Consider the following 144,179-nt stretch of genomic DNA (forward strand, 5'->3'; position numbering starts at 1 on the left):
CCACCCAAGCCAGGAGCCAACTTCCAGCCCCCGACTCACCATCTCTTATGTCAGGTTTTAATATAGCCAGCTAATATGGGATCCCAGTCTCCTGGGGAGATTTTCAGTCAATGGAAAAAGCACACTTGAGAGCAACTTCTCTCTTAGGTGGCTGACTCAGCCCCTGGAGGTGCCATCTCCCTCCTCCACATAGGCAGGAGCCAGGTATAACCAGGCATAGTCAAGTGCCGCATGTTAGATGGGAGACGAGTCCTGCCTCCAGGCAAAATCAAAGGATGTGAGATACCACAATACTCCAGAGGACCTGGGCCTCACTCCCTAGCTAGGAGCCACCACTGACCAGCCCCACACATCTTGTCCAGGCATGGGCAGCACTGGTGGATTGGGTGAGTGAGCTCAGCTCCCTCCTCCAGGACTCACCAGCTCCTTCCAGAGCTGAAGATGCTGATGTTGCTGCCAGCATGGGGAGGGAGCACAAAAATCCCCTTTTCCACAGCTATCAGCAAAGCTGTTGTGTTGCTTGACAACAGACATCCATCCAGACAGATGGGTTATAATGGAAGGGTTATAATGGAAGAGGGTCCCAGCGAAACCTCCTCCACCATGTTGCTATGAGTGTCATCATGCAACAAGGCTAAAAGATAGCAATGAAGTGTGCTAAGCTAACTCAGTGGTGGGGCAGAGTGGACTCAACCAGCTAACCATCCAGGGCAGCAAGCAGGTACCCATTTCCAGGGTCCAGTGGCTCAGTTTTGCCCCTTCTTGCTTCTCCAAGCAAGATCTGCTCTGCCTGTTATCAGTGCAGAAGTCCCATCCACAGCCACACAACATCACATGCACTGATGCAGTGGCACGATGGGATCAGACTGTACCTGGGTGCAGCAGCACAGTGTGATTTCCCTTCAAGTGGTTACTCATTTGGGAGCTGCCCAAAATCCCCAGCTAGCCACCACCAGAGCTGGTGGGCTGGTGGAAGGAGAGAAATAAATCAGCTGGTTTTGGAGGGGCTGGAAGAGGGCCCAGCAGTTATTGATTCAATTCTTCATTCAATGCATGTTTGAGTGAAGCAATTCAGAACTGTCCCATCAATTCAAACTTACGTAATAACATTAGCCACAAAACTCAGGAACTTGGTCCATCTTTCCTAGCAGATCCATTATTCTGGATCAGTCTCTAAGTAACAACAATAAAATGATCTCAGCCTGATACACCAAAGCAAAAAACCCTAAAGGTCTAAAAGCCAATGTTTTTGCTGGACAAGAATACTCTATGGGAGTGTGCCAAAGACCAATTCCCCATCTCTCCCTTACCTCAAATAAATAATACTATAAAAGAAGAATAAGAATAAAGTAAAATTAAGAATATATATATATATTTGATAAGCACATCTAAAAAAAAAAAAAAAACAACAAAACGCCAGGGGTGAGGAGGAAGGTTGTGTTGGCACTGCCAGTGTGGGAATGGTGTAAAGGGAGGGAACCATGACCCCCGCTTTTCCACATGGACACTGCACCCTTAGGATAGACTTGGCTTGAAGTTGTGTATTTTCTTGGTCCAATAATACCTCCAACAAACCTATGCCCATCTCTGCCCTCCCCACATCACTTGCTCTCAGGTGATCATGTCTTCTTTCTCCTACTTTTGGTTTTGTCTATGTCTTCCTTGGACAAGCTCCTCCAAGGTCACGCTCTCCCTCTCTCCCCATTCCCCTGAAGGGTTTTCCTCCCCCATCAGATTTGTTTTTCCATGTGCCCAGTGGGAACTGGAATGAGGGTACACACACATATTCATGCACACCTCCATCTCCACATCTATCCGTCTCACAGGTGAGATGCAAACCTTGCTGTGAATAACAGCTTTAACCATGGCAACACACTCCAGCATTACAAACAGGTTGTAAAAAGGCTGGAAAAAAGCATGAAAGGAGGACAGGGACCAGGTCCATCAAGGCCTGTCAAGAGCCAGGCACCTGGACCCATGTTGAGTAGCCAGGTGGTAGGGATGTTGGTACCCCTTCTCCCCCTTTTTCCTCCCTTTGTAGTTATATCTTAGCATCTTGCTAAGAGGAGGTCTTATTCTATGGCCTCTGCCACCACTGGGCTTGATTGACCTGGAGTAGAGCTTGCTTCACTGTGCCACAGGTTGTAATAAAGATACATTACAAGTGAAGACCCTGGCTGCTTGAAAATCACAGCACTGTATCACTGCATGGCCTGATGGGAAAACCAGACCAGTGGCGTGCTTCCATCATCTCGGCTCCATCCTCCTGTAAGATGAGCCGCATGGCTCAGTCTATGAAACCCAACAGCCCCTTCTTTGGATATGGGGTATCCAAGTCCCCTCCATGCCAGACCCCATCACCATCTCACCTGTGCTCATAGGACAGCTTCAAGAGTACCTGCTGGCTGGATAAATGAAAGCATGATTTTCCTGGGTTTGCACTGATTTACTCATGGAGAGGACAGAGATCATTGCAGTTGTACAGAAAGCACCTGCAGTGCAATCAGATCATTCTTAGCATGCTTGAAGCCTTCAGCAAAGACCCTGACCCTGTTATGTGAGGCACTGCATAGTTAAGACCCTGTCCCACAGAGCAAGCAAGCCGAAGGTGCAAGATGGATGGAAGGTGGAAGAAAGCACATTTTATGATCTGCATTTTCCAAAGAGGTTGTACAGGAGTGGAAGGGTTGAGTGACCTGCCCATGGTCAGCCCAGATGCCCATGGCAGAGCCAGAAGTGGATGCAGCCCCACTGCTGTATCACCTCTCTTGTGGACTCTTAAGACACAGCCAGAAATACGGGACTGACACCTGGTCTTGCTGGACTGGTCTCTGTCCTCTGAGGTGGGAAGCGAATCTGGATAAAGCAGCAACCTTTTGCTAGCCACAGCTAAAATGTCATCATTTCTGGATGATTTTGGCCCTAGCGTAACCTCAGACCTCCTTTTAAAGGGTGATGTGGGTTGCTTTGCTTATCCTTGGTTACAACCCAGCAAGCCTTTGCAGCCTGCAGAGAGCGAAGGAGAAGATGATGAAGCACGTTATCTACAGACAGTGAGACTGGAGGTGACAGCCATTGCTTAGGAAAGCCATACCCATGCAAATCAGGGAGAGGAGATAAGTCAGAGTGGCATGGGGAGAGGAGCACCTTCAAGGGTAACTGGTTAGTGAGGTGGAGGTGTGCCAAAGGGTTAAAGGGTTTTACTGAATGCACAGAAGAGACTAAATGGATTGGAGAGTAAAAATCCAATCAGGAGATCTAACAGGAAGAAGTGAAGCCCTGAAACAATAAAGATAATAGTTTTAGCTGCCAAAGAAGAGATTAGAGCTGAGTGGTGAGAGCAGATCTGTGGTGGGGCCAAGAGGAAGGAAAAATTGTAGCAAAAAAACTAAAGAGGTATTGTTCTTCAAGACAGATTCACATTACAGCTTCACCTGCAGCAAAGTTCACCTTGGGACCCAAACTGTGCAGCTGGTTCTTGCTTTTATAATAGGCTGAATGCCTTCTAAGAAGTTTGAAGTTCCAGTTTGACTCCATCACTGACTTATCGGCATGAAATAAGCCAGGAAAGAATTGACCACAGTGAGGTTTGTTTGCTTGCTTTGCTTTTCTACGTTGTCTTGTAAATACATTTTACCCCGGATAAAAGCAAAGGGAAGGAGCTGGTACAGCACTAAATGTGTTCCCTTCAGCTCTCAGGCAACACCAGGCTCTCGCCTACAGGCTTTTACACCCCATGGGGTCTCTGCAGGAAAACCAAGCAGATTTAACTGGGAGTGTTAACTGGGAGCTTTGTGGTCAGGAGACAGCCCAAAGCTCATAAAAACACCCAGATGTCACCTCTACTCTTCAGAGGAGAGAGAGTCCTGGATTAAAAAAAAAAACCAAAACCCAAAACAAAAAATGAGCTGGTTTTGCATGGTATGTGGTGCCAATTACTTAAGCAAACAGGATCACAGGAGCTGGCACAGCCTGCAGCCAAGAAACAGCAACATCTGGAGGGAGCAAGAGCCGCAGGGTAGGCATGCTCGCCAAGCCACCGCACTGACCTGTGCCCCAAAAGGCACGTCTTTGCAGCCTCAAACCCAAAATGTAATAGGGCAACAAGGAGCAGGGGATGAAGGAGGATCAAAGGTCTGAAGGAGCTTCCCTGCAAGCAAGGACTTGTGTACACCAGGACTCTGCAGTATGGAAAAGACATTACTGAAGAGGTTATGGTAGAGGACTATGAAATCATGCATGACCCAAAGAAGGCTGATAGTGATCAGCCTTGCTGCCTCTTCCCAGTGCAAAAACTGGGGACAATTTCAAAGCACACAGTTCCTCATGTGGTGTGGGACAGACCTGGGGAACTCCTTGCCCAAGGATGCTGCCAGCTGTGAGCATTTACATGTGTTCAAGATGAGACTGGACAAGTTGGTGGGGAAAAAAAGTCATCTGGATTAATAAATGCAGACACATGTTGTTTAGTAAGCATGTGGGGCTGTGGTCTTGACCTGCGTTAGTAGAGAACGGTGAGGGGATGTATGTGCTACACTCTACCCAGGTGGACCTCACTCCTGGAGGAGATGACAAGGGGTGGGAATCAAAGGGGTGCTAAGCAACATGCCCTTGGGAGCTCCTACTGCTCCCTGAAGGCTCCCTAGGAGACTCAGCGATTCAGACCCTTGGTCTGACCTAGTACAGGAGTTTCTCCTTACTTATGGCTAAGCAGCCATGCAGATCCCAGTCTTGTCCCATTAGGTCTCCCAGGATTAGAGCTGTCCTACAGCTTATCACCAGGAAAGCCTGACAGCAAGTGATTTCTCCCTGTAGTGCGTGTCCTCAACAGCCAGCCTACATCAAAGAAACCAAGCTGCAGCTTCAAACAACTTACTGCTAAAGGGTGATTTATTATACTCAGCAGAAACAGAGGTCCTTCCACTGAAGAATCCCACCAAGCCTACAGAGGATCATCCATCTCTTATAGGGTTGAAGCTCCATCTTCAATCTCACACAACCCTATTCAGCCTGTAGCTATATTTCTCCACCACCAAAAGGACACTGCTCACGTTAGACAACATAAAGCCGCACACCTCCCTCCTCTGACCTGCTTGTCAGATGGGAACATGCTCTCACCGGCACCGGCTCCCAGCTGGGAAGAGGAAACTTTTGCCAGCCCCATGCCAACCCCCAGGGCAGCGGATCATGCTAACTTCATGTGTGCTGAACTACATGTAATATTTGCTAGCTCAGGCAACCGCGGAGCTTTATTGTTTAACGAAGTCAGGCACAGGGGCAGGAGACAGCAGGCTGAAGCTCAAGATGCCCATGTGGGAGTACCTTGTCTCTCCCATATGAAGTCTTCTTTGACTGTCCCTCTGACCTTCCCTTCCTCTGGATACACACAATGAGGGATGTGATGGCAAGCCAGACACTGCAGTCTGGCTTTTATGGCCTCATGGCATTGCCAACCCCAACAAGAGGTGCCAGGCACAAGCTAAACCCATGTTTGGTCTGTTCTTGTGCCTATTGGGAACCACCTCATCTTGGCCAAAAGAAGGACCATGCAACCTCACAGAGAGGTCTTTTCAAGTTCTCATGAAGCCAAAACCCGCCAATGCCTCTGCCTGGCTTACATTTTGCTATCACCTCAGGGACCCCAGCCCCTAAGCATGGTACTGCAGGAGCTGTGATAAACCCCTACGCCACCGGGACATCTCGGGAAGGCAACGGCAGAGGAAAGTGCTATTTAAACTGGAGGTGCTGCACTCGCAGTGCAGGATAAAAATCTTAAGCCAAATGTTAATGAGATGGCACAGGCTCTGGGCAGGCTTTGTACTTTCTTTCCTCCTGGATTAAGCAGTGGCATGTGAGGACCAGGGAGCTGAAGGGCTGACAGCTGGAGGTTAACATCAAGGTCAACAAGCCCTTTTTCTCTGCCTTTCAGCCCTGAGACCCTGAGGTGGGGGGGGTACCTAGAGCAAACATTTTTAAAAAGGCTGTTCTCCTTTCTTCCTGGTCTCTTTCCCTTTCTTGCAGAGGAGTTGCCTTGGGTCTGAAAGCCAGCTTGGCTGCTACTTTTCCCCGAGCCGGCAGGATGTGGGAGCAATGGCAAGCCATGGCTCTTCTCCCATCTAAAGTCCACCGGTCTCTTTTTCCCAGGATGAGCTCACTCCTACGCACCTGCAAGTGTCTGCAAGCACCTGAGCTGCGCGCAGAAAAGCAGGCTTCAGCTCCTGACTCTGCAGCTGATTTCTTGGGTGATGCCAGGTGGGTTGTTCACAGACTGACTCAGCCACCCTCGGGTTTTCTTGTATTGCAGAAGCGCAAACGAGGTCTGGGCTCTGGTGTCTCTTCTGCAAAGGAAAGGTCATCACCCCTCCCCTTGTCACCCTCTTGGTGTGTGCTGAGATGGTGACGTCCCCGGTGGAGCAGTGGTTTCTGTTTGATCATCTGGGTGGTACCACAACTCAAACACAGCAAGTGGGCTGTTTCCCCAGGTGCCGCTGTCCAGAGGACTGGGGACTGCCCTGGCATGCACCCAAAACCACCCAGTCTCATCAATGGTGTTAAGGACAGTAGAGCAAAACACAGTACCTCAAAGGTCTTTTTTGCAATGCAGATTTTGATGAATAAAATTACTACCTACCTTTTGAAATGGTGACCCAGCAGCTGCACTGGATGAGTGGCTCGAGGGGGGCTTCCCCTGTGCAGAGAAGTGACTTGTGAGGGCTGTTTCCTAAAGGGATCCAGCTGGGCAGTGGGGGAACTTCAGAGGGGACCATGGCTGTCCAAGCTAAACCTGGTTGAGTGTGCTATGGGGACGAGACGAGGTACCCCAACTCCCTTCCCACCATCTCTGCTATGGGTTCATCAATCCCTAGGAATCAAAGAGTACTGAGCAGCTTGGAGGGCGGGGGGGGGAGGATGGGAGGAAAACCAGATCATAAACCACCATAGATACTTGTGCTGTCATCTTCTGGCCACTGCTTCAAGCCTTGTTAGCGTTCAGAAGTTGCATTGATTTAAAGCTGTTGGAGTAATTAAAATGGAACAACTTTCCCAGTAATTTTTTTTCACAAAAATTTATATATCCCCCCTGTAAAATTAAAGCAGCATCCTTTACATTGGCATAGCTTATTCTTGCCTGGGAAGGAGGTACCGGTACGTGATGCTTAAAAGATGTGTTTATATCAAGTGTTGCACCCCTTAAAAGACAAAATATTTCACTTTCAAAACACCTGCCACATGTCTGACTGGTATTTACACCAATAAAGATGTCGTGTGTCCTCTTGGAAAACGAATCCAAAATAATTAAGAGTGCAAATTTAGATTAGTGGAACCGCATTAAGTCTTTTTGTATAGACTCTCATTTGAAATGAACACTCTTAATTCAGGTTAATATATAATTCATTGAAAAAAATCCTTAATTAAACTGAAGGGACCATTAGTTCATTATGTTCCAAATGAGACTGTCAGTATAGCTCTCAGCTGATTTTATACTGCCTGTCATAATTACACCAGAACAGAAACACCTGGGAGTTTCACTGGGCAGATGAGAAACCCTCAGGGTCTGTGAGCGGGACCTGAGGACAGTGATAACACATCCAAGCCTTCAGCCCCAGCGTTGTGAACAGAGGCACGACCGCTTGAGCAGAGAAATGGCCCTTTTGGGCTCTCAACCCTCCAGTCTCAATGTTTTCCCACCTCTCTGGCCCCTGTTGTCCTCTGATGGGGCTTAGGAAGGGAATCGCTTGCTTCCTAGGGGTGTGCGGGGAGGGAGCCCACCTTGCAGCCCCGCAGGGATGCAGACCCATGGGGATCAGTTGTCAAAGACTGTTCAGAAATGCATAGGTGCATATTAAGGTTTTACACGTGCCCAGTGCTATAGTTTACCCTGCACACAGCAGATACGGACACCAAAATTGTACCTTGCCAAGCATCAGCTAGTTGCCCATTGTCTCGCATAAGGCAATAAAATTTATTCCCTGAAGCCAGCATCAATTTGGGGTATTTGGGCACTCCACCCCAGCCTGAAACAGGAATGGGACAATCAGCATCCATGTCCCACAGTGCCAGAAATGAGGAAGCATGGATCTGCTCCAGCTCATCGCTTCATAGCAGAGGTGGACACAAGAGCAGTGAACACCAGCCCAGCTCCTTGCATGAGGCTTTGTTTGGGCAGGCTGAGCCCAGTTTGGGCCATGCATGGGGCTGCACAGATTTGTGAACCACCCCTCTGCCCATAAACCTGCATTAGTAGCCTCCTCCTCATCCCTTATTTTTCTTCTGGCGTCAGACAGGAGTGCCAGCTGAGAGTCAGGGTCGTTCTGCCAGTCATCCTCCGAAGGTATTTTAATGAGAGCTCATTTAGGCTTCTCAGCCTAAATTGCTTTTCACTGGGCTTCCTTCTAAAACTGTTTTGCCAAGTAGGTCTGCTCCATGCGAGAAACTCTGAGGAGGCTGACAACTAGGCTTGAGCACCTGGAAACCGTACCAAGATCAAGTGTGCTGGCTTTTCCTTGAAGAGCCAACCTCTGGGGGTGGGAGGGGAGATGAAGTTTATTGATAACCAGCAGTGACAATTGGCATCTGGCAAGAGGTGCCACATGGAGATGGGGGGACAAATCCAGGGGGACAGTCAGACAGAAGATAGCCTTCATCTTAACTCTTCTCCTGGGATATGCTTATTTTTGAGATCACACACCAGTTTTGTCTGGCAGGGAGGTGCTGGTGTTGCAGTGAAGCGCACGGGAGACTGCAGGGAGATGCAATCCACAGCAGCTCTCCTTATTATGCACCATTAGCAAGGCTGGTCAGACCGGGCATGACACATTGGGCTTCTCTCCAACACAACCGAGACCATGCCATGAAACATTGGATGGAGATCAGCTTCCATTGCTCACATCTTCCACCTGGTTCTTGCTTTTGCTCCAGTGAGTGGAGCAAGTGTAAACTATCCCCTGCCATCACCAACTGGGATTTGTCGAGGGTGTGCTGTGTCAAACTCATCCAACCACCTCCTGTGGTGGAGTCACTGGCTTTGTGGAGAGGGAAAAAGCAGGAGACAACATATTTTGATGTTAGTAAGACTTTAGGCATTGTTATGGATAAAACATTCTCACAGGTAAGTCTGGGGAATGGTTGTAGAGATGAAAAACATTATACAAGGAGTGCACAGAGTGTATTTACTGGTTGCTCAGGTCAAAACAGAGCGGGCCGAAAATTATTAACCCATTCAGGTATTCAGTTTGGAGATACCAGGAAATGGCAGGAATTGCCAGCACACCTGAGAAAGGGATTATGATTCAAAATGGTCTTGAGAAATCAGAGAAAGGATCTGGCCACCCCTACCACCCTGGAATATAATTCAACAGAAGTGAGGGTGAGGTGAGATGGTATAATCAGTTGGACAAATGTAGGATGGAGAGGAAAAATATCTATAGAGAAGGTGCTTTTGATCATAATCCATGATATGGGTGAGTCATGCCATGTTGGATGGTGTAAAACAGTTCCCTTGCATGGTTATCTCTGCTTTGTGCTGGTAACCCTTTTCAAGAGAGGTAAGAAACCCTCGAAGAGAGCTGCGCAATCAGATGGGGAGAAAAGTGATCAGGGAGGGGTCAGTAAAGGAACTGGGATCATTTTGTCTAGGAAAGGGAAGGCTGAGGAGATGTTTCAAATACTGAAAGGGGTGTGATGGAGACCCAGGTTTGTGCAGGCAGAACAAAAAGCAGTGCTCTGCACCGGGGACAGGGGCGGTCTGGGCTAGACGGGGGGAAACACCTCTATTCCAGCTGTCAGGATAAAAGAAACCAGTGCCAGCGCTGCACTGGTGGGATCTGGCAAGGAAAAAGTGCCAGGAGAGCCAGGGCAGGGCTGGGCAGCATGGTGTCATCTCCCCATGTCCCTTCCACTCACCCCCTTCCTCCCAGCTTCTTGGGAGGGGAAACTCATGTTTCCTTTGACTCAGGCAACGAAAAAACACTGGGGAATAGCTGCCTGGTATTGTGATGTGGCAGGTGAAAGCGAGCACCAGTGAGGTTGTAGGGAGCTTGTCACGGACATCTCTTCATGTCCAGAGCTCATTGACTCCAGCCCGTTTGCAGGCATTGGCCGGTTTGTAGCATGCACCCTGCAAAAATGAGTGAACAAGGAACAGTGATGGTACCCGGGTCCGAGTATTTCCATTTATATCGGTCTCCCTTAGGCTTGCACAGTGTTGTTAGCTGTTAAAGTGATGGAGGCTTTTCCTAGAACTACCAGTGTGGAGATGAGACTACAAAATTATTCCATTCCTGCATGCCAAAGGCACAGATGATTACAATTTTGCTTCTGACTCCTACTCATCCCACCTTGTAGAGATCAGATTAATCGTGGCACATGATCAAAGAGATTGAAACGAAGAAACCAATAACCAAATGGCTGCAGTTACCCAGCTACAAAACTTGGATGGAGATAAGGACTGTAATTTTGCTGCGAATTAGCCTGGGCTCAGAGAGGCGCTAACCCCATGTGTTTTTATCCTAACAAATACTCCAGCTGCCCTGTTTTGATGAGCTACTACATCGCTAGCTTCAAGAAAAAAATTTCACTGCCTTTTGGGAGAGTAAAACAAAGTGCGAGACCCATGAAAATGAGCAGAGCTGCAAAAGACTTTACTGTATGGCAAATACACATGGTGGCTTGGAGCACCTGTGGGCTGAAGCTCCTGGGCACGAAGCCCCGCATGTCCCCAGGTCACTGCGTACAGGCCAGCTGCAGCCCCTATAGCACCTTCCCCCCCCCCAGCTGAGCACTAGCAACACACCATAAGTAGGCCCCTAAATCCACCATCCCTCTCATGGGACAGAGCGGTTGCTTTAATGAAGGGTTAGCACCCTCCAAGAGAAACTCGGCAGTGCGGGGCACGTGTATCCCACCTGGTCCTCCTCCTCCTCTTCACTCGCTCCTGGCATACCACCCACAGACTCCACCGGCTGCCCTTCGCAGCTCCTCAGAGAGCTCCACCAAAGCGAAGCCAGATGGAGCTGCCAGCTCGCCTGTACAAGATGGCACAAGCTTTTCAAGCCGCCTCTTCCCGGGGCTGCCTACTCCTGTGTGGGAGGTGTAAGCGAGGCACGTGTTGCTTCCCCCGGCGAGCGGTCCTCCAGCGTGTCCCAGTGCCACCAGCACCGGCACTGAAGCTTGTTCTTGGTGGTCCTGCAGAGCTGCCAAGCATCAAAGACAGCTCAGATAAGCACCATGTCACCTCTTCCAAATGCCCTTTTGTGTAGAGAGTAATTCAAGGCAAGGCATTGCAGCTGCGGACCCAAAAGCAGAGGGATGCGATTTTCATGGTCACCCTGCTGTGTGAAAAGCCTCTGTGTGCACAAAAGCCCCAGCCATGGACCCTGACCTTGCCCACCACTATGTTGAAGTGGTGCCAGCAGCAGCATTCCCAGCCTGGGAAGTGAAATTCCTGGGAAGATCCTCCTCCTTGCACACTCCCACTTTTTACTCCCACTTACAACTTTGGGAGGACCATGAGAAAGAGCATCTGCCCCTGTCCCAGGCATCCTGCAGGATCTGCTGCCTGCACGGGCAGGCTGGCTGGTGGCAGAGGAAGATGTCACCTGCTGTGGTACACATCTCCATGCGGAGATGAGGTGTTTGTGCAGGGTGAGAAAAGCCAGGACCACTGTGGGCTGGTGGCTCTGGCAAATCCCATCCTTAAGTCCTTAACCCCCAGCATTTTGCTGTCTTACTAAAGACAAGCACACACGAGGGAGGAGGAATTCAGCCTGCCTGCACCCCAGCTTATCAAAAATGAATGCAGGTGCTGCCCACACCACAGACACTTGCCTCAGGTTGCTGCAGGGCTTTGTTGCTGTCCTGAGCCTGCTGCAACCAGCAGTGCTGGGAACGCTGCCTTTGGAAGAGGGAAAGTGGCTGGTATGGGATCACACAGGAGCAAGCAAGCAGGCAGGCGTCAGATTTGCACTGCTTGGGAAGCTGAGCGCAGCCTTTTGTGGGCTAGATGAGCCGTTGCAAAGCAGAGACTCACACATCTTGCTACCTCTGCTGCAGATCAGGCTGTCTTGACACATTTCTGGGAAGCTTCATCTGTGCTGGAGATGCACTTCTGGCCTTGTAGCCTCACTGACCGGGAAGAGGCGGATGCTCAGAGATGCAGTTCTTCCCTTGCGGGGGGAGCAGGTGAAACCACCTCATTCTGATGTATTTTCATGCTGGGCTTTCAGCAAATCAGATAAACTGTAGGCAAAAATCTCTTGTAAAGGGAGAAAAAAATCCTTTCACACCCAAAGTAGGAGGGCTGGGTGCTACCCTGGACCCCAGAGATGCTGCGTGGGGGGCTATCACCTCCTTGGGAGCCTTCCAGGGCAGGATGTGGCGTTGCACCCTGTGCCAAGGGTGCCCAGGGGGACTATGTTGACTATGCTGTCAACACAGCTGGAACTGCATGCAACACAGGACAGCAAAGAGGACCTCCAGGCCACAGGCAGCCTTCTTGCTCTTGCCTTATCTCTTTAGCAAAGGCCTCGCTGGGGTCAGCCCATGTCAACATAAGATGCAACCTTTAATTACATGAGCCAAGTTCTGCAACTACCATTGCTCACCACTGAAAAGACGCATTTGTCCCTCTCGCCTCTGCTCTGCTCTCCATCTCTGCACCATTTTTAGCTCAGCTAGTTGCAGCCTGCAGTGTTGGGCTGCTACCAAAGCAGCTGAACCCGAGAAGCTTTTTTTAATGTAATGGCTTTTGCACTACCACTGTTGTACGGGAGGAGGGACGATGCTGCATTCATCTGAGGGATGTGGACTTGGTCCACCAGCTGTGATGGTGGCATCTGCCACACCACATCTAAGGCCACCACCTCTTCCAGCGAGAGGGCTTAGGAGGTACCATCTGTTGTGAGCAAGGGTGGTGGTTGTCACCTGCAGAAGACCCCATGAGTGACCCTTGAACTCATGATAATAAAAAAAAAAATACAAGAAAATCCCTTTCGCCCCCTCTCAGTTGGCCCTTCACCTGGGATGCAGGGCGCGTTCTTTGCTGGCTCAGCTTTCTCCATGGTAACGGATGTCTCAGTCCCATCCACCTTGGCAATGCTGGGGCAGGCGGGAGACAGATGGTGACAGAGGGGAAAAGAGTCCAGATCCTCCTAAGTGGCAAAAATTGCAGGAATCCCTGATTGCTGGAGCCAAGACACTGACCTGGAGCTGTGGGAGGATGGGAAGACGGAGGCGTGTGGCTCTGCTGAGCCTGGAATAGCAGAGCAGCTGTTAAGTTACTGCTTGTAATTATTACAGCATAGGGGAGGGAAAGAATAGCTCTCAAGGGGAGAAAAACAAATAAGGAAAAGGCGGGCTGCTGCAGGGCTGAGCCACGGGGAAGAGCGGCACTCTGCACTGTGGCGGTTCCCTCCCAGGTGTCAAGGGCGTCAGGGGACACGGCCAGGACAGCTTTTCTCCTCCACACCCCTGGCAGGAATTTGGGTGCAAGTATTTGCACCCACAGCACCAGGTGCTCACCCATCTCAAACAGTGCCCACTGCCCACTCAGGTGCACAGGTATGCCAGGGAGAGGATGACACTGGCTGGGACGTTACAGAGGGATGGAGCCTGGCATGCTCCCCCCTGGCCCTTCTCCCATGCACTATTCTGCTGCTCACTTTGCAATTTGGCAGGAGCTGTCAGCTCCCATGCATGAGTGAGGGTGCAGGTGGCAGGTGGTAATGCTGGAGCACCAAGTGCCTGCATGCCACAGTTTGGAGGGCAAGCACCCAAATTTCTCATCTAGGGATGCTGGCAGCCCGCATCCAGTGCTGCATGGGGAGACAGGACTGGCAGCATGAAGCATCACTGCTCACACCGGCCCCTGCAAGACAAGGCAGGAGACTGCAGAGCTGGAGCAAAAACACCTGCCCTCAGCTTCAGGATGTGCCAATGAGCCCCAGCAAACCAAAGCAGAGCTGAAGGGGAAAGCCTGCAGGGATGGGGCCTTCATGGGACAGCCTGCTCTGGGGAAGCCATGGAAAGGGGACAGGTGACACACAGCCACATGCAGCTGCATGGGGGAGAACAGGGAAATTCAGAGGTGAATAACAGTCTGTGAATGAGGAGCAATGACAGTCTGTCTTAATTTCTGTGCCGCTTGGAAAACAAACATTGTATCCCCTTGTGGTTGTTGTTATTGTGGGCTTTCATTATTAAAAAAGACATATATGACAACAAGTCTTTGGAAATGTGGAGCCATTGGCAGGTGTGCTAGCTGCATCCCACCTTTGGGCTGTGGGTGGGGACAAAGCTGCCTGGCTGAAAAGGACTTGGGGGTGTTGGTTGACAGCCGGCTGAACATGAGCCAGCAGTGTGCTCAGGTGGCCAAGAAGGCCAACAGCATCCTGGCTTGTATCAGGAATAGTGCGGCCAGCAGGACTAGCGAAGAGATCGTGCCCCTGTACTCGGGACTGGTGAGGCCATACCTTGAATACTGTGTCCAGTTTTGTGCCCCTCAGTACAAGAAGGACATTGAGGTGCTGGAGCATGTCCAGAGAAGGCCAGCAAAGCTGGTGAATGGTCTGGAGCATGGGTCTTATGAGGAGCAGCTGAGGGAACTGGGGTTGTTTAGCCTGGAGAAGAGGAGGCTGAGGAGAGACCTTATTGCTCTCTCCAACTATCTGAGAGGAGGTTGTAGTGAGGTGGGTGTTGGTCTCTTCTCCCAAGTAGTTAGCGATAGGACGAGAGGAAATGGGCTCAAGCTGCGCCGGGGAGGTTTAGGTTGGATATTAGGAAAAATTTCTTTGCGTAAAGGGTTGTCAAGCATTGGAACAGGCTGCCCAGAGAGGTGGTGGAGTCACTATCCCTGGAAGTGTTCAAAAAACAGGTAGACGTGGCACTCTGGGACATGGTTTAGTCTAGTCTACCCTTGATTGGTTTAGTGTGGACTTGGTAGTGCAGGTTAATGGTTGGACTGGATGATCTTAAAGGTCTTTTCCAACCTAAATGATTCTATGATTCTATGATTCTATGACAAGGAGTGGCAAAGGGATGCTCCCCTCCCCCAAAAAGCCTGGGAGACTTAATGGAGAAAAGGTAACCATATCTGCAGCATATTAAATGCAAAGATTTAAATTTACTGATTAAATTTACAGCCACTGAGCTACAGATTTGTGGAGGTTGGGAGAGGATTTTTGGGCTCATTTTGATGTTTGCTTGTTCTGTGCAACAGGCACGTGGCTGCAGAGATGGGGCAAGATGAGCAGGAAACATTCGTTGTTCTGTTCCTGTGCTCTGATGACTTTTTCCTGAGCATCTGCTACTGGCTACAATTGGAGATGCACAGGACCAGGGGCAAGGGGTTAGGGGGTTAGGGTTAGGATTTACTCTGCAGAGATATTCTTATGCTCCCTTATATTTACCTTTCTCCTACTTTTCAGCTGTATTTATTTTCTGTCTGCTGCTGCCTCCTCCCCAAAAGCATCATGAATATCCTCAGAGCAGGTGAATCAGAACCTGCCTGCTCACCTAGATCAACACCAGCGTGTCCCTGGGTCTCTCATCCCAAGCCAATCTGATCCCATCGCAAAAGCTAGTGGCTCTGGTGAAAAGTGTCAACATCTGCTTGAGCAGGAGATGGGGAACCCTGGACTCACTGGGTTGACTTGCCAGGACCAAAGCACACTGCTCCTGGACCGAAGCCAAGAGCTTTGAGTGATGCCTCCCGGAGGTGGGCAGGACACGGATGTAGACAGGTGCTGAGCACCTGATGGTCCCATGGGAGCCTGGGGGATGCCCTTCAGCTCTGGTACCCTACTTGGACATGCAGCACAGGCAGCTGCTGAACAGCAATGATGCTGCAAATGAAGCTGCAGCGGAAGCACTAGAAATAGGAGAGACTGTTCAAGCTCCATGATCCAGAACAGGAATAAATCACAAGTGGCAGGCAACAGCCCCAATGCCCCTTAAATAAACCAGTCAAACCCTGCCAGCATCCTGGGATCTTTGCTGAGACAGGCGCAGTGCTTGGAGAGTGAAGGACCAGCTCTGCAGCTAGCATGTATAAGCTGGTCTTGGTGAAAACCAGGGAGGCAACACCAGTTTGCACCATCTGGGAATCTGGCCCAATGCTTTGCAAACCATTGGCCCTGCCTGAAGGGCTGATCCCCAGCCCCATGCGCCCCAGGGTGCTGCTCAAGGGCTTGCCTGGGTAACACCCCTCCATGGGCAGGAGAAAAGGACTTCTGCTGCCTTCCTGTGAGGCTGAAATGCTGCTTGACCGCTGATGGTGTGCAGGTGGCCTGACAACATAATTGAATGTGGAGGTGCTCCCCACTGCACTGACACCTCAGAAGAGATGGAAGCAGCAAGGCTGAGATTTGCACAGCAACTTGGTCCTCGCCTCCTCTGTCTGCGGTGACCCAGGGGCAGGGAAGGGCTGCAGCGGGGCAGATGGAGGCTGTGCCCTGGGGTAGGGCAACTCAAATGAAAGGATGGAGATTCTCACAGCCTTTCTTCCAGAGCCCCGCTAGGGGACTGTGCTGGCTCAAGCATCCAGTGGAAGACAGAAATCCTGTCAAGAGCTGCAAATGGAGGAGGAGTGTGTGTGCAGCTCTTTGCTATTTCCACATTGGCCCTGGATTGGCAGTGGCTGATTTGGAGTGATCAGGGTCTTGCTGGCTAAGCCCTCCTGCAGCCTGAACACTGCCCGCCCCTCCCCTCCCCCCCCGTATGAGCCCCTCTGCAGCCTGAAGCCCTGCTGCAATCCTGGTTCAACCTCCCATGTCCTCCGCTCATGGCTCAGGGCAGGGTGGCAGTGATGCCAGAGCTGTCCCCATCAGGGCTCAGCACCTGGCAGGGAGCAGACACACACGCACACGAAGTCCCCCTCTTGCACTTTTGGCCACATTCCCAAATGCCGGCATGACACCACAGCCCCTTTATATCCCTGCCCATCTGTGTTGGCAGTGCAACCCCCTCCTGCTCTGGGGCTGGCAGCATTCCCACACAGGCATCCCATGTGCCCCATGCTCCAGAGTCTGGACACACGGACACATTGCCCTAGGAGGGGGGCACTGCCCAGCACGGCCTGACACAGCGTGTAATGCTCCTGGAGCATTGGCCACCAGCACCTGAGAGCTGAGATGGGCAGGCTGGCTGCTGAGCTGGGGATTCAAGAGAAACCTGCTCCTGCTGCAACCATAGAAGCACCCAGGTCTTGTGTGGATAACCCCCTTCCCAAACCACCTCAGTGCAGTTGGGCATGGCAAGAGGCAGGACGGGGATACAGCTGGTTCTGCCACGTGATGAGACCCTTGGTCTGCTGAAGGGGGAAGCACTGAGACGTACCCACTGTGGGAAACATGACCCTGCAAACACACCTTGAACCCAAGTACATTGCCCAGGAAGGTATCTTCATCCTTGGATGTATTCAAAAGCGATCTGGACGTGGTCCTGGCCAACTGGCTCTAGGTGGCCCTGCTTGAGCAGAGGGATTGGACCAGGTGACCTCCAGAGGTCCCTTCCAACCTCAACCAGCCTGTGATTCTGTGAAGCGGTTGTGCTGCTTGCAGGAGAGCTTCGAAGTTGGAGCAGAAGCATCAGAGACCTGAAAGAAAAGGGGCAGGACTACAAGGGGAGCAAGCAAGCTGAGGGCAGAGAAGAAGGCAAGTTATCCAGGGCCCAAGATGATGTATTCAGCCTCCATATCACGCTCTGTAGGGTGGGCCAGCACATCATGCTGGGAAAAGTTGCCAAGGAGTAGATCTGTTGGGCTCAGCTCAAATATCACCCATCTCTGCTATGAACCTATCTCCTAGCCCCTTGCATGTCATCAGGCAGAAGAGGTGAAGACAACACCAAGGGAAAGGCTGGGGCAGGGTCCTGTTGGGTACTTAACGATGATCCCGACACTTACGACCTCCCTGATCCCCTGCCTGGGCTTGTATCCTGCAGATGGGATGCGCCTTCTCCCTAGCACCATCACCAGTGCCCAAGCCTTCTGCTGTGGACAGATGGTGGGAAGGCCTTGACCCAAAACCTCAGCCACTCACAAGGCACTGGGGGTTTCTGGAAGCTGGCCCTAGATGAGACCAGCAGCTTGGCTCTCTGCCAGCACAGGCAGGGTGCAGGCAGGCCTTCATTCAGCTGTGTTACACCTTCGGGGTCTTCACCCACCCATCTGTGTGCTTGAGGTGCAGTGCACAGCAATGGCGATGCCTTCTGAAGAGGTGGTTATAAAATCCAGCGTGAATTAGCTGCAGCTGATCCCAAAGCCAATCCCTCCTTCTGCTCATCTTCCCCTGTAAATCACTCACAAAGTTGCTCGATCTTAAGGTAAAGTTACCACTTTTTCTGCAGCAGCAAGGGCCTCTCCTTTGTTTTTCCATGCCACTAGTCTAATCCAAAGGTTCTTGTTTGGATTCCTGTTTCCCCTGGACCATTTATAATCAAAAAAAATCAGGATTGGGCAATAGCAGCTGAAGGAGGAAGGTAACATGTCTCTTTTTCTTCTTCAATACTATCAAAACTGACACTAGATAGAATAAAAGGGATAGGACAAATCAGGGAAAAGAGAGTTTTTTAGCTTAGATTCTTTTTTTTTTTTCCCATTTAAAAATTAATTCATTAGTGATCATCCAGGGGAAAAAGATGTTTGTTGCTATGACCCCACAAGACCTATGAATATTTTTAATTCCTGGCTATCCCTGTGAAGCCCCACCTGGGGAAGCAGCAGGAGATATCCCCTGGAGGGTCCCAGCAGCTCTTGGGAGTGAGCTTCTGAACAGGGGAAGATTTGTTGACTAATCCAGGAAATCCCCTTCTCCTGCAGAAGACAACCCTGTCCTGATCCTGGCTGTTGTTCCTGGTGTGCAGCATTTTTCTCGTAAGGGCTGACAGGTCTGTACCCTGACCCTGGAAGATTGAATGGAAGATGCTCACCTTGGCAAGACCGTGCAAGATTAGCAGAGTCATTTGGGTGGTCTGGAAACACATGCTCTGCTCTAACCCCTCCACTCTTCAGGGGGGTGTTGCTTCGGATGGGGATTCATCACACCTGCCTTGTTACTAGCTCCATGTCTGATCTAGCAGCCCCTGCTTTTCTTCCTGCAGCAGGATGGCGTGGTGCTCCCAACCTGACTGCTGCTGCTGGCATGTCCATCTCCCCCCACACTGCCCACCGCAGCGTGCTTCTTCCCGTCCTCACTGAGCGCTTTCCTCCTGGGGCAGATCTCGCAAAGGTTTCCATCTCTTGCTCCGACAGCAGTTTCGTGTTTGCTTTCTCTCTCCCTGAACCTGCCAATGATGTAGCTCCTTTACGTGGCAGATGGTGCAGCCACAACTGCTAGCACCCTCAGTCAGTGCGTACCCCAGCACAGCCCTGGTCCGTGTGGGCTTGATCAGCCCAAGGCATGACCAGGAGACAGCAAGCGCTCAGCACTGTCCCCACAGGCAGCAAGGCTGGGCCGATGTGTTTTGGCTGGTGGGGAGAGAGCAGGTACTGTGGTACTCACCTTCAGGCCCATGTCACAGCTCTAGATGTTCCCTAGGGTGTGGATAATACTGGTGACAGGAGCCTGCAGCAGCAAGGTGGCCCAGGGATGAAGAATGGACTGGGTTGGTCCTCACTGTTGGGGAAGAAGGGTCTGATCCTGCCCACAGAGCAGCAGTAAGAATTTGGGCATTGATTTTGCCAGGCTCCACGTGGGGAAAGGGCTGGGACAGAAGTGACGTGGGCTGGGTGGTGGCAGATGTTGAGCCCTCAGGACCAGCCCCCATGGCTGCAACCTGCCAGAGTCCCCCAGCGCCTTCCTGCCATCAGGAGAAGGGACAAGATCCCTGCGGGGGGAAAGTCATGGAAGAGAGAAGAGCAGCAACAAATGCAAACTCTGCCCAGCTTGCACCACTCTTCCAGTGAGGTCCTGCCTGGGAGGTACCAGGATGCCAGCAACTGCTCACAGGTGGTGGGCTGAGCTGGGTGAGAACCAGGAGCGGGGCAGGGGAAGAAAGGATGGAAGAGACGAGGGTGGGGATAAAGGGTAGAAAAGTGGCAGAGAGCTGTAACACTGCTGGACTGGGAGAGGGCTGGTTTCAGACTGGTAGACTTGGCAGCAGGGATTTGCCCAGTGGCGCTGGGGAGCACAGCCCCCAGGAAGCTCTGCCTGCTCTGCTGGGCTCCAGAGAGGAGAAGTCCCTGGTCAACAAGGGAGGAGAAGCTGGAACTCAAGCCATGCATGGTCTAGAGCCTGTGTGCAGCTTGCAGCTATGGCCTGTGACAAAAATCATCTTTTTAAGACGTGCTGGGATTGCATGCAGCACCATCTGATGCCCTATAGCACCACTGATGCCCTATAACGCCACTGCTTTCCAGTGCCGAGGCAGGGGTCAGGCAATGTTCTCCATTACATTTTGTGGACATTGCAGGTTTCCTAAGGAAATATTTCCAAATAAATCAGTGTCGTATGTTATACAACAAGCCACTACCAGCATAACGCATTTGCCGGCACTACACGAGGTCAACACACTGGATGCTGGAGAAAGTAAAAAGAAAATGTTGAGCCCACTGTGTGCCGAATGCCTCCCAAATGCTCTGGAGCTGCTTGGGTTTGGTTTCTGAGTCTTTTTACTTTCAGAAAGTTACACTTGTGAGACTCTCTTCTTCCCTCTAGCGTCCATTTCAAGATGTTCCTCTTGCTCTTCAAATCCGGTTAAAGCGTTGGCTTGCCTGTTTGCATGTGCAGTCGCTCTCTTCCTCAGGCGCAGGTCTTACGTTTATAAATGATACTGCAACTCTCCATCCAGGAATCTGACACTTTATTTCTCTGGTTTACACTGTGCGGTGTGGGAGGATCCTGTTCCAAGGCCGTCATCCCCTGGCATGCTTAAAAAATTATCTCAATTGCTCCCTTAATTTCAGCACAATCATGCTGATCTCCAGCTGGGAATGTGCAGGTGCAAGGAGGTTTTTGATGACAATGGGGAGAGGATGTGCCCATGGCGGATGTCTTGTTTGAGGGATGGGCCAGAACAAGGCCCTGCTCTTGTTGCCTGTGTAAGACCACACTACACCTCCTCTCAGATCACATGATTTATGCTTGGACTGTAGCAAACCAGTGCAGAGCTGAAAAATGACTCCACTGCCCCTAAGGCTCGATCAAGGCTGTCACTGCAAGGTTGTCTTCTAGTGACAGCAAGAGACCTTCCAGGCAGGATCTCCGCTACCTGGGTCAACTCTCAGCTAGCTGGACTGGTTTCTAAAAGTCCAGCCAGCATTTCCCTCTCTGGGGACAGAGATGACAGGCATCACCCTCTTTTGGGGACCAGGTGGCAGACCTGCCCTCCCAGATGCATCTGCAGCGGGCCAGCTCTCCGCCTGCAGCACCAGCTCACAGTCTGCAGTGGCACCTTGAATTCAGTCCTTAAGTCCTCGTCGCTGTCCCACAGCTGCTCTGCCCTGCCTGCTCCCCTACCTGTGCCTCCCTGGAAGGTCCAAAAGCTTCACCGGCCTGCTCAAGGAGGCACATACACTGACACAAGACTCACTGTCCCCAGCAGTCACACACTCCTGTGCCATCTTCACTCTTCAAGGCTGGTCCTTTGCCTCAGCCAGGAGAGGAGAGACGTTTACCTTCACATTTCCAGTATCCCCCAGGGGAACTTTAGAGCAGCAAGATGCTGCCAAAAACAAAAACATGGCCAGGATACTCTGACGTACTGAGAAAGCTATTGTAGGGCAGGATTCCTCTCAGTTGGCATTGGATAGTACCAAGCAGACATCTAAGCTGTCTCAAACCCTGTTTTATCAATGGAGAGACTGGCACTACCGGAGCATGAACCATCTGACCAATCATACCCCAGAAGTGTCCATGTCCTACCATGGGTACAGTCACTGCCCGTGGCAGAGCTCAAGCATGTCAGGCTCTGAACACAATGGCAAGCCAAGGAACCATGCAGGAAATGAACCTGAGCTGAGCTTGTATGTATTTGAAGAGGAGGTGTGTACGAGACTTTCCCTCCTGAACGTCTCCTGGACTTTCTCCTACTTGACAGCCAAAGAAAGTATCTCCTCTTCATCTAGCAATGAAGATGAATTTGTTCCAAGCGCAAAGCAACCCAGAACCTTCAATGTGAGTAAGTAACAGCCTTGGTAACAAGCATGACAGCCATGAGCTCTGTGCAGGAGGTGGGCTGTGCACATAGCTCTGATGGGGACACTGGACAGGGCTAGCATGCCCTTTGGCCTGTCTCCAAATGGGATGCTAATATCCCCGTGACAGGCCAGGCTCTGTGAGCTGGGAGGTGCAGAACACAATCCAAGTCTGAGCAGGAGCCACCTTCACTTGTCAGGGACCATTTGTTTGGGTGGGATGCTGTCCCAGACATGCTCCCTTCAGGAGGAGAAAGAATTTTTAGACACTGAAATAACTGTCTGGCTGGTACGCAGCTCCCCACTTTTTTCTCTAATTATTTTTTAAAGCTCTGGCTGAGCAGAACCTTTCAGTATGCAGGGCAGCACCAGCCACTCCAGCAGACCTGCTTGCAGGACACCAGCTAAGTGATGCTGAGAGGCCTCCTGGATGGACTGTGCTTCTGCTAATGCCAAAGCATCATTGCTTTGAGCCAAATCCCTTTGGCCCCTGCAGGGCATCTGCCCCCAGCTAAGCACTCCCCCGCCTAGTGTGGTGCTGATTTATTAACAGGTGAGGGGGGAGCAGTCTTTGCTCCTCTCTCCTGCTTACACACTAGATATCAATTTGGCAGCTGGCAGCAAATCCCATTAAGGCAGTGAGATGCTTAAAGGCATCAGCAGCTTCTGGCTTGTTACAAGAACGAAGGGATGGACCCTGGTAATGTACATCCGAAACTGGTTGCATCCACCTGGAAGCAAGGATCCTACTGAGATAAATAATAGAGTCTGCAAAGGGAATAAGCTCATTCATTAAATGACTTTGTCCATATTCAAGGGACCAACACAGGATTTTAACAGAGGAAATAGTGACAAGAAAACCCACAGTGAAACTCCCCATATATTTCCCTTTTGGGCCAGGAGAATCAAATTCACGAGTAGCCCATGTCTGACATTTCCTAATTAGCCTATTAAAGCCCTGGCTGGCTTTTACATTTTCTAGATGAAAAAGCAGGAAAGTGGATGAGCAGAGGCTAAAACCACAGCAATAATTTCCTCTGTGGATCTGTTATAGCTGTGCAGATCTCATCTGCAACAGCCCTGTTTTGTTTTGCTTGTCCTGGAAACTGCAACAGAGAACAGCATGGCAGCTCTGGGAAACCTTGAGGTGCACCCGCTACTGGCAGAGAGCAGACTACCAGCCCTTCTTCCTCGTTAGGTCAGGCTGTGATTGCAAGCTTACTGCTCCATGCATGACAGTCTGTCACTGGGTCTCATCACGCATTTAGCTTCAGAGCACATACTCTTGCACATACCACTCAGCAGGTCAGATCGCCCAGAAGGGATGCAATGAAGGTGGTATGCCTCTGACAGAGCTGTCCACCAATGCTTGGCTCTGCTACCTGCTGAGTTTTCATGTGCTGAGAACTAATTAGTCTTCCTCGACTTCCTCTGCCAAAACCATGTTAACAAGATATGTGCATGATGGAGGGAAGTCAGATTCCTACTGGTGCTGCTACTCTGTTGCCAAGTTGCTTCACCTTCCTTTCTGTATGCACGAAACCAGTCTCTGTCTTGCTGGGTAACACAGCTGGAGATCCACCTTGGGAAAGCAATGCCCAAGAGCTAAGTGTTGTCACTTTGCTGAGCATGGAAGCATCCTTCTCTTGCCTCCTGCCCTTTGCTCTGGGCATGTAGTCAGCAGTGAAGCTCAAGACCAAGCGTGCCTCCCAGATAAGTATGGGGTGTCCTGCCCACAAGGTCCATCTGAGAGCAGAGCTTTTGCTTTTCTGCACATAATCTAGAGGTTCAAATGAGGAGAGTGGCATCAAGATGCTTCCCTGCAAAGTGCCGCAGGGACTCCAGCTCCCAGTGTCACCACTTTCTGGTGCAGGACAGTGCCACTAAAGCCACAGTGCTCACACCAACTGCTTCACTCCTCAGGCCTTCAAGTCAGCTCTGGACACTAAATCCTCATGGTGGCACTTCCAGGACACAAGAGCATATGGCTTCAAGCCTGTCTTACATACCCATCCCTACTGATATGCACCTGAGAAGGTGCTGTGTCACCAGCTGATGCAGTGATCAACAGGTACCTTCTCCTGTCTTTGTACACACATGCCACACCACTACATGGCATGTGACTACCTTGGTTAGGCCAGTGTGGGGGCAGAGTTGGTTAGTAAGGGGTGGGGTGGCTGTTTTGAAGGTCACACACTGCCTGCACCCCTAAGAGTTATCACTGTGGTACCTGAAGGAAGTTAAAACAGGAAACCCTGAGTTAAAAGGTTTTGATGAAGCCCTCAGTGACTTTTACTTTCCACACATGAGGGCAGAGCTTTTTTTCATTTCTCCAAGCCCCCTCTGTCACCACAGAGAAGCTCCTTGCCCCATGCACGTACAAAGCCAAGTTGTGTTTGCTGCGAGATGAGCTCACAGGTGCTTTTGAGAGTACTTTCCAGATCCAGACCCAGAGTTTTGCATCTGCAGATGCACATGTGCAGACCCGTCTAGCTGCCCCAGTTTCCATGCACAAAAACTCACTTATGCTTTTTTTTCCCTCTGCCCCTTTGAAATCAAAGATGCAAATTGAGAAGGAGGCTCTGAATATTTGGAGAAGACAGTCCTACCCATCACCCACTGTTACGACCCTGGCTATAGAGAAGGGCCTGATTGCCAACAGGGCTGACTGCCAGTGAGGGCTGCAGACTTCAAGCAGGTGGCGAGGATGAAGAACATTTCTGAAAACTATGCTGCCACTTTCTTCTTTCTTTTACAAGGTCAGATTTTTTTTTGATGATGGTCATGGTCAGTGACACTGGCAAAACGTCAATTTTAGGAGCCTGTTTAAGGACACAGGCACTGTTGTCAGGTGACATCTGATGACAAATCCTGCCTGCATCCATAGTATTGCACAGAATCACATGCCATATAGTTTTTAATGATTTTTGATGGATGATTTCCTCTAGGGCTCACCAAAACTGGGCAACTAGCTTCAAGCTCCAGACTATTTTGTAGGAAAAAGCAGTGCAAGTATCACCATGATGAGCCAAGGTTTTGGGGCTTTCTCTATTACTCTACTCCTCTATGTTAAGGTGACCAGTAGAAAGAAGACATAAACCAGTTCATTAATTTATCATGTAATTACTGTTTTATCAACTGATTTAAAAATATATAGCTAACATAGTAACTTAAACTGGAAAAAAATGTCATGGCGCTTGGTTTCAGACTGTGACATCAATAAAGATGTAAGGCATAGTCATTTGGATCAGCATCTCAGAGTCTGCAGACACTAAAACAGATGTTTTGAATCTCACACAAATATAAAGCAAATGCCCTATTGAAAAAACAAGAGATTATTCCCTTACTTCCTTGCCTTGTCTTTGCTGCAGCATTACTCAAAATTATTCAGTCATATGAAATTGGAAGGTCTATTTGATCTAAAAAAAACAGAGGTGGGATACCTGACTCTAAAGGCACACACAGGGGATGCTCTGACACCTGCTTACAGAGGTCAGCTCTGCTAATGAAATTCCAGTATGCAATGTCTATCCATAGGAAGTGAGAGGAATCCTTCCAGGTAGCTATGGAGCAAACATGTTAATGTTGGGATGAGCCACTTGGTCAGCATTCACTCCTATAGCGATGCAGGCAACAAGAACCTCAGATGCCTGTGAATGGGTGAGCTCCCATGGGGGCATCAGTTCTGAAACCACCCAGCCTTCCTGGGCTCTTGCTCGGGCATTGCAGCCCCCCCCCCCCCCCCTTATAACATGCTCCAGCCAATGCTTCCTCTCAAGCCCTTGGCTTTGTCACTTGCATGTTAAACATCCAGGACTGCAAAAGATACACCACAGGGCTGCTGCTAAGTCAGGTGGCTGAGCGTGAGAGGGAATGCCCTGTGTCCCTCACCTCCTCCAGTCCACTCCACAAACTGCAGGCTCCATGCTCCGCTTGGTTCAGTGTCCCTGCCTGACTCACAGAGCAGGGCATGTGTGGATGAGAGGAAATATGTTAGGACTTGTTCTGTTTTAGTGCACGAAGGCTGCAAAAATAACCATGTTTTTCTGTAATAAGAGGTTGATTAGCTCTTCTGTTGATCAGCAGGTGCTCTTTAAAGAAAGCATTTCTGGACCAGCTGTAGTCTTAATTGAGGCAAATTATGTCATTTGTTTGAACTGCTCTACTTGCACAGTTCTGTGTTTAGCTTGCAGAAGAAGCTGAAAGATAGCATCGATCCTTCAAGACTGTGCTGTGTACATGGCTTCAACATACACTGCCACCTGGGTATCTTCTAGGACCGGGGACTTTTGTTCTGAGATGTTGTTGAGGCAGTGGGTCTGTCTGGCAATGACTGTAGCGTGGTTCTGGCAGTCAGGGGCCAAGTGGCATTCATCAGCCCAAACTTCTCCGAGGCTTTTGTGGATGAGCAGACAGCTGGCTGGTGGTGGTTGATCTCTCCAGGAGGGCTCTCATCCATGATGGCCCTGAGGAAAAGAGAGAAACAGTGTGGTGAAATTGCACTCTGGGTCTGAATACCTGCATTGTCCCCACTGGCTCTGCTGTCTCCTGCTCTGAAAACTGAACCAAAAGCTGCCAGGCCTGGGGGCAGCACAAGGCACACCAGCTTCCCACACAAGGCACGTGCTCTCTGCCTATACTGCTCTGTAATGACTACATTAACTTCAAAATCAAGATGTCATGACACAACTTCTCAGTTTTATTTCTTCAAAGAAGCAACACAACGCTAATTTTACAGTAAGCGGGTTCAGAAATAGCCATGTTTTGGTGCCTGTGATACTTATTTAATGCCTACTTTATTTTCCAAAGCACTTTCTAACATGAATTAATGTACGGTTCAAGGGAAAAAAAAATGAAGTGGCATGTCAGGAACTTGTCCTGGGCTTTACCCAAGGAGAGTCTTGAACAAGCACCATTACAAGAGCTCTGCAACAGACACAGGCATCGGCCCTGCATGGGGAACATAGGAATGGAGCAGTAAAAACACAGGAAAATTCTGGGCTATTATTCAGGAAAATAGAAAATTTCCAACACTCAAGCTATAAGGAACATGAGAAAATGTTTCATTTAGCATTAGATGTCAAAAGTAAATGTCAGCACAAATAAAAGGAGTTCTTTTTACAGAACAGGCAGGAGACTCCAGAGACAACACAGAAGTCTGCTTTTTCCTGCCGTGAAGTCCCTTCTGTTTTCCCCAGACATGCTGCAGACAGCGCTGCAGGCAGCATGCATACCTGATGTTTGTTGATCCAACAGCTCCTGGTCCTGAAATATGCCTTTGCCTTTGGGGGCCAGTGGTCCCAGCAGGCTGGCACTCCCCTTGGGATCCAGAGGCAGCCGGCATGCTGCACTGGCTCAGGAGAGTAAGTTCCTTGCCCAGAGGCTGGACTGAAGTTTCTTGATGAGTCCTTGACTGGCATCGCTGTGTCCACTGCCTGTCCTCCTCTTGACTGGGTATTTTCAGGCGTCTTACCCTGTGGTTCCCTGTTTTCCAGGGTCTTGCTGCAACACCCGTTACAGATGCAGGTGAAGGGCTTTTTGGAGGGGAAGGAATTAGACAATGGTTTGGGTTGGAGAACACTGCACCTTCCTGAGCCTGTGACAAACCTGAAACAAGGCGGGGGGGGGGGGGGGGGGGGGGGAGGGGAAGCGCAGTGATTTACCAGTTCATCTTACTCCTAAATGCCTGACCCAGTGAACGAAAGGGTTTGGAGAATGCTGTGTGATGGAGCTGGGTGGGCAGATGTGCCCCAGGGCACACAGTGAAGCTGGCCTTGTTGAATTGCTTCCTCTGATATTTGGGGGTTTGGGTTACTCAGCAGCCTCCCTGACAGTACTGCTGGTGATGTGCCAAGCACTGGAACTGCTCATGAGCCATGCACAGCTCAAGAGGGACAGACCAGCAGGGTCCTCCAACAGGAGGACATCCTCCTGTTCTCAGGCAGGATCATACCTGCATCATTCCTGGCCAGTGTTTGCACTGACTTGTTTTAAATGCCTGAGGACCCCATCCAGTGATCTGAAATTCAATGCACAGGAATAATCACAGATGAGTGGATCCACTTTTTTTTAATCAGAGGCAGAGGTGTAAGAATAAGGTCTTGATATTAGCCTTAAAATTACAGAAAGTGTCTGACTGCTAGGGAAAATATTGCACTACCTGCAGGGCTACTATCTGGCTGTTCATATTTCAGCCCATGTAATTCTCAGGTGCAACATACAGAGAAGAAGAATCTTGTTGCTGACTTATGAATACAACATGCATGCATATATGCTTAAAACCATTCTATATATAGCAGGGATCCGATTGCTCTTGTCTATTAAAAGAACCAACTGTATCTAAGCACCTGATGTGCAAGGTCCAGGGCAGGAACACAATCTAAAGAATGTGCTACCAAAACCCAGGCCCAGAAAGTTCAGTTTTATAGCTCCTAATTGGTGGGGATGTACTTTACTGCTTAGATAACCACACAAAACTGACATAAAATTTTCACTGAACAGTTTCCATCACTATATGCTTTAAAAATGTCTAAATTTCATAGGGTTTTTCATAGAATCATAGAATCATAGAATCGTTTAGGTTGGAAAAGACCTTTAAGATCATCCAGTCCAACCATGACACTCTGAAAGACTGGTATGCCTGACTCAAGAGCCCAAAATAACACTCAGCAACTTCCAAAGAGTGCAGATTATATGGATCTGATGCTGCAAACACTTTTACATAAGAGCAGTTTTGCTCAGATGACTTGTCCTTTCCTGGTCGGAAAGATTGTTTCCTGCAACAAGTTCTTCTGTGAGAAAATCACATTGGGTAGGACACACTTTTGAAGTTAAGTGTTGAGGCATTTAAATACCTCTACAAATCCTGACACAGTCTCAAGTCACATAGGTCAAGTATATTTTTAACTGCCTTGCTGAATAAAGTCTATCAGTTGCTAAAGTTTTATCAGGTATTTCCTCTGCAAAACACACATGTCTATTAGTGACAGTGGGCAAAGGCTACTGTATTTGTGATTATTTGAATCTTGGTTATTATGGCCAGCTGCTTGTGATTTGGAATCTGGGTCATCCACCACCCCCCTTCCTCCACTTAGGTAATACTAGATTTCAAACCACTCCACCAATCTTGTAACCAAATCCTAGCAGATTTAGTTACAAGATGGGCAGATCTATGCCCAACCATTCACTTTTATAGTCCTATAGGGCATGATACTGGTACACTGTCAGATGTTCGGGGCATTGTCTACTCAATCTAAAAAGGTGATGAGATCACAATAAATCATACTTAATCTAAAGAAATCATATTAAATCTAAAAAAGATCAGATTAAATCTAAAGAGACCATGAGATCATAATCTAAGACTTCTGTGGCCACTGGACAATAGGCCATTCCTTTAGATTTTTTTCCAAACAGCTTCTGTTCTTGTTAAGGAGGTATTGTTTATTTTACTGTTAATACACAGAGGTTTTGAATAGCTTAATGATACTTCTGTTTTTTCCAAAATATATTATATTTTTCCAAATTTTTGCCCTTGAAAGAAATGTAAAACGAAAACTCACATACTACTATTGATTGAGGCAAAAAAGTGATAGAAACAGATTAAAGTTGTACTTTAGTAAGCTCCTCTAGTTGATGTGTATTTGGAATAACCATTATTAAAGTTTCTAATATCCTTAAATACGATATTCAACAAGTAGTGAAGAGTGGGAATTCTGCTTTCATTCATGCAAATGCAATTCCAGAGAGGTCTTTGGCTTTGTTCCTGAGTAGAAGAGCACATTTAATTTTTAAACTCTTTATTGAATGTATCCCTTCGATTGCATATCTTTCCAGAATTCCCAGTTGTCCAGTTAAACCTTAATCACTAGGTCAGCTATTATTTCCATCAGTGCCAACTGGGGTAAAATATAGGTCAGTTGGAACAACAGTATTTTAGACTCACCTGGTAGTACCATAAATTAATGATACAAAGTGAAACGCAGAGGCACATCCTTCCTCTAGACTTGATGCTAAGCTGGTGTAAGATCAGCTTTGTTCCTCTTAATTCTACAGATCCATGCTGAAATGTATCAACTGATGGTCAACACAGCTGGCCACCATGTCCTGCTTAAAAACTGGGATGGATTACTTAGAGTCTGGGTCTGCAATGATATTTCCAAATTGCCACTCTAGAGCACAGAAGCCACATCTCATAAAACACTGCAGTTGCTAATGCACCTATCTACAAATGGGTAGTAACATGTGTCACTACCTGATGCTAACCCTTCCCCAGAGGTTTAGGTCCAGTACCTGAGGAAGATTGGGAGAGACAGGAGTGGCAAGAAGAATCAAGAGAAATTCTTCCAATGAGGTCCTCATCACAGGTCTCCCTCAACTCATCTTCACAGCTGGCAGTCAGGCTGCAGTCTTCACCCTCTTCCTCATCACTAAGAGTTACCTCCAATGCTTGGGTGGCTTTTTCTTGATGACCTGTTTGCAGGCACCTGGACAACATCAAGTATTACACCTTTAGCTAGCCTTTGAGCTGTGAATATGCAGCCAGCCAATTGCAGCTTGGCATGGCCACACAGGCAAACAGACAGACAGTGTATTTAGTTACCCACTGTGATTTCCCACTTTCCTGGAGATATGGAAAATCATTCTAAATGGATCAGCCATCTCAGCTGCCTGTGTCTCACTATCTGAAAGTGTTCTAAAGTTAACCAAGTTAAATGCAGCAGATTTAAAATACTACACTGTGAAGTAAGCTTGGAGAAATAAAGCCATTTTTACTTCCAAAACAACAATTATCTGTCTATGAGATGGGGGGATCTCAGCACGGCATTATTTTCCTTTCAGCTTTTCATTGGTTAGGCCAATGTGATGCTTGCAGAAAACCTCACCCACTTTCACTCTTTCACCGTCTGAAGGAAGACACTGTCAGGACCAAGAGTGTCTTACCAGTTATGAAAAGTAATTTCCTTGCTCTTGCTAAGCAAGTGAACCCACCCTGCCTATGCTGGTCTTCAGCCTGCTCTAGAGAGGTCAGAGCTTCCCCCAGGTTTCTTCTCCCTTGCCCACCCCACAGATACTCCAGTGGGCAGGACTGATGGAACGATTGCCACCGCAGGGACAGGAAGGCAGGAGGCCAAGACTATCCCCTGAAACCACCACCAGGTGGCCAAAGAGTTTATTTTATTATTACAGCAGAAAATGAATGCCCGTTTTACTGCACGACAAGATTTATCCTGTGGTCTCACCGCTTGGGCTGCTCTCTCCGTACTCTCAGTTCAGAGAACACATCTTCCCGGTGCAGATCTCTTCCTCCTCCAGAGCTGTAAAGGTTTTCCATCCTCATACCACAGAGTTTCAAAGGGCTCACTACAGGTGGCTGCAAAAATGACAGAAGTTATCTTGCTCTCCCCAGCTCCATTTCTAGATTGTGGATTTTAGAACGCATCAAAGTCCACTGTTACTCCTGAGTTTTCAGATCACCCCTCACCATTTTCTTGCTCTTCAGTTTTAAGAAGCCCCATGCCCGAGTCGCGTGCACTGTTACAGCTTGAGGAATCCAGGGTGGCAGTAACTAAAATGTTGATTTATATCTTGCTGGTGTATAAGCCTGTAGCATCTATGCCAATAAGTACATTAAGACCAGTACCACAGAAACTGAATAATTCATCATATGACCGCAGTCCCCTTCCACGTCTTAGTTTATAACACAGTAATTTACACAACTGTTCAACTTTGTCTCAGAAAAGCTTCCAGTGCTCCAGCAGTGGCTGCAGAGGGACAAGGGAGGGACACATTTTTTCCAGTGGTTCCTTAACATCTGTTGTCAACATTAAGTGAGGCTGCCGACAGCGCAGCAATGCAGGTGTCCTGTGCATGCTCTTTCCCTGATTTAGCACAGCCTGTTTAAACGTATGCACGTGCATCCATGCTGTGTTGAATCTCAGGGCCCACAAAAGCTAACCATGACAAGCCAGACTGTACCCCCTTACACACATGGGTATCCTCTCACTAAGTTACTGCTGAAATGAGCAGGCTGACCCACAGAACTGGGGTGCCACCCCACTGCCAAGAGGAACAAACTTTGGCTTTGTGTTTGTTTGGTCAATAGGAACGACCTTGCAGCATTAGCGATCTAACTGTTTACGCCAACATCAAAGAAACACTGCTGAAAAAAATCTTTTGCTTAATAGCTGTTGTAGAAATACTATAAAATTTTGCAGTTCTGACTTGTATTTTGCTCAGCCAGGTTGATAGCAAATGTGCTGCCAGCAGCCAATACGTGATTTTCCTCTGTTCCTTTACAGCTGATGGTTAATTGCTGCTAGCACATGGGCACTTTTGTAACATCAGGGCAAGAGGGTCTCCGTCCTCCTCAAGGCCAGTTCCATGTTGGGGGCTTTTGGGGTACAGAAGACAGTGAGCTGCCACAAGGCACAGTGGGAGTTCAGTTTATCCCAGGATTTATGGGGGTCACCAGGCAAGAGTATGAAGTATACAAGAAAAACATACACCTAGCTTTTGCCTCCTTGCACGAAGGGCCTTGGTGGGGTTCCCACATATAACTTGACTGAGTCCTAAGAAAAAAGGAAAAAAGAAAACATTTTACTCCAGCATTTAACAAATGGTGCTATCTTTGAAATCAGTCAACGTCATTTCCCATAGATGGGAGGATGTAATATTTCATGGCGTAGGTTCACAGTGTCAGCTGGCATGGCCTGACACTGCTGCTAAGAGGCAGTTTCTCTGTTTCTACCAGAATCTGTCTCCTTCTGCTCCTGTCCTGCCTCCTCCACTGTGCTGATACAAACATTTGTGTGGCCACATGCTGAGTCAGATCAGGGAACAGATCCAGATTAAAACTAAATATGCTTTTTTTGTTTTGTTTTGTTTTGCTGGGTTATTTTTCAGCTAGATCTTGATCAGAATCAGGTTCCCCATGTGGCTATGCAGATGCTCTTGCCAAAACAAGAGACAAGGCAGCAAAGGAGCAGGAAGAAGCAGTGAACATGGGGTGAAACTGTCTCTAGCAGTAGTGCTAGCTACCTAAAAGCGCACATGAAATTATGGTCTCATTCCCTGGCAAGCTGTACTCAGTTTCCATGCACTTTTCTGAATGAGCACTCAGCTATTGACACTGTGTTGCTTCATCTAGTTCATCATCCTGAGTCCTACCCACAGCAAGGAACTGAGGTGGGACTGGCATGTGAGAGAACCAGCCTACAATGCTGGGAAAACAAACACCATCATCCTATCTAATCTGCATTCTATGGGCTGGTGGAGTTGCACCATCAAGGTCTTTCCAGGAGCCATGAAAGGATGTCTTGGGAAGTGCCAAATATTGTACCAGAAGTGAACTCCTTTTCCATCCAGCTGTCCCCAGGAGGTGCTAACTTGGCAGTACTTCCAGGTGGCCAGGGCACAAAGGGCAGTAGTACGCCTGTAGATTAGGTATGTGAAGTCAAGGAACTGACTCCTCTTGCTGAGGGACCCACCTCTAGAAACCCAAAAGAAAGTGCTCATTGACAGCAGTGATGCTGCTGCAGTATTAGACTGCAGTGCACATAGTTTGAGCACATGATCCAGTGGGGAGTGAATGTGTATTGCCATGCCTTTCTAGAGGACTACATTGGACCACATTCCTGTGACTGAACAAGATGTGCCCAGATGCGACTTAAGTGAGCCCCAGTTAGGCTGATGTGTAATTTAAAGGACTGAGCATGACAGCTTTTCTCACAGGTGTGAAAGGCAACTTCAGCAAGGGAGCACCATTGCAGTATGGGGGTGTCAAGACGGACATAATGCATGGGGGTGAGCGGCTGAGGAGGGGGAAGCCCAGATGACTTGCACCTTCTGCTGCAGGTGGAAATAAAGGAAAGCCCACACTAGAGCTGGTGAGTCTCATGGATGAAAACATATGCTGAACCTGATGTAGCAGCAGCATGGGTGGGTGGTATTAAAAGCACCCAGGCTTTCATCAGCAATAATAACATTCAGAAGGAGGTGGAGGTGTGGGAAAGAACAGGATTAAAAAACATACATTACCATGTGTCAAATCACTAGAGTCATCTTCTGGGAACAGCTCATCAGAAACAGTGGGATCTGGGAGAGGACAGCCACTGTACAACAGGTGGGCATTGCAGGATCTCCCTGCATTAGCAGACCACTGTGCAGTTCCAGGTCTGGAAGTTGTCGGGGGTCTTTGGCTGCATCCAGACTGCCTTGCTACTGGCCCAAGATATGGATCTAAGAGAGAAGTTTCGCTAGTGTAAGCACAGTCGTGCAAGGCTTCAAACCACACCATCACCATACACTGCCAGTATAGTGACTTCTGCTGCACACTTGGAGCTCTAGGGGACAGAAAAATCTGTCATTGCAGCTACAAAAAACGTGTTGGAATGGGTGAAGCCTGGCGACAGTGGGCTTGCTGGTGCTGCACACAGTCCCCTGTAGCTGTCCTCTGCAGACAGCAGAACCTGGGGATTCCCAGCTAAATCAAAATCCCTTCCCACCCTCCTCATGCTCCTGGGCACCAGGGACAGGCTGCTGGCTGAGGATGGGGTCAGGAACCACGCTGTGCTCGCCACCCACCTCTGATTACCCCACGGGTGATCCTGGATGTGTCGAGGGCTCTGCTACTTCCCCTGCCTGCATGCCTAGGGTAAGAGGAAGCTGCCTCTCATTTGCTGCCCACCTGCTTGCAGGGGAACCACTGCAGACTTGCCACAGTCCAAGCCCCCTAGTCTTAAAACATATTGCTTAAATTCCCAGGCACAACACAGACAGTGATGGCCACCTTATCAGAGCTATTAGTCAATCAGGGCAAACCACGTAACCAGGAGTTATGGAAATCTGGAAATGGCAGTGATAGGTTTTTCCAGTATTGCCCCAGAGACAGATACTTCTCTACCACAGAAAGAAAGGTGAAAACTGAATTTTTGTAATGTTACAGGGCAGGGTGGATTATACAAAAGCTAGCGAAGGCAGACAGAGCCTTGTCCTCCTACCTGCCCAACTGCCGGCTGTCCTGGGAGCACAGCACAGCTGTAAGAGCAGTATGTGCAGCCAGCAACCCACAGGAGAGCAAATTTCATTTTGGTGCCTAGATTAATAGTGTGGTCTGTAAAGCGTTGAGCATCTACCAGCTCCACAGTAGAGCAATCAGCTCTACAATAATATGGCCATTTCCTTAAGAGCTGAGTGTTAGGGACCTTTAAAATATCTTGGCCATAGTTGTTCATACAAACCCATGAAATACACAGTGCATGAAAAGTACCCAAGTCAACACTGCTATAAGAAAGAAAAAACCATGGGGATGTCAGAACCTGACCCAAATAAGCTCATCAGTTTAGAGCTGAAGGCAAGAATATAAGTCTGGTTACACTAGGAAACCATACGAATTCACAATTTTGTGCTCTGTCCCTACTGTTTCTGTCAGCCCACTTTGTTAACTGGTTTTCTGAACCATAGCTCATGTTGCCAAAGAAAGATCACTGAGGGATCAGATTTTAATGGATTTTTTTGCTACCATAACCACTATTACAACTAATGATTTGGACCCACAGGGATTAAATAAATGACAAACGTATGTACTTATTCCAAAACAACCTAAATTTTTAATGGAGTACAGTTGGCAGGCAAACCACAACTGGGGGGGACTGGGAAGCCAACTGCACTGCCCACACTAATGGGAAGCAACAGAAGCAGTTATAGGAAGTACTTTGTAATTTTTAATGGTACGTGGTAAAGTGCATGTAGCATGATATGTAAAAGCATGGACATCTGAACTATAACCAAGGCTACAAGCAAGGGGACAACAGGTTTATTTTCAAACCATTTACTCTCTACTAATGAATGTAACGGACTTAATCAGAGAGGCAAAGAAAATGGAACAGATCTATTATGAGACCACAGAATCTCAGTTGCTACCATTGAGGGGTGGTGACCAAATTGCCTTTCCTATTACGAAATTGGAGTAGGAAATCCTGCTACATCCATGCTACATGAGATTGACTGCTACCACAGAAAGGGCTGTGAACGGCTGTGGTTGAAACGTTCCTTTCCAAGCTTTGCTTCTTCCCATCATGCAGAATGAACAGTAAGTACAGATTCCTAGCTATTGCTGGATTTGCTTGATGCTCTAGAAGTCACCTGCATTTTTCTGGTGTTGATGCCCAGCTTAGGACAGCTTTCATTTAAATCTGCACTGTGCTGAATTCCAGCTTCCTCACCTCCCAAGTGAAGAAGACAACATCTTTCATCCCTTTGCTATAAACGTTGGCTTTGAAGAAGCCAGCTTGCTCTTCTTTCTTTCTCACACATCATAACCTGAAAAATGAACTCTGATAGGAAACCTGACATACCTAACCATGAAATGTCTCCAGCTAAACCACCTTCCTTGATGGATTCCTTGATGATTAGCCAATCCTTATGCATCTTCTTGGAAGGAAGGAGAGCTGTCTGGCTTGCTGGTATTTCATCCAAATACTCCAAGTGGGGAATGAGTTTTATTACTTCAGCTCTGTAATTATAATCTGGTTCCTGGAGAATTGAGAAAGTGGTCACTTGAACAGTTTATTTAACAGACTGTGGACTTCCACCAGCAGCACAGCAGTGTTCAGTTTGTATGACTGCCATAACTCGAAATGCCTTCTATGAGGCAAACCAATTCACTTTATTCAACAGAAATAAATACAGTCAGGAGTTTCATTTCACTGTGCTTTCTTCTCAAATAATTTCTACTCAAACTGATTGTGAACATGTCCTGAGCAGTGCAAACACATGCCCCCCCCACAAAGGCTCCTTTGCTGTTTACGCACTGATGACTTTGGTGTTTGTTATATTATGTATAATGTACAAAAGCGTAGGAGGCCACTGATACTCGTGGAAAACCTGGGCACCCTCAGCATTCAGCCAGCCTCTCTCCCAGTTTTTGTGATTCTCTGGTTGCTGCATCAATACTCAGGTGATAGGAAGACTTGAAAGCATGTTATGAGTGTTGCTACACCTGCTGATGAAAAAAGAAAGAGCATTAACATGGGTTATGTTTTTAGGCACACCCATAAACCAGCTACAGCAAATGAACTGCACTGATTTTCTGGGGCAGTCTTCAGGGGTTCAGTGTGTGATTTTACACACTGTTAGAAGCGATGGCTTACTTTAAAGTACGTTTTCTTCTGCAAGAGGTTGCATGCCAACAGCAGGTTCACAGAAGGCTAAAATGGACTGCACTTGGATTTCTTTTCTGTGTGCTGGAAAAACAATGTGATTGCTCCCAATGCACATGGACTCACTGTGACAGCCGTGGGGGAAAGCATGGGTGCAGCCCCCTTCTGAATGTGTGGGTGGAGCTGACATATTATAAAATGATTCATGAGCATATGCCAATGCCTGAAGACCTCTGAGCTGCAAGGCCAATCCAGAACAGTTACAACTGCGCTCAGAGCATGCTGCAAACTGGGCTGTTTTGGTGGATTCCAGCAGTAGAAAGACACCTTCACGTGGCACCTTCATCTCTGGGAAAAGTTAGCAATACCTCAGGGCTGACTGGGTTGTGCTGTTTTGCAATGGGAATATTTTTGGTTAAAATAGTCTCAGACCACAAAAGGCACCAAACGGTGATGGCGATCTCTTCTACTTAAAGAAAGTATAAAGCAAGAGTGCACTGCTACTGGCAGAATATGAATGGACAGCTACCTACAAAACAATTGCTTCATCCAGAAAAATACTACGCTTTTTAAGACATTGCATGCAATATTAGAAAATCCCACAGAGCCAAGTCCTCATTCAACACAGAGCTATCATATACAGAAATCTTTCTGTGGGACCTGGCTGGCTGCGTGCTCCCTCCCTCCACACAATGCGACACCAAGGCTGGCAGAGGGAACTCACCAAATAAAGCGTGTGTTTGTTGTTGTTAAGAGGCAGACTCTAAATTTCTCTAACTAAGCCTTTAATCTTAATTTAGAAAATGAGTCAACCAATCACCATGCTACCCTGTACCACATGTACTCTGAACAGTGCCTGGCTACAGCCAATTTCCAGACATGTCCTGTTGGAGAGAAGCATCATGTTACGCTCATGTTACATTACTGCAACAGATGCTGCAGAATTTATCATCAGGTTGTGGCTCTTAGTTTAGATAACAGGGGAAGATGAGCTCATCTGAAAATCAAATTATAGAGAGCAAAGAGGCTGACTGAAGAAAGAGCAGTAAATTTAGCTGGACTGTTCTGTAGATTAAAAATAAATAAATAGGAGAGCTTTTACAGAGCTGTAGCAAGGGCCAGACTACAAGAACAGCTTGAGGAATTAGAGCTGGCCATCTAGGGCACACCAAAGTAAGCCCACATCTATTCTTTTCTATATTTCAGGTGACTTTTCTATACCCTGAAGAAATGCAAACAACATCAGTTGAAACCAAGAAAGTGACAAAGCCCGTGGAGAAGCTCTTGGCAGCCGAGGGCAGAGTTCTCTGTAACCACACCAGGGCTGAGCAGATTCCCAACATGGGTGGGAGACTACAGTGAACTACAGTCTGCCTCTGTTACAGCTCAGTGTAAAACATACCGTCGTGCAGACTCCCTCACCAAGTTCTGGCCGGCATTTGAATGCAACTACTTGCACAGGAGTAGAGACAGCCACGTAGGGCACACCACCACATACCTCTCTGAACTCTCCTCTTTGAAATCCTGTTACATGACAACACACAGCAGCATCCCAAGGACTGATTTCCTCAGCTAAACAAACCAAGGGCAATCTGACATTTCTCCATTACAAGTACATTTAAGGACTAAAGACCAAGTGAAAACTACATCCTCCAAAAATACCACTTTCGTTGAACAGGAATGACAAGGGAGTAGAAACAGACTTTCTATGCTGTTAGGACATACTGCACCATTTTCATGGTAGGAAGCTGTGATAAGGAAGTGTCAGAAGTTGTATTTGTCTCCGTGGGAGTAAAAGAGTAAGTAGGCATGTTTTGTCCATCAGAAGCAGGCAGTGCTTCCTTACTGTAGGAATGTTTTTTATTCTCATGATTGCATCTTCCGTAAGGGAGAAATGTTGATGGAGAAATCATTTTGGTTATAAACAGTTACAAGTGTGGTCTCTGAAGTATATTTTTACCAGTTCAAAACAGAAGGGCAAGTGTATACTATTTTCTTTTGGATTCCAGAGAGAAAAATTATGATAGCCTAAAGCACTATCTTATGTGGCTCCTTTTACTGAGGGATATGATCAAGCTAACAATTACATCTGAAAAATGCTAATAATTCATATCGCTAAAAAGAGTGAAGATTAAAATATGTGCATATCTACTACATTATTAAGTTTTAGTGATAGCACCTCAGTTTTCAAGTCCAGTACAAATATCAAACCCAAACTTTTATGCAAATTAACAGCATGGGCGTGATCACTTTGAAATGCACAGTGACGCTATGGAACATGGCACAGTGGAGTCACAGCACCAGCTCCTGCTCCGCTTTCTAACCCCTGTGTTACCAGCTCTTTACAGCGCCATTGGGGATTGCGCCATCCTTAGTGAGTGCTGTGTATTGCATACCTATGTGTGTGTGCGCATGGGCCTGTGACCTTCCAAAAGACCTGGATGACAACATATCGTGTGCTGGACATAAACTGTCACCTGATGATATGCATTAGATATTATGTGACCAAAATGAGGAACAGTCATATTTGACCAAGTTTTTTAAACTCTGATTTTTCTCCTGTTACCTCTTCAGTACATGCCAAGATGCTTGTTTTTATATCCCAACAATACTTTCTAACCTGCTGCAAGATCCCTACAGGCTAGAAGGATCCATACAACTGGGGTCTGTGTTCTCCTTGGTCTTCCTTTAAGATGCCTGTTTGCACTGCAAGCTAGGAGAAGACAGAACAGCTGTATGGATCAGAACAGCTGATTTTTAGTTTAATCTCATTCTCACAGGTAAGAAGAAACACAGTGCTAGGAAACAGGCCTGAGTCTTTACTAGTACTCCTTGTATTTCATTTGTGCTACTCTTGGAGACAATACCCATGAGAGGACAAAATCAACAAATGAAAGATGGGAAATGCATCCCATGTCATCACCCAGAATGATACAATAGGAAGATGCAGAAATGTTTCTCATTTCCAACCCAAACTATAAAAGCACTGCCAAAAGTTAACACAGTATGTGCAAACCAAGTCCTCACCTCTGCAGATTCTGCATTTGGCTTCAAACAAATAAGATTGCCCTCCACTGTCAGGCGGCTCAGCTTGCAACAAAGTCCCAGGTACTGCATCTGGTTGATGTCCTTAATATTGTTCCCTTCCAGGTCCAAAACCTCAAGGTGATCCAACCAGGTCAGCTGGCTCAGGTCAGAGATATTATTATAGGCTATGTAGAGTTCCTCAGCAGAAGTAAACAGAATAAATATGTATACCACAGGCTTGTACAAGTAACACTCAAGCTTTGCAAAATGTTTTCTAATATTTGAAATATTACATGGCACAGCATGAAATTAGCGTGGAAGTTAAAATTTTTCAGGTGTGGCTGTTGCTGCCTTAAATAACTAGGGCTAATACGGCAACGAATGCTATGCTGCATTAGGCATCTTCAGGATCAGACCTGAATGTTACGCCTCATTTAAAAAAAACAACTGTAGCGTCTTTTAAACTAACACATACAATACAAGGCATCCAACCAAAGTCCTTTAGAAAAACAAAGGGTAAGAAGACAACAAAGGCTACAAGTAAAGAGAAGAGTATCAACTGAAGATAGTTTTGAGATTGTTGTTCAGCAGCACGCATCTATACTTACTTTTAGAGAGCTGCAGGAAGAGATCCCATCTAAATCTGAGAGCCCACAGCGAGCCATCCACAGGATGTGGAGATGGGACAACGTGGTTCCAAGATCCCTTATAAAAGAAACAATTCAAGCTTTATTTGAATGGATGAAGAAACTCAAGACTTGCTTTCTTTTTTGTAAGACTTGGCCACTGCTACTTCCTTCAAATCTCACATTGTTTACAAGAAATGTCATTAAAAATGTTCACCTTCAAAGGTGGAGAATAAAATTATACCCCTCTCTACCTCTCTCTCACACAGATATCATTGTTCTTGTATGACAACATGTCACCCCAGTTCAGTTTGATTAAGATTCTTCCAAGAGCTACATCATGGTAATTCTGTCATAAATTGCAGGTAATTGCTAAGAATTAAGTGAGGTTTGCTTATGCTGGCATCATTTGCTTTACACACATAACCCAAATTAACATATCTGAGCTGATTGCACAGTCACCTCACTCTGTCCTTTTATGGAGTTACCTTTCTTCTGATTTTGTGGTTGAAAGGAATAGCACTCTTGCCAAATAGCAGTTTTTGAATCAGCAGAAAATTATAATCCTTTCCATCTTATTTTCCTACCCTCTAGGTCTAGCAAAATATAAATAAGGGTTCATTTGTATGAATTCCAAACTTTCTGGGCCTAGCCCAGAAAAGCACATACTGACCTGCTTAACTCCATGTGTAATGTCCCACTGACATTGCAACAGTGCATAATACAAAGACAGTACAAAATGCCAAAACGGTGGCAAATCAAACTGGGAGCTTAACCACCTTCCACCTTTGGTAACATTAAGTTGCATAAAGCCACTACTCAAACATAAACAAAATACAACACTTTATCAAATTCCAAACCAACCAAAAGCTCAGAATTCTCTACCGTAGCCATATGTATCAGACTATCTGAATACTAAAGAACTAAACAGTGGGGAACTAAATACAAGGACAGTTTATCAGAGGAGGCAGAGACTAGCATGGAGTTCACAGAATCGGCAATAGTTAAGGTTGGAAGGGACCCCTGGAGGTCATTGTGTCCAACCCCCATCCTCAAGCAGGGCCAGTTGCCCAGGACTACATCCAAACAGCTAAAATAGTTCTATAGAGATTCTTGGACTTCAAAATTGTGGATTAGCTATCTTTTATAATTTCTATTTTTATAATACACATTAAAATAAACAATACATACTTTAATGCACTGCCTAGGGAACATTGCAGAAAATAAAAGAATATGGTCACGGGGTCCCTTCTGATCTTGGAATAAAGGTAACAGTTCTCTTACTCATGTCTTCTCTTTATGGACCATGGGGAAAAAGAGCAGCTTTGCATTGCCCCCTGAGAAGCTCTTGCAGCTTTGATGCAGTTTTGCTGCAAAACCCCCTACAGTTAAATTGCCTGCTTCAGGGACACTGCACAGCCAGCCAGTCGAAGAGGTCAGGAAGGAGTGGTTTTACAAGTGGGGATAGGCGTATTCTTGTCTGTGGTTTTTGTTGTTTCTCCACCATCTGAACACTTGGGAAGGGCCACATCAGGAGAAAGGAGACTGCATAAGACTGAATAAAGGACAGATGCATGGAAAAATATCCCCAGATGCCTCTCTTCTGTGATTTGCCAAATACAGGGTTGAATAGTCGTTTCTAGGGTGAAATCAGGGATTTTCACCCCTCTGCCTTCTGGGGCATGGTTTGTCCACAGGCGTCATTCAGACCTATCTCACTTCATCCATCCTCTACCACTGTGGGGGCCCCAGGCACTGGGTGCCTCTGATCATCTCTTCCCTGGATGCTGCAGATTTAAGTAAGCTCATGATGGATACACCATACAATGTGTTTATGTAATGTTTTATAGCTTTTGGATTACAAACAGTGCAGCTGATCGAATGCCAGAACAAAGCAAATAAGAAAAATCTCAGTCATACAACACATCTCTTTCTGTCTAAGGCTACTCCTCCTTACAGGAGAAAACCCTCAACTGACATAAACTGCAACTCTCCTCCACTGAATTTTGTGCATCTAGGCAGCTTGCCCATACTGACACAGGACGTCGCTGTCTAGTACAGACGCAAGGATAAAGAAAGCCACACACACAGAGAAACTCCCTTGATGTTTATACAATATGGTTCCTTCTGTGAACTTGATGCAAACTTACTTTACCTCATCCCTTAGCTATCAGGGCAATGAGGAACACTTGCCATTATGTCACTGTACCTGTGACCAAATAAGTCCCTAAAAAGATGGAAGTTTGCCACATTTCTTTCCAAGTAGTCATTCAGATTTGCCTGACATGAAGGATCATGTCTCTCTATGTCTTCATGTCCCCAGCCTTGCAGAAGATCTTCCAGTGACTATTTATGTTGTGCATATTTTATAAAAAAACCCAAACGCTGGTTCTAATGCTTCCTTAAGGAACAGATGCCTCCCAAAGTAATATTTACAGAAATTTATTATTAGATTTGCAAGCTGCGTGCCTATAATAAGAAATAAATTAAATTAAATTACAAAAGCAGAACCTACCATCAACCAAGGCCAACACATCCATAAACACAAATATGGCATTAGGAGTAATGTGAAGAAATTACATTGCTCATTTCATGATCCACTTCAAGCACTGATAAGTTTTGCAAATTTCAGGCTAATTTTGGTGCAGAGTTTTCTTTTCTGTAAACCACTGAACACAGGTAAAGGAAAGCAGTCACTTTCATTTTTGTATCATTGAAACAAGTGTTTCTGATAGACACTCTGTTTATTAGGCCAGCAAAACTGAAGACAATCTTAACCCGATTAATTTACATTTGGTATGGTAAGGTAGGATTAATGAATTTTATTTTTATTTTTTCTTTGTCTTGTACTTCCTAACTGAAGGTCTTTTGCCACAGAAGAATCTTTAAGTAATATGCTTGTTCCTAATGTTTCTCTGTCAATACAAAGGACGCTAAAACAAAGCAATGGATTAATTCCCAAGCAGTTTTTACACAAGGCCCCGAGAAGAAACAGCTATCCCCTCTACTGCTAAAACCTTGAGCACTTCATGCATTTTGAAGAAGCAGTCCCCTGCTCCTACTCAGAGGTCAAAGGGTCCCAGAGTTAAATCATATTTCCCTATGTGTGTTATGGTTTTCAGTTCCAGTGCTGGCTATGGCTAAACCCAGCGTACACAAACGGGGTCAGTTCCTGCTCACACCATCTGCTAAGTCACGCACAGCACGTATTCACTATGAATTATTAGCTAACAAGTTTTCAAGCGTTCTCCTGCTGCAGACACCATCACAAGATGATGCTAATTTAAATGACTTCTAACACCTATTTACCTTACTCTTCACAATTTATGCTGCCAAGTGTATAGTCTCAAATCCATTCCAGTTTCACTCACGGGTTGCAGCTCTGACTTTCCTACAGCTAACTTTGGCACAAGTCAGGAGTGGCATGTTTAAGGTTAATACTAATAAAAGTTCATTAGTATTAGTATTCCAGACAAAGGAATTAGGTTGTATATCCCCTGTCTTGGGTACTTGCAAAAGACAGAACTGCTGCATGTTTGCAGTGCAACCTAGTGTTTGATAATGGGGTCTTATTGTTAAAAAATGCTTATACAGACACTTCAGAAAAGAAAAAAAAACATGGAAGCTAATGGAACTGGTTTCTTACAAGACTAAAGCTAGCTGTCCCAAGCTCACCTTTAACCTATGAAACAAGATACTAAGAAAGCACAAACTTAGTTGTACTAAGTGTTTGGTATCACTTGGCCCACTTTTGCTCTCTATTTCAGGAAAGGGAGCTAGCAAGCCAAGGTACTTTCACCCCCTGCCCCCACAAGAAGAGCACTCCAGCTCTTATGGAGAGCAAGTCACTGCTGCCCCTTCTTCCCTCCTACCATAGACAGACAGCGGTGAGGAGAAGAGGCAAAAGGACTTCTTCCTCCACCCAGCCCTGATGGCAGAACTTTGCTGCTGACTTTAACAACCAGGAACAAAGTTGCCCTTGCTGACTCTGGGGTCACGCTAGCTGCTGGAGGAGCCTAAAATTCGGGATCATGAAGTCACATTTTGGCCCTGCAGATCTTTACTCCTGTGTCTGTAACGAGTCATCTCCAGTCAGAGATGTTATCACAGCAAAGTACATCTGCAAATATTTTATTCAGTAACTAACAAACTAATCTTTTGGAAGCTGCATGAATCATGCTGCAACATCAGAGAAAAATCCCTCATTAATTACTACACAGACAATTGCCCCTGAGAACATGGCTGTTGTAAGGTGAGACAGCAGTGTAACTCAAAGCAAGCTGCTCCTGACAACCGCATGCACCTGCATTTCTGAAAATACTTCTGAAATATTCTGGCTGGTGAGAAGAACACTTACGAGCTTGCAAGAGATGGGAGTGCCTCCAGCTCTACTGCATCTGGTGTGTCCACCTTGGAGGGGTCAGAGCAAAGGGAGGAGATGTGTGAGCATGCATGACCGCCATGTGCGTGCAAATGTGCACACGGGTATGTTTTCATTTATGTTAAGTGCAGAGGGTCAGATCAGCCCAAACTGGGGAGATGCCTCTTGTGACTTTTTAACAAGAAACGGAATTAACGGGAATCTGCACTCTGATAATCTACCAGGGTAAATTATTTTACTATGATAATAAACTCTTAATAACATTTTACATGGAGAGAAAATCCATTATAATTATACACGTAGTGTAACACCCCCCCCAAAAAATAATCATTGACTGAGACTAAAATTAATGAGACACACGTCAGAGACCAGAACCCTCCTGTATTAGGCATGATATAAATGTATAGAAAATGACAGCATCTATTGAAAAAATAGGGTAGAGAATATGATTGAGAAGTTTGACAGCTGAAATAGGAAAAAGATGAGACATTGTACAAAGCTGGTGGCAGTTGGTCATATGATGCAGCACAGCAGCGCCCCAGTGATGTGCAAACAACAAAGAGCATATAGAAGGAACCAGAGGACACTGTAGAGGAAACGTAGCTCCCATCAATATATACAATGGATAATTAAATTCCAGTGGACAAGTGTCCCATCCCAAGTGACGTGGAAGCTGGGAACTTTACAGAAAGAGCAAGGAATTAATAGGCAAAGCAATTATATATCCTGCTCACTTCTGTTACGGATCATGCAGGTCAGGTTTGAAGCAGAGACACACAGCATGGGGTGGGAATCTGTACGTCATGTCTTCGTTTGTGCTAAACAGAGGATTACAGCCTCTGAGTTTGCCAGACCAGTGTCCTCCAGAGTAATTACTCCACATGCACACCTATGCACTTGCCTGCAGAACATGCACTGAACATGAAATCATGTTTTTAGTATCCAAAAGTGCCAAGAAACCAACATAGACTCCCCTAGTTTCACCTTGAACCCACAAACTTGCATTTATAGTAGTTTAAAAAAAAAAAAATTAATAAACTGCAGAGTTTGAAACCTGGGTTCCAACTATCTCCAGATACTGCTGCAGGGATGGGAACTCATCAAACAGCTCTGTGTTTCTGTGAGGGTCTTGGCAACACCCTCCCCACTTGTGCATGACCATTTAGGATTTTTTCCCATGAAATTTGATGCTCCCATCTTGTCATCACTCCTCCAGACTGGGGGGAGAGCACAGGGGCAAGGAACAGTTTGGCTTACAACACCCAATAACAAGTTTGAGAAATAATAACATATTCTTCCGTTAATCCAACATCCTTGTTCTTCAGGGATTGATTTGCTCCAGCCAAAATTTTACTGGATGGTGACCAGACCTAAAGAGCCAAATCCTGCTCTTGGTTTCACCACAATAAATCTTGAATAGCTCCACTGAGCTCAAGCTACCCAGTAAACCCTTAAAACAGCGCAACCCTGAACACATTAATCAGCTTGAAAACCATCGTTTCTTTTGGAAGCTGGTTTTGAATCATTCACCTAGAAATAAAACACTAAATCCACTGAAACTTGCAAACAGTATCTCAAAGCAAACATGCATCTGTGGAATAAAACCTCAGTAGCAATACATCTAAAATAGCCAGATGCGGATATCATTTATTTTCAAAGGTTACTCTGAAAACAAATGCACTGGTAATTGAAGAGATTTAGATTTTAAAAGAGTGACCAAACTACAGTCTTACAAAATAAAGGGGGGGGTGGGGGGGGGGGGGAGGGAAATCTCATCTCTGATCTACAGAAATCAAGTTGAATTTATCAAGCTGTACTGTGATAACAATGATCTGGTCCATATGTCAGCACACAATGGTTTGGTTGTATAGATAATTCTGACATCAGAAGCAAAAACTTTTAAAGCCTGAACATTATTTAAATCAGTAACATATGTTCTAATAGGAAGCTTACATAATAGTTTCATTGTACTCTCAAATAGCTGTAAAGTATTCAAAATTGTAAAACTGATTGTATGCATGTGTTGCTTGTACTTGATCAAATCCATGACACAGCCCCCAACTCTGCAAGCAGTGCAGAGGCTGTGTCCCTATGTCCCTGTAGCGTCCTTTTGCAGTCGAACAAATGTCATATGAATGTAAAGACCTGACTTGCTTTGCAGTATTGCAGCCTTAGTTGGTTTTGTACTTACTCTTCCAAATTCAAGTAGCAATATGCTGAAAAACGTTGGCTTGGTTCTCCTCTGCCTTGCAGTTCACACAGCATGGCATGCAGGTTGCTTTTAGCATCTTATGCTCCCTTGCACAAGTGTGAACCACTGCCCAAGGTATAAGATAACAAGGATCATGTCCCATCTTTTGCTGCCAGAAGCCCACTTTTAGGCTGAAATGCCATGCAAATGTAGCACCTAATATTCTGGCCTCATTCTTCCTTCTGAACTGTGCAGCTTTTTCGTGGTAAGGGTTCCTAATCCTGTTGAGACATGTTGTTGGAGACTTCAAAAACTAAGCAAAAAGAGACTTTGCTAGGCAATTCTCAACTCATAAGCTTAAACACATCAGAGGAAGGCAAGTGTGTTTTAGGCTGAACAGAAAGCATGCATCTACCAAAGGTCTTTTTAAATAACAACCATGTCTATGAAATTCTGTTTTCATAACTCCCTTTTACATGCAAATGATAATTTCTGTGTGAACAAAAAGTTATTGTTGCCAAAGGTCTTTGCAGTAGGGTGTCTCTGTTGTCCCATCTTTTTGAGGCAACCTTCACACGAATAAGAAACTGTTTTCCAAATGGGTTGCCACTGGCAATATTTCTCCTAGCAAAAGGATTTTACTGTTTTATTCCAGGGGTTTGGGGGGTTTTGTTTTTTGTTTTTTGTTTTTTTTTTGGGTTGGTTGGTTGCTTTTGTTTTAATTTTCAAGTTTGGAAAGGGGCAAAGGTCTGGCATATTGCTTTTTTTACCTGTGGATCTCTGCCACACACTTCGCTGACAGCAAAATGGATCTCTGGGGAGGAAATGCAACTCCCCTGGTGTTGCACCAGGGGTAAATCAGGGAGAGCATTCAGGGTTTCACACTTTGTCCAGCCCACAACTCTGCCCTCTCAGCTTCGTTATGCCAAAGTGAGAGCCAGCTGCCACAACTTTCCTGAGCTTGCTAAAGCAAATTGCAATTATCAAGGAGCCATGTGCTTTTGGCCAGCACTTTCTCTAAAGCAAAAGCCTAAAAACAAGGACAGGAGACTACCTGGCTACAGCAGTCAAAAACACGAACCATTCAAGGCAGTCTGGTTGTTGTCCAGGACTGGAGCCAGAGACCATGCTGGTGGTCCTGGTAGAATACTTGAGCTCTGCCATGGACACGTCTGTGACCAGTGTTTCAATCAGAGACACTGCATAAAAATCCTTGTTCCACTAACACCAGTGCCAAACCTCCCCCTGCCTTCAGTGGGGCTGAGGTCCCCACCTCTGGTGCCGGCAGGCAAGGACGGCATCTGGAGATGGGAGATGACAACAGAGGAAGAACCCAACCCCAATGAGATATATCTCTGGGCCATTCCTGACTTACAACATTTTCACTCGTTACTGTTGCTTCTCATTGCTTCATTGAACTCACTGTAGCAACTGCAATATTATACTAAATGCTACACTACTTGCAAGCACTTCCATGTCAGATTATACCTCATTTAAACCAAAAGTGCTTGCTGAGACCAAGAGGAGAGAGGTATTTGTAAATGAAATTGAGTGCTGATACACATGCTTCTGTAACTAGTCATAATCGTGCTTAAGTTAACCCAGACGCTTACTTCTGTTAAAGTTAATACACATGAAATGTAGCTTTAGTTTCAAGTACTCTCATTTTTAGTTGCTGTCAAAAAGCCTTGAGCAGAATAATGGGCTTGATCAATGTTAATTTACTTGGAGTCAGGAACAGCAATTCCCTAACACACGAATACACAGCATGCGTGGGAAGGATAATGTAATTTTGGGTTAATTTCCTTTTGATCATTAAAACTGCTTGTCAGCTTAGTTACTGGTAGCATTTTAACAATGAAAGATCAGTTGCTTTAACTCAGCTCCCACAATTTGAAAGGAGTAGGGGTTGCCAAAGTGCAGTTCTGTGGGCCAAGACCTGTCCTTGATCTTCTTTTTTTTTCATCCTACTCTAGCTCCCACCCTCAGCATGGAGCTGTGCTCCAGAGATGCTGTAGAAACCCAACACACCATGCTGCATCTCACTGGGTACATTACATGTTCCACAAGAGCAAGTGAATTTTCAAATAGGATAAAGTTGAGACACACAGTAAATAAAACTCTCACACCCACATATCCATTGCCCTTCAGTTTAGCCTCAGAGCTACTGACAGTTCCTATAGCTTTGGCAATCGTTCATTCTCATTGTTGAAAGTTTACATGTAAAAAAAATTAAGGATAATGAAACTGTGGTTACAGAATGAGTTATTTACATTGAAGGAATGAATCCCACAGTACTTTAAAATTTCCTGCATGCATAACTTTTCAGTCTCCCACATGTCATGTGCCTGTTTCACAGTATGTTCCAGGTCTGAGCTTTGGCAGAGTAAGACAGATATATTGCAACTTTGATTTATATAGATCTCATCCTTCAAAATCAATGCTTGAAACTTTTAATGCTGCAGGGTAAGCAGAAGGAATATTCTGCAAAAGATCCAAATCAGCTGACAGATTCAGTGGTGTTAAGACACACACCACAAAAAAAGCCCCCAAGCCCCCTTTTTCTGTGTACCAGAAAAACTGGAATTCTAGATTAATTGACCCAACAGAACTAAAGAATTGGATCAGCTGTGAGTTGCTATTCAACTTTTGTCATGGCAATGGCTATAGAGTTTCCACTGGAAAAAAATACTTGAGATACTGCAGAAATGGGTTGATATGAAAACCTAGAGAGCAAATGTAATTTAAAGTGATTTAGTCTGAATGTACAATGGTCGGAACGCAGGTTCTCGAGATTCTTTACATCTGGTACATATGTATGACACTAATGATTTTCTCTAGTGGCTGATGGTCATTTCTTCTTTGTACCTTTTCCTTCCTTTCTTTTTTAATCTGTGCTTATATTCAATAAGAAAACAGAAAAAATACAGAAGCTTGCAAGGAACAGATACAGGTACAACTTGGGCCTGTGAATGGCTGGCAAATGCCAGTTTATTTCCTCCAAATTTCTTTTCTCTCTCAGCCTCTAATGTTCACCCCAGATTTGGCATGATAGACTTGTCTCCATATGTCCTGAGCCAAGACTTTTTCCTTAAACAATAGCTTCAGGTGAGACTTTTTCTGCTTGTACTGGCCTCCAGATGTTCTTCTACAACAAGGAAACAAGATGCAGAAGAGAAACTTGGGGGACCTCAGAGCTCAGCAACCTGACTACTGAGGCAGATGAGACCTTATAGATTTCCATACTGAGGATGTTACTACAAGACAGAACCTCAGCATTTATTTCACAGCACACCAATAGACATCGCAAATCTGATGCAGGTGTGCTAATTGGACGTACAGCAAATTCCACACCCCATCCTTGACTTCTTTCAAACAAATTCCCACTCCAGCGGGATCTAGCAGTAGGTGTTGTAATGTGTCCTCAGTCATGGAGATGAGCCTTATGACAGAAGTGCAAACCTTCACAAGGGCTCTCAGCTGCCAGAGATGCCACTGATGGGCTCCACTAATCAATGGAGAGATGTCATCACATGTGAGCACACTAATTGTTCTAGCTCCCCAGTGCCCTCCTGTCAACACAAGTCTCAAAAGGCCTGCGTAAACAATTTCAGAGGAGCTTACACAAGATTTTTGAACGCATCTTGACCTAGCTTTGGAGGCAACAGTAGTTGCCACCCACAAGTAGCAGTTCCTTTATAGACTAATTTGCAATGGTTCCTTCGCAGGAATAACTAATTGCAATGGTTCCTTTACAGACTACCAACAGTCTCACCAAAATGGTACACAGTCTTTGTGCAAGAGAAATGCATACCATGCAGACTTCCAACTAGTTCACGAACTGGGATAAAACCCTTCATTGGCTATGATCTATATTGATCTTGAGAAAAGCAATTCTATTAACATGAGCTGGCTGGCTTTTGGCTGTGAAGTAAGGGAGAATACTCCCCAAAACAGCTTCAGAAGAGTCGTGTAACACACTACTTGCCACATTATTCAAAAGTGGACACTCACACCATGAATTTCAGTGGCTCTCTGTATCTCTACAGTGAAAACAAAGGTTTCCAAATTGACATCAATTACATAAGCTAACTCAAATACATTGTACAAACAATCTGGTATCACTGTTAAGTACAAATGGTAGGAAATTAAACGGCATTTCACAAGACACAAATATATAGATCTACAGTTTTCTTTCAAACTGTGTTGAGACTAACTCTTCTTCTGCACCATTAAGTTATCCTGGGAATGCAAAAAGGAAAAAAAACTCAGTGAAGATGGCTATGAGTGGTATTTAATGAGTGTATAAGGTAGAGAGAGATGACTTCCCCTAATTATAACACTTTGTGAGTTTAAAAGTAAATACCAGTTAATCTAAACTGTTTAATAAAAAATAATGAGATTCTTGAAAACAAAACCCCCAATCCACTCAGAAAAGAACTGCACTTTTACCTTAAAGTAGTGGGAAGAATCACTGCATATTGCAGATTAGAGCAAATACTCAAAATATACAGAATTTGCTTATTCACATAAATGAACTTTACAGAAGGTCCTTTTGACAATGGTGGCTGTATTGTTCAAACACATAAAAGTGACAATATAAGACTCATTATACAAATAAGCACATTTTCAAATATTTTTAAAATCCTGCAGCATGATTTAGCAACTGTATCTTAATTATTTTATAAAGGATAAAATTTATGTCACTGATTATTACTATTTCTAGGGTCAAAATTTAACATGTGGCAATAAAACTTTTTTTTCCTTTAATTTCAGAAATTCTTATGGAACAAATGTTATGTTTTAAAACTGGGTTTACCTTGGGATGCTGAGAGCAAGAACTTAAAAAAAAAGTCTGTGGGACCTTAATAGGGATAATTACTGTAATTATAAATAAGGGCAAGATAAACTAAACAATAAGCAGAGTAAACTAAACCTCTGAATGAGGTGAAGCAGTAGAGTGGCGTGGTAGGACTGTGAGGTTGATGAAATTCAAACCAGGAGATTCCACAAATGGTCTTTCAAACACGCAATCCTTCATAAAACTTCTGTTACCAAAAGTGGGTGGTAGGTTTCATTATCAGACCTTTGTGTTCAGGTTCTCACCTCCACGAGAAGAACATACAGTGCAGCTGAACACTTGACCTTCACCTCCTAAAACACCAAGGCATTTCTGTATTTCTTTTTGCAGACATTGATCCATCCCTAAGAGACCTGATGTGCCCTGTAAAGAACTCAGGGCAGAAGGATAAAACTTTGCCAAACAGCAAATCAGAAATAAATCTAGAGAAAAAAAGTGTGCATGTATTTTAGGGGAAAAATAGCAACAGGTCCTTTGTGTGCAGTAATAGAATCATAGAATCATTTAGGTTGGAAAAGACCTTTAAGATCATCCAGTCCAACCATTAACCTGCACTACCAAGTCCACACTAAACCAATCAAGGGTAGACTAGACTAAACCATGTCCCAAAGTGCCACGTCTACCCGTTTTTTGAACACTTCCAGGGATGGTGACTCCACCACCTCTCTGGGCAGCCTGTTCCAATGCTTGACTACCCTTTCCATGAAGAAATTTTTCCTAATATCCAACCTAAACCTCCCCTGGCACAGCTTGAGCCCATTTCCTCTTGTCCTATCGCTAACTACTTGGGAGAAGAGACCAACACCCACCTCACTACAACCTCCGCTCAGGTAGTTGTAGAGAGCGATAAGATCTCTCCTCAGCCTCCTCTTCTCCAGGCTAAACACTCCCAGTTTCCTCAGCCGCTCCTCATAAGGCCTGTGCTCCAGACCCTTCACCAGCTTCGTTGCCCTTCTTCTGTATTCACAGAAAATAAGAACAACTGAACCAACTCCTGTGTGGAGAATATTTTATAGAAATTAGATTATAAAAACTGATTGTACACTGAAATTCTATTTATTTCTTCATTGCTTATTCATACTGCTTGGCAGTTAACAACTGATGAATACAACGACATAGCTTAATTTCCCTCCTAACCTGACTCCCTCCCTTTTTTAAAATCAGCATTTACCTTGCATTCCAAGAACATAATTTCCCACTGACTGAATATAATTATTTTCAATAAAAAACCCAAACAAGCTACAGACAAGCCACTCTCTTGTATGAGAGAATCAAAACAACCTACAAACCCATTAAACTAACACTAAGATTATTTTCCTACCTACGTCCACGAAGGAGGCCCCATCCCTAGAAACATTCAAGGTCAGGTTGGACGGGGCTCTGATCCACCTGATCTAGTCAAAGATGTCCCTGCTCACTGCAGGGAGGTTGGGCTAGATGATCTCTAAAGGTTCCTTCCAACCTGAAGCATTCTATGATTCTAAGACAACCCTTCCACAGTTGGATAGCTCCATTGGCAATGGGGTAATTGCTACCGCTTCCCAACCCAGTTCTTTAGGTTTTCTCAGATGACAATTATAACCTTTCTTGCTCATGACTGACTAAAATGAACATTTAGGTGTAAATTTTTGTAAGTGATCCCTGACATTGACAGCTGAAACACAGCAGCTGCAAACCCTAACAGTCAGGCCTGAAAGTACTTATTTGCTGGCAGAAATCAGCTAGTTATTACCAATGTTTTTGTTTATCATATTATAGTAGCCATCCAGAGTATGTAAGTGAGATCATGATCCCATTAGGCAAAGCCTTGTACATAACTCATTCAAAAGACTGCCTGCCCCGGAGTAATATATAAAGTAAACAACTGAGATTGAAGAAACGTCAAATTTCTACAGCTAACCCAGGATGCTGTAGAAACAACAGCTAACACAGGAACTGAGTCGTATTTTTGAAGTCCTGGTCCAATGGCTCAGCCACAAAGCCTAGTTTTGCCACAGCCTAGTCTAGCCAAAGCCTAGTCAGCCACAAAGCCTCTAGTCATTGCCATTGCTATCTCCAGCTGGTTCAAAGAGTAAAGCTGCCCCTGTAATCCCAGAGACTGGAATCAGGTGAGCTTGTGGACTCCTAGAAGTTACTTATTCACTAAAAGCAATAGGTGCATCGTAAGTAATTACTACTTGTAAGCAAACAGTATTTGTAAGACCAAAACACCGATTAATACAGAATTTCAGAGGTTCCTTTTGGAAATGACAAAAGCTTTTATCTATGCATTTTCTTGATGAAGGAAAGGAAAGAGAAATGGTGTGCAGAGGGTGAGCACCAGAGATGTGGCTTTTGCAGGTGTGGGTGCATCCACTTGTTTCTGCTCTCTGACCTTAAAAGAGTAAGGGCTGGATACTTCTTATGGGACCAAATAGTCTACCCTCAAATGCCAGAGAAGGAAGGCAGAACACCTCTATCCTCAGACCTTCTCACAAGAAGGGAAAAGCTGAGAAGTGTCTACTGTCTCCCCTCTAGTCCCCTGATCCACTGGAACACACTATACTGTCAGCACATCTGCAGCTCAGGAAGTGCTCGCTTTGAGATGAGCCACATATCCTGGCTGGACAACACCAAGTGAAGCTGGACTCCAGAGAAAATCGTAGATGGAAAAGGTTTGAGGACTTCATGTCAACAAGCCCAGGCTCCAGCAGAGGTATTTACTGCTCAAATACTCAACAGAGCTACGTTAGCAAGGTAATGGCTGAGGCAGCAGTAAAGAGAAGCTGAACTCTCATCTCGGATGAGTGCAAGGCAAGAGACAACAGCCTGAAAAGAAAGGCCACTTTTTACCAGAAATACTCAAAGTGGTGTGTCTATTCAGATAGTGGGCAGAGAAGGGGCACAATTTTTTACTAAATGATGGGCTTACCTTACCTTGCAGGTGTTTACTGGCAGACTTGCTGCATGCATTATCTATTATTTATTTACTTTGCTGTTTCACTAGCCATGTTCACGCTGCAAAAACTGTTGTGGTCTCTGATGATCCTCTTATGGTTTTCATGCCCTGTATTGTACCACAGCTTGGATCACAAAATAGAAAAATGATAGCGGTGCCCCTCGGGTAAGAAACCTTACGTCCATGGAACTGCTCAGGTGACAACAAGAGGAGATTATCTCTGCTCTGTCTAAGATGAGATAAATGCACTAGATCCTCCCCACTGACCCTGTCATGACCAGGAGACTTTTAAACTTGGAGCTGCAATGGTAGGATCTGCCTCATAACCCTGTTCTTTACAGGTACGCTCTGTACCTGACAGCCTGAAATAGGTGGCAGGGGAGCTTCAGCTAGGGAAGGCTGCATAAAATGTAGTGCTGAAGGCAAGAACCATGGAAAGATGCTGCAAGGCCACAAACTTGTTTTGATGTCCTCTGTGGTAGCTGCAGAATGGAGCCTGAGCTCCAGAATCACAATGGTTCATTTGTACAGAAAACAAGTTCAGCTTCCCTTGCTGGTGAATCAGCCCATCAGAATCCCTGATATCTAAGGTCATAAAGACATTCACACTCTCTACTTTGGGCACCTGACCTGGTGAAATTAAACCAAGACAAGACAGAGGCATTACATTACCTTCCTAGTCAAGGGAGAACTAGGCATCTCTGACAGGTCTACCCAGAACTGATAAACGGTCAGAGCAATTGGATTTCCTTGGGGCCTAATGCAGACAGGCTGATTGTGCTTTACTGAAAATAATCCACTTGACTAAAGGTAGCTGTATTTCTGTCCCCAAATCATTACTTTTTATCAATAATATGAATGTCCTTAAAACTGTCAATGCTAAATAAAACCTGAAGTCACAGCAATTTTGCCAAGGTTTGTAATATTCCCAGGGATCTGCAGGCATTAATACAGAGATTAAGATTCAACTCAAATGCTTTCCTAGCTCCTGGCAAGAACCCAAAGTCCTCAAAGAACATGTTCTTAAGATAGACTTCATAGCAACCTTAACTGCTGAAGGACTTTCAGGCTGGCTACACAAAAGAAACAACAGAAACACTTCCTAAGGAAACTAGGTTGCATTTGAAATCAAATGCTTTGCCCATCCAGAAAAGCAAATGTCAAAGCAAATAGTGATGCTCTGGGCACTGAAATATGGACATGAAGAGATTCACCCAGACGAAATCAGAGCAGTGGTTCTCTGACTGCATGTGTAAGTACAACCTAGAGCAAGAGCACTCTGATCCCTCATTAAACACTGTAAGCAACTACTGTAATACAAATAAATCATCTGTTGACAAACATTTGTATCTTTAATGCAAACTAAATAACTTGATTACAGAAAATATTTTGGGATTGTATCTATCATAAAAGCAACGCTGATCCTTGTTGCACAAAACTTGTTTCATTTATGTCTACTACCTATGTTACATGCATCAGACATAGTAATCCAGTAATTGCAAAAAATTAGAAATGACAGGCAGAAGAAAAAGCAAGCTGGAGAAAAAAAAGAGCAAGAAAAGAAATAAGTAAAAATGACAAGGAAAAACAAATTTAGGGGAATGATGCCCCTAAATATCTTCTGTTTGAGAGAAAATGATCCCGCAAGTAGTGGTTGCCTAGACACACACTATCAGCAACACATCAAATTTTGGGCTGATCAGTGTCACAGCTCAGTCTTATACAAGATGGTGTAACTTGGTCCAGATCCAGCTTGGACTAGTGTTCAGTTTTCAGCCTATAAGCAGTTCCACTGAAGTCAAACTTCTTGTGACTTTAAGACGTGAGCATTTGTTTAAACTCTTTGTTGGATAAGTACCAAGGAGTAACATTACTAAGTTCAAATTCCTAAAGATCCTGATTCAGGTCTCAAAAATATTTTTAAACATTGGTTTAAAGCCCTTGCCCTCAATTCTTTATTAGTTTGGCTCTGGTTTCTTAAAGTCATGAAATGATCAACAAAATGCTTACTCAGATCACTTGGCTCACATTTTTAGTCATTTTTTCCCAGTCAAGAGGGCTTGAAACTTTTCAAAAAGTGAATACAGAGATTGCTGTGTAGCCAGTCTTGTCCCCAGAAGCTGGTATTAAAAAAAAAAAAAAAAAAATCTGTCCTAAGACTCATAAAAGCATAAGAATTGTTAAATTTGAATGTACTCTGCATCTCGCTCATTTGAACCTTCAGGACAGCTGTCTCATTTCCACTCTCCCATGACAACTTTATTGACCCAAATGGACCAGCATTACTGTCCTCTTGTTCTGGGGGACTCTTCTGCAATAGGGCAAGAGCAATTTGAGAACTGCATGCAATGCAGACTGCAGCAAAGAAAAGTCAGCTCTACCTGGATGAAGGAAATCTGCTTTCTTTTCCCTATATCCCTCATGCTTACTTTTGTCCTTACATTCTGCAGTCTCTGCATTTTATCTGACTTAAAATATAATAACCTCTTTCTGTTACAAGCAGTTGCTTAAGTAGCCCTGGGAGAAGACCAGTCTTCTGCTGGCTACAATGCGTAGACCTGAAAGGGAGGAAATGAACTTCAGCTGGTGAAACAGCTTCTGCTATGAACTTATGGGAACCAGTTCCTGAGATTCCCCTATCTGATTTAAAAGCCCTTTCATAAAGATAACTATCTAACATTTTTAAACAGATCTTTTCATTCATCCCTGAATTGAGAATAAAAGCAATCTGATAAAAAATACATAGGCTACATGCCAAAGCAGAAGCAGTAATTCATTGGCCTTGAAATATAGTTCTTTTACTGGAAACATTACAAAGATGAGGACCGTGTGTCATCACAAAAAAAAAAGGCAGTTTTAAATAGGCACTCGTCTGAATAGGCTCCATGTTTCATCCTCAATTATCAGTTCATAAATCTAAAATTTCTTAGCTGTTAGTAGATGGGCAAAGGTCACCAAACAAGGACCTCATAAAATTAGTGCGATTTAGAAAATTAACAACATCTGAACTAATTTCTTTCCATAGTAAACTGGATTTTCCAGAACTGTTCCCCTTTAGCAAAGGGCCAGTAGAAAACTAAAACCCAGAAAGAGCCAAAAAAGAAGTTATCTTTCAGCTGCCAAGATGGATTATCTGCAAATAAACTTGGATATATTTTCCTTATGGATTAAATTAAATAGTTGATAATGATATCCTGCACTTACATGTAGCCTTTCAAAGCTTCAAGTATTCAAAAGTAATGCAAGCTTTAGGAGGGTTGGGAAGGGACCACAAATTTACAACTAAAGTAGATGAACCACATTCCCCATCAAAGGAATCAGAACTCCTTCAGGAACTACCAGAAAAAGCCAATATCCAAACTCATGGACCTAGGAAGCCTTGCTCTCCCATAGAAAATTGTAATACACGAGTACCTTGATTCCTCACTGCCCGAACATCCCTCCTTTGATTTCTATCGAACAGCGAATGGCAACACACACCTCAGCATCCTCACAACTTAAGTTCCTATGTGAGGTTGACAGGAGTAAACATTTTAGAAAAAAAGCCAGTAACTAATGTCAGGATCAGAAATCCTTATTTTGACATCTCCCTAAATGCAGTTTACTATCAAAAGAGTTTTTCCCCCATTTTCAAACTGAAAAAAGATGTTTTAATTCCATTTCACCCTAAAATAATTAGGAAATTCTACTCTGCGAGACAGAATGAAACAAAAATAAACTGACAAAAAGCAAGTTTCCCATCTTATTACCCACTCATGCATATACACTGGCAGTCTTTTATGCATAATGATTCACCATAATACATTTTTTTTCATGTAATATAGCATGAAAACAATGTCTGCTTTTAACATCCCAAGTATATAAGAAACACCCTCTATCTTTTGCCTGCTTTTCTGTCCTTACCTTCTTTTCAGTAAACAAACCAATCTTCCAGTCTGTCCTTACAAGAAATTTCTTGTTATCTGCTGCCCATTTTCAAATTACAGCCACAATGGTTCTGACCTTATGGCTGAGAAAGTCTGTGGGAATTACTTTTAGTGAGAAGGAAGAACATTTTTTCTATCATCCTCAAAAACTTCAGTTGCAAGGGTTTGGTCAAATACAACAAAATAATCACTTTTTGGACAGAATGCAAACATCAACAAGTTTAATTCAGTAATAAGATTTCTAAACATTTTTAAATAAATGGCAACAGCCTGCTAGAATGGAAGCAGCTATGTTACATTAGCTATAGCAGACATCCCTACTGCTGTGACAGCAATGTTGCTTTAATGGGCATTAAATTGACATGATGCAGACATCCAAAAATAAAGTTCAAGTACCCAGGCTGTGCTTGCATGGGCTGTGCCCTTAAGTGATCTGTGTTTATCAATGACAGATTGTCAAAGATGGGAATTAATAAAGGAAAGCTACTGCTGTACTATACTGCCTGACTTCTGGTCTGGGAGAGCTAACAGAGTTGTATTCTTCCTTTACCTTTTCCCCAACAATTGCATTTAACCAGCACATAGAAAGCACACTTATTTAAAGGAGGAGTGGGTAGCTTTTACTGGGGTTTGTGTGCCTGGGAAGCGTCACAATATTAGACTTGATATCCAAGCCAAAACATATTTACGTTATAGTTGATCAAATCAAAACTTGAGACCAAATGTTACCTGCATCAAGGACCACAAGGATGTCAGGTCACAGAAAATGGTTTGCCAAAACTTTTCATGACAGAAGTTAAGAGTCTCAGAATACAAAGGGATGTGCAAAATCCTGCTAAGTCAAATAAACTAAACAGTTTTGTTTTCCTGAAATGCATTCTGTATTCAATACCAACAGAACTAGTGAAAACATTTTCCATGGACACATTTTAAGAGAATATGGATTTTTGATGAAACAAAAGAACTCTTTTAATTTTTTTAATAATACAATGTTTTTATATATTGCCAAAAATGTAATTTTTTTCACCCACTACTTACTCCTCCATTGCAGTAATGGAGCAATTTCATGCTTATGACAATGGTTGGTTGCCATTAAAATAATTGCAGCAATGTAGAATAACCACTTTTCCATTTTACAGATGAGAAGGTGGAAAAAAAAAATTTAGACTGCAAATACTTTATCTCATCAGCAGAACAAGAGAAAATAAGATCGAAGTGTGACAACTGAAGTTCATTAGCTACTTCAGGGACGAGAAGAATTTATTGCTGTTTCCCATCAGGGAACATGTTTTCCTTAACAAGAATTAGCAAAATAGCTATTTTTTTTCCCCCAAAATTTAGCAGATAGCCACACAAAGCCAGAGAGCAGTCCTGTTTAACACAAAGATGGCCTTTTACACAGCCCTTTACTGATATGAACTGTATATTTCCATTATGCATTAGTTACCAAGAGTAATACAGATGTCGGCACAGGAGAGAGAAGACAGCTCTGCCTCCTCCTTGCAACAATTCTCACTTCTACCTTCCCAACCTGCCAACTCCCCAGTTCTCTGGGACAAAACATGTGATGCTTTCATGGAGCTCAGCAAGCCAGGGACACGCAGTCTTCATAGCAGCTCTCATAAACCCAACTTCATTGACTTCAATAGAGCCAAAGTGATTTTCATCAGCTGAGGAACTGGTCTGACCTGTATAGAACAGGCTACTGTGCACAACAAAAGCCCAAAGGCTGAAACAGTCTGAAATCCAAGTGCCTAGACATAGATAACAGGCAAATTTCTAGCTCCTTCAAATTTGCAACAAATTTCCATGGACTTCAGCATGACAGAAACTTCCCTGGTGGCAGACTGGGGCTAATTCATTGGCATCATTGCAGCTACACTGATTTATTCCAGCTCAGGTCCTGTCCTTAAACTTATGTGACTGCGGAGCATATATTCATGACCTAATCCGTTATCACCGCATGGGGAAATGGCAGAAATGAAAGCAGCACAAATGAAGATTTTATCACTTAAGTACAATTGAGAGCTGTTATTCTTTATGTTGATTTCAGTTATCATTCATTTCTTACCTCACAGACACAAGCAAGCTATTGTTCAACTTCAGTTCTCTCAGATTAGGTAGGTAGGTACCTATGGGAACAGAATAAATAATCACTTTGCAGACCTGGGAGTAGAGTAAAGGAAATTTCTGGCAATTACAAGTTGAAGCATCTAATTTTACATGCATTTCTTACCTGTTTCTGCCAGACCTGTGCTGGACCTCTTCTAAGACAATTAATGAGATTATTTCACTCAAAAAATATTTCACCCTTTGCATTTTTGCAACATATATGTATTGTCTGCATGACTACCCAATTATAACTTTTGGAACCCCTCTCTGACAATTGTGACAGAGCACCTTTCCAGACAGACAACAACAGAAACTGGCTTGATGGGTGACTGTTTTCTTTGGTGTGATTCCCAACCCTTACTGACTATTAACTGAGTGATACTCTGAAGAGGTAAGGGATGGTTTAGAGTATAGCATTCCATGACCTCTGATTGCTACATAATGCTCTTGCTTCTCTCCCCAAAAATCTTTTTCTACCTATTTAATGGCAAGTAGTGATGGACTTATTGGATACACAGCTAAGTAACGCTTCTTCAAAATGTAATTTTGAGTCAAACAACAAAAGCATCATTTCCCATGTCACAACATCATCTTTTATAGTACAGAGGTCCCCAAAACGCTACTTATGTTTTGCCAAGAGTTGCCTTCTCCTTTTAATTTTCTGGATGTGATCCATTGTCTACTGTTGAGTTGTACAAGTTTCATATCTTTGAAAACCTCAGTATTCTGTTGTTTAATTTTGACTTTGACTAATGTTTTTTTCTACTCCTGAGACACATTTGCTTTTGTTTACTTCTACAGGTATCTCTGGACCAAAATCATAGACCAAATGCCTCCAAGCTAAAGAATAATTTGGATATAAGGTCAAGTCACAGGAAACATTTACTATTGACAACAGCAAACTTTTACCCATTCCCAGTAGCAGAGTTTACCCATGGCTGGCAAGTATCCTCCAGTATAACATGCAACCATGTAGAGGTAATACCAATTTTAGATGAACTGGATCATTGCTAAAATATTAAAATCTGCTCTCAGCAAATATTTTTATGAGTCCTCTGAGTAATCTCTCTCTGGCAAGGGTGATTTAGCAGGGTCCAGAAGGACATAATTCCAGCTCTTTGGAAAGGATCAAAAGAAAAAGAAAAAAAAAAAAAGAAAAAGAAAAAGGGAGGGGGAATCTCAAAAGCAAACAAAGGAGGTCATGTTGTTTATCCTATTTCCCCAAACAGAACAAGAGCACTTATGGCAAAAACATTTTAATAAATCATGTTTTAGTAGAAACGTTATCTATATCTAATGCTATTTGGGAGTGATTATAATACACATATTGATCTTCATGCTATACTGCAAATATTTAACTTCATGTCTTTTGCAAAGCTCTTTAGAAAATATTAAAAATTCAAAACACATTGTGCAATTTTTTAGTATTATTTTTTAATCATTTTCCATAATCCATAAAAATTGTAGTACAAATTATAACACACCATCCTCATCCTGCAGGGCATACTTTCTCATGTCAAACAAGTTTTATAAAGTATGGCAACAAAATAATTTGGAGTTCCTGAAAGAGGAGATACTAGAATCTGTGTTAATTATTCACAGCAGTCTTACTAGCAACCTAGCAAAGACTTCCTCAGATATAATCCATGCACTAAGAAAACCCTCACAGAAAAAAATCAAAATCTAGATAAAAAAATTGCTGATCATTTCTGATAAGAAACCTGAAGCACAGAGAGATGAAATTACTTCCCCCAAAGTGTTAAAGGAAAGAACAAGAAGGATACAGTAGCCTCTCTAGTCCCAGCACAGCAGCAGATAATAGCCTTGCCACAGATTCAACCATAGAGGTTAAAAGGTAACCAAGCAAAGGCTATTGCAAAGCATTACAAAGCAAATGTGTTTTTAAAAACTAGTATTAAGCAGAAGATTTGAATGAGAAGTCAAGAAGACTAGCTCAAGAGAAATGGAGAGACTTGCTCAAGAAAAGCTTTCCACTGAGTGCATTTATGGTTGGTTCAGGAAAAAAACAACTATTAAAGGATTCAAAGAGGCAGAGTGACAGGCTGACGATACAATTTTCACATCTGGTTATTTCATTATTGTGACCTGATCCTCCATCTCAGACATTTTATTGTATTTTGGCACAATCTATGCCTGGAAACTTGTAGAGTGTTAAGCTCTAATGTGCTGGTTACTAGACTGAAATAAAAATATACTATGTGCAGTGGTGCAAAAATCTGCCAACAAGACTTTTGCAATCTATTTCTCCAATTCTGCAGGTTCTTCCCTCCTTTAAGTTTTATATTCAATATGTAATTGTTCTTTGGTGCTAAGAATTCAGAGTCCATTTGATTTTTCTGTTTTTTTAGAGTGCCAATTCCTTATATATAGATTAGAGACCAGAAGATTAAGTTAAGAAGAGAAAATTGTAAAACAAAGATGACAAAATAAGAGATCCATCCAAATGTAACAACATACTTGTAATTTGCTTAATTTTAACCCTCATGGCATCTTTCCTGAGAGCAAGGACACATTTTATTCTTATATTAACATAAAAATACTCTAAATATCAACAATATTAACTTCTAATATCAATTTTGAAAGTACAAACAATATATTCCTCATCCTGAAACTGCCTTCATACTGTATAATTTTGATTTTTAAAAATGAAAATGGTCCAGAAAAATGCTGATGACCACAGTACAAGGCTGAGAATTCAGAATGGTGAGCAATGTTATCTCATCTGTCTACGATTCCCTTTCACTAAATACCCTTATTGTTATATGGCTCTGAAATGACTAACCACCAACAATGTACTAGTGTTAAACTATTCTACTGTACTATCCCAGTGGAACAAAACTAAATGAAGAGCAGAAAGAAATCAAAGTGTAAGGTAGGTGAATAAAAGTGATACATGCACACTGAACAACATTGCCTTAAGTGCTGCACTTCACAAGCAGGGTAGCAATGCAGATGTCTTTCTGAGCTGCATTGGTCCAGCAGGTGACATTTAGATAACTGACTAGGAGTAAGGAGAAAACAGGCAAGATGCTGGTTTTATTATATTCTACAAACTACACCACTTGTATTTATATCACTTGTTTACATTACAATGTAGTCTTTAGGTAGAATGATATATCTTGGTTTTCTATTGTTAACAAAAAATCATCATGGCTTGACTTCTTATGCCTTCTGGAATATGGACTAGTGAAAAACATACACAAAATAAATTACTGACAAATGCTTGCGTTGGTATCAGGCAACCTACATGTTCTGTTGATCCTACAGTACAAACCAGGCATGTGAACACAGACTGCATTCTTCTAGCAAGAGCAACCTGATACGTAAATTAAACAGGCTATTTAATTCACTTAAGCTGTGTTTGATCAAGTAAGATAAATCACCTTGATGTTATTTCCACACATGTTCTAAATGTGCATTTTTTGCACATTTTTTGGGGTGAATTGGGCAACACAACTGTAGACAAGACTGCAGCACTTGCAGGCAAAACCAAACTAGCTGCAGTCTAGCTACCCGAGATGAGAGTCTCACAAAAAAACATATCAGTGCAGGGGTTAACCTAAGCTCACTGCCCCACTATGTACTTTTAGCTCCTGGAGACCCCGCCCAAGGCCTGCTGCAGCGGGTGCTGTGGCACCTTCTCAGCAAAGCTGGTCAGTACCAGCTAAACCAAGACCAGTAGGGACGCACATGCTGAACTCACGCCCCTGCACTGGCTTCCTGACCACGCAAACACCTGCTGCTGTGACACTGGCTGCCAACAAATGTCTCTCAGCTTTGCACCAGGAATACCAACAAAGAGAGCAAGAGGAAAGAGACGATGACCCTGCATGAAAAATAACGCATGCCTACCTCTGAACCTTTAGCAGAGCTTTTCCTTGATAAAATGTGTGTAAGGGAAGCGGCAGTCTCCAGACACATAATCAACTTAGCCTGGCCACTAGCAGGCAACAATTCAATAAGTACCAGCGAACAGCACTGTGGGTAACTTGATTTGTAGCTATTAGAATCACTTAGAAATAAGAGAACTACACAGTGTCTTAAGTTACTCTATCCCACCATTACTTTCAACAGGAATTTCTACAAGCTGGTCATGAATGTAGTCCCAGATCTGTCAGCAATCAAAACCGAAGGGATAAGCTAATGAAAAGGAAATAGTCCATCTGTTTGAGTATGAACTGAAGCCTACATGCAGCTGAAGAGCACAGAAGTCAAGTCCAAGATCTGCAAAGCACGATACAAGACTTGCCAGGGTGGTTCAGCTTTTCATCTGTCACTCAGCAAGGTGCACTGAAAACAAACAGCTAGAGATTTCAACAATTGCCCCAAGCCCCGCTAAGACTCAGATTCAAGCTCTGGCATGAAGACCAAGGGCAAGTCCTGCCTGACCAACCTAGTGGCTTTCTATGAAGGAGTGACTGCATCAGTGCACAAGGGAAAAGCAATGGATGTCATCTACTTGGATTTCTGTAAAGCCTTCAACACAGTCCCCCACAACATCCTTCTCTCTAAATTGGAGAGATATGGGTTTGTTGGGTGGACTGTTTGTTGGATAAGGAATTGGCTGGATAGTCACATCCAGAGGGTCGTGGTCAATGGCTCGATATCCACATGGAGACCAGTGATAAGTGGAGTCCCTCAGGGTCCGTACTGGGACCGGTGTTATCTAACATCTTTATCAATGACATAGACAGTGGGATCGAGTGCACCCTCAGCAAGTTTGCAGATGACACCAAGCTGAGTGGTGCCGTTGACATGCCAGGAGGATGAGATGTCATCCAGAGGGACCTGGACAAGCTGGAGAGGTGGGCCTGTGCAAACCTCATGAGGTTCCACAAGGCCAGGTGCAAGGTCCTGCACCTGGGAAAGGGCAACCCCTGATATCAATACAGGCTGGGGGATGAAGGGATTGAGAGCAGCCCTGTGGAGAAGGACTTGGGGGTACTGGTGGATGAAAAGCTGGACATGAGCCAACAATGTGCGCTTGCAGCCCAGAAAGCCAACCATGAGGCCTCACCTGGAGTACTGCATCCAGCTCTGGGGCCCTCAGCACAAGAAGGACATGGACCTGCTGTAGCGGGTCCAGAAGAGGGCCACAAAAATGATCCGATAGCTGGAGCACCTCTCCTATGAGGCCAGGCTGAGAGAGTTGGGGCTGTTCAGCCTGGAGAAGAGAAGGCTGCGAGGAGACCTTATTGCGACCTTCCAGTACTTGAAGGGGGCCTACAGGAAAGGTGGGGAGAATCTTTTTAGCAAGGCCTGTTGTGACAGGACAAGGAGTAATGGTTTTAAACTAAAGAAGAATAGATTTAGACTAGACATAAGGAAGAAATGTTTTACAATGAGGGTGGTGAAGCACTGGAACAGGTTGCCCAGAGAGGCAGTGGAGGCCCCATCCCTGGCAACATTCCAGGTCAGGTTGGATGGGGCTCTGAGCAACCTGATCTGGTTAAAGCTGTCCCTGCTCACGGCCGGGGGGTTGGGCTATATAACCTCTAAAGGTCCCTTCCAACCCAAAGCATTCTATGATTCTATGACTTTCCTTAATTTTAAAACTGATCACATGACAGTATTTTAATGTTGGTCTTTTCATGTTTTAGCCCACACCCTGTCGCTAAGAAATGTAACTGTTCCTTCCTATCATGTCATGCTGTTGCGTAGAGGCTGACCTGACAAACTGGGAAAGCTTAGCAGGATGGCGCTTTAAAGTTTAGCACATCCCAAAGTGGAATGCTCATAAGAACAACTCAAGCAACATGTTTTAAATCGCTCTGGAAATCTTGCTAAAGGAGATGTAGGCCCTCAGTGCTTGTGTTACAGTCTGTGTATGGCTGTGAACATTGAAACGTTTCTCAAGTAGAAATTGTGGTGTAAATTTGGGATTCAAGTGCTGCAAGGTTCCAGGTGACCCGGAGTCATGTGCAGTCTAGTAGCTTTCAACTGTTTTACCTGGCCATTTAAGAGCTTGCACGGCCTATTTTATCCTTACACATAAAAACAGTTAAAACAATATTGTTTGCTGAGTGTGAACTGATCATCCAAACAAATAATCAGTTGATGATAAAGATGCTCTTACCCACGTTCTGCAACTGAGGAATACAGTGAGAGCAAGGTTATGTGATTTAATATGGCTATAAAGAAAGCTAAGTAGCCAGGTTTGGAATGCAAACAGAAACACCAAATGGCAGCGAGGTCCAGGCTGAAGGGGACAGCTGGAGATCTCTAGCCTAGCCTCCTGCTCAGAGCCAGGTCTTCTGTGAGACCAGACCAGGGTGCTCAGGGCTCTACCCAGCTGGGTCTTGAAAACCTCCAAGGATGGAGACTCCAAACCTCTCTGGATAGCCCTATTGCTCAACTGTCCTAATGGTGGAAAAGCTTTTCCTTCTGTCACACTGGAACTTCTGTCATTCCAGCTGGTCTGGTTCTTACCCTACTCCTTTCCTCAGGGTATTTATCCAGATCCCTGTGACTAGAGACCAGGTCAGCAGCGCAGTTTCAGGGGCAGGCAGCCAGAGAGGAGCATGCAATTAGCCCAACAACTTCAACAGCAGCCTTGGTTACACCGTTCACATTGAAGGTGCAAACTACCCTGCAATACTCCTAAAAATGTAGGCCTTACTCCATGTGCCTAAAAATCAGCTGTTATACGAAAAAAAATGTAAGGAACTGATGATCACTGGAAAGCATTAAGTGGCAAACTTTCTGCCCTAGCCACCTGCTGACATTTGCAAAGACATTTTCACAGGGAGGAAATTCAGAAATGCACTTTAATAAAAAAGGACAGAAGGAAATTCAGGATGGTCTTGGTGTTCTGTTATTCTCAAAATAACTCTTGGTGCAAACAGTGGGCCATAAACAAGATGGAAATTGTTTGCAACATGGGAATAGTGTTCTGTATTCTGTAAAAGTTGCAAAAGCCTAACCATGGGGAGCATAAAGACAGGGATTTATTCCAGTAATGGAAAGGAAAGGGAAGTACAGAGTGAAAAAGGTGAAACATTTTTCTAGCTTGTCACAGCTAATGTGAAATGGCATAGGAATGGGAGCACCACTTCGAGCATTGTAGAAATGGCATAATGAGATTTTCTTATCAACTGGAGGAAACATGACTGAATAGATTATGATCTCTGAAAGAAATGGATGTAATGTACCTTAAATTACCAAGTTCCTATCAGAAAGAGACCTATTTACAAAATAAACAGAATAACCAATAAAAAGTGGCTATATAATTCAAGACAAAATCCCCCTTCACTGTACTTGCTTAACCATTCTCGACAAATCAATATCAAAAGACCCACTAAAGCTAATTGGCTGTTACATTATAGTCATTTGCACATGCAAATGAACTGCTTGGTTGAAAATACCAGCACCCACTTCTGGGGACGTGACTCCTTTTGGCACAGAAAGTATTATCCTGCAGTAGTTACTCAGCTTCAACATAGCAGAAGATGGACTTGGTAGTGATGGGAATCCACACCACAGAAAATGACTGCCAGTACTGGAAATAAGGAAGGTTTCATATTCTCAGTGTTAACTCTGCTACAGAGGGATTTCCTTTGGTACTTCCTTACTTCCCCAGTGCAGCGATGATGACATAGAAATTAATCACAAGCATTAGGGCCATTTGGGGCTCATTAAAATGACCTATCTATAGGACCTTCCTCAAGCACATCATCCAGCACATCTTGATGAAGCAGCACAGGATGCAAAGACAGGCTGCTGGCAGCATGAGCAGCCTGATACCACTAGCGATTTCTCAGCCACAGGGGAATCTTACAGTGGAGAGAAACTGAACTTTGGCTACTCTTTCACTAGAGTAGCTCCAAGTACTCTAGAGGGCAAGATAATCAGTAAATGCTCATTTAGGGCCTAGAGGCATGTCATTCAAGAGGAATTTGTTCAGACTAATTGGCTTTAGACAGAAGTGGTGTCACTCATCCCATTGCCACAGTTTCCAGTCCTATTTAGAGCCTCACAGAAGAAAACAGAGATCAAGGAGTGAGAGGTACCAGGAAGATCATGTTTCAAGAGCTCTTGAGCAGGACAGTAGTTTATACTGGCTGTTGGTTTCTGAGTCCCCAGTCCTGCTTCAAGACATCATAAAGGAAAATTTGAGATGGTGAGCAGAAGATAAAGTGTTTTCTTACCAAAGTTTCCCAAGCTGTTCTCTCTTGTATCTACTTGCATCTCTAGGGCCTTCACTCGCTGCAGATCATCTACCCCTGTCAAAACTTTCTGTAAAGATAAACAGAGATATATGTGTACTCTCATGCAATAAACCAGATGACACCAGGAGCAAAAAGGTGTAGAAAGGTTTTCAATCAGTGCTTTGTCAACATATACTCCAGGTCAAAATGGCGAGACATGTGATCACATTGAAATTAATTTAGTATTCAAAGATTCCTCGTAGCTCTGAATTATTCTAGTCTCACATAACTTCCACATTGCTTAAAGAGTCAAGGCTGAGGTTACATTCAAGCTGCAAAATCAACAACAGACCTACATGCCAGTTAACTTCATTCAAACAGGATGTCCATACTTTAAGATTTGCATAAGTCGTACTAATCCTCAGCAGACAGGAAGTGTTACCCTTGTGTCACCTGTAATCAAAAAGGCACTAGGTAGTAAAACTCAACAAAATACACTCTTTTGCCTTTTAACCCAAAACTATGAAAAGGAAACGTGATTTTAGCTCAAGCAGCTCACTTCTCTGAAAGAAGACAACACTAATTACAAGAATTATGAATTCCTTTGAAAAGATCTAGGCAATGCAAATAGAAGCCTACAAAATCTTTCATTATTTTTGCAAAATCTTAGTAATAGGATCAACCACTGCATTAAGCAAGGGTGTGTGTGTGAATGCAGGATCTTTCCTACTATCCTAAAGTCTGTGTTGGTAAATACATGTAGATTTTGCCTTGGCAGAGGTAAACAGGAGGATAGAAACAAGCAGAAGCTACACGCAGAGGAGAGAGGGAAGCTCTAGGACAGACAGGGAAAACTACAGCAAGGCTGCGAAGTCCTAAGATGCCAGGCTGCAATTCCACAAGCAGCTGAAGCAATCTCACGTTACCACCACTCTCATACCCTGTTCCCTCCTGCTATGATCCAGCTCCTCTCTCCCCACATTCACTCATCCAGGCTACGTGTCCCACCACCTCCTTTGCATCAGCTTTGGGTACTTAGTGGACCCTTCCATGCATGAATTCAACAAAACAGACCAGGATGGAACTGCATCCTTTCTTCCTGATGGGTTAGTGGTTCTTGGAAGGGTTTGAAACATTCCTTGAGAGAAGAGAAACAAGGCTTTTATGTCACAATAACTGCCTGAAAGAGTTGATGCGCATAGTGATCGTGATACAACTGCTAAATTTTCATCTTTCTATGTCAAAAGAGTTAGAATGTGGGGCTAAAAAGTCCGCTTCAAAGAAATGGCTAACCCTGGTATCAGTGTCTCCTCAATGATACAATCAACAGCATGGGTTGAAAGAAGTATTGTCACCTGCCTTTTGCCCCTCTATTTAAGATAAGGGCAGGAAGTCATACAGCAACCTCCACATGCAGGAGACAAGTTTTCTTACTATTAAAAGTACGACATTCTTTAGTGTGTTTAATAAGGGGGAAATTATTCATTAGAATGGAATGTGTAGGACCACTTCTGTTTATGAGTTTGGGGAAAAAAAAAATAACAACAAGAACATCCAGTTCATTTTGCAGGGAAAAACGGTGGTTGCGACATTCCTGCTCATCAAGTATAATTTGTATGGCACACAAGCTACTGCAACTTCATTCACTCTGATGGTTCCACATCCTCTTACAAAGGACCAAACATAGTCTGAGTGTAACTGAGGTGACAGTTTAAAAGGGCATGGTTTCCTGAAAAGGCTGAGCACCCCTCCTCAAAAAACTGGCTCCCTTTGTAAGATCTTGACTTGGACTCCTAAGAAACAGAATTATCCAAAATCTTCAACTGCTTCTGAATTGTCTTTAAAACATTGTGTTTAAAATTATTTTTAATCTTATTTTTTTCAACTGTTATTTTAAGCAGGCTGAGCCTAAGAAGCTTCTAGACTTTCTTGCCTCCCCACTAGAGTATGAGAAACAAAGGTCTAAGTTGAAAACTTGGGAGTCCCCAATGGCATCCAGAAATTTACCTTCTATCTCCAGATGCAGCCACCACAAAAATGGTTTTGCTCCTGCAATGAAGACAAGCTTACCAACTACAGACTGCTTTCTCCTCGCAAATAAACACAAGATCCCTCACTGCAAGACACATTTTGCAGTAATCCTTTTTAGCAGATGACACTGTCTGTCATATAACACGAGAGTACGTGAGAAACAAGAGCTAGCTGACATCCTGGCATGCAACCACGCACTCAGATTGCTGGACTTGGACACAAGCTTATTGTCATTAAAGGAAGCTTCTTCTGAAACATACCTCCCCCCTCCCCATCAAAATAGTCTTAAGAGCCTTCATCATTAGAAAGAAAAATAGTCTTCATCATTAGAAGACAGAATAGGATGAGGTCTCAGAACAAGTAATAAGCTTAGGGTCATACACTTTTTCAGTAGAGTAGCAGAAGGTCCTGGCACCACAAGGAACTTTTGCCTTTTTCCTTTGCTGTCTCCAAGTTCCCTGTATGCTGTCCTTCCCCCTGCTGTATTCTAGACAGCCTCCTTCCACAGTTCTGCTCCTTGTTCTCCTCTTTCAAAATCCAAGCATAAAAGCTGCATAGAGTTATATTCTCTGCTCTTCTAGGGTTCCCTATTCCTTTTCCTCATACCAGGGATTACCAGTGTGCTTCTTTGCCCTCCTTTTCCTCTTCCAGATCCACCATTTGTACTTTTTCCCCGTCTGAGAGATGAACTGCTTAGCGCATCCATGTTTTGTACTGCAACAGGCAGAGCTGTAGCTCCAGTGCTGGAAAGGGTTATTGGCTGCCATTATCAGCTCTTTGAACTATAGTTAGCTGCCTTGAAGCATGTGCTAAACAGATGCGACAGACTCCATGTGTTCTCAGTCCCAACTTCCCCGTTCTGCTTTTCCAAGTGTCTCTGTGAAAAATTGCTGCCTTTCCATCTGCTGATGCTGAGGAGATGCTGGGAGAGTTTGGAACCAATTGGCTGTGGGTTGCAAAAGCTATCATACTACATGAAGGAAAGGAGAAATGCTCTTGGATTGAGGATATGAGCTCATTTAAAGGCACTAGAAGCACAGAGACCCCAGGTGTTGACTGCGAGCTAGTTAGCAAGAAAAAGGCCAGGGCGGCAGTTCAAGAGAAGGTTATATGGTGAACAGTTCCTGTGGAAGATAGTTAGGACACTCCTACTCCCCACAGGAGTGTCATACTCCTACTCCCCATATGCTGCACTTTCTTGCCTTGCTGGTGCAGCTGGAAGTGTGATACATCTCATGTGTCACAGCTAAAATGCTGGCACCAGGAATGGGGGAGATTTAGGGAAGGACATGGAAACATTAAAATAAAGATGACACATATTTAGCAGGATCTCCCTTTTATGTTGTTTAATTTCAAAGCACAGGAACCTTCGTCAAAGTTTGAAAGGAGGGATATTTAGGAAGAATCTTGCTGCTATTGGGTAGCCAAAAAAAAAAAAAAAAGGTCAAACACACTGAAGGGTGTGTCCATCAGCTTGGACAGAGTCTGGCACCACATGGGTAGAAGTGATGTTAAGGCGCTCTGCATCTCTTTGTTCCTAGGACCATGCCAGGTCTAGGACAGGCTCCTGCCCTAATTCAGAGGTGCCCCACTGTGGCTTCAGGTAATGACTGCCTGCCCACAGCTCAAAGGGCTGTTTTGATAGCCAGGGACAGAATGCGTCTCTGCCTGTGCCCCAAGAATGCTTACAGACATGAAGATGCTGTGCCATCTAGGGATTTCTTTGGCTGTTTACAGCTGCTCAGCCTCAACGCAGAGCAGACAAAAAGGGACTAAGGATCTGTTCTAGGCACAGTGTCAGATATACTTAGAGTTATTTTACATCAAAAAGATACCCTGAAAAAACTAACTATAATTCCAGGCTGATTGTTGGTGTCCAGAGAGGATTCTGCTTGCCACCCGTGTACTGCCCAGAGAGGTAGGTATCAGTTAGATAGAGAAGGAGCATGTTTTCTGAAGAATTAACCACCAAAATCTTTCTGGCACATGATGTTCAAGACGGTGGCCTGACAGCTTGATCCTGGGCAGCAAGTGTTATACTCCACACTAAATTTGTTTATTTGGAAGGATACATTTCCATGGTCAAGCACTGCACAATTCTTTGAAGATGAGTAAAAGGTAAGTAAAACGAAGATGGATAAAATTCACTTTACATTTTTGCACCTCCTTCAGAATAGGAGTAAAACTATTTTCCATGAGATCATGCAGAAGCTATTGGTAAATCATTTAGCCAGTATTTTAAGAGGCAACTCCATGATGGCTCACAAACCATTCCCATCATGCAAAATGTCTGGCCAATATCTAACTGCAGAGCATGCACTAGTTTGGAAAGCTTTTCCTCTAACTGAGAAAAAGACCCAATAAGTATTCTGTAAAAAATTGCAAGCGAAAAATACTTCAGTGCTTGCAGAGCTTCCCAACTGGCAGAACAGTCACCTGGGGATGCTGGGAAATCCAGTTCAAGTCCCACTTGCAGCTCTCTGTAAATTCCTTAATTAGCAAATAATATCTGTTCAATTAAAGCTCATGTATACAACTGATTTCTTCTCTCTTCCCTAGATTTTTCACATGCTCTAAGAAAAGTAGATATGTTGCTGAAGAGCATGTTGCATGCAGCTGTCAGAGAAGCATTTCCAGCTGTGCGTTTGTTTTGCTGATCCTGGTTAATTTGGCTAAGACAGGAATTCCTGAGTGGTGAGCTTATTTTCTTTTAATACTACACCTGTATGCAAATACTAGATTCATGTCCATTCATGTGTTCATTGCTTTTTGAAGGGATTTTATTTCAAATTCCCAACTCAAGTATAATCTCTCCCTGCACAAAAAAATTAATGTTGCTACAAATATGACAAAATATTTCTTCTAAGAAAGAAATTACTAGAACGTTAACAAGGTTTTGAGTGATTCTAAGTCAAGGGATTTTCAATGAGAGGGAACAGAACTTCCCTGTGGTCCCATATGCAACCTTCCTTTCAAAATGCCTATATGCTACAGATGCCTATAACTACAGTATTTAGCTGTATTTCACTACTTTCTGCATATAATACAAATACATTCTTCTCCCAGCTCAGATGAAGAGATCAGCTAGGCATTCAATCTGTGATAGAGAGATCTTCTTGGTTTGTATGAAAAGTGTAGATGAGGGCAATAATGATGAAACTTATGTGGTGGTGGATGCATTAGTAAAAATGTCCTTATTCTCATGCTGAAGCCTCAAAGTCACGCCAATGGATCTACATATATAGGTCCCTGCCTAGTCTTGCCATCTCCAGTTCAGCTTCCCCCTGACCCATGCTGGGGATTCACAGTACTGACACCTTCTCTTTTTAAACTAGTATTAAGGGTCTGATGCTGCAAGTTGCTGGGAGATCTCCTAACTATCGCAAACTTCAAAGGGCATGTGGGCCACCAGAAACTGTATGGGACGTGTCCTGGTTTTGGCTGGGACAGAGTTAATTTTCTTCCTAGTAGCTGGCATAGTGCTGTGTTTTGGATTTACTAGGAGAAGAATGTTGATAACATGCTGATGTTTTTAGTTGTTGCTAAGTACTGCTTATGCTAATCAAGGACTTTTCAGCTTCCCATGCTCTGACACGTGCACAAGAAACTGGGAGGGGGCACAGCCAGAATAGTTGATCCAAACTGACCAAAGGGCTATGCCATACCATATGACGTCATGCTCAGTATATAAACTGGGGGGGGTTGGCCAGGGAGCAGCGATTGCTGCTTGGGAACTGTCTGGGTATCGGTCAGCGAGTGGTGAGCAATTGCATTGTGCATCACTTGCTTTGTATATTATTATTGTTATTATCATTATTATATTGTTATTATTATCATTACTACTTTACTTTATTTCAATTATTAAACTGTTCTTATCTCAACCCAGGAGTGTTTCTCACTCCTCCGATTCTCTCCCCCATTCCATTGGGGTAGGGGGAGTGAGCGAGCGGCTGCGTGGTGCTTAGTTGCTGGCTGGGGCTAAACCACGACAGAGGTTTGCTGATTGCCCAGAAATACCCTGTATCATTTCTGTAGGAGGAAACAAGCTCAGTTTTAACTATGCGCTGAATTAACACACAGGTAAGGAGTGGACAGGATAGTAGATATTGTTACATCAGTTTTTGCTTTAAATTTGTTTTAAGGATTTACTTTCCCTCACATAGATATAAAAAAGTCATACCCCAATACTAATTCTTTTTCTTATCCAGCAATTAGGTGCATAATAAGTAGCTACAATAATTTCTCAATGTTGTGTCACTGAACATCCAAAACTCAAGACTGTAATCTGTCATTTTACGTTAGCTAAGCAGCTGTGACTGTATGCAAATGAAAATCTATTTTTTTTCATAGAAAGGCATGCATATGTGTGCGTATGCATATAAACACAAAGATTCCTGATGTGACAATTTGAATGTAAAACATCAGATGCCTAAGTAGCAAGATGAGCACTAATATAGCAATTACAAGCCTTCACTGTAGTAAAGGCATTTGTGTTAGGATAAGAACATATAAAAGGAAAGCCCTGAAACTAAATGAGGCTTTGTAATTTGTTTCCTGTTCACAGTATTATGTTTACTACTATCTATTACCTTGAGCAATCTGATCTAACTTTAAAACTAGCTGTGCTTTGAGCAGAAGATCTAACTGGAAGACCTCCAGAGGTCTCTTCAAATCTTTTTTTTAATTATTATTTTTAAATGATTATACAATTCTAATGAAGGATTCAGCAGATCCAAATTCAGACAGTTACTTCCATCTCCTTGACTCCACTTAATTCATCAAGATTTTGCATTTGTTTCCTTGATCTCCAGTTTTTTTCCCAAGTCCATTTAGCTTACAACTGAGAGGAAAACTTTCTGCCAAGGAAAAAAGGAAACGATCGAATCATTTCAGCAAGAATCCAATCTGTTGTTCCAGGACCCTCCTGGATTTTCTTCTCCCCATGAGGATAAGTGCATACCTTATGAAATACACCCCAACTTCCTGAGCAACAAAACTAAACACCACTTCCGAACACATGTTCCTAAGTTTAGAAAACACGATTAATTGAAGCAGGATCAATAAATAGTGAAATAAGAATACTACTTCCTTTCTTCTCTAAAGATCACACACAAATGTTATTAGTTTTGATAACGTGATAATATCTGGAAGACATTTGACCTTGTAAAATGAGTTTATTCTGAGAAGTGGAATGCTTTTTGTGGAGGTCAGGAAAACATCCTTTGCAAATGGTGGGGAGGGGATGGGGGTTAACAGAACAAAATAAAAATCTGATTCAAGACAGGTGGTCCTCCACACTTAATGAGAAATTTGTGTCACAGCCCTAATAAAGGTAAAAATTAATTGCAACATGTTGCCCATTAACAGCCAGTTTTCAGAACAAAGGGAAAATGGGGAATTTGCTCACCCTGGTATTCTACAACATCCGACAACAACATGTAAGCACAACAAGTACAGGCAGAGCAGGGAGCTGGAAGTATTAACAGGACAGGTACAAATGGAAAAGCGAGATTGCCCGTTCATATAGATGAAGATTAAACAGTACAACAGAAAATTGATATTGATACTAGCAAAAAGAATAAAAAGAACATATAATGATACCAACCCTTGCATCAAAAGCTTTTGACCTGTAGCTTAGGTGAAGAGTATTCAAATATAAAAGGGTATTACATGACATCTCAGCAAGAGAGATGGCAGCAAGCAGAAACTACAGAAGATGTGATTAACATAACAGGGATATGGAATCACACAGGATTTCAAACATCATTCTGCTGAAATGAGGACACAGAAGACCACAAACCCTGTAGTGAGTGAAGATAAGATTTAAGTGAGGTGAAGTGAGGATCTGCTATGGAGAGGAAGAGAACGGGCAAGGGACCAATGGCTTTGTAGAAGTTGTGTTATGTGCTGCGGGGTCCAAGAAGGCAAAAAGGAAAGAAAAAAAAAAAAAAAGAAAAGAAGAATCAGTTTAAGCCAAAGTTTTCTCTCTTTGGAGGAAAACAACCCAGCAACTGGAAAAAAAGTGAAGCTATACAAGTATCACACCTTTTAGAGAGCCCTTAATAATGAGGGCTGCTAATGTTTTCACTACTAAATAGACTGCTATCCCCCTGGAAAAGGGCAAAATGAGTAAAATGTGCAGGTAGACACAAGGCCATAGGCTGCAATCCAAGGCACCCAATCTTCACAGATTCTGCACAACTAGACCTTCCAGCCTCCCCGAGCTCAAACTGAAATGGTGCAAGATAGAACACTGCAAAGGCAAGGAGTGAAGCTAGGTATATATCTCAGAACAAAAACCTTCCTCAGGAACCTCCATCAGGTGTCCAGGGATCTGCCTACGCAACACTGCAGAACTGGAGCTTATGTCCTTACTTGAATGTAAAATAATTTTACTTTAATGAGCATGTATTTTAAAAATCTATTAGTTTCCTTCTCAGGGCACTTCAGTGAATACAATCAATAACTCCTAAAATATTCACAACTAAAAGACTATCAAGAAGGTATTGCAAGTGTACTGATTTAAGCAAAACAACCTTTCCAACCATTTGGTTATCAATGGCATGTGGTTCCTTAAAAAAATATGCATGTGAAAACTTGTTTTGGATTAAATGTTTGAACAGTATCTCTATTTTTACATTTGCAAACCCAGAGGAGGTAAATTTATGGAAGCAGCGGTTTCCATTTGATCAACATAAAGGTCAAAGAATAGATAGATTGGATATGTTATTAAAACATGCTATAAACATTGTTAATGTTTCCTTGACAATGTCATATAATTTCTCCTCTGAGCAGGAAGTATCCCAGCTATGCCAACGCAAATGTCAGATTCCAGGGCCAGGAAATAACCGTGTCCAGAAAAATTAGTAGGACAGTATGCATCCATTTAAAAGAGTCTTTGAAATGGAATTCCTTACAAATGTTAATACACACAATCTTAAAGAGGCAAGACTCGATTAAGTTCAAGAGGGTACATATGAATAATAAAAGTGTTTTCCCCATTTTTAAAAATAGCCTAGGATTGTGGGAGAATTTAACTTCTGATCTTTATTTAAAAAAAATTACAAAATAATGAACTGAAACTTAATGGGATGTGGGTAACATTGCCTTACGTACACTTTTCTGCTGACAATTTGCTGTGAACTAAAAGCACAGAGCTTCAGAAAGAGAAGAATTTCATACCAACAAAGGAACTTCCTAAGGGTTTAATTCAGAGTTTATTGAAGTCAGAGGGCAGCTGTTTTGGTTACTCTAATGGGCTTTGGTTCATGCCCTAAGAAAACAGACTAATCTGCAAGCTTCCCATTAGATTTATACAGGGTATTGTAGGCCACAAACACATTAGACTGGTCAAACTCTATACCAGATTTTAAAAAAAGACCAAGAAGTTGTCAGAGGTTCACATGAGCCAAAGGAAAGTGAATGGCATAGATCACTTATGACCATATATAATTTTTCTCCAGAAAGCTTAAAATATACACTCTGCAGAAAGTGACTTTCAATCTCCAAACATCTTACAAACACTAAAAGACTTAGCTACTAAGGGAAGAGTAGTTCTGAGAACAACTCACTGTCTAATCTACAGTGCACAGTCAAAGTTTTGACTGGTATATAGTTAGGGAGTGGCGTAAACCTGCAGAGCTGGAATATGCCCCCTGTGGGAGCTAGCGTCTCTCCACCAGTGCAATGGCTGTCCATCCATTTCTACGGACTACGGACACCGTGATCACCACCCTGCCTGCTGGGAGCATCCAAACCACAGCCTTGGCCCTATCTGTCTTTCACTAGTTTCTATCCAGCTCTGCAACACAGAAAGCTGCAGCTTCTCCCCTTAACTTCTGCTCTCAGCTCTCCCTTCCTTTAGCAGGGATAACAGGTTATTTTCTCAGCTCCTACATGTCCCAAAGGTTTTCACCCTTAATTAGTCCTGAGCAAATACAGCACAAAATACAGCACCAAGTATTCCTTCATGAGAGATTTCAGCATGTTACTCTCTTTCAACAGGCTGAATACCAAAATCATTTCCCCTGGTCAAAAAGGAGCATGGCTTTCAAATGTGCTTTGAAATTTCACACACTTCGATATATATAGAAAGTACTTATAGCACTTGCAGAATATTTTAATTGGCTTCTTAGCAGCACAGAAGATTTCAGTAATTCAGAGAAAAGTTGTGCTTTTAGTTACTTTTCCAGTCTCTAGAACAACGTTAATGTAAAAAGCTTTTTCTAATGCTAAGATTCAAGGTACTTCAGATGGTATTAATAAGATCTGTTTAAATTCTAATTATGCTACCCGTACTTTTCTTCACGCTGCTTCAAGAAAGCTGGCAATAAAGACAGCAGCATTCATGCTGGGAATATTTTTGATATGAAGCAAGGTGAAAGGAGGACAAACATTTGATAAATTTCTGTAAGACAGAATCTATGCAGAAGTCTAACTGTCAGATATGCAACAATCTGCAGTCACCACAAGAGCAGCTGGAAGGTTAAGTTAATACAGCTCTGTATATGCCAGTTTGCCTCTTCTACTTCATTAAAAAGTTGGATGTCTACTCACCAGTTTACTGGGGGAAAGGTATTCATCCATAAGTGGCTCTCTGTCACCTTTAATCAGCGGACTGGGATTTAGGTTGCCTCGCCAACTTAAATCAGTCACCCGGACTGCAGCTGAAGCTGGACAAGAAACTCTGCCAGGTTTCCACTTCAGGTCCATCTCAATATGCTTTGAACAAAAGAATAACAAGCAGTCTGATTTTTTCCCCTGTATTTATTATTTTCCATTTAGCAAAATCTATTTTGACTCCCATTGCAAGTCAGCAAGTGCCTATAGAGATACAGTTTTCTCTAATCAGAAAAAAACACAAAGCAATGCATCACGTAACACATATTCTTCCTTTTCTTCACCCTCAAGAGCTATTCTAATCCCACATCTCATTCAGCTTTGAGTGTAAGCTTTTACAGCAAACTATCGTTTACAGTTACACAAAAAGCCAGGCATACCTATGGCTCTCTACAAAGAGGGTAGTCAAGAACAAACAACTCAGGGCACTAGTCCTTTCCAGTCTTCTCACTACTCCACTCACCATTCTCCAGTGGCAATAAACTTCCCATCCACATGGGCCTCCTACTTACCCATCCCCTCTTGAGAAATGCAAACAGCACTCGGCAAAACTCTGCCAGGCTCCAGGCTGCAAGTGCCAGCACCAAGACATGTCACTACTTCTCTCCAGTGTTCTGAGCTCTGCCTGTAGGTAGCATGGACAGCAGCAGTCTGTATTTGCTGTCCTAAATTAAATATATCTGCACTGTTACTGACTGCCCTGGGTCAGGCAGGTCATGGCTACTGACTTCTAGTTCTGAAGAGAGTCTTGGAGGAAATAAAATTAAAATACAATTTAAACAAAACTGTGTATGCTTCAAGTGAGGAATGAAATCCAAAGACTGAAGATGAAGCATTTCAAAAGTGTCCATTCTTCAATTCCCAAAGCTATTCCTTTTCCAGAAATATTACCAATTAACTTTGAAATATGAGAATAAGCGTATGTATACCCATTAGAGTCAAAAAAGCAATCGGCTGTACCCGAATGGTACAAGCATTACTATGATTTATACAGCTATTTACTACTACTTGGCAGCAAGGAAGTATCACAGCTGGAAACATTGCTGTAACAACAAAAGGCTAGACTAGAGAAAAGCCTTCTTGCTCTGCTTGAGGGACACCTGCAGTTTTCCTCTATTCTCCACTGTGAAGCAATACTTATCCTTAGTGCTGGAAAAGTAATTAAATAATCAAGATAATCATAACTGGCTGACAAGGCTTCAGTGGGGGCCAAGACCTGAGAATTACTGTCTTTCTGCCCCCAAATACTAATAAACAGTTAAACACAGGAGTGATTTTTGTTAGGAAAAATAGAAGAAGTTCTGACTGCTCAGCTAGTCATCTCCACTCGAGAGGACTGACCGGTTAGTGGGTGAGAGAGAGGTTGACACCAAAGAGATTTCTTGCTCTGACTACTCATGTCCAGTCAAAAGTCTTCATCTCTGCACTAGCAAAAGACATTCAAAAGACTCAGTATTTTCAGAAAAAATAGCAGCCCTTATCTGAAGGAGAAGAATGAAAAATTAACAATCCACCAAACCTCTCCCTGCAGGATCTCCTAACATTAGGAAGGGAGAAACCAAAACCTCATACTCCTAAGTGTTCCTTCCGTATGCTTATCAGGGGAGAGGCAACCCACAGAAAGCAAAAATTATTTTCCCCAGATCACTTCATGTACCTGGCAAACATTCCTAGAGAAGCTGACTTCTCAAATGTGCTACATCTGAACCACAACAATGTTCAACACTTAAAAAACATTCAAGAACAAATTCTTCAGAGACACATTACTCCTTTCAATCTTTCTTAATGGCTTATAAAAGAAATACCATAAAGTGAACTGAGCAGTGACATGTGCAGCTTTTAAAACCTCAGTGTGCCCATAGTAGTACAAGGACAACCTTCATACTTCTGCCCATTAAGAGGGAAAAGTGATCTCTAAAACGCTATGTGTCTTAGTTTTTGAAAGAAAAAATACAACCCATAAATTTCTATTACTGTTCCTTTTTCCAAAGAATTCTAGAATTTCTCGGATTTTTTTCCTCTACTTTCTTTAGAGCAGGTCAGTATGATTTAGTCAGTACACTGAGTTGGAACAGTCATCAGTTGTCCATGGAAATTCAAGAATCTTATGTGATATAAAGGTCTTCCAGTGTTGTCTTTATTTTCCTAAGAAAGAATTATTTGGGTCAATAATTGACTTGGATTAGAATATCTGCCATATAAATGCTGGAATACTTTGACAGTTACACAAGACTTGTGTTGGATCATGTGCAAGTCCTGGTGGTTCCATCTAATTCAAGGAATTAGACGGATCACTATTATCCAGACATAATCCTGTATGTTATTGGAGCCAAGTGGAGCAATAGTCAGAAATCACTGATGTAACGTGTGAGTGCAAAACATAATAAGATAATAGCAGGATTGTGTAGATCTGGGCTGTAAAGAGTTAATACACTTGCATAAAACAAATTATTTTTCTCCTTTACTTCAGTCCATCATTTCAGAATGTCCTCCAATCTTTGAAATGTGTGTTGACACAGCACTTAAGGTTTGACAGGGAGATCAATTTGTGGTTTAATATCTGAAGTAACACTTCCAATTCTATACTTCCCGCTATTGATCTGCTGTTTCTAATTATTGTAACATTGGATTAGCGAGAAGAAAAGTATTTTCATTACAAATTGTCTGGGATCAAATTGAGTTATTATCAGTAAACAAAACTAATTTTTTGACGTGCTTCCATCACTTCAAAACTTCCTCCAGAGAAGAAAGAATCTTCTTCTGAACATGGATCTAAATAACATCCTCAAAATGAGGAATATAGAAAAGCTAAGAGTGCAGGAATCCTAGCGGTGAAGTACCAATTTTACATAAACATCTGAAATCTCCAGCACTGTGTAGGAGTGAGAAGGGGGCCTGGCACAACAGTCATCCCCCTACAGATACAGGAGTTAGATCACTCATTTTCATCAGGTGCACCTGACTTTCTCAGATGCGTAAATCATTCCAGTAAAGCCACCTCACCTGCTCATTTAAAATGCTAAAAAGCAAATGAGAAATCTATGGCTCTGTCAAATGCACAGGACAAGCAATCACTGATCCAAACTATTGTTAGCCTCAGTGGGACAGTTGACAGGGACTGGAAAGACTTCATTGTCATTAAAGAGGTCTGAGAAGTCATGAACCTGAAGATTACTCCACAGAGAAGATGGTCACACATTGGATATATGTTGGATCTATATGCTGAATGGTAATCCAGATCATTCCTGCAAGACTTTGTGGGACCAACAAGGATGGAAGCTAACTGTACCTAACACAAACCTTCAATGAATTCAATGGGAGAGCAAAGCAACCCCAGTAAGTAGATGGGAGTGTCAGGGAAAGAGAAAAGGGCTAAAAAAAAAAAAAAAAAAAAAAAAAAAAAAAAAAAAAAAAAAAAGGGAAAGGGGGGGGGGGGGTTGGTCCTGCATGTGAGCATTGAGAATAAGAGAATGAAAGAAAACAATGACTTAGTTTTTGCAGGATTTGCATAGTAGGTCTTGACTTGGCAGGCTCTTACACATGTGGATAACTAGAAGCAGATAATCATTGAGTGCAGGAGAAATCAATGACCAGAGCAATGAGATGGAAGACCTTGAATTCTATGAACAGTTAGTCTGCCAACTTTCCCCACTGCTGACACTCTCCTTCCCAAAGCAAGCATGATGATGGTAAGCTATTTGATTCGCAGACATGTTGTGAAAGTTCATCAAAAACTGCATGACATTTTCAACATATATAGAGTAATACTACTAATAAAGATCATTATTAAAATTAAATGATCCTTGGAACAACATGTTATTTGAAATCCTTGCAGAATACTGTAATTTGCTAGAAAGAAATTGGCAGAGAATAGTTATTTGATGTTCTTAGGGTCTGACAAACTGGTAAAACTCCAAGATTTAATTTTCCTGCTACAAGATTTATTGAAGAGTCAATGATAGGCTTGTGTATTCTTCATTAAATATATATTAATATGCATTTCAAATACAGCGATTGCCAGAAATGTTTGACTCCATATTAATTATGGCTTCTTAAGTCTAGGAAAGACCCTTTGAATTGTGTGACTAGGCATGATAATTTCTAATGCAGCTTTCCAAGACGTTACCTAAAGAGCTTGTCCAAGCAATTAAGCTACCATTTAAAACAAAAAAAACTCCAAAAAACAGTAATCAATCCATATTTACTCTAGGAAATACATAGACCTCTATATATTAACATCCCATACAAAAATAGGATGGGATTAGTCCAGCTTCTCAACCAGCATCCTCACCTGCTCTGTGGCTACCCATGCCTTCAAAAAGCTCCACTGGACAGGGAGGAGTGCCATTTCAGGTAGGGTACTGCAATCTGTACGCCCTTATCTTTATGTCACCAGCCTAAAAATTCGCTAGAAAAAAACATTTGAGAACCATTGTGTTATCTATCCCTTCATGACAGGAAGCTTGCACTGCAGCCTTCCATTTCTTTTGCCCTGCATAATGTAATTTTTATTTGTTTAATCCAGAATCACAAATTACAGTAGTGCCCATACTGTTACCACTGCCACAGAATGAAAACAACGAATTCTGTGTTTACTAAGGATTTGACAAAAGGTTTGGTTTATAAGTCCCAAGGGAACTATAAGTGCCCTTTTAAGTGTAATTTTGTGCAAGTGCACTACAGATAACCTCTTTGGAAAAAAAACGTTTAGGCAGCTGGAATTTACTATGAAGTCATCAGGAAACTACTGTTACAATAATCCACCCCTAATGGCAAAAACAGTTCCTGCCACATTTATGCAATATAAAGCATCCTGCAACACACCACTCTATTTTAGCAGATGCAACTTGTAAAAAGTTGAAAAATAAAACATCTGACCTGATATTAATGTGACTCTTTCTTTTCTATATATGACTAAACGATCTTGTTTTAATCTTCTGGTTTTGTTAAGCAGAAGGAAGTTAACAACTACTTCAGTAATGATACTTTAATATCAAGGGATCATATAAACACTATAAAGAGCATTCATAAATATTCCACTTGTGTGCCCACTAAAGAAAAAAAGCTTTTGTGAGAATGCTGAAATATCAAGATATGAATAACCCATTTAATGTAATTAAAAATTCACTGACTTCAGCGACATTGAATGACTCAAATGCTTACAATGATGGTTTTGTTCAAACTGTTCAGCCATTTTGAGGCCTTGGTTCAAGCACCCAAATTTGTACATAAAGCAAGTGTACCAATTTGCCTCATGGTTTACCTTCCTTATTTACAGTTTTACAAGCTGTAAGAGTGCCTGATGGTCCTTTGGTATTATATGTAAATCCTGCTCTACAGTTGCCATGACCATGGTAGGTAGGCCTTGGGATCTATGTCCCACACAGTCCTCGGGGAAAGTTCTTGGGGGCTTCATGGACTTTGTATTACCCCCATGCACAGAGTTGAGTTCAAACTGTGTCATTGTCCAAAGCAGCAGTGGTCCCAGAGAAGAAAATACATGCTACAAACCCAGACTTGGTTTGAGCCAACACTCTTGAGATATAAAAGGTGTTTCATATTCTTAAAAAACATAGCAGTAATAAATAAAAAGGCAATGCATTTAAATGTCACCCATTTCTCCTTTATATACCTATGAACTGCATGTATTAAGAAGCAGGATATATAATACTTTCCCAGATCCTGCTGAGGAGGTTGTAAGGTGATGAGAAATTTTTTATCATGTGTCCTGGAAATGCCTCTAAATTAAATCATTCTGGAGCTAGCTTGTCAAATGTTGTCCTGATAGCAGGATAAAAAGCAGATTGCTCTCTATTATATGTGCTGTTATGTGTCAAAGAAACAATAAACCAAAGTCATAGAATCAGAATGCTTTGGGTTGGAAGGGACCTTTAGAGATCATCTAGCCCAACCCCCCTGCAGTGAGCAGGGGCAGCTTTAACTAGATCACGTTTCTCAGAGCCCCATCCAACCTGACCTGGAATGTTGCCAGGGATGGGGCCTCCACTGCCTCTCTGGGCAACCTGTTCCAGTGCTTCACCACCCTCATTGTAAAACATTTCTTCCTTATGTCTAGTCTAAATCTATTCTTCTTTAGTTTAAAACCATTACTCCTTGTCCTGTCACAACAGGCCTTGCTAAAAAGATTGTCCCCATCCTTCCTATAGGCCCAATCAATTGGTTTTGTTTTTGAGAGTCCTGTGGTGGTAGGGGATCAGCGGCAATTTCTGTCCGGCTATGAACATTCATTGATACTCTCTGCAGAGCAAGTCTACAGACAGTGGCTGTGAACGAGCATGGATGATCTAAATCCTTAGCTGAAACTGCGAGATGCTACAGATTGAGATTTTTTTTTTCTTATATAGGTGAACTTCCTGCTGCAAGAAAATGTCTCAAGAGGCTCTTCTGCTGTCTGTCCCCACTCCTCCCCACAATCAGCCTAAGATAAGCAAAGCAGGGGGTAGGATGTGGGGATAGCTGGTGAACAACAGGAGTTATGGAAAAACAGAGCTCCAAGGTGCCTATGCCTTCACTGCCAGAAGGTTGCCAAATGAGCTTATGATCATTTCAGTTAGTGGAGGAGATAAGAGTAAGTCCCTCACCATTTTAACTTTAGCAAGGTAGCCAGGGATCAGGAAGTTGCATTTGGCTCTTCATGGCCACAAGTTTCTATCCAACTTTGTCCAGATGTTAAATAAGGGAGAAACAAGGCTGCTCTATTTAAAACCCTCCTGTCCTTATGTAGGTGTCCTGTCATGGATAGCTAATACCAACGTACACAGGTACCAACATATCTGTGCTTGTCACACACACAGATCCTGCCTTAAATGTAGATGTCACCGGAGCAGAAGATTAGGGAAAATAATTAATTTAGGCAATTCTAACATTACAGTTTCAGCTTTGTTAAAATAAAAAGTATTCAACTATAATGTTATTATTTTCAACTATTCCCAAGGTATAGATCTTAATTTAAACCACAGCACCAGCTTAATGAAGTCTTTTGTCAGGAAATGCTTAATATCCTTCTTTTTGGGCCTTAACTCCGATACCCTATTCTTATTTCAGAAGACAGAAAGTACAGGTAAGTGCATCCTGCCAGGCTGAATTAAGATTTGATCTCATGTTTAATACTCCATAGGTTACCTTAATATCTATTGGATATTCTGTTAACCTTCAAAGGACAATAACCCAAACAATTATTCTTTCTAAAACATTAGCCAGGTCACTCATTTACCCTCATTGCATTCAAAAGCCTATTTCAGCAATTACTTAAACTGCAGATGTTACTGCATGCAGATGTTGCATGTTACTGGACATACTGAGGAAGGACATAAACAGCACAATGTTTTGCAGAGTCAGTATCTTTTTAAGATCAACAGATATAGTTAGGAAAACAAGGCAAGTTTTAGGGTACACAAACCCCTCTTCATGTAATGGGCACTTATCCATACTCTCCAAGCTCAAAGAGGAAATGTAACTCAGTGCCATAGTTTCAGGTCCCCATCTTGAAAAGACTCATTCACGTGAACAACTTCACACAGAGTGAGTAGGGGGATGACCCAAGTACAAAGTTCATCACCTGGCTAACCCAAGATAAAAGCATTTGCCAGTATCATTTAAAGTATTAACAAAAGCATTCCCACCAGCCTCCCCCAAATGTGTATTCTTTCCTCACAACACCTCTGCAAGAGGTGGTCTACAACCAGGTTGAACATCTCTCTGCTCTTCATCAGCCATGTTACATAAAGTCCCATAGGTCAAGGCTCACACTGAAGTAAAAGTTGCCCAAATTGTTTCTTCTTTAGCTTCCAATTTGACTGAGAAGACTTAAAAATATGAATCCCAGCATACTATTTCAGAGCTGCTGGAGCTGGTCTGAAGAAAGACAGCCAGACAGCCCGAGTGCCCAAGACCAGCACTGCACATCCTACAACCACTCTGTATGTAAGTCTGAGTGCCTTAAAAGAAAAGTTACCTTCAGGGAGCTCTCCACTTATAATGTACATTTAACATCTGGAAAAAGAAACAATACTGTCTCAGCACATAGCCTGCAATATATATATTTAAAAAGTAAGAAGCAGCATGATGAAATAATATTTTAGGGGGGAATAAAAAAAAAAAAAAAAAGATTTGAGTGGCACAAGACTAATTCATCACCCAAGTAACAATCTCCTTGAGTTAGTGCTGGTGGGTGAGGTCTTCGGACAAATTCTGTTATCAGTGTAAACTTTTGTAAGTGAATAAACTAATCTGTCAACTGATTTGCATAGATTATACTGTATTCCACTGGTGGTCACACTGCACAAAAAGTTTGAGATTAATCTTCCGTAAGTGATGAAAGCCAAAGAATAAGTAAATATGTCCCATGTAGACTCAAAATTTCACCCACTTTTAAACATATTATATGCAAGGCAGTGTCAATTGTTGCAAAGATGGGACAATATAAAAAAAGTTCCCTCTCTCACTGCAAACTTAGTTTAGCTTTAGTGTTGCCTTAATTATCCTTTCCTGTCACATGTAAAACCTTCTCACCCTGCACAAATACTGCTTGTAACCTAGTATTGCTGTCTTTATCTGGGGCTTAAGGCAAGAGCTTTTCACATCAGTTGACATTCTCCCACCTTGTTATGAAGAAGCTGGGTAAGTCACCTGAATACAGGTCTCCCTCCAGCACCTTCCCCAATTTCTCCCACACGCCCAAAGGTCTTGCAGGCTCTCTCCATTCATTAGGATAATAATATTGCAGTGCAACTCAGTTTTCTGAGACACAAAAAGATGCAGTGTCTCCCTGCACAGGTGAGTGCAGTCTCAGATCAAGCTTACAACAGTGCTGCTCATTCACAGGCTATTCTAACCCATGGACTCAGGACTAAGTGACACTCCAAAGCTGCAGAGAAGAACAATTCTACATTTTTGGTCTTCAAAGCATTTTTAGTATCCACCATTTAGAAGCATTTCCAAATTTCAGCTAAGAAAGGGACAATAAAACCAGACTTTTTTCCACTTATGCTTGCATTGCATTTATGAGCCCTTTGAAATCCAAACTTCTGTGCAGGATGAAAATGCATTATCTATGGCATTTCTGAGTTTCAAAGTGCTCTGTTGTCCCCAAACAATTTTCAGTCTGTTTTATTAGGTAATTAAGCTGATTGAAGCAAGAGATTCCATGGCCCACAAAGCCATTTGAAGAGTCATTTTCTAGGATGTTTCTGATTTCCAATGTATTGCTCACATAGGATACACTGTATAAAGAGAGATGAATTCTAGCTGAACTTTTAGGAAAATACTAAACAGTGGAAGATGGCGCAGGGGCTTATTTAGTAACAAACACTCCCAAAATTTTAGCAAGGACAGAAATCTAACAGTGAAAGGAATTTGCAAAATCAATTTAGGCTACTAATGAGGTTGCATTATAACTGTCCTGCTGGGTCAAAGCAGATGTCCTGCTAGCTACTGTAGTCAGAAACAGATGCTTAAAAAACAGTATCAGAAGCAGAGGTAGTCCAAAGTGATCCTTCCCCTGACATACTGTTTTAATTTCTGGCAATCAGCTGCTCAGTAACTTCCCAAGCCAAAAGGTGCGTTGCGTTCATCAGCTGGGGAGATATATAGGGAAGCAATTATTTGTTGTGTCTCAGGACATGACAAATAGTCATCCAACAACTAAAGAAATGACAGGAATTTTATCAGGAAGCAGGCTTTTTTAAAAAGGAGAAAGTGCATTTTTGCATTGTATTTGTTTAAATTGTGGAAGGCACTGGCATAAGTTGTTGTGGAGGCTAAAATTATAAATGAGGTCAAAAGCAGTTAGACAGAATTATGGAGGATTCATCCATCTGTCCATACCATTCATTAATTTATAGCTTTCTTTTGCGTCGTCTCCTTTTTCATCTCTTCTGGCTGAAAAGTCTCATTTATTTTGTCTGTTTTCCATTTCTCATCTTTGTTGTATTTCATGGAAACAATTTCAGTTCTGCCATTTACTCTCCAGGATGATCAGAACTTCACATAAGATTCACGATATGGCCACAGAGACAGTATATGAATTTACGCTGTTTTCAGTTCCTCCTCTTAGAAGTTTTAACACTGTTTGTCTTTTTGACTAGCTGCAAGATAACATTTTCAGAGAACTACCACAGTAGCTTAATGCTGTTTCCAAGTAGCAATAATTTACTTAAAGCCCTTCATTCTACATATGTTTCTTTCCCCTATGTCCATCACTTTGAACTTGGGTGGATACTGTATTAACATAAACCAAAAACATACCCAAGCAGTACTTGTGCTAGTAACGTAAAAAAAAAAAACAAAGTAGTATTAGAACTCAACTCTAACACCTGAAATTAAAACTCAAGATGCAAGAAATGCAAGATAAACAATGTTATGCTGTACTTCAAATACTGCTTCCTGATGTGAGATACTACAATCAAAGGAACGAGTGCTTTCTGAAATCTTTTTTTTTAAAAAAAAAAAAAGAAATAAATCAAATAATGCTTCTTTGAACTGGCCAGAGTCCACATTCTCTTCCTTTTAATACAGACACACTAGCCTTTATTACATCTTCCATAGCAAATCTGGTCTTCTGATTTGTATTATAGCAAATACTTGTGGCCCTACTGATATAAAATAGGTTTTGCTCCCAACTGTTCTTCAAGCCAACATATGAATCTACAGAAGGTATAACCATTTTTTTAGCAAATTAAAATTATGCAGCTGTACCTAAATTAATTTCTGTGAAAAGCTCATGAATTTTCTGATTTAAAAAAAAACCCTCATCATAACTCCTCACAAATAAATATTAAGCCATTCCCATTAGTGACAAATATAGCAATCCCAAATTTATAGTATATTACATAATGTTACTATTTTGCAGCACTAAATCTTATACTGCTTCAAACTTAGAGAATAAATGTGGTTTCTTTAACTACGTCCCCTAAAGAGCTTCAGTTAGATAAGCACATGCATCATCATCATAAATAATAAGATCACTCCAGTCCCGTGCTAAACACACATCTGGTCTCACATTGAATCTGAATCCTGCTTTTATACAGGATCAGGTCCCTCAGGTTGTGTAAGAACAGGCTGATGGCATCCCAAGCCACAGGCAGAGCCTGTTCTCTCTTCCGCTGGTAGCATACAATTAAACTAATGAATTGATTTGTGGATGTATCCACATATCAATCTCTTCAGAGGTCAGGCCTACAGGAGCGTAGCAATTCTCAGTGTTAAAGCCAACAGAGAGAACATAAAGGCCAGAGCTGCTCCCCCAACAAAACCTGTTAATGACAGCAACTCTGAGATCTGACATGCCTGAATGCTGCATTTTCAATCAAAGTTCTTTCAGGCAAATTCAAATCAGACAAAATAACACAAAGCAGAGAAATAAAATGAAATGGGAGAATAATTAAAAAAAAAAGTTCTGAAACATTTTCAGTCTTTTGTATATTTGAAATTATTTTACCTTTTCTTCCAATGCCACTGCTGTTCTGCATCTGTCGTTTCCCATCCCTCTCCTACAGAGATTTTCGTTTACTAGTCACAGCCATTCATCTCCATTTATCTTGAATGACACAGATGCTCATAGTGCAATTTCTTGTTTGACTGCTCCATATCCTGCTAAAACAACAGTAAGAACACAATCTTCAAGATTAAAAACAAAACAAAACAAACGCAGAGACTTTGAGCAACAAACCCAGAGACTTTGAGCATTCCACAATTAATAATAAAAGAGTACTTTATCCACTGTAGCAGAAGTCCATGCTCAATAGGTCTTAAAAGCGTAACAGGACATGAAGCAGTATAGCCTAGAAGAGCATAATGAAAATGTAACTGAAAACAGTTTCCCAAGGAGATCATGAGAAGGTGAAGGATTTGGTGCAGAAGAATCTACATATTTGCAAAAAAAGTTATATACTGAACAACTATTTACTCAAAGAATAGTCATTTCCCAGGCTGAGGGAGTAAGTTGAATCTGTGTTAGAGAAAACATTGCCATCAGGCTAGCACAGGGTAAAAGGCTGAAGTCAACATTTAATACATTTTCACTGTATCACTCATCAGACAATTTTGCCGTAAAAGCAGTCAGAATGGAAAACAATAGGTGAGCAAGAACATTTATATTAAGAAACAATGACTATAGAAGATGGTTGCAGAGCCAGGACAGCACAGGCCTCACAGACAGGCCAAAGGGAGAGCTTAAGATATCCAATTAACTAATTACCATCCGCTAAAAACTATGGGTGGGTACCGCGAGTCTCTTGCTGATAGTGGATTCATCCCAACCATTTTCCATACCACAAAGGGGCCTAACTAGGACTGGGATCGTACCTGAGCCCTTTCTGCGAGAAGCTGAACAAAGCTTAAAGCCTATAAACCCAGCACTGGCGAATCTCTTCAGTCACTGAAGGGAAGCTGAGGAGAGACTATGGAGGAGCCATATTCTCTCATCATGAAATACCCAGGGATGCTTCTAGAACTTGTAAGTGCCCAGGACTGTTTAATCAGCATTTTTCTCCTCAGAGCTCTACCAAAGCGTAAATTTTAAACACGCCATTAAACCTACCAGATTCATTATTAATGCCAACATAAATGGAGACCTTCAGGTGCTTTCATGTCCGCGTAGGTCTTGCTACAGCGACGCACACTCTTGGGGTCTTCAAGGCCTGGGATGCATTAGACATGTACCATACCAGTCAACGTGCTCACCACAAAAGGCCTTTTTTAAAGGCCCTTAAACGTGCGTGTGCAAATACCAGGTAACAAAGGGGAAATCACCCCTTACGCCAGTTCCCACGACCGTCACACACACAAAGCCACCGCCAGGATGCCACCCCCACTACCCCTCCCTCCCACGGACGAGATGCACGACCCCTCCCCACGGGCCTGGCTGCTGGCTGCTGCCGGCGGGGGGAGGCCGGCTCCGAGCCGGGGGCGCTGGGCTGCGCCGAGACCGCCCGTCGCCCGGCAACCGCCGCCGCGTCCGCGCGCGGCCTCGGCGCCTGACCCCGCCCCCGAGGCCCCGCCCCCCTGGGCCGCGGCTCCGCCCCGGCGCCCGCGCTCGGCCCGCTCCCGCGCCCGCCCAGCCGGCCTCGCCGTGGCCGCCGGGCCCGCCTCGCTGCCTGGCGGGGAGGAGGGACAGGGTTTGGGGATCCTTCCGGGGCAGGAAGGGATCTTGGCAGGAAAGAGCAGAGGAGGATGCTTGCAGCGGGAAGAGCGGAGATGTAAACAGCAGGAGCAAAGTGGGGAGAGCAGGGGTGGGCGTGGCATTAAGGACAGGAACGGGACGGGAAACGCGGCAGGATCCCGCATGGGATTTGGGTGGCAGTTGACCACGCAGCTGAAGGAGTCGGGGTGACAGTAGGAGAGGGGCTGAGGGCATCTCTGTTCCCAACAGCATCTGAAACCTTCTTTGCGGGCTGACGGATAACTAATTACAGCATCATGCACAAAGGTGATTCCACACACCTGTGGTTAGCCTGTGTACAGGGAACAGCTTCCCTGAGGCTCCCTCTCCATCAGTTCAGGTGGTGAGTGGCTGTTTTGAGGACCAAAAAATATGACTTGTGATGCATAACAAGGCTGTTTTCAGCAAATAATTTCGCATTAAAAAAGAACCCAAGAAACAGATTAAAACCACCTGAGGAATGTGAATGTACATAAGTCTATGGGACCGGATGAGATGCATCCCAGAGTCCTGAGGGAATTGGCTGATGTAGTTGCCAAGCCACTCTCCATGATATTTGAAAAGTCACGGCAGTCAGGCGAAGTCCCTGCTGACTGGAAGAAGAGAAACCTTGTGCCCATTTTTAAAAAGGGAAGAAAGGAGGACCCTGGGAACTACCGACCTGTCAGCCTCACGTCTGCGCCTGCGAGGATCATGGAACAGATCCTCCTAGAAGCTATGCTCAAGCACATGGAGGACAGGGACGTGATTTGAGACAGCCAGCATGGCTTCACCAAGGGCAAGTCCTGCCTGACCAACCTAGTGGCTTTCTATGAAGGAGTAACTGCATCAGTGCACAAGGGAAAAGCAATGGATGTCATCTACTTGGATTTCTGTAAAGCCTTCAACACAGTCCCCCACAGCATCCTTCTCTCTATAATTGGAGAGATATGGATTTGATGGGTGGACTGTTCGTTGGATAAGGAATTGGCTGGATGGTCGCATCCAGAGGGTCGTGGTCAATGGCTCAATGTCCACATGGAGACGGGTGACAAGTGGAGTCCCTCAGGGTCCATACTGGGACCGGTGCTATCTAACATCTTTATCAATGACATAGACAGTGGGATCGAGTGCACCCTCAGCAAGTTTGCAGATGACACCAAGCTGAGTGGTGCCGTTGACATGCCAGGAGGATGAGATGTCATCCAGAGGGACCTGGACAAGCTGGAGAGGTGGGCCTGTGCAAACCTCATGAGGTTCCACAAGGCCAAGTGCAAGGTCCTGCACCTGGGAAAGGGCAACCCCTGATATCAATACAGGCTGGGGGATGAAGGGATTGAGAGCAGCCCTGTGGAGAAGGACTTGGGGGTACTGGTGGATGAAAAGCTGGACATGAGCCAACAATGTGCGCTTGCAGCCCAGAAAGCCAACCATATCCTGGGCTGCATCAAAAGAAGCGTGGCCAGCAGGTCGAGGGAGGTGATTCTGCCCCTCTACTCTGCTCTGGTGAGACCTCACCTGGAGTACTGCATCCAGCTCTGGAGCCCTCAGCACAAGAAGGACATGGACCTGCTGGAGCGTGTCCAGAGGAGGGCCACAAAAATGATCTGAGGGCTGGAGCACCTCTCCTACGAGGCCAGGCTGAGAGAGTTGGGGTTGTTCAGCCTGGAGAAGAGAAGGCTGCAGGGAGACCTTATTGCGGCTTTTCGGTACTTAAAGGGGGCCTATAGGAAGGATGCGGACAGTCTTTTTAGCAAGGCCTGTTGTGACAGGACAAGGAGTAATGGTTTTAAACTAAAGAAGAATAGATTTAGACCGGATATAAGGAAGAAATGTTTTACAATGAGGGTGGTGAAGCACTGGAACAGGTTGCCCAGAGAGGTAGTGGAGGCCCCATCCCTGGCAACGTTCCAGGTCAGGTTGGATGGGGCTCTGAGCAACCTGATCTGGTTAAAGCTGTCCCTGCTCACTGCAGGGGGGTTGGGCTAGATGGTGTCTAAAGGTCCTTTCCGACCTGAAGCATTCTATGATTCTATGATTCTAAAACACTAAATTTCCAGACCAGAGTGGTCAAAAGATTAGACATGGCAGAATGATGTTTGTCATAATCTGGATCGAATGGATGTCATTCAACTTTTGTCAGTGCCTTGATCAAACACCTCTGTTGGTGCAAAAGCGCAACTCTGGTGCAGCTCCGTGAGCAGCAATGTGCTATTCTTTCCCCATTCACCATCTCCTGGTTCAAGATTGCCATGGCATCATCATATTCCTTTTTTCACTATTCAAGTCCAATATGAATAAAGAATACTTACTAATTTCTGGGGGGGGTGTGGATTTTCTGGGACATCAGAAAATCACAAAGCCGTCAGTGCCAAGTGCACATCCAGGGCACAGACAGGCTAGCGTATGGGATTAACTTCCTGTGGTTTAACAAGTTACTGTGTATCTGCAGATCCATCTTAACCGGCCGCATTAAGAGAGCCCTTCCACTCTCTAAACCGAATGTGTTTGCTTTCCCTTAATATGATTTATTTAAAAAAGCAACGGACTAAAGCACAATGCAATCAGTTCTCACATCTCCACTGAGAGGTAGTAATTCATTAAACCAGGTTAATTCAATCATCCAGACTCATCTGTCCATAAATTAAATTTGCCTGTTCGAACACACACATTACCTGATCTTTTAGACTCATCACAATATATTTATTCAGAATATTGCTCTTACCATTCTCACTCACACTTAGGAGGAATCCACATTTCCACACTTTAGATATAAGATTCATAAATCAGGCACCTAGGAAAATGCGATCACACCCTCAGTGGTCCCACATGAAAAGCCTGCTTTTTCAGGGGTTCACTTTCAGGATGGTACCTAGTGTTTTCTTGGAAGCAGCCTTTAGCAGTGTTTCTCTTGGGGGCAGGAAGGTAGGAGGTCTGGAGGGAAGACACAGAGTCCTGCCTGCCATTTAGGAGAGGCTGGCATTTTGAATACTCTACTTGCATGCACTCGCCCCCTCACACCTCCAATATATACTGCACCTTTGTAAAGTTGCTGGAGAGCAGCAGCTGCTGGTGGATTGCATCAGCATTTCCTCTGCAACAACGTTAAATTTACTCTAGGATTTGGAAAATACTGTCTTAGATCATAGGTCAGGAAATGTGTTGACTCCCCTCTTGCAGGGTCTGACGGTCAATTAACGTCAGAGAAAAATCACCAGGGGCCTGATTTTCCAAGGTGATGAGTGCACTCAGCTCCACCTGGCATCATTACAGTCCAGCTGCCCATCTTCACAGGAAGGAAAGCAATGGGCCTTGATGTGCTCCAGGAAGGTAGCATGATTCAGTGAAAACAACACTGAATCAAGCATCTGCCCCTTGAATTTTATTCCCAGTTCTTCCATTTATCTTCCAGGTAACTAGCTCAAGTCACCTTGACTGAGTTTCCCCCCACACCTCTTCTTGGAACACACTTGCCGAAGGTTGTCTATGGAGTATCATGTATGCACACATCTGCATGGTAGTTTACTACTTTTCCTTCTTTTGCTGCAAATAATCTTGTTATGGCCAACTCAGCCAGAACTATTTGAAACCAAAGAAGAAATGCATCTTTCCATCACTGAGCAAGAGAAAAATCTGGCACAATTTCAGGGTAAATACAGGAGTTTTATGTCTGCCATGTTCAGAGTTACTGTAATTGTGCTGGCACCATTCCCAGAGCTGAGCTAAGGTCAGTGAGAAACCTGTAAATTAATAACTGTGGAGCTGATGTGATCTCTATCCAGGAATCACGTTGTACATTTGTGAAGCTTTATAGGAGAGAAAAGTTAGCTTTCAGTTTTGCCAAGAAATGTTGAAAAATTTTGAATCTTAATATTGACAATTAGCATGCCCTGGACCTATTTGGAGATGTTGGAACTGACTGTGATCTCACCATCACAGGAACTCCACAAAACAGGTTAGTCTGGGTTAATTATATTGATGCTACCCAGATGAACCAGAATCAGGTGAAACTTTCTCTGAAAACCAAGCCTAGATGGACACACTTTTCCTTTGGGGTCTTATCTTACAAAGAAGAGATTCATCTGTCCTCCTGGTTTTATCCAGTCACAAGCATCATCCAGTCGTCGCAGTCACTAATTAATATTATTGATTAATAACTAATTGCTGTTGCCGCTTGCATTATTAACATTTAGAAATTCCATTGTACTACAATCTACAGGACCAGAAGGGGCTTTCTGGTCAGAGGAACCAGTTTTCTGCTATTGTAGGTAACCACATCAGAGTAATTTAGATTCCTATGTGTCTCTTCATCCTTCTTCTGAAAGATTGTCCGAAGTTTCTCTCTGAAGATTACAGACCTCCTAACTTATAGGTTAAAATTATTTATTGCCAAGTTATACCTACTTGTTCTTTTGCCAAATTGTTTTTCAGCTTAAAATAACTCTTCCCCTCTGATGTTTATGTTCCTGATATATTTATAGGGCCCACTATCATCTCCTCTCAACATTTATTTTGCTAAGTCATACAAGCCAAGCTCAAAATCTTCTGTCATTAGTGACAGGCTCACTATTCTTTTTATCATCCTGGTTTTTCTTTTCCAGCTTTGCTTTTTTGAAGATGGGTGACCAGAACAGTATAATTTACTCTAGATGTCTTATGCGGTAGAATAAATACTCTCTTTTCTGGACTGTAGGTGTCTGGTAATATCCTGGGGTCACGTTATCAAGGTAATAACAAATTGGTCGCTCATAATCATCGACTATTAAGATGCGGTTCCTCTCTTTCTTTGTCCTCCTGGGTTGCAAAGACAAGTGGAATGCAAGACCCCACTGGAGTAAAAGATTTTGTAAGTACGTGACCCTGCACTGTGTACCACTACATTTTATTCTATTCCTATTACCCCATCCCCTTCTTCCTGTCTTCCTCTGATGATACCCTTTAATCATTAGCAAATGTCATTAGCACACTTTTGTCTTTTCCAAATGGCACTAACAGAAATTAAGATGAGTATTGTCCAAAAGAACCTCCACTACAAACTATCTTTCAGCCTGATAGTCCCCCTGGCAACATGATCTCTTCTCCCCATTAGCGAGCCCTGTAATCACCTTTTTGTCTGGTGAGAATCCCTTTTCCAGCAGAACTACCAATTTTGTATGGGACACAGTACTGAAGGCTGTCCTAAAGTCCCAAACTAGTAGTACTTTTTTCAGCTAGAATCATAGAATGGTTTGGGTTGGAAGGGACCTTTAGAGATCACCTAGCCCAACCCCCCTGCAGTGAGCAGGGACAGCTTTAACCAGATCAGGTTGCTCAGAGCCCCATCCAACCTGACCTGGAATGTTGCCAGGGATGGGGCCTCCACTGCCTCTCTGGGCAACCCATTCCAGTGCTTCACCACCCTCATTGTAAAAAATTTCTTTCTTATGTCTAGTCTAAATCTATTCTTCCTTAGTATAAATCCATTATTCACTGTCCCGCCACAACAGGCCTTGCTAAAAAGGTAAACTCTTGCCACATTTTTCCATGTCTTTACTTACACTTGCAGTCAAAATTTGTTCTAAAATGTTACATGCTGTTAGGGGTCAGACTGATGGGTGTGTGTGTTAGCTTACGTGCCCCTTCTCTTGCCTCTCAGCTTCTTCAGAACTAGAGTGCATTTGCAGTCCTCTATTTCTGTAGCATCATCCCAAATGTGACTATTTTGTTTAAGATGTTCTTTCATATACAGTAAGGCAGAAATTACTCAATCCCCAAGTAAAGTGTATTAAACTGAAATTTTGCTTTCCCCCTGGATAACTTCCATTTCTGTGCAGCTTCATTAGCTATCCTACCACTGCCACAATGTTATACATCTCTGTTGAAAGCAGAGGAACAGGAATTACTTTAGCTGTAAGTCCACACCTAGATGATCTTCAGGCTTGCCCCATTTGGGTTTGATTTTCAACTATTCTTAATCTTTACACAAAAAGGTGTCAATACAGCTAACGCTACCAGATGAATACCATGCATGGTAAAAGATGTGCCTCCAGAAGCTTATTTTCCAAGTAGATAATACAGAGCAAGGATATTCATCCCCATTTTATAGAACAGGACAAAAATCAAAACTAATCTGAGATTAAGTGAGGAATTCATACTATGGTACTGCCACCTCTATCCAAACTGCTGCTCTACTGGAAAACTCTCTCATCTTCTTGTATTGCATGGTAAGCAGAACACTGATGACCTTTGGTAATTCCTCTATCGGTTAAGAACTAGCAACTACCATGGCATTTTCAAAAAAATCAGCTCAGGTCTGCACAGAGCTTTGTTTGAAGTCTTGACTATGGCATTAACCTCATGATTTCAGGTGCTTGAAGTCACTGTGTTCAGAATATAGTGTAAGAACAGTTTTGACCACCGCAGGTGTTTAGGACTTCATCCTCAGAAGCAATGAAAGAGGCTGGGAGGGAGTAAGAACTGATCCAAAGATTCGGAAGATGACAGGAGTCTGTGAATTGAATTTATTTTGCTGTCACTGCACCTGGCATGAAAAGAAAAGGCAATGAGAGGATCCAGTTTAAAAAAAGTCTCTGACTCACTAAATCCGGACATTTGTTTTTGCTCCTTTTCACAGGCTTATGTGAATTCATAAACTGCAATCTGAAAGGAAAGCTTTGTCAGGCAACATATGGCATTTTGTACAAAGCTGTATCTTTTCAAGCTGGACTAGACCTAGAAAAACTTTTGCTAACAGTTTTTATAGAGTATTTTGACTCACACTGAAACATAGTTTTTCTTTCTCAGTGCTTCTGTGAACAAGTAAACCAAACTACTGATGTCACCAAAGTCGTACAGAAACCGTGTATGGCATCTGAAAGTGACCATGTGCTCCAGAGGTCCTGAGCTAGGTCCTGAGTGACAGAGCCTGTCTCCTCTCATTGTTGCACGTTTGCTCAAGGAAAATGAACCCCCTCCTTGGCTTGATAGAGCTTCGGAGTATGTTTTTGGGGTACTAAAAGGCAGTAAAACCAGCAAATGGCACCTTCTAATGGTGAAGGGTCTCTTAGAGAAAAGGTAAGCTTAAGACAGGCTTCAAATGTGTTGGGATATCTCATTAGTTTAAGAGTTGATCAGATTCAGCTCTGCTGGGAGGGAAGAACTCTGGTGGAATGCCTCTTACTTTCAAGCAATACCCAGTGCAGATGCCACACCAGAGGGCTCTTTCCTTCCTTTGTACCATTGCTTTAGAAAGGCAGGTTTTGGTTCACGACAAAGTGATTCTACCCAGAATTGGTTGCATTACACTGTAGTCGAGATGATTGATTGGGATGAAAGACATGAGGTAGCAAAGGTGAGATAGGGCACTAATACAGATACTAATACAGTATCTGAGCCACCAAGCCAGGATTTCCTAATTCCAGAAGGGCTTATCTCCTAATTCTGCCTTAATTTTAATGAAGGGTTCTAAATAAATAAATGAATAAACAAAATTAATGAATGAATAAATAAATGTAAGATTTCTCTCCCTTCCCATTTTTACAGAGAAAAGGAAACAAAAGCTTTCTTACCTGAAAAAACATTGAGAGCCAGCAAAGCATGCTTGTACTCCCCTGTTTATATCATCCCTGACTCAAGATGAATCAATGGTAACTTGAAATGGCTGTGTATAAAATAAAGATTATTGTTTTGTATCTCTCTTCAAGGCCATCTACCTTTCTCAGTTTCTTTTGGGTCAAACTATTTCCTGGTTTTGGAAAGCTCGAGGATGATATCTGCACGCATCTGTTCTTCCAGGGTATGGCACCCTGTCCCACTCTATGGGACAAGTCTAAAGCTGCCCTACAGCTGCCAGATGGTCATTTTTACTAAGGAACTGGTAGGTACAAAACCCAATGTTGTTACAACTGTAGTACTGCTACAGGGGTTTCATTCTGTCTAGGGGCATCACAGTGCTTGGTGTGGTAGAAAACCTCAGCAAGAGAAGGTCTTGCTACGAGGGCTTAAAAATGGCAGGCTTAAAAGAAAAATATAAAAGGAATAGCATTGGCTGCAGGATTAATGCCCCTGGGGCACAGAAGGCCTCTTGCTGATGCTATTTATAATGCACACCTGGTCCACATTGTTGGTGGTCCTTGCATTTATTCTGGGATGAATTCCATGGTCAATGATTGAGTTACAACTTTGTTTTCAACATTAAACTAGGAGAAAAATTAATTGATGTTGCAAAGGAGTTAAGGTCAATAACTGTTTCACCATATTTTTTCAGGAGCATCACTTCCTCTTTGTAGTGTAAAGAAACCTGTGGCCTCACTGCACTTTTAAGTCTGTTTTGCAAAGCAGGCATTAGCTGTGAAATTCATCTAGCTGTCTTCAAGCAGAGGAACCAGCAGCTTTGCAACGTGTACTTGCTTTATGTGCCAATGCAAACCCACCACAAAATGTTACCAAATCAGAAAGATGTCAGTATATATTCACTTCTCATCAGTGTGACAACGTATGGTGTGAAGCAGTGGAGAAATTGGGGCTTTTAAAAAAATTAATCAGGGCAAAGCACCAGCTTGCATGCCATTACACCACTAGTTTGCATGCACTTTGCACAGTTCTGAGCTTACTCTGAATGCAACTCATGTACACCGAGGCTTTCAGCCATCACTGCAACAGCACTGCTGCGAGCCACACTATAGACAACAGCTCTGGCAAAAGTCTTTCACAAATCCCTGACCTACAGGGCAGGAAATAAGGTGGCTGGGGCACAGTCTGCAGTAGTGGAGGGAGGAGGTAAGCAGGTAGATAAGGGGTCAGGCAGTTCTGCAAAGTGGAATAAATGCTGCATATCCTGTGCATCCCCGTGCACACCTCTGTAATCCTAGGGCCAGCATCTATAGCCTAGAAGACATGGCTCTCTGTCCCAACATGCAAAGAGCCAAAGTGCTTCTTTTGCCTCAAGTGCCTTGCCCATTCCCAGTGTTCCCAGGGGTGTTTCAGCTCCATGGTCTACTAGGCGATTTGTGCTTGCTTCTGGCTCAGCATCAGTGAATGAGCTGAGCAAAGGCAAAAACGGTCCTATCTGCTCTGTCAAAGGAACCCTTGACCCTACACATCTGCCTCTGCTGCACACACTCTGGATTTGAATCCTGCAAATACTACAAAGGAATGAAAAGTGATGCAACACACCACCATCCTGTACTGGGATTTTCCCCAGAATCTAAGGGGCTTATGTTGCCTTTTCCATGGACAGCCTCTTTGGAAATCCTTGGGATTCATCTGTATTTGGGTCATTGTCATTTATAACTTCCTCTAGACTACGAGAAGGAATCCTGTCCTCAGAGAGGGAAGGATGTTTCCCTGTCCTCAAAATGACAAGGAGAGACCTGATTTCTAAATGCTCTCCTTACAGCCCTGGCTCTGATTTTGCATAATGTGTACTTAGAAAAAGGACTATGTGTTTTGTTATTCCAGCAGCTAAGTTAGATTAGTGATGACAGAAGATGGATTATTGGTATGCTTCTGTACCTTTTATGCACCGTCTAGGAGTTTCAATAAAATTCAGCTCTGTTACCTAACTCAGCATGCTGGGTGAGACCAAGACAGATTCTCAGGTAGTATTTCAGAGTACTGAAAACCATAAACTACATCCCAGTCTTCACAGATCTCACACCTACCTCAAACACCTTGCCTGACTTTTCAAGGCTGGATCTGTCAGCAGCCCCACTGGCTGGGGACAGAGCGCGGTGGTGAACATGGTCTGCTACAAGGGACTCCAGCTGTGCTTGTAGGCCAGCTCTTTGGCCATGAAAACCTGCACTTTATCACTGCATGCTTGCACTTCTGGCTAAGCACTCCATCCCAGTATACTCTTTTCTTGAAACACCTTAGAAGAGATGCTGGGTAAAACCTTATAGTGGTTTAATAGAAACTCCTAGTGCCTGAGCTGAGTGGTGTGCATTTGGCTGAGCAAATCCCTTCAGCAGAAGACAGAAATGCAGAATGGGAATCCTCTTGTGACCACAAACTACTGTTATCTGTAGGAGTCATGATGCTTCTGTAGTACTGTGACTCATCTCCATTCACTTCCTACATTCTGAGCAGAAACCTTGCATTTCCAGGCTTGCCCCCCACTGTTAGCAATGGAGATGGACCCTTGACAATCTCTGTTTCAATTTGTATCTGAACTTTTGGAAAACAGAAAGGGGGCAAAATCAGTGCTGGATTTGCACCTGGCCTTTTCTAACATGATGGGATGCAGAGACTTGATTAATTTAAAAGTATTGCCGTAATGAGATGAGCAGAAGTTCATGCGTTGCATTAGCATTACACTAAAACAACTCTGTGCAGTGTTTGGCTTCTGCTATTTTGTAGTGGAGGCCAATGTAGACAGATATGTCTAAAATACTACCAACCAGTGTGGTGAAATGTGTGTGTCCCCAACAACTCCCAACACATCACCACTGCCAGAACCTGTCTTCCTTGGAATGCACACAAACTTCCCCTGTCCTGCCCTACAGTGGTCACTTCCCTATGCAATGCTGTGGATGTGCTAACACAGGGACATTCATTAACAGACCATTTGCAGTAATCTTGTGTATCAAACACTGGCAGCTGGCTAATTTCTAAGTTACCAGTTGATTACTCCCTGCAGTAGCACATCAGGGTACAAGTTAAACTAGTGTTAAAAATACATTTCCTTCTCATTCTCCTTAAAAGTCAGTGGAAACACAAGTGTGCAGCAGTCAGCTATGTATTCAGCGTTTACCAGCTAGCTCCTGGTTTATGGCAAGCAGATTTTCCAGGTGCAGTTCACAACTTTCTTTTCTAGAGAACTGAGCAGCTGGACATATGCCTACAGCTGTTTGCATAGGACACTTCTTTCTCCTTTGAGATACTTGCATCACAACACATCCAGCCCTTGGCAACCTGGAAAGTGAAATATGAAGACTGGGGCGAAATAAATAAATAAATAACCAAACCATGGGTGTGATCCCAAACCTATTGAAGTTAAAGAAAGTGATTTCAGATCACACCCACCACCTAGTCTACAAAGAGGTGCCAAACTACCTTTAAGCTGTTGGGCTTTCCAAAACTACTACATCCACAAAGACCATATTTATAAAATGTTGTTGTGTTGACTGGCAACCATTGTGATAACTCCTGGTCAGTGATCATTAAAATAAAATCATTGTTCCAGCAGCATGCTTGGCTGCAGCAAGAGTTCAGTGAAACTGTTGCCTGTTGCATGCAACGAGTATGGGGTCTTAAAACATAGAGTGAAAAACCCTGTTTGTCACAGAGTCAACATCCCAGCAAGTGCAGATCCTGCACCAAACCACATACCTTCTTGTTTGTGATCACATGCTTGAATTGCTTCCTCATCATTTGTACAGCAGCTATCTAGGAAATATGTTCAGGGAGTATCCTAGTACTTGCAAGCACAACTTTCTGATATCCCCATTTTTTTAACCAAGATGTTAGGCAAACAGCTGCTGAGAAACAGAGGTCCCTGGAACCACCTTACCCTGAAGTCTGGAAGCCTTCCTGCTGTGTGGCATTGTCCTGGTTTCAGCTGGGATAGAGCTAATTTTCTTCCTAGTACCTGGTATACTGCTGTGTTCTGGATTTAGTATGAGAATGATGTTGATAACACACTGATGTTTTAGTTGTTGCTAAGTACTGCTTATGCTAGTCAAGGACTCTTCAGCTTCCCAGGCTCTGCCAGGTGCACAAGAAACTGGGAGGGGGCACAGCTAGAATAATTGATCCAAACTGGCCAAAGGGATATTCCATACCATATGATGTCATGCTCAGTATATAAACTGTGGGGGGTTGGCCGAGGAGCAGCGATTGCTGCTTGGGAACTGTCTGGGTATCGGTCAGCAGGTGGTGAGCAATTGCATTGTGCATCACTTGCTTTGTATATTATTATTACTACTATTATTATATTGTTATTACTACTACTACCACTACTATTTTACTTTATTTCAATTATTAAACTGTTCTTATCTCAACCCAGGAGTTTTTGCACTCTTACTCTTCCGATTCTCTCCCCCATCCCATCGGGGTAGGGGGAGTGAGTGAGCGGCTGCGTGGTGCTTAGTTGCTGGCTGGGGCTAAACCACGACAGGCATAGTGCATGGCCAAGTCCCAGATACATGGGAACCAGGGCTGCTTGTTCTGGCACCTCACTCCCCATCAATGCAATGGGTGGGACCGGGGAGCAGAAGGGATTTGGTGCCTGGGGGCTCGGATAGCTGATCAAGATAGCCAGGGACTAGGGCTAATGACAAAGCTCTGTCTGGATGGAGAGATAAAGGAGAGAAAATAAATAAAAAGCAGGAATTAATCTGAGGACTATTTTAACCACAGTCCCTGAAATGCCACAGGTAAGGAAAGATCTTAGAGTAGGAAACGTCTCTAACTTGGACATAGCAACATCTGAGTACGTTTCATCCAGCAAATTCATAATGCTGTTTATGCAGGAACTTTATATGATCTTCCCTGCTGCAGCATGATATCTGCTTAAGCCTGACATTTTAAAATACCTCTGCCACATGGAGACAGGCAGGTGACTCAGTACAAACATGCAGACCTCAGCTTGGCCCTTTGATAGGTGCCGTCATATCACAGTACAGCTTGTGATATCAACAGCTATGATATGCTTCTGGACAAAAGCATGCCAGCCAGAGGCTAGATCTACTTGCATAGTCACTGCACCTGGCATTACAACTTATGTTACCATCTATACTATCTATGGGTATCAACCCATCTACAAATGGAGCTGCTCAAGGGTCTGGGACAGTCCTGAGGAACTGTGGGCTTGGGATGAAGTGTGCTGCTTGCTGCTGTACCAAAGCCAGCTGAATGACGTCTCAGAACAAGGTGCAATTTTTGTGTCAACAACAGGATCATTAATATGAGCGTCAGCAGGCTTCAGATCAAATCCCTTTCTTGGAGGCACACAAAGGGAGTAAGGAGGTATTTTTTGTTAAGCCTAACGCTGAGCTCCCCTGCTCTGGACTGCAGCATGCAGACAGTGGGAAGTGTGTGCGGACAGAAAGGTCTCTGCTCTCTAAGCATGCCTGGCTCCTTGCCTGAGCCTCAAATGCAGTCTGCGAGGGTTTGACTCGAGACAATTTGATGGATACTGTGTGGGTGCTGGAGGCAAGAGAAGCCAAGAAAATGAGCGATCTGTCTGTCAGCTGATCTATCTCCTCAGATTTTTAATGCAAAACTTTCATTTCTGTAAATATACTCTGCATGCTGCTATAGATAGAGTATGGTTATAAGTGTGATACTGTGAGCAAAGAGTGCAATACATGAACCAAAACTGAAGAGTTTATCATCTATGGACCACATTCCTTATACGTGGTAATAACATCCATGTAATAAATTCATTTATTTCTGCAAACAGGTCATAAATTACATGTCAGCACAGTAATCCCCATTTACATTCTTCAACCTCCCCTGCAATATGCCTTTTGAGTCTTCTTTACTTGCACTGCTTTTAACTTTACCAAGTGCCTTAAGCCCTCTGAATTTTGATCATCGATTGCCAACAACTGCAGTGATTAAACTGAAGCCTGAACCATCCCCATTAATAAAAACTCACCACTTGCCTTTTCTGCAAATGAGATTTCAACAGCATTCCTCTCCTCTTCCCTCTTGTCTGGCTCTGACCAAAAAAAATATGCAGGACCATTTGCCAGGGTTAATTTTTAATAGTGTCCTCACTGCCACAGCGAATGAAGTAATTTATTATCCAGCAGGCAGCATGCTAACATGCTAGGCAATAATAAATGCTAAAGGAGGTGACTCAGGCATAAGCAATCAGGCAGAGTTTTACATTCCCACCTGCCGGATGGCTCAGCACAAAGGGCCGAGCACAGAGTTTGTTTACCCTATGCTTGCATCTTCATCCGAGGGATACCTGGATTCAAGCCATGTGGCCAGACAGGTTTATTTGCTTCATAGTGCGAAGTGTGTACATAAACAGAGTCTGTGTGGCCAGCCCTCCCCTCTGCCTGGGCACTCTTCCTCTAACGAAGGAGGTTAATATTTCTCCTAGGCAGTCCTCTCTGCTGCGGGAACGTGTCAGCCCAGGCAGTTTGGCCCTAAATAATGCTTTGTGATCTCAGGCAGACTGGAGCTCAGCCTACCCACCTGTAAAACAGGTTTAATGGTAGTTGGCTTTTTTCTAGAAAAGCTAGGAGGATTACTTCATGTCTGAGAGCTCTAGATGAGAAGTGCTTAGTGGCAGAGAGCATTTTAAAAGAGCAGCTGGAAATTAGGGCCAGAGCAGGCTGGCAGCCCTGTGAGCAGGTAGAGATGACCACAGAAACTGCACTGTTCTTGTCTCATTACCCAAGGTCCTCAGAAAGGCTGGGATGCAGATGATTCACAAACCAGAAAGTGCTTTTGAATTACTTATTAAGTAGGATTCATCTTGATTTTACTGCTCTGGGACGCACAGGGTTGGGCTGCAGAATCTCTTTTGCCATCTCTTCAGAGTGAAATGTGGTGGTAATGTAGAGTCCTCTCACCCATGTATCTATCGCCATTGTATTTTTGCCTCCGTAGAGTAGTCCAAAGGCCACTGAAGAAGTCCATCAATCTTCCCCATATCTGCAGTAAGCTTTGGATCAGACCTCAGTAAGCCAGTGAGAATATGCTGCTGAACATGCTATAACAAGTTCACTGGCATGTGCTGATGATCACTGCAGGAGAGCTGGTATTAAGTGTGCTCCTGAAAACGAGGAAGACCTTGACTAAGGAGGCAGCAGCTTCCTGCTTAGTCCTCACTGGAGCACACCAGTGCTGCTTAAATGAGAGAACAGAGCAGCTCTGAACCCATTCCCTCCCCTGTGTGCTATCCCACAGAAGCTAGAGGGAGGGTATTGTATTACTCTTAATTCACTTTGTGATTGTGTAAGTCTCCCAAATCCCACTGCCAGTAAGCTCTGATGATTAAACAGCTTACTGAAAGGAAACTATAGCTAACACCTTCTACCCTTATCAAAGCATATTGCTAATGAGACTGGGAAATTACTCAGTGTTAATACAACATCTGTAGATTAACATTAGCTTCCTCATGTTTTCATAGTCAATGGCTGAAATTCCATCAATCACTTGGATTCATGTAACATTTCTGATCATTGTTTCGGTACATTAGCCTCAGTATTTCCCCAACTGAAGTCCACTGACTAGAAGTGGAAAAGGCAAAGTCAAGAGTCTGAGGCCAGAGAAGAAACTTGCAACATGTTGATTTGGGCATCTCAGCTTACAAATCCTGCAGGAGGTCTGACTTCAGAAATGTTTAGCATTGGCCTCCTGAAAGCCATCAGACAGTATCTGACTGATTTGCACACACACACACACACACACACACACTTACATCACTGCTGAGCTCATGAACACATGCCTGAAAAGTTACCTAGAAACATGCAAAGACCCTGCACCAGTCCTGCAGGGTGCAAGTGACTGCAGGCCCTCTTCTGCATTTCACCTCCCCTGATGGGAGAAGCAGAAGAAAGGGGATGACTGAACCTCAGACAAAAAATGATGCTGGTGGTCCAGTTTATGACTTCACTGTGGGAAAGACCTTCCATAAGGGAGGAGGGAACCACCAGCAAAAAGAGAATCTGTGTGAAATAGGTGTAGAAGTAAGCTGGAGAGATCAACTATGCCACCTCTCTGACTGAAGGGATGATTTCTACCCCTGTGCTGCTCTTGAAGGCATTTTCATGGGAGAACTATGCCCTCATCATTACTAGGGGTCTCTCAGGACAGCCTAGATAGGATAGTCACGAAGAGCATAGCCTGACTGCTAAGGAGATCTTCCAATATCTAGCCTGAATCTCACTTGATGTGGGAATACCACTACCATCATAAACTCACAGGGAGCTTACTCAGGATCTCTAGCTCTGATGGCAAGCAGCTGCACTGCAGGAGAGTCTACCTTTGCTATAAACAACATGAAGGCTGACGTCACCAATGGACTTTGTTAGTATAGCAGTGCAGATTTTAAGTAATCACTGAAAGGGATGAAGGAGGAGCTGGAAATTCTTCACAAGAGCATCAGCAAGAGGCTGCCACAGAGGAAGACAGCTGTCTGTAATGGAAGGGAACCAGATAAGCAAGCTTCACTAAGGCTGGGTACAGGAGTAGAGTATACACTGGAGACTCAAGAACACCAAGAAGCAGAGAGATGGTGGGAAGGCTGGATTCAGTCCTGTCCAGTCTACAGGGTAACTACATTTATGTGAGTACTGGTTTGCATCAGCTTTACTCACTCACAAAGGTGGGAACCAAGGTTCAGGGCAGCTCCTTGCAGAAGAAGGAAAATGAGAATTTAGTGAAGGATTTGACAGAAGAGAAGGCTCAGCAGCTTGAGTTTGATGATGAGAAGGAGGGTGTGTGGCAGGGATAGACACAATGTGCAGCCAGTACATTAAAAGCAATCAAAGGAAAAGAAACCAGTAGTTTAACTGGATAAACACAAATGTATTTAATTCAATCTAGTTCTACCATGTGTGCATGCCTGAATCATGCTGCGCAACACTGCTTTGAAATTTCTGCGAGAAACAGATGTAGTTAGCAATTGTTCCTCAATGCTGAGGGGAAGAAAATCAGCATTAGCTGATGAAGACATAAGAAAATTCTTTTAAAAAGAATAAGAATAATCTTAGTGTCTCCACCAGGAGAATACGTGGGATGGTCTGAGATTTCAGTACAAACTCATCTGGTACAGAGAGGCCTTGAACTACACAGATAAATCTGTTGCACATCAGTGAATCCAGAAATGACACAGAGCGCAAGACATCCCTTAGCAACTCATCTGGTTTCCACTTCTGGAAATCCGGCTCCTGCCAGCAAAAGTGACACAGATGACCCAGAGCATGGTAAGTGATCCAAACTGTCCCATAAAGAAACTTGTAGTGTGCAAGCTGCAAAGTGTTCAAACTTTTCTGTAGAGTTTGAAAATGAAAATCACACAGAGCCTAAATATCATGAGGGCTTGTTAAGAAAAAAATAAGGCTTTCAACTTCCAAAGACCTGAGTTACTGCTGTATGAAGACAAAGGCAAAAATCTCCTTCAGAGTGCAGTAATCTGAGGATCAGGCTCCAAGGGAATGATTGACATTCAATTCAAGCTGACGGCTAACAAAAGCTCCTGTACATATGCCAGCAAACCACTGCCAGGAATATCACTGTGGCTCCCAACTTGCAGATTTCTGCATTACCAGACCTCGTACCATACGCGACCCTTGCTGATCTACACTCAGCAGAGTGGAAGGAGACACAGGACCTTACCAACCCTGGCCACTCTTGGTTAGATGGGGGCATTTCATGAAGGAATCAGTGTCATTTCTAAGTAACTCAGGCTCTAGACTCACCATGTGATCAGCTATAACTCCCAGGAGAAAGCACGAAATGTCAAAAAGAATATTTGTTGGGGTCTTAAGCAAACACCCACAGGAACAAACGGGACACTTTCTGTAGAGGGCAGTGTGCTTCAGATCAGACTGAAACTAGCAGGCAGTTGTAGAAAGCGACACTGCTTGTAAATAGTCTGAGAGATCTAACCTGTATCTCATCTCTCCCCCCGCCCAGCAAAATCTGAAGTCCAAAAATCCCACCATCCACTCAGGTGAGGGCTTCACATTACTAACTATTGCATATCATGTAGAGGGAGATATGATTGTTGCTCATTCCTATGGTGTCTCTACAAGGAGGCTGACTCAGTGGAAATGACCGGTCTTTGAATTACATCTTTTTTTGTGTGTGTGTTTGGGTTGCTTTTTTTTTTTTTTTTTTTTTTGGATAGAAGAAAGGAATCAGCAGTTGTCTGTATTTTTAAAATGTGGAACACAGACCTCCTTCCACTTCCAAGCTCTCATTACAAAGCCTTTCCCTTCTGCAATTCCAGAGCATCTTGTCTCTGCAAGTTTCTATTTTCAGTTCATAACTGATCAAATCCAACTGGTAGCAGAATCCATATCAGTCAACAGGAATCTTTCCTCTCTCTAGCTTTGGTGGAGCTTGCACCAGGCACCTGGCAAGGTGCTGCCTGGTTTCCTTGCTTATTTCAAAAAGGAAATCCATGATGAGAAAGATCCTGTCCTGGATCAGATAATCCTCCAGGACTCATGATTTTGCTCTGCCCACCCAGAATCTTCTGCAATGTTTCAAATGGTTTGGTTCAAAGAGGCCTGAGCACTCTATTTAGCAGAATTTAATCCAATGTTAATGCCATTATTTTGGGGATTAAAACCAAAGTGGTCCCAATCACTGGTTGGGTCATCTGAAGCAATGTGATGCTTTTGGAGATGATATAGAGGAATATTTTGTTGATTGATTGAGGATTGATTCATTAATTCAGGGGTTTGTTTTGTTAATTGATTACTGCAGGAGATCAGTTCAGTGTCTGTCTTAAAAAACCAGGACTGACCAGTCGTCTTTTTTCTTCTGTGTGGTCTCTCCGTTGGACTTCTGCTTCCAAGTCTTAGCTATCTCTGAGAGTCCCAGGCCCTTGGGAAGATGATACATGCTTGCAGAATTTCACAGTTGTGATGTCTCTTGTGGCTGTCTCTCTTGGTGTGATCTGCAGTAAGGATTAGCCCACAGACTTTTCCCAGTCTCTAGGAGACTGTGTGAAATCATAGTGTTGAATAGTTTTAGCATGGTTTCTTTGAGATGACTTTAATTTATCTCATGGTTTCTTTGTGCTGCAGAAGGCTCAGATTTTCCCCATAGTCTTTTTATAGTCAGTCACTCACAGTATAACAATTCATTGTTGGGAGTAAACTGTAGCCTTGCATCTCCACATAGATTTATCTGAGACATCAAGAGCTTCTCTCAAAGGCTGCTTTCCAAGCAGTGCTATTGTTGGGGCTTGTGATCTAGCAGTATTTTCTCTACAGCCTCACCAGGAAGCTAGAAGAGGATTGTCCATGAGTCACAATAATTTTACCTGTAAATTCAGCTAAGCCCCCAGGCAGCTCAGAAGGCCGGCCACTATTTCTCAAGCCTGATACTACTATATCAACAGCCTAAACCTTAACCGGAGGAGAGTGTTTTTAAAATAGAAAGGGGGAGCATGCAATTCATTCCATCACACAGTTGGAGCTGTGTTACTTGTAGCTCATATCAATAGTCTAGGGATGAAGAAACTTTTAGTTTTTCCTTCACTTTTCAAGACTATCCTGCAGAAGGCATCCTTTCCAGCTCAGGAGTCAAGCAAACGTTTTGGTACACCCTAGACCCACTCCAGATTTACAAATGAGCCTATCTTAAGCACAGGGCAGTTCCACTGGCTTCTGTGACTACTCGCACATACAATAGTTTTCAAAATTGTCCTCCTCTGAGCTAACGAAGCTCAGTTTTGATTTCCTCCCACAGCAATAATTATGAGGGTTTCCCCTCTCTGCCCATAGCCAATTCCCTTTGCCATTTCTAAATTCTCTCACTAACACAAGAAAGCTACATAGCAATGACTCTGCCCTTTCCAGAAGCATCCCTGTAAAGAGAATGGGTTTGAAGACAGACTCTACAAGCCTATTCGATCCTCTGTCCCAGGTAACTCCAAAATACTCCCAGATCTGCAGAGATTTATTCCACTTAAAAAAAAAATAAAAAAAGTGGGGGGGTGGGGGAAGAATGGAGACTGTCAGAGAATGGAAGCCAAATTAATTTCAGAAGAAATTGGTTCATCCCTTACTGGCATCTGCAGAGTTGCATCAGCTTGATCCAGAAATGGATTTGGCCTTGTATTTCTGAGAATCCAGCCTTGTTTCAATTCTTCTGAACACTTCTTTCTTTCCTTCTGACTGCACTTCAGTTTTGATCCAAGTATCAGATAGGTCCATGAGGCAGCTGACTTGCACTGAATCTAACATATACTTCTACTGACAGGTTCTGTTACTTAGATGATGCATGACCCACCAGTGAACAAAAAGGATAAGGTCTCAGCTTCTTTCCTTGCTATAGCAACAAAGCACCTTGTGATGGTAATTTTTTTTCTGTTTCATAAGCTGGTTGCCATGGCAAGTTACTTGTGTTGCATTGTCAGATACTAAAAGGAAACAAATTGTGTTCTCTAGAAAACTCAAATTTTTAAAAGTTGATTGCATATCGGTTTGCTTTCTGCCATGACACTACTCTAAGTTCAGGGAGAGATGAACAAGAAAAATGTCGCAGTATAGGAAAAGTACTTGCAGTTTTCTTGAGTCTGGTGTATCTGCAGGAGGAATAAATTAAAAAATTATGAAGAATATGGTGCTGTGGGGAAGCAAAACTCATGGGGTTCTCTGTTTTTCTCAGTATGCTCTCAGAGGCAACACTAAGGAGAGCACAGTGATAACAGTCTTCCTTCCAAACACTTCAAGAAAGTTTCAGTTACACAGAAAAAGTATGCATTCAGGAAAATGGACTAGCTGAGTGCAGGGAGAGTTCAAAAGCTATGGAAAGAACTAGGAAGCAGTCTGCATAATTAAAAGTCAGGTGAACTTGTAGATATGGTGAAGTAACAGGAGACTCATAACAACAGAAGCAATTGACATCACTAATCTACTCTCTGTGTCTGCTGAGAATTGATATACCCTTCAGTATATCAAAAACATATGATGTATATCTGGATGTATTCAAGTATGTAACCTTGTGAAGCTAAAAATTACTGGTATTTACTTTGCTGATGATTTTGATGATCACAAGAACTTTTAATGTTCTTTTTGGTTTTTTTTTTTAGGGGGAAAGAAAGAATAGTTCAACTTGGCCATTGCCTGGGTGTTTCTACTACAAATAACTCTAAAAAAGATTAACATTTCGAAAATGTCGGGGATAGCCTTGATCTATAGCTGATGAGCAAGTTCAGTTGCTAACTAAGCTCTTGTCATAAGTTTGTATGTCACACCATGGAGAGCTAAGCTCATGCCTTGTCTATGACTCCCCTCTTACAGAGGTTAAAGAGGGAGCAACAATATAAAGGAGTTATGTTTTGGATCACAGCACCTACAAAAATCAGTAACGTACCTTCCCAGACTGAATTTAGAGTGCTTTTACAAAAAGTCATGATGGGATAAACATGTCCATGAGTCATGGCCTCCTACCTGCAAGCTACATACAGTTTGGTGAAGACGATCAAGAAAAACTGAAGGCATGGGAATGATGGAATGGCTTTTCAACCCCACTGCAGATTTTGTTTTGGCAGTATTACTGTGGCAGTAAAGATCTTCTGAGATTCTCTTCACTTCCTTTTTATTGCTCTGCATGCCAATGGGCCCAGTATTTGGCTAGCCTTCCTCTCCTCTCAAGCAAGGCTTGCAATCGTTACTAGCACTGCAGGACTTATAGAGCGCTGTGCACTTCTCTTTGCCTGCCTTGAGGTTTGCCATAGAGCACAGGAGCTGCACGGATGCCTGATGAGTAGCTGGAGTTTGTTGCCAGTCCAGCTGGAGACACCATGGGATGAGTTAGCAGAGTAGTTAGTTAGTCGACTGAACTACCTTCTTGTGGTGGCATTTGCAGTGCTGTTGCTGCAGCACTACATGTCCCATGTTTAAGAAAGAGGGTTCTGTCTTCCAGAGGCCTCAGAGAGGCCAGACATTTTCCTAGAATTAAATTCAAGTTTAAAGAACGGAAGGAAGAATCTGTCCAGGCAGAACGACTTTTTACAAACGGAACGGGCTATAACCTCAGCAAGCATAAATCTGCCCAGCTTTGCCAAAAGCAATGGAGCTATGCTGCTTTGCAGCAACTGAGGATCTTGACCCAATATTTTGCTTTTTTTATCCAAAAATAGAAAGGGGGAGAAGGCATATTTAAGCTATATCATTCTCTGTGTCCTCACAAGTTTGTGTCATCACCCCTATGCGATTGTGTGGTTATGACTCACCAATAGGTGATTATGCCTCTGTCTTCGAGCAGTCTGCAAACAACAAGTAGTCCTCTGGTATCTTATAACCTGATATGATCTGGGACTGAAGAATGAGCAAGAAAGAGGCAGTTTCAGTCCCATCTTCTGGTGTTTCTTGGTTCTTGTAGGTCACTGAGAAGCCCATGAAGCATGAAACTGAGGTTCACCCATGTCTATTCCACTACCTATTTGGTTCTTGCTCCCTGATAAGTTCTTCTGGGCCACCTAGGTCTGAAAAATATGAGCCCGCTTTCGGGGTGCTTCAAAAAACAACATTTCTGCATGCTCCAGTACCCTGCCTGCTCGCCAGAAACAGCTAAAACAAGATGAGACAGGTAGTGCAGAGAGGCGGTGCGTTGTGTGTACGTGTGTCTGCCTGTGAAGAAACCCGTCACCTTTGTGTGTGCTGCTGCTCCTGCTGTTGGCTTGCTCAGGAGAGATGCTGTGTTTCTGTGAGCTGTGGTCCTTGCTTGTGTGGAGAACTGAGAGGTCATTCAGAATCAGGAGGGCTTGTTAGAAACAAGCAAAGAGTTCCAAGGTAGGTTAAAGCTTCAGCCTTTTTGTTTGGACTTCTCTGCATGCTGGCTTTTGGAAAGTGCTGTGGCAGGTTTGTTTGTGCTGGTGCAACATGCGTATGAGACCTGAAAAAACCTGCACAACTCTCTCAATGGTTATCCTTAGAACTCGCTTAATCTACTCTTGCTACAAGCTCTGCAGGGCATGAGCTTTCTTTTTATTATGTCAAGCGTAGTATCTAGAACAATCGTTTCTAGATCCGTTTTCAGATTACCAAATACTTTTCTAATGGAAAAAATAAATTGTGGCAGTGTGCTTGAAATGTACGTCAAGAGACAAGAGCGCTTTTCCAGTACCAGAAATGCATACTTTATTTGGCATCATATTCGGCATCAAGGCTTGATCACTTCTGCATGCTCCTGGATAACAAGGTGACCATGCAATCCACTGTCCACTTTCCAAAGTAGTAGGGGAATCACAGTGCTTAATACTAGAAAATGTTTGGTAACATAGGCGTACTGTGACAGGATGGGAAGTGCTGCATTGACAGACCTGAATTCATGGAACGAAGCTTGAGTCCATCAAGGTTTACTATCTCCGATTTAGCGGTGCTCCTTGTGCGACCCAAATAGGATCAGAGCGAGTCTCTCGCCATGCTCGGACCTTTGCCTGTAATTGGAGTAATTCCGTTCCTGTGGTGTGTATCTCTGCTGCTAAGCCTAATTGGACCCCAGCTGCCTCATACAGAGCCAATTCAGGTGTCTTTTCTTTTGGGGCCTGTCTAAATTGCTCCTGAGTAATTTGGACTCGTCTGTTTTTCCAGGAATTTCCAGGGGCCAGATAAAAGCGCCCTGTGAGCTGGGTTTATCCGATGGATTATCAGCTAGGGACCGTGACTGGTAATAAACACTACGTTTCAGCAGTCTCTGGTCTTCCTTCCCAATATGTGCTGTTTGCCGGGCTTCCGTGGGGAGCCGAGAAAGGCAGCTCAGCCCAGGGCAATACCTGCGGCGTGCGGCGCTGGGCCTTGCCTATAGGGCGAGGGCAGGGCGAGGGCTCTCCCTGCCGCGTTACCTGGAGGGCCGTGCCCTTTCGACGGCAGTATCGCTGTTTCCGCGGCCGGCCGGAGGCAGGCAAGCGGCGGCTGGCAGGCCCCGGGACAACCGGAGGGTTGAGGTGATCTCCCACCCCGCACGCCGTGTCGGGGCAGCTTCTGCTGCCAGGCCGCTGGCCACCGGGAAAGCCGCGGCGCCCCTGGGTCCCCCCGCGGGTAGAGCACCCCTGCAGCCGCGGGGGAGGGCGGGCTGAGGGGAGCGGGCAGGCGGCGGTTGGCGCCTGGAGCGCAGCGGCCGCCAGGCCTTCCCCTCACTCCGGGTGCGTGGAGCTCCTGAGGAGGGGCCGTCGCGGGGCGGGAAGCAGAGACACGGCCCCGAGAGGGGACGACGAAATCACCGCGGCACCCGGGGGAAGAAGGGTCACACGCCGGGGCGAGGCGGCGGCCCGACACCCTCCCCCCTCACAGCCGCCCGCCGCCGCTGTCCAAGGGACCGCCCCGCGGCCAGGCCGCGACGGGCGGGCGGTGGCGCCTGATTGACAGGCGCCGCGGCCCACCCGGAGGGCGGTGGCGGCGGGGGCCGCCTATCAGGGGCGGTGGGCGGCCGTTGAGTGGCGGGTGGGCGGGGCGCGGGGTCTGGGCGTGTGCCGCGGCCGCCGGCGGGGCGCGCTCCCGCTCCGCTCCGCTCCCCCCGCACGCACATTGTCCGGGCGGCGGCGGCGGCAGAGCGCCCCGGCGCCCGGTGCCAATGCGGGGCGGGCGCGGCACACCGGGGGCGCCTCCACCACCGCGGTGGAAACTTCACCTCGCCGCCGGGCCGACGCGCGGCTGAAGCCCCTGGCGGGGCCGGGCCGGGCGGGGAGGAGCGGAGCGGAGCGGAGCGGCGGGGGGGGGGCTCGCCCGCCTGGGGGGCGCCTCGTCTTGTTTGATTTTCCTCTGTTGGAAGAAAAAACAAATAATATTATTATCCAGCTTTAAACTTCCGCGCCCCGGTCTCCAGGACGCGCATCCCGCCTGGCGGGGTGGACGAGCCGGTGAGTGACCGCCGGGGCTGGGGCTGCGGCCGGGGCCGGGGGGCTGGGACGCGCCGTCGCGGGGGGAGCACCCACCAGCTTGGCGGGGACGGGCCGGCGGCGGCGCCGCCACCTGTTAGCGGGGCCGCTGCAGCCCCCTGGGAAGTTTGTACCCCCCACTGTGCTGGGGGTGCCGCTGCCGTGCCCGGGGGAGGCGGTGGGAAGGGAGGGACCCCCGGCCCGGTGGGCGGCGGCGGGGCCCGGGGGTGTTTGGGGGCGGTGGTGCGGACCCACCTGCTCGCCTGGCCGCGCCATGACTCTGCTGCCTGGGCGCTGCCTGCCGGCCCCAGCCCTGGACAGGCCGCCGAGGTGGGGGGAAGTGGGGTACCGCCGAGCCACCCCCTCTGCACCCCCTTTGCCCTCCATCCCCTGTCGTCCTCCTCCTGCCCCGCCTTTGCACTCCTCCTGCTCTTCTCTCCCTGCCAAGCTGCAGTTCCCTTTCCTTCCCCCGTTTACCCTCCCGCTCCGCCCCACATCCCCAGGCTGCATCCCTCTCTGCCCCCTCTCCCTCCTCTTCCTTGCACCCCCAGTTTGCAGCCCCTGCACCTGCCTTCCCTCATTCTTGCATCCTCCACACCGCCCCTATGATGCTCCCAAGGGGGAGGAGTGGACCCCACACCCTTTGCCAAAGCAGGTGCCCGCTAGCCTCTGGCTGCCCCCCATCAGAGCGGCACTCCCCAGGAGAGACCAGCTTCATGGCAGTGCCAGGCATCGGCAGGAGGGGGTGCGCAGGTGGCGGAGGCGCAGGTACGTGCTTCTGTGAGCAAGCGAGCGAGGTCCCCCTGTTCCTGCGTGCGTGCGGCTCTGCGGAGCTGGCGGCACCTCCCTTCCTCCCAGGGACGCTTGCCGCTGGGGCTCTGCGGCGTGCGGAGGCTGCTTGCACCTTGCCTGCTGTGCAAGGGCGTTGTGGGGTTCAAGGGTGCAACCCCTTCATGCATCTGGTGGCTCACTTGGTCCATATGGGTCCTGGCTGAGGATGTGTTTTAATTGCCTCGAGCAGTGGAGCATGCCTGGAGACAAAAGAGCTGACGAGAAATCGGAGAGGACTGGTGAACTGGAGTGGCTGGAGAAATGCTTAGGACAGCTGGAAACAGGAGGATGGTGCAGCAGGAATGGATTGACCCAAGTCAATCCTTGACCCAAGCCATTGACTATTTCAGTGACCTAAGTGATATCTGTTTAGCCTGCGCCATGCAAAGTTTTTCCTGGGTAGGTCTCTGAGCTGCAGAAGGGGTACAAGCTCCTGGTGAGGCTTTGTTGTGACATACCCTAGTCTGGTTGGCATGGGTAGGTTGTGTGGGTTGGAGCAGGAACTGGTTTTGAACGGAGAAAAGCACATGAGGCTTTGCATGGGTTCAACTAAAGAGCTGCTAGAGGATTGTATGGTGGATGTTGATTTCTCCTGGTCAGAATTGCTAATGTGTTTATCCTTGGAGAGCTCCGAAGTATTTTGATTTTGCAGCTGGTGATTTGTTTGACTTCCCCTGCCGCCGCCCCCCCCCCCCCCCCAAGTGTTTGTAGCACAGCCATGACTTTGAATCCATGTGTGTCCCCCCTCTGTGTATCTGGTCCTTTCCTTCTCCTCGTCAAATGTTTTCCCTGTGTGATTAATAATGTGCCAACTGCTTCATTTCAGCACCGGGGAGGCCAATGCTGACTGAATTCCCTGTTCAGTCTCCTCGATGGGTCTGGAGGCTGATGGGTGTTAGCACTGCAGAAAAGTCTGCTTTGGGGTGGGAGCTGTCAGCAGGTATTTTTTTTGTCTCGGTGAACCTCTTAATTCTTTTAATTAAAAAGAGATGAAGTATGCATAGTAATACCATCTGTGTTTACATTAAAATGATCTTGTAATTGGCAATAACTATCTCAGTTTGGGATATCACTGTAATATTTAAACAGGACTTATGTCCTGAGGGACACTTTTCTGGCCCCAAGGAGTTACCCTTGGTGTGGTTCTCTCCTGTGGTGAGTTTGGTTCTTGGCTGCCATCAGTGGTGAAAGTAGAGCAGCGGTGGAAGTAACCTCGGGTTTCTCTGATGTCGGCCTAGAAAGTGATGGCTGCAGTTTCCTCATTGAGTCTGGCACTGCTTCATAGGGCTCCCTGACAGACCTGCCACCATGTGCGTGGAGATGGTCTGCCTTGGTGGCTTTCAGCCTGTGGTCTGAGGATTCTCAAGGGGAATCTCTTGCTATTGTGTTGGGCCAGAGAGGGGAAAAAAACAGGCTGAAAAAATTGCTGATTGACCTTTTCTTTCCTAGTTCTCCTAGGGAGGTTTGGAAAATGCTGCTGGTACTTGGGAAGCTTTTCCTTGTGAGAGTAGAGGTCCTGAGGCTTCCTTGTCCACGTGGCCATCTTTCATCTAACCTCCCTTCCCTTTAAGAGGAGCAAAGCTCAGCTCACAAACGTAAACGTTTGCTTCCAGGCTGGAGATGGCACCCACCGCCGCCCCTCCTGCTGCTGGTGCATCCTGAATTTACTTTCCTGCTAGGCTGCCCTTGGAACTCCCCAGGTTTACTTGGGGTAAAAAAGCTTTATGGAGTAAAAAGGTTGAATATGGGGGAAATACTCAACAAAATAAAACCCAAGACAAAAAGTACTGCCTGTAGAGAGGGGTGGGGAGGGTGATGAAGGGAAAAGGTAGAAATGTGTCATCTCCTGTCTCTCAAGATGTGTTATGCCACTGTACCTTTTGTCAGTCTAGGAGAAGCAAAATGATTGTGCTCGAAGCACTCTTTATCTAATTGTATTTTATTATCAGCTTTCTATTTTAACATTTTTGAAGTGCAAACTTACAACCAGAGCTTATTAAGCAGCAGATAAAGATGTTGAATATATTTGAATTTTACCTGTATTAATCTAATAATATATTTATGAAATGATATTTGATCAGCTCTATAGCTGGTTGAAGACCACAGAAGAGTATTAATCAAATAAATTATTTGACAAATACAGATGAGATTAAACAAATGATCTATTTGCCAATTTCTGTTCAACTGCTCTGCCATGGCATGTTTCTCTTCCTCTTATCTTTCCCTTCCAGTGTTCATTCCACTTTTTCATGGTTTATCTTTTCCTGAACTGTCCTCTGTATCTGTTTCATCTCACTTTTCCTTTCCCTGTATTATTATCTCTTTTGTGTCATGGTTTTCCTTTCATTCTTTCTTCTGCCTCTCCCTTCAACCTCTCTTTCTATGCTTTTTGAGTCTAAATTAGCCAATTTTCCTCTTTTTCTCCATCTTCCTGGTGGAGATTTTTATTGAACACTTCAGAGCCAGCTCAACTAAACCTGGTATGCGTTTAAACCCATAAAAACGTAAAAGTAAACCCAAACTGCCTGTGAGTATGAAGATGTCTGCTTGGTGGTAGTGCTTCTCTGCCTCTCCGCAGGTTTTCGGACTGTTGCAGTAAGGGTGTTCCTGTAATTCTGGAGTTTTTTCCTAGCTCTCATTTTTGCTTGTGCTCTCCTTATGCCTTTTTTTTTAAAGTGAGTTTGACTTTGTATCCTAAGAAAGCAACTAGGATCAAATGGCAGACCTTGTGTCGTTCATTGGTTGTGTATCTGTATGCAACCTGCTTCCATCTGCTGCCTGACCAAGCCCAGCCTCCCTGCCGGGCAGTCCTGCTTTCTGCCTGGCATCATCCTTCCTCCCCTCTGGGGTTACATCCAGGAGGTATCTTTCAATAGGGCAAAAGGAATGAGTGCTTTGAAGGTTTTCTGGCTTACCTGTTATTTTTGGAGTCTGTGTGAGTGTCAGGTTGATGAGGGTAAGTAGCGAGAGGCAAACAGGTTGTTGTGCATGACAGAGCAGTCACAATATTCAACTTAGTTCTAGTATTCAAAGATTAAAGTTTCTTAAAAAAGAAAGTGCTGTTATGGAGAAGACTTCCCCCCCCCCCCGGATGAAATCGGGGGGGGGGGGGGGGATTCTTGAAAACAATGAAAGGAATAGAAAACTTTTATTGCCAAGGTATAGCGAATTTCCTCCCCTGAAATAAAGCTCAGGCAGTCCAGAGGAGTGTGATGGGAGTGCTCAGAGTGCGTAATTCACCTCTACTGATGGTTGCAGTGATGTTGCTGCAGTGAATGAGCTAAGCCATGTATGTCATAGCTGTCTGCTTTAAGTACTGGGAGTTACATGATGATGCCCTCTTGTACCCATAAGGAAAGGCCTCTGCTGTACTGAAGTTAACAGTTACGGTGCTCCTCTATGTCTTGTGAAATGTTTTGAATAACACTTGGGTGCACTGACGTTGCAAAACAAAATTGATTGGGGAGGATGGGGCCAAGAGGAATATTCGTTTTCAGTCAATTATTTACTGCAGGGAGAGAGGGAAACTGATCATGTTTGCTTTGTAATTACAGATATCCAGAGGAAAATGCTTCAAGAAGATCCGTTTTATTCTGTGTATTGCCACCTATTTCTTGGTCTCTCTATAACGCGAGATCAGTACTGTTTAATGAGCAGTTCAGTAAAAGCAAAACTTCATTATCCACTTCTCACTGCTGGAATATGGTTTTACAGCTTGCTGTGTGTGATGCAAAATAGCCTGAATGCCTACAGGGAATAGTCTTTTCATGCTTGCTGTCTTAGTGCACGACCTGCCATGATGTCCATCTGACAGAAATGTGGCCTCTTGGAACAGCTCATCTCTGTGCTGAAAGGTGACTTTATGGTTAAAATGTGGGACCATGAACCTGGGAGTCCTGACCCCCTATCTAGTCTTGGCTGAGCTGGTTGCCTTATCTCACCAGGCTCTTTCCTTCTTCAGGAGTGATACCGAACCAGTAGATATCCAGCCTATCTGCTAAAAGGGTAGGATGTCCTGGTGAGGGGCACTCTGATAATGCAGAGGCAGTGGCAGCCCAGGTAATTGCATAATACAGTGCTGTGGGCCAAACTGTAAGTGGATTTTTCCTTTTACACAGCTAAACCCATTACAGATCAGACTGCTCATATGTAAGTTAAATTAAGAGCTGGTGGAGCTGAGTGTAGATGCACATGTGTGTGAGCAATAACTTGATGAATACAAAAAAGAGACATTGCTGTAATGTCTCTGGGAAGATGCCCGTACGTCTTCTGCTTGTTTAGCATCCTTGAAAGAACAGCAGATGTGAGGGAGAAGCTGTGGCCTGTAAAATGAAGATGATGATGTCCTCTTACTGGGAGAAGGAGAGGAGGAGATCTAAAAATCCTGGCAGTAGGAGCAAAATGAGGGATGCAGGTGTGCACAGCGGGGTCTGCTCCAGGCTGCCCTGTTGTCATTGGGTAACAGTCTGCAGGAAGAGAAGCGAAGAGGAGATCAGCAGGAAAAGGTGTTGTGGAGGCTGCTGTTGCGCAAGGTGGAGTGTCAGCTATCCTGCTGGTCCAGGCGGAATCGGAGCATGGCTGGCCAGCTGTGGGAGTGCATGGGATTGTCTCCCCTGAGAAAAGCAGATGGGTGAAAAATCTTCAAAGGAGAGTCTGGCTAGCAAGTGCTTGTGCCCCAGGAAAGTCGGGATCTTGTTTAGAGGCTTGCTGAGAAGTGAGCTCTGTTCATCAGTGGTTTGTTGGGGTAGCAGGCTGCCATTGTGTAGGCTTGCTCCAGTGTCAGTGTTGAGTCTGCTCTGATGCTCAGCGTTGTCTTTCAGCAGTTTTGTGGCTTGTATCCAGCTCTGTTCAGCCTGCTCCAAACCATGTGTATAGAATAAGCTTGAATGTATGAAATTGGAGTCTGCAAATGATGCATTTCATCCCTTGTCCTATTCCAGCTAGCCACTGCAGCAGCCGGAGTAGTTGTCCTGGTGTGGCACTAGCTCCTGTATTTCTGTAGTGACCACAGCATCTGTGCTCCTTCCCTGAAGCTGGCTTTGCTGGAGCAAGAATGAGATGTCAGGGAGCTTAGTGTTACGTGAGGGACTGGAATTCATCCTCCAGAAAAAGGAGAAGGCTGGGCTTGAGAAACCAGGCTTTGGTTGGTATGATAAATAGATAAAACAGTAGTTGAATATGATAAGTAAATAAAACATCACTTTCTTGGAGGTAAATATAGGACAGACCCTGGCTTGTATGTGTGCTAATCTTGTAACTAACTTTTCCATTGTCTCCCCTTGGATCTGTGTTGATGCAATGGCTCATTTTGGGTCCTGCCTTGTTAGGCTCCTGCTGTGAACGGCACAACGCTCTCCTTTGTAGCATGCAGACCCAGCAAACGCTGGTGAAAGCAGGAGGTACCTCCTGCCTGCATGTGTGTGTGTGCATGCACACCCCTTGCCTCCCCGGCTTGTGTGAGGAGGCTGAATATATAATCTTATAATACAACCTTGGTCATGCAAGGTTTCTCCCAGTCTTGTCTCCCCCAGTCTTTTCCTGATTTGCATGGTATCATACTAGGCCAGCCAGCTTTTTCTGGAGGGCTTGTCCCACTTTCCACACAGGCAGCCTTGGGCAAGTGGTCTGCTCCCTGACCTGCTTTGACAGGCGTGTGCTGGCTTCTTGCTCCGCTGATGTGGGAGGGAGTAAGTGCTGGGGGGTTAGGCAGGGGGAAGACATTGCTGTGCCGATTGGTGGTGTGACCTTCCATCTGGCAGTCAGTGTAGCTGCTGATGGGTGAGGAAGTACACGCAAATCCCTGCTCTGCTTTCTGTCTCATTGTTCTGCTGGGAGATGCGGTGGCTGTGACTTGTACTCAAGTCTGTGAGGGTCAGGTGGCTATTCTGGTGGCCCCCATGAATTTCCAAACATCAAGGCATTCATTCTCAAAACACACATATGCTGGAAAGAAATGGCCACCATGACCATGGTGAAGGTGGGAAACAGAGGCGTGAGAGAGTCAGACCTAGATCTGGAAAAGTGCTTCTGCTCCTGCTTTTCCACAGAAGCAAGGAGGCTGCGTGCTGATGTAGCTCATAGTCACAGGGTCTCATCGGGTCTGTGGCAGAGTAGGGAGGTGGATGGATGAGGGTGGAAATTTCTTGGCTGATCCTAGTGCAAGATGCATCCAGTACAGTTGGTACAATTGTACCACAGTTCCTTGTGCAGAAGGGAAGAAAACCACAGTATTCATCCCAGAAAGCCACTGCAGAAGGCAACATCAGGACATATTTCTGAGAGTGGCTGGCAAAGTCGACATAGACGTGTTGTTCACTGCTAGATCAGTTCTGTGTTCCCATCCCTGCACCCAGTATTGAAGGATCAGTGGCTAAAGACATCAGGCACCTAATTAGAGATGTTTTCAAGTGTGCAAAGCATTGTCTTCTGAAAATACTGGCCCTTTATGTATCTCAGTTGGTCATTCAGAGACCGAAGTAATTCCACAAACTGGTAAATGTTGAACAAGACTCAAGGAAAGCAAGAAGACAGAGCTGTAGACTCTGCAGGGAGGTAGGGCTGTGTAGGGTGCAGCCTGGATTCTATGTGCAGGTGATGATCTGCATGGGGCTGTTGAGTGGATGCAGTGATAGAGACAATCAGCTGACTTTGGGACTGGGAGGTCCACCAGCTGGCTGCCTTGTAAATGTTGCTGTTTCCCTGCTGACCATGCTGACTTGTGATAGGTGGCTGAGGATGGAGGGTGCTTTGGAGCACACAAGATTTTTTTAAACCACTGACAGTGGTTATTTAGAGCTGCAGCAAAGTGCTTTTTGTGGGCATACCACTGCAGCTTAACTTTGGCCTCCAAGAGATTGGTTTGCTACCACCCCAGCACAAAACACAGGATCCTAGGGCTGATTCTGGGTGGAGTGCCATCATAAGCCCACCTCAGTCCTCCTGCCACGGGGCAGACCTTGTCAGCAGCCCTTCAGTGTGGGTCTAACAAGGCAATGCCTCAGTGGGGTGAGAGCAGTTCTCTCCCCTTTTTGTAGCATGCACAAGGAGGATACAAATAGGAGGAAAATGGCCTTTCTTGTCTGATTGCAGCAACTACTGTCATGGTTTTCTTCTTGAGATAATTTCCAATCTGCCATCCCAGACAAGAATTTGGGCAGCTGTCCTGCAAGGAGCAAAGTTAGGACTTGCAGACCCTGAATAACATTTGCTTAATAATTAGTCATCTGATCCTCACAACTACTGCACCTGATTATCAGGGGCCAGACAAGATGTCCTCTGCTCCACATTCCTTCCACGATGAACGCATTAATCTCTACGGGTAAGAGAGAATACTTCCTCCACATCAGTTTACACCTTTGCTGTTCCTCCTCTTCTGTGGGGTATGTCCCAAGTAGCCACCATCTTCCAACTTGTGAAGTATCCAGTCCTGGCTGCTCCTCCTATCTGCCAGAAAGTGCCAAGTTCTGGCTGTGGAAAATTAGTTAATCTATGAGTTTCTCTTTCTTCTTGCCCCTTCCCAGCGTTTTGCTGGTAGATATGATCACTCCTCCTGCTCATGGGTAACATGTCTCTACCCCAAGTATCTACTAGTGCCTGTAGCTGGGGCAGACACTGGGCAGGGAAAGGGGAGGCATTATTATGACCTCTTGTTTTACAGCTGGGGAACTGAGGAATGGAAATCCACATTAACAGGAAGAGCCTGGAGAAAAGCTGAGAACAAAAATTGTTGTCCTACTCCAGTGCTTTGACTGCAAGATCAGCTTCCCCCTTCCTTTGGTAACTGATGAGTCTCAAAAAATTCAGCACCCAACTGTTGACATGTTGCTATTCTGATTTTCTGATGAGTGAAATGCTTTCATCACAATGAACCCTGAGAAGGTGGGACTTTGTTTCCTTTTATCATTTCAAGCAAGTTTGTCTTGTCTGTTTTAATATTTTAGGTAGCCGGTCTTAAAAGTGATGTAAGTGGAGGGCTGGAATAGCAGTCCTTTTCATGTAAGTCTTCTGGGCTGTAAGTGCAGAAATGGATAGGTATCCTATCTGAGTGTCTTGGCTTGTTGTGGGTTGGAAAAGAAAATTTGTGCAATTAAAAAGAAATGATGTCACTCTGCATGGGGATTGCTTTAAAAACCAGAGGGCTTTATGGTCTTGATTTTTGTTGGTGGCAAATGATTGCAAAATGAGCCATCTCCCTTTTGGTCACCTGCACCAAGGCACTTTTTGTGGAAAGATCTAAAAAACAAGATGCAGTTAATTGTCCAAGTGTTTGAGGATAAAAAAACTTCCTGGGGGAAAAAAAAACCACCAAGGTAGATTTCTTCAAGAAGCGAAAAAACCCTTTACTTTTTCTCAAAGCAGTTTCTGAGGCACCTAATCTAATCTTTCCAAAACAATTCTCTGGCAGCCAGGGCTTACATACTTTAAAAAACAGTGTAGAAAGGAATGTATTGTGACAGCCTAATTTGTTGCTGAAATACAGTCACCTCTGGGGTAATTCAGAGCAACTATGGAGTGGAAGATAAATCCATTCAGGATGGGAAGTGAGTAAAGGAAGGCTGCTCAGATGAAACCACTAATGGAAGATGCCCATGCAGAAGTATAATTCTTGGAGTTTAGGTTCATCTTCTCCCTCCTTTGGCTCTAATGGAGCTGCAGCCTGTTTACATCTTCTGAACAAGGTAGTTGTTGCTGAGTCCTTGCATGTGTCCTTGCTGTGGCAGCAAGCGGGGGTTTGGTGGTGATTCTCCCAGACAGGTGGTAGGGAAGACCCTCTGGTACTGGCCAGCTTTAGAGATGAAATGGATGCAGAAGAAAAGGTGGAGGATTATAGCACATAAGGTACAGGTCCCTGTACCTTCTAGTCCCTGGTTGGGGACTTCTAAAAGCCCAGGGCAGCTAGCTGGATATTATAGTCACCAATCCATGGGTGCAAATTGAGCTGTGTAAAGCTGGCCTGCAATCTCTACCATTTTAAAGAGAAAACAAGGCAACTGCAAGATGCTCTTGAGAAGGCAAAAGGAAAGCCTGCCCGAGTTTTGTAGGAAGATGTACAATTTGAAAAGAAAGAGGTATGGAGTTGCTTCTGTAGCCCTATTTAGGGTCCTCAAGAAGAGCGTTGTCTGAAGTGTGCTCCTTGTGAAGAGGTGGGAAGCTGAGTGCCTGGCAGAGCGCTGGGCTTTTTCAGAGCATGCTACTGAGTACATGTTTTTTGTCAAGCCCTGCAATGGCATTGCAACAGGGTTATGAGGGCTTGTTCAAATTCTGCTGAAATTGGTTGAACTATGTTGACTGCATGGACCATGGGATAGCAGGCAGTACAGCTCAGTTCTCTCTCTCTCAGGTCGGTTTCATCTCCTTTATTTCAAGGTCTGCATCTAGAATCGATTTATTCAATTCACAGCTTAGAGCAACTTCAGAATAAATCCCAGGGAGGAGAAAAAAGGAGGGGAAAAAACCAACCACCACCAGCAAAACAGATCAAAATAATCAAACAGCTTGTGCTATGGAACTGGGATGTGACTGGCAGCTGATGCGTCGAAGTGGACAACCACCAGTCACATGTTCTCAGTGTGGCTTGCTCTGCGGGAGCAGTGGGAGCAAGTAGATGTTGGGATTAAGATACAAAGAGATAATGTTTAAAATCTGAGGCAGGAGCCTGCAAACTCAGTGACAATTGTACGCTGGGGTGGAAGAAAAAGCTCTTCCACCAGTAAGTCACCCTTTCAGGGAGCTATTTTGAACTTCTTGTTTTCTTCTGAACCCTTCAGTTCGGTCCCACTGTTGGTAAATACCGTGCATTCTCTTCCATGCTTTTTTTTTTTTCCCCTATTTGATTTGAGGGCCCTTTGTGACAATGTATTCCTCATTCGTCCTGTTATCAGGGAAGTTACTCTGCGTGCAATCCCTGTCTGAGCTCAATTTTCTTATTTTCTGTAGCACGAGGGCTGATGGCTTCACAACTCTTAGAATAACTCCTCAGTCTCTCCCCGGCCAGCCTAGCAGCATGACAGTTTCATTTAATATGCGCTGTCTGCTTTGGCTTCCTGCCCCTAGACTCATTATTTTGTGTTTGTCTGCATCAAGCTCCGGTGTTGCCTGACCCAAAGGATTGTATATCAGAAGTCATGAAAAAGAGGTTGGTTTGTAAATCCCAAGTCTCTCTGCTAGAAGAATTGTGCAGTGTGTGTGCTCTATCTTTTCCTCTCCCAGGTCCTTGCCCCAGCCCTGCTGTGTGCATGCATCCCTCCCTGTCTGTACTGGTGCATCTTTTGATGGGCATGAAGTGAGCCTTGCAGGCTCTCTGGGCAATGCCATTCTCATGGCACAAAGCGTTTGGTGCCTGGGACATTTCCCTTCTGCTGCTGACACAGAGGCAGGTCGAGACCTGCAGCTCTGCCTTCTCTTCAGCCAGCCCCCAAAATGACTTGGATTCACTTGGAATATTGTTACGGGGAAAATACTGTGAAGTTTTCTTGGTGGTAGATACTTCAGGGCATGGGCCTCTTGTCTGCCACTTGAAATGTAGTGTTAATGTCGGGCCTTGGGGACTGGAAGTGCTTTCATGCTAGGTGCAGTGTGAGGTAGTTCCTCTGAAAAGCTTACGAGCTAAGTGCAAGATGGGGAATGTCAGGGTGCAATTCACCTGTCCAGATGTTGACATCTTAACATCCCAGCTGCTTACCCTTAGCCCCCTGTATAGGCAGCGGAGGAAATGAGCACTTTCATCTTATCCTAATGCAGATAGATATCTGAAACAGGTCAGACAGATTGTGCCTGTCTCTTCTCATTGATAATGAAGAGGCTCCGGATGATGGGCTGTCATGGAGACATCTGTGTTGTAGGTGATATGAATCCCACCTTCACTAGCTACATTGAGCAGGTTAGGGTAGCACAAAAAGAGCAAGACAGTGGTGAATGTAGTCTGTCCTTGTCTTAGCTGCATGCTGTCTCATTTGGTAAACCTATGCCTCTTCGTTCGCTCAAGAAGCTACCCTTCATTTTGGTTCCTTGCTGGCCAAGAGCTGGAGGGATGTCATCCAGGCAGCAAATGGAAGACAGAGTTGCTGTCTGGATGGCATCCAGAGGATGACATCCACCTCTCAGAGGTGCTCCTAGCAAATGTGCTAGGACACAGCTCCAAGCCTGTCTCAGCTCTGGACCAAGGGGCATTTTAACCAAGTGAAGGCAGAAAGTGTACATAGGAATGGGGCAGTTTTGCCCCTGTTTCATCCTTTCATACTGAGGCCAACCAGCTGCTAGCATAGGTCAGGGGTTACTCGGATACTTCTCAGGAGCTCCTGTCCTCATGTGTGTGCCCCAATAGCAGTCCTGTTGTATTGCAGTGGGTAAAGACATGAGACCTCTGAATTCAGAGCTGAGACAAGGGCATGGAGACTTCAGATTGTGGGTTAACAGATGATAGCAGCAGGAGCCTTGCGGTGCCTCTACAAGGACTGCACATCTGGGTGTTCCAGGCTTGGTGGATAAAACCCTTTTTGTTAGGGGAAAGAGATTTTTCCTAACACTGAAGTGCTATAAAGTGCCATAATGGGGCTTTGGGGGTGATGGAGCCAGTTTCTGTAGTTTTGTATCCCACCTGAGCTGAACCTTCATGGTTGCTCTGAAGACCCTGGCGTGGTCCACAGGGAGCAGGTTGGAGGAGACCCAGAGCTGTTCCTGAAAGAACTGGAAAAACAAAGCTGAGCTGACTGGAAGGAATACAGCCTGGTAGCCCGGGGAGGATTTTCCTGACTGGCTGAGCTTCCCCTTTGATTGGGAGCACTTGTTCCGTCATGCCTTTTGCTGGAGAATAATTAGCCCGGTGGCAGAAATGTGATGCACCAGGTGTTTTTGTGAGCGAAAAACCTGTCCACAGCAAGAGTCTGCAGAGCTTGAACTTGGCCTTCAAGTCCCTGTGCTGGCAGCTGGTTGCAAGCCTGCTTGGCAGAGGAGTGTGCTGTGCCAGGCTTTTTGCCCTCTGTCTCATGCTTGTGTAGTCAGCATTAAATCCTAGGACCCCAAAGAAAACCAGAGTCAGTTTTGTACAGTTTTTGTTTGTTACTGAAACTCATGCTATAATTCCCATCAGTTCAGACATCCATAAAATGGTGGTTTGCTCTGGAGAGTCTCTGGAAGTCTACTGTGTGCGCTACAGTTACTTCAAACTTTGCAGTAGCAGGGAATTTATTACGGGAAAAAATTCTGGCTGACCCTAGGTGGGGAGCTCAAGTACCATGCTACAGAAAAAGGAAAAAAAAAAAACAAACCCCAAACCCACCTTATATTCCATTATATAGTGTATTTTCCTCACTTCACAATGCATCTGATCTCTTCCTGTTCTCTTTCCTGGCTACATGAGTTGAAAAGTAGAAAAGCTTGTGGTGGACACATGTTTCTAGGGGACAGAGAGGGGCAAGGGAGAGTGTATGAAAACCTTCATGAGGCTTTTAGTTCAGGAAGGACTATCAGGGCCTTGTAGTTAAAACCCAGAGCATATATTTTACTCTGATGCTTTCCTTGTTGTCCTTCCCCTCTGAACTTTGGTACAGTAAATAGCATCTGTGTTTGAAGAGCGTCCCAGCAGAGAGGCATCTAGCACAGCATTGTCCTTGCAGCTTCTCGGCGTTTCTGCTGCACGTGGCCTCTTGCCTGGTCAACAAGTGTGTCGTCAGTGGCACTGAACAGTGAGCGTGTGCCTGCCCCTTTTGCTTGCTTAGCCAAGGTAATTCCTTCTGTTACTCCTTCCACATGGCAAAAACAAGTCACAAATGGAGAGATGTTAACACAGGGTTTTGGTTTGCAAAATGATACTTGCAGTGCCGTGCTGTGCTGTTAGTCATGTGCGAAATCCTGAGCCCCATCTGCAGGAGCAGTATCGTTCTAGTACCAGCTTTTTGCTGCGATCAGCCTGCTGCTGGTTGGATGTACTCCAGCAAAACAGTGCTTTTTACTTGTTAATTTTTGCCACTGACAGTACACTCGCTACCTTGTCAACAGGAGACGGTTCATAGGTCTCTGGGAGATGTGTAGCGGTGTCACTCGGCTGTTTGTTCTCCTGGTTGAACAGGCACGTGTATGGGTCTTTGAAAGCTGGTGGGAGAAACAAGGATCCATTGGTCTCTTTCATGAAGGTTTTCTAACTATATGACCTTCCTAACTAATTTCCCTAATTCCCTAATAACATATATGTATAACTAAATCTAGGCAGACGAGGCTATATCAAGCCTTAGGCATGGGAAATTGCGTAATACGATGAAGTTGCATCTTGTGTCCAGGGCAGAGCTAACCTTGTTGCACCAAGAACTTCCTTAAGATTTTACCTTTAGGGTGGGAAGATGACTCCCATTGCAGGGAGCCCCAGTTCCCTCCTGTACTCCACCAAAGGCTGCTTTGGTTTCTGATTCAGCTCTGCAAATACTGTTTAGTGGCTTCAAACTGCATATGAAGTCAGCTGGTATTATTTCCCCTGTGAAGGCTAGAGTAAGGGAGAGGAAATTAAAGCAACTTGTCTTAGCCTGAGTCAGCATCACAGAATTGTGAGCGTGTCTCTGTAGAGCCTAGTGAAAGGTCCCTGCCTTATCTGGCTTGGTATTTTGCTGGTTGCACAACTTGCACATCCCATAGATGCAAATATTTTCCTGGGGTTGGCCATGGTTGCCCAAGGAGGGTGTTCGTTCAGATTCTCATGCTTTGCAATTAATAGAAACTTCTCAGCTCTGCATGAGAGAAAGAAGGGGAAGTGGTGCTAGGTGGTTTTTTTTCCCCCCTTCTCCCTGTGGTTGTTCCTCCCCAGCTGGCTACTTTGCAATGAGCACGTTGTGGTTTTTTCCTTAAGAAGCAACGTGTCGCTGCAAATTCAGCTTCGGAGAGGTTGTGGGAGCTTTTGTCTGCTGGTGTTGTGGCTGCTGTGGGCAAGGCACAGACAATACGTAGTGCTGCGGGTACCCAGCCTGTGAGCTGGGTCTGGTCAAAGTGGGTGCCAGCCCAGCCAAGCAGCATGGTGGTTCTTCCCTAGTGCGTTCCCACACTCACTCAGCAGCGGCTGGGAGATGCTAGACCTGCCTCGCTCCTTCATATTGTCTCCCAGATTGTGCAAGAGCAGCAAAGTTCACACCACAGGATGTTGTCAAAGGAATCTGAACCTGGTGCATTGCAAATAAATACCTTTTCTCCACCTCGTTCAGCTAAGGCAGTGTTATCTCAAGAGGGCTGTATGGAGTGTGCTTGTCACAGCTGTGCCAGGCACCAACACAGCTCAGAGATACTCATGCATGTTCTCTCCTGAGCTCCTGGATGAAAATTGACTCCTTTAGAGGGTAAATTCCCTCCATTTTAGTACAGGTTCAAAAAAAGGTATTTAGTTTAGGCCTGGAGAGCATACTTCATCTTTAGATACAGCAGCAAAACTTTGAGTAAACCTCATGAAGTCTGTGGTTCCTTGTGTTTTCCAGAATACTCTCTGAACATCCTTTTTTTTTTTTTTTTTTTTTTTTTGGTGCTCTTCAAGAGCCACAATTCCTTTGGTGCTGTAGAATAAAAGAAGCACTTGCTTAAAGTGGTGTGGAGCAGTTGCCACCCTATAAAACTCAACCTGGGCATTGGCTGTGTGTTTTACAGTGATCTTGGCCAATCACATTGGCGTCGTCTTCAGACCTTGCAGCCATGTGGAAGTCTTTTGGGGTGGGGGAAAAAAGTCCAACCACATGAATTTTTGTATCTGATCAAGATTTTGACTGTTAGCTTAAGTCAGATTTCCTGTTTGAGTTGACATAGTATGTCCTGAGTTTGATCAAAAATATGTGGAAGTAGGGCAAATGAAGCCTGTGGAATGGCAGCCACCACTTGTAACAGCTTCTTTATAGTACATCTCCATCTGGGTAAGAAATACTAAATTCAAATACACTTTTCTTCAATGCAGGTCTTAGACCCTCTCTGTCTTGTCTTAGGTGTGCAGGTGAAAGGCAAAAATGGCTATATGAGGTGATAAAATATTTGTGATTAGTAGGGGTTTGAGTCCAGATCCTAGACCTTAATCAGCCTCTGATGGAGGGAATTAATTTAGAATGAGACAATCTTTATCCCAAGTTTTTAAGGATGGATTGAGGGTAAGTTGACAAACTCCAGCTTTCAGAGCTCAATGCTTCCCTTGCTGAGTATGAATTTTCATCTTGTGTTAATATACTATCTATAAAACACTGCAGCATCTCTTTTTGCTTACGTAGTGTTTTGGGTTAAAGTTGGCTGGCTTGATGTGTGAGCTGGTGGTTTTCCATGGGCTTTTTCTGTTTTTAAAAAAGCTTTTTGCAAACTTTTGGTTAATTTTTTTAAATTGCATTTTATTTTTTCAGTTGAAGTCTCTGTGTGGGAGCAATGAGAGCTGTGTAGGAACTGTACCCACTATACCATGCCATGGCCTTGAAGGTTCATTGTAGGGACACGTGGTCCTCAGGGAGCTGCTTTCTGAAAATGAGAAGATTTAAGGGGGAAATCAAGCAGCAGTTTATTTCCAGTTAGGTGTGAATGACGTCCAAGAGTGAGAAACTGCTGTATGTGCCTTAGAAGCCCTGAGAAACAGCACTAGCAGCTCCACTGCTGTCAGATGAAGCAGGGAGGCTTTATCAGCACATCGCCCCTTTCTGAAATCTCACTGGTGGCTTGTCTCTCCACCAGGCTCCTGTGAAAGCATGTGATCACGTTTGAGATCTCGCAATACTGGCAAGACTGTAAAAATTCAGAGTTCAAGCTTAATCTCTGAATTTGTTCTTCTAAGGAAGGAGAATTTTGTCCTACTGAGGATTTGAGGAGAAATTGACCTATAAAGTAGAGCCCCTGACTGCAGATACTTTGGTGGTTCTCTCTTCCCTTTAAGAAAAAAAAAAAAACAAAACAAACCCCACCAAAACCTGAATGAGCTGCTTGTTCAAAAGTGAAGACTTTCTGTAGTTGTTCCTAGTGACTGTTTCCTCAGGGGGATCATTTCCATATCTTATGAGTAATTTCTGAGTCCAACTTGAAGCTCACAAGACAGATCGTGTCGTGACAAGAGCTAGGAAGTTTGCATCATCTGATTAGACTGGATCATCTCTAACAGTGCCGGTTCACGTCACCTGTCTGTTTTCTTGCCTGCTTTTTCCTAACCAGTGGGGGGAAGAAAAAATCCTCAAATGGCCTTGAGACATTTAGCATTACTCAAACACTCTTGCAGTCTTGAATGGTCAGCAAAGGCACTGTGGACAAATTTTGTGGATGTGGGTGAGCAGAATTAGAGAGGAGCCCCAGACCATGCATAGGACCAGGCTCCTACCACTTGAACAGCGACTTCATAGCTGTTACCATTCATGGTTTTAGTAGCAGACCAAAAAAACCCTGAAGGTGTGAAAAGGGCTGCAGCTACTAGTGTGAGCAAGCACACAGACTGTGGTCTTTTGGTGCATATCCCACCTCTACGTCCCACCAGCCCTGCCTGGAGCCCCTTTAGTGGTATTTGCTGTAGCCAGAGAGATAGTTGTATGAGATTTTTGGTGCCCCGAGGTCCAGTTTTTAAAACCTTTTACAGAAAGCATGGCTTAACTATCAGAGTTTCAGTTCTTGTGTGTTTGTTGGTGTTTGTGAGGGCAGATGCTGAACACAGTAGTAACCAATAGAATAAAAGGTCAGGACCTGTTTGCTGGTGGCTGAGGGCTGGTGGCAGAGGGCGATAGCATGAAATGCTCCCAGCAATCAGTGATTTGCAGAGTGATGTAGGTCATGTAACAGATCTTCCCCCCCCCCCGCCCCCCCATCTAATAGCATATAGAAAATATAATAAATTTTACTTATAATAATAAAGTTGTATTATTATACACTGGGGGATTGAAGGCAGATGCTTGGATTTTTTCCCAGTGGGCTGAAGGGAGGTTCAGGTTTTGCTTTGTTTTATTTATTATATTTTAAACCAAAGCCGAAGAACCATGAGTCAGCTTGATCTCTGCTGCAGCAGTTCCTCCACTGTGGTCCCCAGGCACTGTCTAACAGATGCCTGCACTTCTACTAGGATGGATGAACCCAGAGACTGCTATATAACATGTGCAGGCTTATTTTTGTCACCCCCCTTGCAGAAGCTCCTTAGGGAGGCTCTGTGTGTCCTTAGGAGGCAGTGGTAGGGGAAAGGAGGGGGTGCTTTGTGGCTCTTAGCAGAGGGTCCTGGGAAGACACTCTGCTGCTGATCCCAGGAGCAAGTTCTCTGTGCCAGTGCCTGCCAGCACCATGTGCAATTCCTTATGGCAGCCAGATCTCCAGGGAGGAAGAAACAACTCAGTCACCTCCTTCCTTCTGCTTATGATTGCTGACTTTTATAGCTGCTCTGTAGGCACTCTCTGTGCCTCCCTGGCTGAATGAAGGTGTATTTTTAACCCTTCCTTTCCCAGGAAATGTTAGTCTACCTTGCTACTGTCTCAAGATGCTTAGAAGGATAAGTGCTCCAAGTGGGCTAAGGTTGAAATTTAAAATAGACCAAGTGAGATCCTCAACCAGTGTTGACTGTCTTGGCTTTAGTGGCTTCACTGCAGGGATGCTGCTTTTTACCCTTTCCTTAAAGTGATCCTTCAAGGTCAGATCTCAGTTTTGAGATTCAAGCATTTGGTTCTGACTCCTCAGCTTGAGCTGTCTTCTTCCTTGCTTTGGGAAACTAAAAAATCTTACACGTTGTCCATACTACACAGGCACAGTGGCTTAGGGCTGTCAGGAGAAGTTAGCTTTGAAGTTCTATGTTTGCCTTTTGTGGTTATGGTTTTTTCAGGCCAAATACAGAACTGTTTGCACGAGCCTTATAAAGTCCAAGAATAAATCCAATGAATGCTGCTGTGTTTCTTTTTTAAATGTCTCTGCAATGTGTCCTTCCCCAGCATTGCAGAATTGTGCTTGGGGCAGCAGGATCAGAAAGTCCAAGAGGCTAGTGGGAGATGGCTGGACACTGGGAAGGAAAATGGGAAGCCGTATATACAAGCCTGGTAAAAAGAAGTGATGTGTATAGCTTGGGGACCTCATTGCTGCAAGGTGTTAGGGAATTCACCAGCTTCAGAAGATAAACATTTCAGTGTTGTATGGACAGCAGGGACAACCAGAGTTAAAACCAAAGAAGCTCTCCAAAGTGGAAACTTTGGTGTAGGAGCCCCTTTTTTTTTGTTTGCAGAACATCTGGCAGGATGAGACCCTGCTGTGGGACCAAAGATGGTTTCCACTGGAAAGAGTAAAAGAAGGGTTTTGGGCTACAGGAGAATCCCCTACAACATCTTTCATGCCCAGCCATTGCTTACATAGCTCTAATGAAGTTACATTACAGTAATTACAGTGCATTACAGTTCAAAGGTCCTTTATTTTCTTTCTTCCCCCCACCCCCCCATTTTTTTTTCCCTCCTCAATGTGTGTGACCTTTTCTTGCTGCTATGTTGGGTTTGCGTGGGGAGTTTTCTGTGCAGAGGTTGATCTGTGATGGAGGTGCATTGCCATGCCTGACAAAAGGGTGCTTCATCAAGAAGGGCACCTGCAGGCTCACATTGCCCGGTTTTACTTTCCCTAAGCTGTGACTCTTGCAGGTCATGCCCCAGATGTTTTGCGCTATACTTTGCATGGTTTCTTTCTTTGTGTCCTCTCAGGAAAAAACAGGTGCTGAAGAGCAGGGTGAAGTCGTGTCTGTGGGTGTTGTAAGCACCAGCTGTGTCTGGTCACCAGGTGCCTGCCAGGGTGGTACCAACTTTGGACAGGTGCTGGTCTCTGGCTGACTTCTCCTACTAAAGACGTTCTCTCTCTAAAGACTTGAAGGTTTTCTTCTTTCTGTTTGCAGCTGGGAGCTCATGTCCAATCTCCCTTGCGTCTTTTTGTCCATTCACTTCATGAACACTCTGACTCTCTTTTCCACAGCGAGTTGTCCTCCCTGAAGCTCAGGGCACGGTGTGCGTCCTATCCATACATACCTCTTTCAAACAAGCAAATCTGGTTAATGTGACTGGAGGGAGCACTTGCCAGTGCTGTCATGCTCTGGTCCAAGTGAGGATCAGAGCCCTGCATTGCCCTTTTCTCCATTAATTGTTCATCTGTGTAGAGGAACACGTAAGTTGAGTCAAAGAGGTAGGGCAGGGTCTCTGGAGCTTGGTGGCCATGTCAAGTGCAACGCCAAGGCCAGATCTGGATCTACTCATTGCCTCTACCAGGGACATCTTGAGGGATGAGGATCAGTTGAGGGATTTCAAGAGTACACCTAACCTTTAGGCATTATCAGAGGGACCTCAACTGCTCTGCTGCTCTCAGAGGCTTTGCTTATTTATTAATTAGCTTGTCAGGCTTCAGTGTTGAGGTGGAGCCACATCTCACACAGGGCTGGTGTCTTGCTTTTCTGTGGTTTCTTTTCAGCCTTAGTGTGCCCGTGGATGCTGGCTGTGACCCCACCCAAATCCTGCATGTCGTCGTTGCTGTGGGCTCCCAAGGAAGCTCTGGAAGGAAACCCTCCCTACTTCTGCTGATTGTGCAGGTCTGCCAGCAGATGCTGGAGGCTGTGACAGAGGTGATGGAGTAGGCATTATGCTCCTGCCCCCTGCATAATCAACTACAGCCATTGATGAGAAGCACAGCCTTGTGGCAAAAGCTTGAACGTGGAGGAGCAGAAATCCCCAGCTCTACTATGTTTCCTGTGTGACCGTCAGCGAGTCACTTAATTGCTGTGTGTTCCTTATTGCAGGGTGGAATTACTATTTCCTTGATCTGCTATGCTGTGTGTTCCTGGGGGGTGGGATATATGAACCTGTGTGGACGCTACTCAGAGTTGAAGGAGCATGTCTTCTGCATCCATGCTGTGATGCTTGCAAGACAGGCAGGATGAGTCCCTGTGCAGTGTCCCTTTGTTGCTCTAGAGCCAAAAGAGGGAGATTCCTCCCTTTTCAGTATTGAGAGCTGTAAACTGTACATCTTCAGTCTTATTTGCAGCAGGTCTGTGCTGTGACAGGGATGCATTTAAATAACCCACCCACAACAACATTGCTTGGATTTTTTTAAAATCCAGACTGCTGCAGAGGGAGGGGACATGAGCATCACAGTAACAAGCCTATTGTGGCTGAGATTTACCACGAGCAGCAAAGTGAGGTTTGAGTAATCCAGGATCTAAACTTAACAAAGTCTGCTGATCAAACTTAAATCTCATGCCTTAACCTTTGGACCTCTCTGTTTCTGTCAGCGTTGTGTGATGGTTGCTCAGTATTGCACACACAATGCATTGATTGGTTGGCTCTGCCTGGCTTCAGACCTGGTTGTGATGATTCATTAGCTTTGGTTGTTAAAGAGCAGGGTTTGGAGGTCTTCTCCAGACCTCTCTGCCAGCCATGCTCGGTATACCCATCCCTCTAGGTTGCAGCTGGCTGGTGCTGCAGTTGCCGGGTCCATAAATCAACAGTGTGCCCCTGAATATCTGCTGCATAATGACTGATGCATATTCATGCTTGTGACAGCATTGTGTCACCCTGCTAATAATGTGTCCTGGTGGGAAGGAGAGCAGGGACAGGGTCCCAGCAGCAGGTGCCTGCTCGCTTCCTTTTATCTCCTCTTTCCTGCTGCCCCCTTGTTGTTGGCTTCCTAAGATGCCCCATTGCTTCCTTTTCTGATACATTTTCCCCAGCTCCTTCTCCCAGATTCGCCTGAGGTGAGCTCTGCAGGTTTTGCTTTTTGCTGTGGTACCTTCTTCCCCTTCATCTCTGCTCTGCTAATAAATAAGGGTGTGTGCCTGCAAAGGTGCTGCAGAGGCTAAATGAATGCAGAAGGATGATCATTATATTTGATCACGTAAACTAAATGGCTTACTAATAAAGGAGACACCTGGAAGTGTCTGATTTTGGCTGTTTGGGGTCACTGTTCCTTTGAGCTCTGTCTTTGAACAAACTGTGTGAGCAGCTTTTTATTGGTGTTCCATTGGAAATGGTCAAGAAGGAAACGCAGTCTTCTTCCCTCATCCCAAGATGGACTGTCCCTCACCCACAACTAGCCTCCAGAGATGACACTATTGCACCTGTGCTGCTCTACCCTGTATTGAAAAATGAGGGGAAAAAAAGATGCTGTACCACCTTTCCCTGAAAAAGATAAAACTTTGGTGGTTATGATTAGCAGCCTGTGATATACCACATTTATCCTGGTTTCGGCTGGGATAGAGTTAATTTTCTTCCTAGTAGCAGGCATAGTGCTGTGTTTTGGATTTAGTATGAGAATAATGTTGATAACGCACTGATGTTAGTGTTGTTGCTAAGTACTGCTTATGCTAGTCAAGGACTCTTCAGCTTCCCATGCTCTGCCAGGTACACAAGAAACTGGGAGGGGGCACAGTCAGAATAGTTGATCCAAACTGACCAAAGGGCTATTCCATACCATATGAGATCATGCTCAGTATATAAACTGTGGGGGGTTGGCCAGGGAGCAGCGATCGCTGCTCAGGAACTGTCTGGGTATCGGTCGGCGAGTGGTGAGCAATTGCATTGTGCATCACTTGCTTTGTATATTATTATTATTATACTGTTGTTATCATTACTGTTTTACTTTATTTCAATTATTAAACCGTTCTTATCTCAACCCAGGAGCGTTTTTCACTCTTACTCCTCCAATTCTCTCCCCCATCCCACCGGGGCAGGGGTAGTAAGTGAGTGGCTGCATGGTGCTTAGTTGCTGGCTGGGGCTAAACCACGACACATATGTGAAAGAAGATGGATGGGGGTTGACTCTGCTTTTCCCCTTCTGGTACAAGATCCTAGGTGCTGTCCAGGGAAGCTGGAGGAGCCAAGTTGGGTACTAACAAAAGGGTACCCCAGGAGACAGCCGGAGCTGGCTGTCTCTCCAGAGAGAGTAACCCTCTCACTCCTCCTCTGTGTTTCTTCTCCTCCTAGGGGGATTTGAGCCATCCCCAGATGAGAGGACCCTATTTCTCTGTGAGGCTGGTTAGCCATCCAGAGGGTGCCGCATAGGCAGGAGCAGACGGGGCTCCTGCTGTCCCAAGATACTCATTTGTCTGCTTTTCTGCTGCTGGCCAACAGCTTCCACCTCTTTTTCCACCTGATCCCAATGCTGCTGGCTCACTGTCTGGGCCTTTCTGCTTGCAGGAGCTGCAGTGTGATAGGACATGTGCTGTGTGCACTGTTTCATGCCTGGAGACCAGAGCTCACCAGTACTCTTGTAATATTATTTTTCTCCACAACCTGGCCTTTTAAAAAGTCTCTTATCAGTTAATTGTTAAAAGAAAAATTAAAAAAAAACCCTAAAACCATTATCAAAACAAATCTTGAAACTTCCCAGCTGCAAATACCCTGTTTCCTTATGCATTTATTTGCTGTAAAAATACATACGTGTTCGGATTTAAGCAGGAAGCTGAACAGCCAGACCATTTCCATTGCAAATTCTTCTCAGTGAAAATGGCTTGGATGTGTTTCCTGAAACCAGCTTCCTAACTTTTCCCTGTCAGTGGTTGTTTGGGAGGAACAGGGAAGGATGGGGAGGGAGAGGGGAACGGAAATCGCATAGGGGAAACACATTTCTTGACTATGGGGTAAGTTTTTTTGGCCTGATATGCATTGGTGGTGCTCAGGTTGGGACTGGCCATTTTCTTCAGTGGTGTACAAAGCCACCTTATACCAGTGGCTTCCCCCTTTCTTGTAGCCAGGCTTCGAGTGGGGAAAATGGCAGCGGTGCTCAGCCTGCCCCTCTGTTCCCAGCCCTACCTGCTTCTCCTGCTGCTTATCTGTGCGTCAGAGCATCTGCCTTTCTGCTGGCTGCCTGTGACCCAGTTGTGATTTCATTAGGATAACTGGAGAGCAAGGTGCCTCTTACAGCACTCTGGGCTTTCCCGCTTGATGTACCCTGCCTCCCCAACCATCTCTGCCCAGGGAAGCTGAGCTAGGGGGGAGCTGCCAGCTCTGACAGCCCAACACAAAAATCCAGCAGGACACAGATGGCTTTCCCATCCAGAACCTCTACTGGGAGCTTTTCGTCTCGTGTGAAGACCATGGATGGGAAGTCATGTTGCCTGAATTTAGTTCCCAGCTTTACCGCCCATTGATGACTTTGGGCCAGTCCCTTGTCTTGTTTGCAACCCCTTGCCTGTCTACAATGAGGAAGATGGGGTTTCTGTTCATGCATGGCCATAACCCCCAGCTCTAGCGCTGGGTGCTCCATCTCTTGCAGCTTGGTGGCGAGATCTGAATTTGTGCATTTGTTGCAGCAGAGAGGCAGCTGTGACCTGCCGTAGCATGATGACAGGACCAGTTGGGTCCCGGGAGAGGCTGTACCTTTCCCCGGCAGCTTGCCTGTGGCTGCTCCTTTCATCACCAAGAGGACCAGGCAGAAGACATCAGGTACCTTAGCAAACTAGCCTGGAGACAGTGTCTCTTGTAATCCCGCCCCATTACTGGGCAGCATTTGCCCCAAAGCCTGATGTTCTCTGTCCCTGTTAATAGCTGTAATTACAGAGATCCACTTATGCTGGTGCTACGTAGTCGTCTGGTCCAAGTTTCTACTTCATTGCGCCTTATATCTTGTGGGAAAATCAATACAATTTGGTAGAGTCTAGCAAGTCAAGAGGTTGCTCAGAGCCTGGGTTTGTGGTTGTCTACCACACATTTTAGCAGTTATAGTTATTATCGTCTGTAATGTGGGTCTTGTTTTAAACTTTCCTGGGTACCTGTCTATCTCTTCATATGCTCAAGGTACATCACACAGCCTTTCACGCATCCCATTTATGTTTCTAGAAGGGATTTTAATGCAAAGGAAGGCTAAAAGCTGCCTCTTCTCTTGAGGTCTGCCTTGGCCTCTCCGTTGCCCAGAGTATGTTCTTCATTTGTTTTTCTGAAAAAGGCTGGGAGGCCTGGGATAAGTCTCTTTTCCAGGGTGAGGTGGAGAGCTGCCAGCCCAGGCGGGGAAGTGTCTGCCTCTGAACGACTTGCTCAGCCCTGGGAGGCTGGAGAGGAGATGAAAGTGGAGGAGCCCTGGCAGTTTGCAGTCATCTGTATCTCGGCAGTGAGAGCTTTTCCTCCCCCACACCGCTTTCCCATATGTGTTGGCAGAGTCAACACTAGGTCCTAAGTCCTAACGGCAAGATAAGAGCTTGTTTTTATTTAATTGTCCCCTGTTGTCCCAGCCTGCTTTGTGGTGTGTTCATGCCTTCGTGCATCTACCTTCACCAGGCTTTCAGACAAAACTCTAGTCTCTTCTTTCCTTACACAGGCTGCTCTTGCTCATCTGAAGTCTCAAACAGCACTTAAGAGTTAGATCATAAATCATGATATAATTTCAAAACTGTCTTTGATTTCTTCAAACCACTGGCCCTGCCAGATGCAGACAACTGGTGTTTTCAGCTAGTGACTTGGGTGCTAGCCCAGGTGGTCTCTCCCATCTGCTTGTGATTTTTTTTTTTAAGGGTCTGTGTTCAGCAGTGGGGTGGGACATTACCATTTGCTTGCCTGTTTCCTTTAGACCTTTCCATGGACTGGGAGCAAATAACTTGCAGAGCAGCATGCTTTCTATCTGTGGAAGTAAGCTTGGAAGATTGGTTCTTCTGCAGAGAATATGGTGGGACAGGCTGCTTGCTTTCAGGCAGAAGGGTAGAGTGGTGATGGTGGGAAGTGAAGATCCCATCGTGATTCAGAAGCACATCCCAACACCTGCTAGAGTTTCCTGATGGCATGCTGCTCCCCATGCCGTGTTCATGATGCTGGGAGACGTGGACATGAGCAGTCCTGGTTTATGTACTCCTGAGATAAGGGGCCTGCTAATTTTTCTTTGGAGTATAGTAATTTTGGTGGCCTGTATTGGCTGGGGGGCAGACAATTCTTCATCCAGAGGGAAAGCTCTTTGGCACCTGGTTTGTTCTTTGGGTTTATTGCATTACTGACTTGTGTAGGTTGTTTGCTGTTTGGGGTGGTTTAGGCATAGCTGCCTATCAGTTGTCTTTCTTAGAGTAAGCTGGCAACAACCAACTTTATTAAGTATATTTATTATTTGAGAGAGAAAGCAAGAACAGCATAGCCAGACCCGCTTACTGCTCACAGCCAGTGATTGCACAGCTTTGTCTTTTACTCAACCATCAGACAGCTGAAATGGGAACCAGGGAACAGAAAATAGGCAGCAGCTTTGGTGAGGATGGTAGTACCTTGTTTTCCTTTGTCCTTCCATCTCTTCTGGAGAGACAAGACAAAGCAGGGAATTCACAAGCCCTTTGTGGTTGGATAGTCTCTGGCAGAGGGGTTGTGTTGCCAGAGGTGCTTCACCTGGAAGCTGTGCAAGGGCTGGGCCCTTGCGAGGACCCGTCCATGCCTGTTGAAGACCTTGTGCAAAGCCATGGCTTGCACCTTGCTGCTGGGACATGTTTATGGCTGCTGTGGAGAGGCAATCCCTCCCTTCCAGACCTGCCTGTACCTTGAACCTGCCCGCAGCTTTCTGCTATTCTTCCTCTCAGGTTTCTCCTTTGAATGTGTGCCTGTGTTTTGAGCCTCCTACATGATGTCATTCCTTACCCCTTT

The 144,179-nt window shown here is 44.6% G+C and overlaps 1 protein-coding gene across 1 annotated transcript; it reads right to left on the minus strand.

Moving 5' to 3' along the window:
- Positions 1 to 26,402: 26,402 nt before the first annotated feature.
- On the minus strand, positions 26,403 to 80,260 carry LRRC56 (leucine rich repeat containing 56). The gene is made up of 12 exons (XM_075713366.1): positions 80,105 to 80,260; positions 69,518 to 69,605; positions 61,309 to 61,369; positions 40,923 to 41,019; positions 40,315 to 40,512; positions 36,484 to 36,661; positions 34,166 to 34,366; positions 32,633 to 32,697; positions 31,369 to 31,499; positions 30,419 to 30,612; positions 27,364 to 27,736; positions 26,403 to 26,595 (listed from the first exon to the last, which is right to left on the minus strand). Exons 1-12 carry the CDS (start codon positions 80,258 to 80,260, stop codon positions 26,403 to 26,405), a joined length of 1,935 nt encoding a protein of 644 aa, XP_075569481.1.
- Positions 80,261 to 144,179: the final 63,919 nt, after the last annotated feature.

Source organism: Pelecanus crispus, chromosome 6 (assembly GCF_030463565.1).
Source record: "Pelecanus crispus isolate bPelCri1 chromosome 6, bPelCri1.pri, whole genome shotgun sequence".
In the NCBI taxonomy this organism is placed as follows: domain Eukaryota; kingdom Metazoa; phylum Chordata; class Aves; order Pelecaniformes; family Pelecanidae; genus Pelecanus; species Pelecanus crispus.

Excerpts from the sequence above, each read along its gene's own strand:
- LRRC56 (XM_075713366.1), bottom strand. The coding sequence starts at position 80,260 with ATGGACCTGAAGTGGAAACCTGGCAGAGTTTCTTGTCCAGCTTCAGCT. Across the intron at positions 40,513-40,922 it reads CTTCCTGCAGCTCTCTAAAA|GAACTCTACATAGCCTATAA; the intron begins GTAAGTATAGAT and ends ACTTCTGCTGAG. Across the intron at positions 30,613-31,368 it reads CGGAGAGAGCAGCCCAAGCG|GTGCCTGCAAACAGGTCATC; the intron begins GTGAGACCACAG and ends GATGTTGTCCAG.